The 144,179-nt window shown below is 40.4% G+C and overlaps 4 protein-coding genes, 1 long non-coding RNA gene and 2 pseudogenes across 5 annotated transcripts; 6 read left to right on the top strand and 1 right to left on the bottom strand.

The window, feature by feature from the left end:
* Positions 1–18,821: 18,821 nt before the first annotated feature.
* On the top strand, positions 18,822–25,876 carry MMP1 (matrix metallopeptidase 1). The gene is made up of 10 exons (XM_037151882.2): positions 18,822–18,966; positions 19,423–19,667; positions 19,761–19,909; positions 20,149–20,274; positions 20,859–21,014; positions 21,150–21,267; positions 23,302–23,435; positions 24,395–24,557; positions 25,065–25,168; positions 25,351–25,876. Exons 1-10 carry the CDS (start codon positions 18,859–18,861, stop codon positions 25,458–25,460), a joined length of 1,413 nt encoding a protein of 470 aa, XP_037007777.2. The 5' UTR covers positions 18,822–18,858; the 3' UTR covers positions 25,461–25,876.
* Positions 25,877–27,302: 1,426 nt separating this feature from the next.
* On the top strand, positions 27,303–36,803 carry LOC119054051 (stromelysin-2-like). The gene is given in 10 exon segments (XM_053670412.1): positions 27,303–27,374; positions 28,098–28,175; positions 28,177–28,343; positions 28,436–28,575; positions 28,647–28,800; positions 31,751–31,917; positions 32,102–32,240; positions 33,430–33,563; positions 35,832–36,012; positions 36,659–36,803. Coding segments are annotated over 10 exon segments (1,377 nt in total).
* A 6,733-nt stretch (positions 36,804–43,536) lies between these two features.
* Positions 43,537–46,126, top strand: LOC119054050 (protein FAM222B-like; annotated as a pseudogene).
* A 10,120-nt stretch (positions 46,127–56,246) lies between these two features.
* On the bottom strand, positions 56,247–84,270 carry LOC119054059 (uncharacterized). The gene is made up of 5 exons (XR_005083441.2): positions 80,821–84,270; positions 79,491–79,748; positions 77,291–77,353; positions 76,867–76,975; positions 56,247–61,206 (listed from the first exon to the last, which is right to left on the bottom strand). It is a non-coding gene; the product is annotated as an uncharacterized LOC119054059 (long non-coding RNA).
* MMP8 (matrix metallopeptidase 8) lies at positions 76,388–86,993 on the top strand. Its single transcript, XM_037151889.2, has 10 exons — positions 76,388–76,577; positions 78,469–78,713; positions 79,398–79,543; positions 79,631–79,756; positions 82,526–82,687; positions 84,215–84,332; positions 85,083–85,216; positions 85,786–85,939; positions 86,634–86,737; positions 86,890–86,993. Exons 1-10 carry the CDS (start codon positions 76,467–76,469, stop codon positions 86,991–86,993), a joined length of 1,404 nt encoding a protein of 467 aa, XP_037007784.2. The 5' UTR covers positions 76,388–76,466.
* Positions 86,994–93,267: 6,274 nt separating this feature from the next.
* MMP27 (matrix metallopeptidase 27) lies at positions 93,268–105,367 on the top strand. Its single transcript, XM_037151890.2, has 10 exons — positions 93,268–93,369; positions 94,207–94,445; positions 95,539–95,687; positions 95,780–95,908; positions 100,137–100,298; positions 100,479–100,599; positions 102,535–102,665; positions 103,372–103,531; positions 104,077–104,180; positions 105,126–105,367. The coding sequence occupies exons 1-10, from the start codon at positions 93,268–93,270 to the stop codon at positions 105,365–105,367; spliced, it is 1,539 nt and encodes a 512-aa protein (XP_037007785.2).
* Positions 105,368–134,774: 29,407 nt separating this feature from the next.
* Positions 134,775–135,492, top strand: LOC119054058 (small nuclear ribonucleoprotein-associated protein N-like; annotated as a pseudogene).
* Positions 135,493–144,179: the final 8,687 nt, after the last annotated feature.

The following is a 144,179-nucleotide window of genomic DNA, read 5'->3' as shown; positions in this document are numbered from 1 at the left end:
GAGTTCTGCTTGGCCAGACATACAGACCCACCCGAGGACAGCAGCTGGAGGAAAGGACAGCCTACTGTGAGTGGGATGCTGGACCCACACACTCTGAAGGATGCCCAGAGCCAGACAGCCACTGGAAGCCAGTTAAGCCACCTACGTTTCTTAAAGGACAAAGACTTTGGAAGATGAGGCTCCTGGCACAACCTTGAAAGGAGCTGTCAGATTGTGGCAGGGTGATTTTCTTAGGTTGTCTTAGAGGAAATGGGCTTTGAGACAGAAACCTGCCATTATTTCAAATTGCATAAACTTTAACTGAAAGACTCCATTTCCTTTCCACTGAACCCTGTTTTCAGACTTTTTGCTTATTGGTGATAAGCTGCAGGACCTCACTGGCTGCTCAGTTACATTACCATGTAATAAAACATTTCATGTGCAACTGTGTTTATAGGAATATGGTCTGTTATTAATTTAAAATGTACCCATTTCATAATTCAAGAATATCTGATGATTTGTCAGTTTGATTAATCCGTTAAGAAAACACGACAAAATCTGTTGCCACAGGAAAGGGCATGGGTAACTCATAAAATAACATTATGGAGGGCTTCCACACTCATAGAATGTATGACATGTGAGACTACAAATAGATTTTTAAAGGCACAGAAAAGTTATAGATGTTACAGGACATTAAATTAATATCTTTGACAAGATCTACATCTGAAAATAAAAATTTAGTCCTTAAAATTTTATTGCGTGTTAACTTCTTTTGAATTTGTTTTCTCACAAAGTTCGAACATGTTACAATTTGCCTCTGAGGCAAATTACAGTCTTTTGAATGTTCCTAGTCCACATCAGTCTTATGATTAATCAGATTCCAATTACATCCTCATGAGTGAATGATATATTTCTGAGGAAAATCACAACCATGAGATTACAGTTTCCCAAGAAATTTAGGTCCAAATTTTACACTACTGTGAAAAGACAGAAATGTGTCCTAACCTTTGGGGGCTCGCAATCTGGGGATGACAGCACTGTAAGGAAATAGATGTAAAGGCAGACAGGGTGAGAGATAACTATTTGTTTTTTCACTTATTCACTGTTTTGGCAATGTTTACGAAGCATTATATGCCAAGCACACTAAGAGTTTGGACAAGTCACTAAACAAAACAGACAAAGATTTTTGCCTTCTTAGAAATTATATTTACAAAGAAGGCAGACAAAAAACTAGAATTATGGACTTAAATGCACTTTATCATATGTTAGAAGGAAATGGGTGCTATGAAAAAAGATAAAAAGTAGAGTGAAGTAAGAGGATTAAAAGTGAAGAGGGTTGAGGTTGGTGATGGGTTGCAGTGTAAACCGTGTAGTCCAAGTGAGCCTCACTGAAAAGGCGATATCTGAACAAAGATGAAAGAGGAGAGAGAGCTTGCCAAGTGAATCTCAGGGAAGAACACTCTAGGCAGAGAGAACAGCTGGAATAAAAAATCCAGAAGTGGAGTGTGCTCAGCATATTCAAAGAACAGCAAGAGCCTGGCCAGGTGGCTTAGTTGGTTGCAGCATTGTCCCATACACCAAAAGGTTGTGGGTTTGGGGTCAGGGAACATACCTAGGTTATGGATACAGTCCCTGGTTGGGATGTGTACGGGAGGCAACTGATTGATGTTTCTCTCTCACACCAATGTTTCTTTCTCTCCCCCCCTCCTGTCTCTCTAAATCAATAAACAGATCCAAGGATGAAGGTTTCAAAAAAAACAGCAGGAGGACTATTTACAACAATGAAGTAAGTGGGAGAGAGATAGGATTATAGAAGATGAAGTCAGAGAGGTAAGGGTTAAGGTGGGGAGCAAATCATAGGGGATTATATGGGCCATTGTAAAACTTTGGTTTTTTACTTTGAGTGAAATAGGGAAGCCAGTAGAGGGTGTGGATCAAAAAAGCTTCTGAATAAAGGGAAGTGCCTTTGTTTAATTGGACTGCAGCGGGAGCAAAGGTAGAAGTGTGGAAACCTATTACAATGCTATCTAAGAATTCCAGGCAAGACAGGATGTGGCTCCAACAAGGTGAGATCAGCAGAAGTGGACTGAAATTATTTCAGATTTGAAGATAGAACCAACAGGATTTGATGATGGATGCTCCGTGAAATGTGAAAAAAATAAAAGGGTTTAGAACGATTTCAAGTCTTTTGGACTTAGCAACTGGAAAGATGAAACTGCCAAGTTGCCATCACCTAAGATATGTAGGTTGCGGGTGAAGCCTGCTTTGATGGTAAGATCAAAAGTTCAGTTTTTGACCTGTAGTACATTTAAGATGTCTATTTGACATTCAAGTAGAGATGTTGGATATGTGAGTCAGAAGTTTAAGAAAAAGATCTGGTTTGGAGTTATAATTTGGGAATCATTAGCATGTAGATAGTTTTTAAGTCTTGAAACTGGATGATTTTAACAGTTGAGTAAGAATCTACAGAAGAGACATGGCCCAAGGAAAGAGTCCTGGGTACCTCCAAAACTGAATTACAGAACACAGGCACAGGACTTATGTATCTGACCACTCTTCCATAATACCAAATTGAAGCATCGTAGTCATTGATGAAATAAATCAGCATAGCAGATATACCATAGTTTATAATTATAGACTGCTTCTTCTTTCCACTTGTGAGAGTCAGCAATGTGAATTATTATATTCATATAAATGTGTCTGAGGAGGATGTGATGTGCTGGTGGTATAGCCAGTTTGGGACAGGAATGCGTAAATCCTGACAGATGATCCAGTGATGAGCAGATGTTGACTTGGAGGAGTTTTTTAGCAGGTCAAGGAAGGAAGTCAGGAAGAAACAAGTGAAGAAGGGAAAGGATTAAGATGACAAATTATAGAATCACATGTGAAAAACGATCTCGATTGGTCATGTAGGAAGTGAATAGAAGACAAGGCAGAGAGAGGTGTCTATAGAAAATTTTTATTGAATCCCAGGGTTTAGGCCAGAGAATCTACAGAAGGGGTTTCATTTCTCATGAACTAGGGGTCAAAAGAGGGCAAGCTGATCTACCTAAGCAAAAACCAGACTTATCCCTCCAAGAAGAAAAGGGGTGTTTCTATGGCTAGACTTCATCTCATTCATTGATTTATTAATTCCTTAAACAAATATTTACTGAATGTCTAAGATTGTCAGGTACTGTATAGGGATAAAGATAAATTCAGACAAGGTTCCTGTTTATAGTCTAGTGAAAGAGACAGAAAAATGAACAGGCAATCAGAACACAGAGAGGGATATGTGCAATGGTCAGAGTAAACACACACTGCTAGGGGAACACAGGACTAGCCCAGTTTTGGAAGGTCAGGGAAGGGTTTCAAAAAAGGTCCATCCAAGCAGAAATCCAAAAAGGCAGATACTCAATGAATAAAGGAGAAGAAGAATGGTGTCCCCTCCAGGTACGTGTGTTCACTACGTGCAAGGGCCTGAAGAGGAGAGAACGTGGCTCTTTATCGCGTTCAATCCTTATAGTGGCATCAAGACCATTCATACTTCCATTCCTACGCCCTTCTTTATGTCACCTCTCCTTGTGTTCCACCCTAAACGCTGCCCTCGGCCATACTGAACCACGTAAGGTTCCCTATGCCTGCCTCCTCCAGCCCTGCGCTCACTGTCATCTGGCATAATGTACACGACATACTTGGCATGCCTGCCCATTTTTCCTTCTCTAGACATGCCCTCTCAAAATCCTAGTGGATGTGGTGGGCCTAACCAACTGCATTTGTACCAGCAATCTCGTTGTTGTGCCCACAGCTGAGTGGATTAGACAAGGGAACAGGAATAAAATAGAGACAATCATGTGCTCTCCCAGAATTAGAAACAACAGACCCAGAACACATGCTCAGACCATGTGTCTGACCATCTGTCCCCTTGTTGGGGACAGACCACCCAGGGGTGGAACCAGGGCATGTCAAAGTCCTTGCACAGGTTCTTGCTGTGGGGGAGCATCAGTCTTGAAGCAAAGCTGATCTACACGTAGGTTAAAAAACAGCAAACATTCTGGCTAAGGCGAAGAATATGAGAAAGAGAGACTGAGGGAGAGAAACCGAGACAGAGAGAGCCTTTAATCTTCCCATTTCTCAAGAAGGTGGTCTGGAGACTGGATTTTAAGAGATGTCCCAAGTTTCTTATTATAATTCCATTGTAATTAACCTCTTGACAAAATGATTTGGGGGAGGAAGGGACCAGCACATGCAATGGTGTGAGACCTGAAGGAATGCACACCATATTTGGGAAATCAGAGAGTTGGTTTGACTATATTGAAGAAAAGGATTTTTTTCCCTCGGAATTATATTGGAGAAGGAAGACTATCAAGTATTCAAATTGAAAGTTATATAATTAAGAACATTAAATTTCATTTCACAGAGACTTCCGCCAAGATGGAGGCATAGGTGAAAACACTTTACTTTCTCGCACAACCAAGTTTAAAAACAGCAAAGTTTTAGCAACAAAAACACAGCCAAACCACAGAAAATTGAACTATATGGAAGTCTGACAACAACAAACCCTTCAGCCAAACTCGTAAGAGAGGCAGAGCCAACAGCAGAGCGGGGTTGGGTAGGAAAGACCTACCAGACCAAAAGACCCATCGGACCAACCCGGGCATGGCGGCAGCTGTGGGCGAATCCCAGGTGTGGATTAGTGGTCGGACCCACTGATGGATGACCACAGTCACACATTCGCATGCAGATAAACCATAAACCGGTGAAGTAGCGAACAGTGAGATGGACCCCGCAGGCCCCAGAGGCAGGAAGCGGCAGAGGGAACCACCATTGTCCCTCTCCGACCCCGTCCCCACATACAGCGTCACAAACCAGCGACCTGGGTGGCCCCGCCCTGGTGAACACCTAAGGCTCCACTCATCATACAAAACAGGCACAAACACATCAAAACATGGCTCAAGAACAACTCAGAGCCCCAGAGCTGATAAATCTAAGCGGCAAAGAAATAGCCAAACTTTCAGATGCACAGTTCAAAACACTGGTGATCAGGATGCTCACAGAACTGGTTGATTTTAGTCACAAATTAGAGGAACATATGAGGGCTAAACTAATTGAAATGAAGGGAAATGCACAGGAAACCAATAGTAATGGAAAGGAAACTGGAACTCAAATCAAAGGACTTGATTTGAGAAGGAAGGAAGAAAAAAAATGACCAAACAGAAAAGGATGAAGAAAGAAGAATTCAAAAAAATGAGGAGAGGCTTAGGAACCTCCAGGACATCTTTAAACGCTCCAACATCTGAATTATAGGGGTGCCAGAAGGGGGAAAGGAACAGCCACCAGTGGAAAACTTATTTGAACAAATAATAAAGGAGAATTTCCCCAATCTGGCAAAGGAAATAGACTTTCAGAAAATCCAGGAAGCTCAGAGAGTCCCAAAGAAGTTGGACCCAAGAAGCAATACACCAAGGCACATCATCATTACATTAGCCAAAATTAAAATGAAGGAGAGAATCCTAGAAGCAGCAAGAGATAAGGGGACAGTCACCTATGAAGGAGTTCCCATCAGACTGTCAGCGGATTTCTCAAAAGAGACCTTACAGGCAAGAAGGGGCTGGAAAGAGGCATACCAAGTCATGAAATCCAAAGACCTACAACCAAGATTACTCTAACCAGCAAAGCTTTCATTTAGAATGGAAGGGCAGATAAAGTGCTTCTCAGATAAAGTCAAATTCAAGGAGTTCATCATCACCAAGCCCTTATTCTATGAAATGTTAAAGGGACTTATCTAAGAAAAAGAAGTTAAAAAGATGAACAGTGAAAGGACAGCAAACTCACAGTTATTAAGAACCACATGTAAAACAGAAGCAAACTAAAAGGACAGCTAGATCAGGAGTGGAAACATAGAAATGAAGATCTCATGGAGGGTTAGCAACAGGGGAGTGGGAGGAGGAGAAGGTACAGAAAATAAGTAGCATAGATGGTAGGTAGAAAATAGATAGGGGGAGGGCAAGAATAGTATGGGAAATATAGAATCTAAAGAACTTGAGACACGTGTTCATGAACTAAAGGGGGGAATGGTGGGGGTGGGTGTGCAGGGTGGAGGGGAATGAAGGGGGGAAATAGAACAACTGTAATGGCATAATCAATAAAAAAATATTTTTTCAAAATTTCATTTCATAAATGTAACAGAGAAAATACTCCCCAAAGAATATTAATTAATTAATTCAATCTGTGAGTAATTCCACAGCAAATCCATTTTAGGAGTAGTCAGGCTATAATCAATAAATTAAACTCTTAACTTACTCTGCTAACAATTTTACAAGTACCTCCTGCACATGAGTAAATTTCTTAAGCATCTCTGGAGTAGATTAAAAGTGCTTTGGAGAGGGGTAAAGAAAGTGTGGGATAAGCACCCTGGCCTTCCGAGGATTTAGAGAAGAGAGGAGCTTGATTAAATAACATCAGTTATTTAATCCCCACAGGTCAGCAAGACAAGGCTGGCAAGGGTAGAAGTCCTGAGCTGTGGTCCTGGTAAGTGACAGGACACAGAAAAACAGCTGATTCTTAATGTACCTATGTTTATCAATACAACCTCCTCAGCATGGTTAAGAGGAAAATGTGTTTTACTTTCCTAAAAAAAATTAAAGGTGAGTGAGTATATCACATGACTTCCTGCCCAAGATTTATACAACAAAAATAATTTCCACCTTGACATGTATTCTTAAAATCACATGTAACTCATGGCAATAAAAGTGATGACGATAGTGCAGCACCTTGTAATGTGGCTGTTCCTTGGGCAAGGTTCCAAAGTTAATAAAGGGCGTAAGTTACTGTGTTGGCTTATGATGTGCATTTAAATATATATATATATACACACACACACACATACACATATATAACATACATACATACATACATATACATATATAAAATTTGCCATTGTCTTGATTCAAATGCATAATAAACATTTCCTCAAGAATCATACTTGCTTTACATTGTAGGTTAATATTTAGTATACTGATACAGTCTCATCAAGACTTTTGAACCATAATTCCAGTAGTTTTGCTTTCAATGAAATAAAATAAATAAAAATGTAGGCTTGATTTCCTCATTTTCAGTGTGAGAGAGTTGAAGTAGGTGGTTTGTGTGTCTAGGAGGAGTCAGTTCTCACTGAGCGGCTATTGTGTCACAAGCATGATGTCTGCTGCATTTGGGGATTTAACCAAACTATCCTCCGCACTATTGTGGCAGGTCTTAATATCATTATTTCCATTCTGGACACAAGAAAGTGAAATGTCAGAGAGGTTAACATGCCTAAGATTACAGTCTAAAAAGCTGCAAAATCTAGATTTGAACCCAAATCTGCCTTGCACGAAAATTAGTTTCTTTCACAACAGAATGCCGTTTCTAGTTCTGTACTCTGTTTCTGTGCACATCGAATAATGCTGCATTTGCCACCAGACTGCCTGGAGTACCAGTCAGTGGGAGCGTGCCGAATTTGTAGTGCATGTATAGTATGTTGGTTAATATTCTAGGGAACTATTTATCTTTTTATTTCAAGAAAACAGTAACAATAGACTCGGAAAGTGGGTTTTGTGTCTGTGAACCCCTGATTACCTTGTATTACTATGTAGTAGTTGATCATGCAGACAGTCTTAAAAGTCAGAAAGTAAAGATGACTACATTACAGGGTGGGGCAAAAGTAGGTTTGCAGGTGTGAGAGTGACAAACACCATTTATTCTTGTATTATTATTTACTAATTATAATATTACCTATATGAACAACTGTAAACCTACTTTGGCCCATGCTGTATTCGGTCATTCAATTGTTGAACCACCTGTCAGTTCAATTCAATCATAAACAAATGGACTCAACATTAGTATTTCCTTTTCACAGGTGATAACATTCAAGATTGCTCAGCTGTGATTCAAACCCACGTCATTTGATTTAGAACTCTGTACTTTTTCTACCACACCCTTTGAAAGGTGCTTATCAGAGGATTGTACGACACACTTGCTCCCCATGAACAAAGCAACTCTGCTCATTACAATGAGAAAGCCACTGTTTGGGGTTTGGGGAGGTTTTTTTGTTTTTGTTTTTGGGTTTTTTTGCACACATCACTGGTACCAGAGTGTGCGTTGACTGGAAGCAGACAGACCCAGATTTATATTTCCACTCTGCCACCTAGTGGTGCCTTGGAGAAGGCAATGTCTGAGTTTCAATTTTGCCTCGCCTGAGCTGTGGAATATCCAGCTCTAAGGGCTCTAGCCTTCCTAGACCCATCTCACAACCACCCCCAGGAGCTTCCAAGGAGCTGAAAGTGGAGCATGAGTCTTTGTGCCTATTGAGAACCGCCCAAGTCTTCCCCTTTCCAGTTTAACAAAACCGCTCCTCTTTCTCAAGTTTCCTTCAAACCTTTTTCCTTTCCCCCCTTAATTGAAGACACTTAGCATAACCTCCTCCAACCATCTTGAGCTTTTTCAAAAGTTGGAAAGAGATACTACTTTCAATCGAGTAGCTTTTGATTGCAGTCCTGAGGACACTTCTGAGACTACAGAACATGAAGTTTTTGGCAAGATCGGGGAAATTATGCATCAAAAAACACAATTTCACATCTCAATATATTAGCCACAATATATTGTATATGGATTTGCTCTAATGACCTTGATAGCAGGACCTTGGGAGAGGTGACAAACAGGACTCGGGGGTATTAGAGAGGCTCCATGACTTGAGGTTGAGCTCCAAAGCCAGGGTCTAAAATGGCCCCAGGCTCTAATTGTATAGTTTTTAAGACAGAGCCTTTTGGGTGGTTCTGGCTATAATTCTGGAAAAAGATTTCTCTGAAACTTGTGTTTCATTCATTCTGTCTACACACATTCTCCCACTCTACCACAGGCACTATCCTCTTGAAAGATCTGCACCCTGGGAACCTGGCTTCATTTTGCAGAATCAAGGAAGGGCACCGGGCTGGTGCCTGAGGGCTGGGCGCTGTCTCTTGTGAGCTGTCCCAGGGCACCCATGGCAGCCCCAGGCAGCCACCGACTCTGGTTGGAAGGGACAGGCTACAGCTATCTTGGAACTTCACATTGAATTTAGTTTGCATAGGACAAATAATAATAATAATAAAGCTAATTCCTTGTTAGCACTTATTTTATTATTCTGTTCCACAAACTCTTCTAATTACATGTGATTTATTTGTAAAACTATATTATGCGACCTTGATTTCAAAGATCACTAATATGAAATAGGGAAGCATAAGTTGGTTTCCTTTTCAGTTGATCTCTAAGATTAAATTATTTTATGGGCAATTCAAAGTCTCAGTAACTTAGCCCTTTTTCTGTAACAGATCTCCAAAATTCTCTCCAATGTCATATGTGATTCTGAAATTGACTAGTTGCATGACTTTACTCCTACGCCAAATCCCAACTAACACTTACCATGTTGTGGTGGGGAGAATGGCTTGAGACCCCTTCATCTTCATCAGCTCCCCAGGACTCAACAGAAGACCCTGCAAGGACAGCTATGGAAACAGTCCAGAAACTACTTAACCATACATCTACTTTAAGTCCCTCCCCACTTACTCCTCTAAAAATGCCCAACTGATGTTACCTTTGCCAATATGACAAGATCATCAGTACCAGACAGAAGCATGCTTTTATGAGTAGCAAAAAGAGACTTTGATTAAATTTGTTTTATCCATTAATAGATTTTTGGATAAATTGGCTAGAAAGCACATATTTGTATTACGAATCTTATTTTTCCTGTATTCTTCCATGATAATTTTGGAGATATGTGCCTATGTAAATATTCACTGGCGTAATATACAATATGTTACACCTAAGATTTTAACGACTACTTGAGGAAATGATAACTTATACAATAAACAGACTGCATCCATTTCATGAGAAAATTAACTCCTGAGAAGAAAATTGGTGTCTGATTTTTTTGGCAATTCCTATTATGTACTTTGATGCCTTACACATCATACTTTCATACTTGTACAAAGCTGGTATACATCCTGGAGAATGAGAATGAATATGAACAAAAATAAAACACCAGCCCTCTTGCAACAAATTATCTTCCTTTAGGAGAGTTAAGTAAAAGATAAAGATAATATGAAAAGTGCTTTAAGAAAGTATAATGTTCTATGAAAATTCAAAACAGAACTATCTCAAATGGGAAGGAAAGAAAATACTTTATTAATGAACTAACACTTAAACTGGACCTTAATGAATGGGTAGAGTTATATTAAATAGAAATAAAGAAAAAAAGGTATGACAAAGTAGGGGAATAAAGTGCAAGGTATATCTGGGAAACAATGTAATTCTCTTCTAAGTTTGTTTGGGAGGGTGGGACTGGGGAGTCATTTTTAGACCTGAGTGTGGAGGGTCTTCAGTGCTACAGTTTATTTATATTTGCCCTGGTAGATAATGGAAATCACCAAGAATTTTACTAACAAAAATAATTATAAACATTTATGTGTATTCTCCATGCACCAGCTATTATACTAATATATTAAGCATATATTATCTTATTTCAGTCTCAGAAAACACATCTAGGGCATGTGCTATTATCATTCTACTTTTTAGATAAGAAAATCAATACATAGGTCATTTAGCTAATGATTGGCAGAGCTGGTATTTGATCCCAAGTCTGCAGTGTAACAAGTCCTGTGCTAGATAAGAAGTGGGAAAGTGACAAGTTAGAGTTCTGCTTTCAAAAGAAATGATATCAGATACATCCAGGTGGAGGTGTCCTGAGTCAGGTAAAACTGAGATTCAGGAGAAAACTGGGACCAGGCATTTCAACTTCTGGTCAAGATGGAGGTGCAGGTAGCTATGCTCTGCTTCCTTGAACAACCAAAAGAAGGACAACAGCTAATTCAAAAACAAAAAACAACCAGAACTGCCAGAAAATCTAACTGTATGGAAGTCTGACAACCAAGGAGTTAAAGAAGAAACATTCATCCAGACTGGTAGGAGGGGTGGAGATAGGCAGACAGGGTGGAGAGGATGCGTGCCAAGGCAGCAGCTGGAGGACCGGGTTTCCATATTCATGTGCGGATAAACTGGGAGCAACAACTGGGGAGCGAGACTGCACAACCCAGGGTTCCAGCATGGGGAAATACAGCCTCAAAACCTCTGGCTGTAAAAACCTGTGAAGGTTGTAGTGGCAGAAGAAACTCCAACTTACACAGGAGAGTCCATTGGAGGGACTCACAGGGTCCTAGAACATATACAAGGCCACCCATCTGGAGAATCAGCACCAGAAGAGCCCAATTCACTTGTGGGTAGCGGGGGAAGTAACTGAAAGTGGCGAGCAAGTGGCATTATTTCCTCTCTGATCCCTCTCCCACATATAGTGCCACAACACAATGAAGTGGGTTACACTGCCCTGGCAAACACCTAAGATTCTGCCCCTTACAACATGTACACCAAGACAAAGAAATGTGGCCCAAATGAAAGAACAGATCAAAACCCCAGAAAAAATACAGCTAAGGGATGAAGAGATAGCCAACCTATCAGATGCAGAGGCCAAACCATTGGTAATCAGGTTACTCATAGAAATGATTGAGTATGGACACAAAATAAAGGAAGAAGTCAAGGTTATACAAAGTGAAATAAAGAAAAATATACAGGGAACTAACAGTGATGGGATGGAAACCAGGACTCAAATCAGTGATTTGGAACAGGAGGAAGAAATAAACATTCAGCCAGAACAGAATGAAGAAAGAATAATTTAAAAAAAAACAAAGAGAGGCTTAGGAATCTCTGGGATATCTTTAAGCAACCCAACATCCCAATTATAGGGTTGCCAGAAGGAGAAAGGAAGAGCAAGAAATGGAAAATTTATTGGAAAAAAATAATGAAAGAGAACTTCTCAACCTGGCAAATTAAATAGACATGCAAGTCTAGAAAGCTCAGAGAATCCCAAAGAAGTTGGACCCAACAAGGAACAAATCAAGACACATCATAGTTAAATTACCCAAGACTGATGATAAGGAGAGAGTCTTAAAAACAACAAGAAAAAAGGACAGAGTTACCTACAAAGGAGTTCCCATAAGACTGTCAGCTGATTTCTCAAAAGAAATCTTGCAGGCAAGAAGGGGCAGGAAAGAAGTATTCCATGTCATAAAAGGCAAAGAGCTATATCTAAGACTACTCTATCCAGCAAAGCTATCATTTAGAATAGAAGGGCAGATAAAGTGTTTCCCAGATTAGGTCAAATTAAAAGAGTTCATCAACACACAGCCCTCATTATATGAAATGTTAAAGGGACTTATCTAAGAAAAAGAAGTTGATCAAAACTATGAACAGTAAAATGACAACGAACACAACTCTCAACAAATGAACATAAAAAACAAAAACAAAAATAAATTAAGCAAACAGCTAGAGGAGGGACAGAATCACAGAAATGGAGGGTTATCAGTGAGGAGGAGGAGGGATAGAATGGGGGAAATTTACAGGAAATAAGAAGCATAATTGGGCCCTGTCTGGTGTGGGGCCATGGATTGAGTGCTGGTCTGCAAGCCAAAGGGTCACCAGTTCAATTCTCAATCACAACACATGCTTGGGTTTGGGGCCAGGTCCCCAGCACACATCAATGTTTCTCTCCCTCTCTCCCTTCCCCTGTCTCTAAAAAAAACATAAATAAAATTGAAAAAATAAGAATTATAATCAGTAGGTACAAATAGGGGGAACTTAAGAATAGTATAGGAAATGGTAAAGCCAAAGAATTTGTATGTATGACCCACAGACATGAACTAAGGGTGGGGAATGTTAGAGGGAAGGGGGTGCAGGGCAGAGGAGGATTAAAGGGAGGGGAAATGGGACAACTGTAATAGCATAATCAGTGAAATATATTTTTAAAAACTGGAACAAGATTTTAGAAAAAATTATTTGTGAGAATATTGGCTGAAGTTATAGAAGTAGCTAGGACTGTCCTGGGCTGGTGGGGGTGGGGAAGGACAGAGATTAAAGACGAGGACTCAGAACAGGACCTTGGTGCACAGCTAGATTCAGGAGGAGAAAAGGGAAGACATGACAGCAAAGGGGAGGAAATAAATCAGAATAGTATAGGGAGAAAAAGTGCAGAAACTCCCAAGCCAAGAATGGACGAATTTCCAAGACTGAGCATCAAATGCCAAAAAGGATCAGTGAGAATGCCATCTGAGAAAAATCCATTTGACACAGTGGTGGGAGTTAGTAGTAAACATTGAGAGTGCGGCACCTGCTATGTACCATAGAGTTGTACACCACCTGAAACCTATATAATCTTGTTAACCAATGTCACCCCAATAAATTTAATTACTAAAATGAAATTAAAAAAACTATACCAATGAAGCCCTGGCTGGTGTAGCTCAGTGGATAGAGCGTGGGCCTGCGAATCAAAGGATTGCGGTTCAATTCCCAGTCGGGGCACATGCCTGGGTTGCAGACTGCTTCCCTGCAGGCCAGTTCCCAGCAGGGGACGCACGAAAGGCAACCATGCATTGATGTTTCTCTCCCTCTCTCCTTCCCCTCTATAAATGAATAAGTAAATAAAATCTTTAAAAAAAAGTGTACCAATGAAAGTGTTCAGATGAATGGTGTTTAGATATGAGACGCAAACGTCAAAGAAATATCAAAAGTATTTTATTCCACTAGATTGATTTTCATCAGAACTATGTGATTTTTATTTCCCTTTCTTGTACCTGTCAACTTACAATAAAACATGGAACTGCAAAAGAAAAAAAAGGAGAGAGAATAGGTGCTGGGCAAGGAGTTAAAGTCCATGTAAGTTGCAGTAACAAGATTGATGGTAAAGCCAAGAAGGATGCTTGAGGAGTAAGTAGCGGGTTGCAATAATAGTATCACTAGTCTAATCTATTTCATAGGCAGGTCTGTTCTCAGGATAAAGGAAAAGATCTATACCAGAGGAAACACGAATGCAGAAGACACAACAGTTGCAATCGCAGGGGGAGACACTGGCTTAAATAAAAAAGGGCTATGCTGTCTCTTTGGCTGTTTCAACAATAACGTTCTACCAGAACTAAAAAATGCATCCCAATACCATGTAAAAAAGATCTGCATGGGTTTTGTAGTAAGAGCTGAGTCACCTGATTTCATAACCAATGACATAATTTCAAGTTTCTTTCTCTACCACTTGCTAGTGGAACGACCTGAATGAATGACTTAATCATGACAAGTTGCCAGTTTCTTCATTTATGAAATAGAAAATATAGTATATGCCTTAACTACTCCAAAGATTTATTGTGAGGATAAAATAGTCATGTATGTTAAAGTTATCAAGGACCCAGTAAATGTTAAATGCTACTTCTTTTACCCAGCATTCATAAGGGTTAACTGACAGAAAATCAGCTAACTCTCATTGCAATGAATTATAGCTGGTGTATAAGTAGTTGAGAGATACTTTTTTTTTTAAACTGGGCAAAATGCTAGTGGATTACGGGACCTTCCAATTTGTCCAAAACAGAGAAAAATTCTGCAGCTGTAGAACATAATTTGAGGCCTTAAATTATAGACAAAAGTTCTGAAGGCAGCACAGGTACACACACCAGAGACTCCCCAAAAAGTGAGCCATAGTTCTGGGCATTGCTGCATCATCAGAGTCTCACAGGGATGACCTGAGTTTCCTCGAGCATCTCACATCCATGTGCACAGTCACATGGACTGAGAGAATGGTTCCAACATGTCTGAGCTGAGCCCTGGTACAAACAGCCCTCATCTCCACCAGCGCCCTTGGTTTGAACTTCTTAGAAGAGAGGTACAGCTGCAAAAATATCTAGGCTGGTCTTAAGCATGGGCTCCATATAAGCATTTTTCAGAGTGTCTAATAAATATTCAGATGGGGAAATATTATTGGCAAACAAATGAATAAAATGCTCAAAATAATTAAAAACTAAATGGTTACAGCATGGCAGGCAAATAGCCAAAAGTAAATGTTTAGTGCTTCATTTAAAATCTCCACTGAGTGGACATATACATTTTCTCTAATATATTTTAAATGATTTTAATCTTAGAGTAGATAAGAGAAATTGAAATCTAAGCATGTGGGCATAAGACATCTTACAGGCAATTGAGCCTAAAGAGAAATGGCCCTTTTACTTATATGATTTACGATTTATTTACTCATTGATTTATTCATTCATCAGTTCATTCAACAGTCATTTGTAAACACCTACCAAGTCGAGGTAATAACAATAAACTGAAATTTCACAAATTTCATTAAAGGAAATAAAGGCCATTGAATGATGACTTCAAGATTCTTTCAGGCCTGAGGGACAGGGTGGTGGCATGGAGAAGTCGTAGACGTGACAGAATTAATGTATCCAACCTAGTGTCTCGCACCATTTTCTACATTGTTGAAAGGGGATAAAATCTCTATGCCCAGAGCCCGTGTCTCATGTCTGGTGATTGGAGCACCATGAAGACTGACAGGGGGTGCACTAGAGTCACACGGATGCCCATCAGAGTGACTTGGGGTTGATGCATCAATCACTTCTCCCTGGGGGGTAGGCATGAGCACTGAGGTAACCGATAGAAGCAAGTGCCTGTGGAGCGTCTGGCACACAGTTGAGCGTCTGGCACATAGCTGAGCATACAGCTGCCACAATAGGTGGGGGGAAAATGTGTGGTGGGACACAGTGTTCCCTCATGTCACCCCCAAAGCAAAACAGCATTAAATGTTGAAACTTTCTAGCTAAATACCATTTCAAGACTTGTAGGATCAAAGAAATAGAAAATATATGACACTCAAATTGAATTCCAAAATTGAAAAATTTGAGTTTCCAAGCATAAAAATATGAAGCAAAATTGAAATTCCAAGACTGAATGTAATATGGGAGAATACAAACACGTTTGAGTTTTTTCACAGAGCAGTCAGTATGAAGCAACCAAGAAAACTATGGACAGGAAATAATTTGCCTGTTTGGAAACAGTCAGGAGTTAGTTGGCATAGCCACAATCATGGGAACCTCTTAAACCAGTCATTCTCCTGGGGGTAAAGGGCACAGGAATAGTTTCCTCCAAATTACATCCAAAAGGAAATTATGGGGAAAAGGAGAAGCTCTTAGAGAAAAACACCTGGATGTGAAGAGCAACAAAGTCTCACTCAACGTGTTTTTAGTTTCTTGGAAACTAAACCAATCCAGGCATTGCTAGGATTTGGATAGGATTGAATCCCTAGCTTCTTTCTTCTCGATTTTTATGTTTTCTCTTTCACTCTCAAGTAGATCATGAACTGGCACTAGCTCAGAAGTTACATGTGTTCTGCTCCAAATACCTAACTGGAAATTTCAAGATTCAGGGCAACATGAAACTTTGAAGCTTGCTGCTTGGCCAGAACTTAATTTAAAATTCTTTGTTACTTTAGGAAGAAATTTAACAAAAACCTGTTTTAAGTAACCAGTTTCCAGTCCACATCAGCATCGCTGAATTTGTGAGGAGACTCAGAGAGTTTTTAACTCAAGACTTGGGCCAGGAGAGACGGGTTCAAGTCCGAGTTCTACCTGCCACACACCCTCCATTGACTGCATCTTCCCTTCCATGTAGACGTGTGACCTCCAATCTGTAGGCAACTTCTCTATCCTTTTGTTTCTTCTTCTGGAAAATCAAGGTGCTGGACTAGATCCATCATTTTTATGCTTCACACCACTGAACCATAAACACTGGAGGCTTTGCTAGGGAAAGGGGGGCCTGGGACACAGTGGGGGTGAGTAGGTGGCACTCCCGGGCCCCATTCCTGCTTCCATCAGAGCACTTCTTCTTTTATCTGGTTTACAAACTGGTTTCCCAAAAGGGATTTTTAGAAAAGGATAGAGTAGTTTTAAAAAGTTTGGAAACTTCTAAACTATAGAAGAGATAGACTCTTGCCAGATTGAACCTAGTGTGAGACTCTTCCAGAACGACCTCTTATGTAAGTGATCGCCCAGCTCAGATGGTCACAGTGCTGATCTCCTGAGTTAATGCTTGTTTCCCAAGCCTCAGACCTGGGAGCAACCTCACCACCCTGACCAGAGTTCCTATAGCCAGGGCGTGTCTGCCACCCCTGACTTGGAAAACAGCCGGTGCTCAACCTCTAGCATAATGGGCTCCTTTCACTATTTTTCCTTGCTTGTGCTGGGTCACCTCAATTGCTACTTTTCTTTGATCATTGCCCCACTTTCTAGCTGATGTCCTTGGGGAGGGGAGGATTTCACATTTGTGAAGCTTCTCCCAATTCCTAGTACTCTTTTGAACTTTCATACCACTCTGCTTAGATGAGGAAGTTGTGGTTAAATGATTAAGCAAGAAATTAGTTCTTTCCTATCAGTCCAACACACATTGAAGCACCATATATGTATATGATGCTGTTCTTAGTGTGGGGAAGAAAACAGGTTGGTAAGATGAGAAAAGTCCCAAGAAGGCAAATCTGACCCAGTGGGGAAGGTGGAAGACACCGTGAGGAAGCAGTGGAAGAAGGTCAGCAAGTGTTTCTCAACCTTGTATCTCATTGAAACACTTTCCAGGAAGGAGGGTGAGACCTGAATACAGGAAGCTACAGACAGACTAACTTTTCTCTCCAGGACTGGCATGGATGCCATTGGCAGGGCTTGAAGCAACTAGATGTGGAAGATGAAAACATGAATGTGTATTTTTCATAACATAAACCTGTGCTTATTTCAACATGCATACAAAAATAATAGTTCATTTAGCTATGATTTTACAGACATAAAAGCTTACAAAGGGGCAAAACTTTTCAAGTAAAATTAGAAAAAATACAAACATAATAGTAGAGGTGGCACTAGTACTGGCAAAGATTAAAAATTATGACAGAAGTAAGTGGATTTATGGTTAGGAAACTTAGGGCAGGACCAGCCCCAGAGTGTCTTCCCAGGACTTTCTGTAAAACTACTCTGTGAAACTTTATGCAGACTTTCATTAAAATCATTTATGTGTCCCATGAGATGTCTCTTCATTAATTAGCTGCTTCCATAGTAATTGGTGCACAGAAGATGCTAAATAAGATCATCTGAATGAGTGAATACATAAACGAAGAGTAAATAAGCATGCCTAGCCCCATGGAGGAAAGATTGCTCACACTGAGGAAAACAAGGATGACTAAAAGAAAACCCCAGACTCACATTTGTGGCACCTGGTATACTGACAGGTTTCATAGAAGAAACCTATTTTTCCCAAGATGACGATGGGCAAGGTCTACACAGAGCAGAGAGTCACCTCATACCCCACCTGTGGACTAGGGTCTTCTCAACCAAGGCTCTCAAATCCTAGGCCTGAATAAAGATTAAGGGAAACCATGGTGCTATGCAAATAGCATACCAAGCAGCTTAACAGGGAACCCCACTGAACCCAGGAAAACCACTACAAAGTGAATGCCTGTGGAGCTAAATGAATTTTAGTCACTACAGGTGCTGAGCAGCCATAGAGCACGGGGTGTCAGCAGTCCTGCCCTCTGCCCTGGAAGCAAGGTGTGTACACAACCCGGATCACTTTCTAACAAGCAGAATCAAGTAGCAAAGCCTATTTTTAAAAACAATCGCGGAATACTCTGTGATCAGTGCCTTATACAAGAAGGCTATTTTCAAATAGAATAGAAACAAACTGGAGAAAACAACTGTTTACGTGGTGGAGTGCATCTCCTTCTCACACGTCCTGTCTGTTATTAATCATAAGATTGCCACACCAAGCAAACCCAAATAATCTACCCCGAGTCATCACTTCTGATGATTGCTCAGGCTATTCACTACTAATCAAGAGGATGTTATGAAATGTGAGTCAGACCACTTCCGGCTTTCTGAAAGTGCAAGGACTCTATATATGAAGAGGGAGCTTCCTAGTTGAGATACTGGAGCAGCAGGCATCAGATTTCTTTAGCTGAGAAGAAAGACAGAGGCCGGCATGCACAGCCTTCCTCTGCTGCTGCTGCTGCTGCTCTGGAGCACGGGGTCTCGTGGCTTCCCGACAGCGACTTCAAAAATACAAGAAGATGATGTGGAGATGGTCCAGGTAAGTGCTGAATTTCAATGCCAGGGATGGAAAAGACTTTATTTACATTTTTTCCCACAGTGCAGCAGAGTAGTAGTAGTTATTATTATAAAATTTATTTAAGGGTGGATTTTCTACAAAGACATTTTTGTTAGAATGGTCACTCTCCCCAAAAATGTAGCCATACATTAGACGCTCCATTTCTAGTTGGAGATGAAAGAAAAGTAAGGGAACAATATGCATATTTGGCTTTACAAATTATAATTCTGACTTCTTAGTAACTAATGGTAGGGACATGACTCTCTGGAGTTAGATTCTACCAACGATAAAGTAATTAGGACCATGAGATCTAAATACGAACTTTTAAAGTAGTTCTTCTTTAGTGAAAGAAGTTTCACTAAAACTTCATATGGCCAATCTTTAGAAAAATGAGCAAGAATCTCCTTCCAGTGTTAGAATAATATTATCTTTCACCAGAAATACCTGGAGAACTACTACAACCTGAAGAATAATGGGGAACAAATTGAAAGGCAGAGAAAGAGTAGCCTCGTGGTTGAAAAACTGAAGGAAATGCAGAAATTCTTTGGGCTGAAAGTCACCGGGAAGCCAGATGCTGAGACCCGGAAAGTGATGAAGCAGGCCAGATGCGGGGTGCCGGATGTGGCTCGGTTCGCCCTCACTGAGGGGAACCCTCGGTGGGAGAGCACACACCTGACCTACAGGTAACCCGACTGAGCACCAGACTGAGAATGCTACTTCCCATGAGAGCTGTAAGAAATGAGGTCTGATACGTTTCTATTGTACCTCATTTTTAGGATCGAAAATTACACACCAGATTTGCCGAGAGCAGATGTGAACGGCGCCATCGAGAAAGCTTTCCAACTCTGGAGCAGGGTCTCACCCCTGACTTTCACCAAGATCTCTGAGGGTGAAGCAGACATAATGATATCCTTTGTCAGGGGAGGTAAGCTCTTCTTGTAGCACGAAACTATCCTGACCTTAACTTCACCTGACCCCTTAACCTCCAGCTTCGCAGCTAGAATTCCTTGTTTAAGAGAAATGTTGATTTTATGGGCTCAAGGAGGGAAACCGTATCACAGCTGGCGGAAGTCTGTTGGTTGCTCAGCAAAGCAAGGCCTGGCTCCCCTGCATTACCATAAATAAGAACCAAGAAGGACGTGTGTTGAATTCTGTTTCTTGCAGATCATAGAGACAATTCTCCCTTTGATGGACCGGGAGGAAACCTCGCTCATGCTTTTCAACCAGGCCCACGTTTAGGAGGGGATGTTCATTTTGATGAAGATGAAACGTGGACCAGCGATTTCAGAAGTAAGCCAATTAATCTTGTCTTTCTCAATTCCCCCTCCCCTTTGTGATTCATTGTAATAATTAATAATTTAACTGAAAGAATGCATTTATAGAAGTGTATCTTTTCCACTACTATTTAGAAACTTCATGATACATTTAGAAAAGTGTAAGGAAAGGATGTTCCTGTTAGTAACAAAATCTTATTGGCTATAAATAGACCACACTAAAATCTGTATTAAGAAAATGTTGAAAATCCTGTCAGTTTTGTAAATAGAAAAAAATATGTTAATAGAAATCTCTTGCTTCTCTGAAATAATACATATTATCTAATCACTGGCAAGCCTGAGGAATCTGGGCTAGACCCTCAGGGGACTGAGTTCACCTTTTTATTCTATCAGTGCAATCACAGAGTTCAGGCTTTAACCTAGCTCTTCACTGTTAATGAATTCCTCTCGCCGTAGGAAAAGAGTTTCATATGTTTTTTAAAAAGCTGTGAAGAAAATATGAGCATTACTTCTTGTAGAGTTGTAGATTACTTCTTAATTAAATATCTTAAAACTGCAAACATTTCAAGTAATCGCAAATGGGTTTATCGGCCCTTTTAGATTACAACCTGTATCGTGTGGCCGCCCACGAACTGGGCCACTCCCTCGGACTCTCTCATTCTACTGATATTGGGGCTTTGATGTACCCCAACTACATCTTCAGCAGTGACGTTCAGCTGTCTCAGGATGACATCAATGGTATCCAGGCCATATATGGTGAGTATAAAGGAAAACATCACAGACAAGAGGCCCTTAAAACAGCCATTCACTGTACCTTCTAAGGAGCTGTCTTTCCTTGTTCATGTAATTTTCCCATGCCAGCCACGCTAACTTCAGATCTTTTTTCCTTAGGACCCTCCAAAAACCCCACCCAGCCCGTGGGCCCACAAACCCCACAGGTGTGTGATAGTAAGCTAACTTTTGATGCTGTAACTACGATTCGGGGAGAGGTGATGTTCTTCAAAGACAGGTAAGACATCAACTCTCATTTTGTGTTTGTAATAATAATAACACTCACTACTATGGATCCATATGAGTCATTACTGCTTCACACATTACTTACCTTATATTTGTTTACATAATTATATGGTAATGCTTTTTTGCATGGGAAAAATCTAATGAACTTATAACAACTTTGTTTTCCCATGTGTATTCTGCCATTTGATACTCCAGAAAAAAATGCAATTGAAGCAGAAAGCCAGTAAATATAATCCTATTTTACAAATTAGTAAAGCAAGGCAGAGAGAAGGCTAGAGATCCTTAGGGCACAGAATTCACCGGTGACAGAGGGAGCTGGTCTTCTGCCTCCCACGCCAGGGCTCATTTCACAGGTGGCACTCTGTGTGATGACGGAATGTCAGCACGTACTTTACTGAGAGAAATCCAGCCTTCTCACACCATCATGCTGATACCCTTTAAGTATCACTCCTCCTGTTCTGGAAAAGATGATTCTCCCAGGTTCCAGGGTGGTGACAGGTCTCTGTGGTCCCCAAAGGCCCAGAGCAGGGTAGGAGCCTCAGTGTGAGAATTCCCATGAGTTCTCGAGGCCCCTCTTTTGGGTGGGTGTGAGCACCCACAGTGTGCTTCCCTCTGCAGCGTGTGGCCTCAGAAAGGCTAGTCTCCTCCTGTGTGAGGAATAAACCTACACTATGCACTGTACTGATCCCTAAAGGATCAGGCAAAATAATAACAGTCTTCTGAACGATGCAGTCCACAGCACACAGAAAGTAAGGGTGCTCAGAAGGTCTCGATTCTCCTCAGCCACTGTTTGGAGTGTCGTTGCTGCTGTTTTAATACATTGTGGTCATATCTATCCCAGAATGCAGAATAGTGGCTGCTAATGCATTTCATCTTAGTCTTCTTGACTATTTTTGAGTGTAAAAGAGAAGGCTGGGTGTAAACCTTCCAAGGGGTGGCTCGATTCTGGGAGTGCTGAGGAAATAACTCTGGGAGTGCTGAAGCAAAGCTCTCAGTATAGCAGGGCACCTATCCAAACAAGTATTTGTAGGATTACTCTAAGGAATAGGACCAAGTCTAGAATTTGCAGGAACTAAAGGGACACTGAGATCATTGAAATGTCACCAAATCATGAAGACATGGAAGACTAAAAACAATGCTAATGACTGACTTGCCCAAGGCCTCACAGTCATTCAGATGCGGGGCTGAATCTGAAATTCAGATTTCTGATGGCCAAGGTCATAGTCTCCTGTGGCCTAGAATCTGGAGACGCTTCTGTCAGCCCACATGACAGTCTATGCTTCAGTATTTCCCCAGTGTCTATAGACTGCGCAGTCAACCTCGTAAACCACCAACCACAGCAAGACAAAGGGAGGGGCTGCCAAACCTGAGTTTAAAATTAACCTTTATGTCTTATCAGCTGTGTGGCCTTAGCTCCCTTCACCTCCCACATCTTAATTTCTTATCTGTAAAAAGAGAGTAATATTGTCGTGCAGAGTTTTGTGAGGGAAGGGCCTGGGTGTGGGAAGTTACACCAGTGTAGGACGTCAGTGCCGTGTTCCTGCCGGCCTTGGCCGCAGAGGGATCCCACAGGCTAAGCCGATTTCTACACTGAAGAATTTTGCAAGATGATTGGTTGTTAAATGCAACCATTATTAAAAGTTAAATTACATCAACTCATAATTATATTTAAACCAAAGGTAAAAAAATTAATTAAAACTCACCCCTTTGTGATTACTTTACTATATTTTACTCTTTATTTATATTCTTGACATTGTTTATACCTGATGTGTTTGTGTGGTAGGAATGCTACACAATGGGATGCTACCGCAAATCTCTTGAAATCAGCCACAGGGACAGTATTTCCACCCTGGAACTATGCAAATGCTACAGGCCAGGGCTCCTCCCAACCCTCGCCTTAGAGAGCCAGGTGTTAAACATTTACCAGCACACCACTAGTGCCCGTAGTAAGGAGCTGGATGTCAGCCAGAACTTGCTGTAGACTAGGTCAGAACTTTTTTCTCTTTTCTTCTGTTTTTCAAACCAGGTTCTACATGCGCATTAGTTCTTACTACCCAGAACCTGAGCTCAACTTCATTACTGTTTTCTGGCCAAATCTGCCAAGTGGACTTGAGGCTGCTTATGAGGTTGCTGATAGAGATGAAGTCCGGTTTTTCAAAGGTAATGCTTCCAATTATTTTATAAATTAACTTTTCATTGGCTGTGATATAAGATAGTACTGGTCCCTTTCTCTCCACGGAATTGAAAAATCTAAGTCTCCCCAAATCAATGGCAATCCATCACCTTAATTAAGAATTACATAGTGCATTTTCTCAGACATTTTAAATAAAAAACATGACTAGAGATATAAATTTTCTGGCCTGTTTTATGAACCTAGACTTGTGAAAGTATTTACTGTGAAAACTATTCATGTATTTTAAACCCTTTCTACACCTCACGGGTGGTGCTGAGAAATACAATTGAGAGACTTGGACCAACACTGTAAAAACGATGCAACAGAAACAGTTGTGTTGTGTGATGTCCTAGAGCTATTTTAATGCAAATGACTTTCCTGAGAGGGCTGGGGGGACCTCTCGCTGGACAGTGGGATAGGGATGCTGCAGCCTTGTGGTCAAAGGGTGATGCTCAAACCTACGATGCTGCCGTCACCTGGAGTTTGTAAGAAATACAGAATCTCCCTGAGCGTAATGCCCTCAAGGTCCATTCATGTGGTCAGGTCCCACTCCAGACCTTCTTAAATTTTAACAGATTCCCAGGTGATCTGTGTGTATATTAAAGTATAAGAAGTCCTGAATAACCTTGAAGTGGCTATGCCTGAGGTGGCATCCTAAACTCTTTAATCATTTAAATATTCTGCTTTGGGTAAAGTCCCCAACTCCATACACCAGTCATTCACAGAAAGGCTGTGTGTTAAAATAATCTAAAATACTCTTTAAAATATATTGATTTAATTTGTCTGTGGTAGGATACCAACATGATCATTTTTAACAATCTCCCTGGTCAATTGTACTGTGCAGCTAGGACACTGTTCTAGCGTGTAAGACTAATTTAGCTGGAAATCTGCTCACTGTCTTTTGGTGCCCTGGGTGAGTGTTTCATCACTGTCTCTTGATTGGCAGGTCATAATTACTGGGCTGTTCAGGGACAGGAAGTGCTGGCGGGATACCCCAAGAACATCTACAGATCCTTTGGCTTCCCCAAAAGTGTGAAGAATATTGATGCTGCTGTTTTTGAGGAAGCTACTCAGAAAACATACTTCTTTGTTGGTGACAAGTACTGGAGGTAAAGACCAAGTGCAATAGATGGAACCATTTATGAATGATCCCCCTGCCTTGGCTAGCTGCCTTTTCTATGAATGGCTGTGGCCAGTCCAGCATCCTAGTCTCTTGATTAATAATCATCATGCAATACCTGTGCCAGGAATCCAGGGAGCACTTGGGTCTGATTTTGAAAAAGAAGACACAAAAAAGGAGGGCATTCATCCTCATAGAGCTACTTTAGCCAACAGGAATTTATCTTTAGTTACATTGTACCTTGATAGGACACTGTGTGGCAGCAACTGGAAAATTAAAATTGGATGCTGGAGTCTAGAGGGACCTTATACATTCTATTCTCTAGTCTACCCAATGCCCTACCTCACCTCATCCTACCTGCCCACCTTCATTTTACTCATGACCTATGGAATTAAAAGTTCTTATTATATTCCTATTTGTGGATTTCCTGTATTAATCTTGAGAGGGCTCCATGTTTAACCAATGGTTCTGACACTTTTAATTAACTTTTGACCAGGTATGATGAATTCAAACGGTCCATGGATGCAGGTTATCCCAAAATGATAGCAGCTGACTTTCCTGGAATTGGCAAAAAAGTCGATGCTGTTTTCCAGAAAAATGGTAAGTAAATATATATATATTTCCTCTGTCTTGTCACCATAGAATAGCATCAGTATTATTATGTAGAACAACAAATACCAACAATTATTTGTTCTCACAAATGACTTGGGTTTTTCAAGAATTCAAGTTAAGCCTAGAAATTACTTGTATAATGTAGTAAGTCTCTTTCATTTTGTTTCCAGGATTTCTCTACTTCTTCCACGGAACAAGGCAATACAAGTTTGATCCTAAAACAAAGCGAATTTCGACTCTCCAGAAAGCTAATAGTTGGTTCAACTGCAGACAAAACTGACCAACTGTTTCCATGTGGAACAGAAAAAATTTATTTTGAGAACCCAAGGAAGGTGTTTTCATGAAGAGCCATATTTTTAAAAAATTCAGGGCTATTAAGTATAATTTTCTTTGTACCTCATTCCGCACGTGCTTTTTATAATTTAGAACGTCATGTTTTATGTACTGTTATAATTTAGTTCCACAAATGAGTGCTAAGGAAGGTCAAATTCATAGCTTATCATTACACACCAGCCAGTTTTGGAAAAAAGAGAAGCTCTTTTTCAAAGTATAACACTGACATCAAACCTGGGGAGCAACCCCAGAGATGAACGTGTCCTTTCAATAAAGAGAGAGATACGCGTCTTCACCAGAGAAAACGCAGTTCAAGAACATCTGTGCAGCCACTAGCTTATCATCCTGATGTGCACGGACAGCTTTTGTTACAGAAAATAAAGTGTTTTATATTTGGAATAAAAACCTCTTTGTCTCTACTGTTTTATAAATTTTCTATTAGGCTCAGGTTATAATACTGATTATAAGGCCATACTTACAGAGCTTAAGATTTAAATTTGAAATGGGAAGTAAACAACTATGCAAAACATTCATGTCAGCCATTAGGAAATGCAAAAAGTTCAAATATTTTTTGTTCTCATGGAATTTGCATCACATAGAAGGGAGAAAAGTCTATTTCCCATGTCTTCTATAAGTATTCCGAATTGGTTTTAGGTAAAGCAGTGATGACATGATAGAGTTTTCTAAAGGTGCAATCTTATCTCTTCTTCTGGGAACATGGGGGGATTATGTTTTCCCACAATTTAACTCCCTGCAATTGTTGGGGTTGGGGTGAGCAGTGGCATCTGACTCACGGTGGCCTGTGGACTGTGCCCAGAAGTGACCAATATCACTTCCAGATGGGAACGTTTGATTGCTGGTGCAGAGCTCTCCAGTGGTCTACCTCTGCTATGCTGATTTTAGGAGCAGGTCTCACCTTTCCACAGGATGAAAGAAGCTTGAATTGTCCACTACTTTAAACAGTTACCCCAGACTTCAATAAATATTGCTTAAGAAATCATCCTTTCCTTTTGCTAAGCTACAAAGATTTTAGATTTTGTTAAAGCTGAATAATCTAGTTTTTCTAGACAAGCACTGTCTAGTCTCTCATACCTGGTTGGGTAGGATGTTCATATATGTAGGAGTCTTGCAGGTAGCTTCCAGTTTCATGAATTTTGAGTCACTCAGAAGGTGCTCAGAGTTTTCACAGACTTTCCAAGTCCATAGAGAGTCTTGAGAATATTTTGAGGTGCTCATGATTCTGAGGAAGGAAGTTTTCAACTCAAGAATGTGGAGAGCAGGGTAACCTCTCCTTTGGGGGGAGGTGGGTTTTGCCAGGGGTGAGGAAGAGTGGTTGGGGGAAAATGCAGACAACTGTAAGTGAGCAACAATAAAAGAAAAGAAAAAATTGCACTGGTTTTTAAACATCTCAACATGTGGCATTTTACCAGGTTTGTCAGCTACCTCTCAGTAAACACACAAACATGAATTATCTAGTCAATTCTCTTTCCTCTTTACCAACACATAATATCATTTCTTGGAGATTAATCCTTCCTTGATCATTCAAGTTTAGAAGGTTGGTGGAAATGACTGATGTAGGCTGTATCATCTTTACTTTGAATTTTTCTGAATACTCCCAATGTCATTCAGAATAAGAAAACACATGAATGAACCATATTGTTCAGGCATAAGCATGGCCTCCATATGAAAGGGCAGCCAGTAGTTGGTAGACACAGAAACCAATAAGAGAAGGTGTTTTCCTAAGGTAACAACAGTGAAAATGAGCCATCTTACAACTTAGTGCTGTTATATGTCAGTCTGCTCTGCTTATCATTTGAACAGAGCAGTGAAGAAGGAGAACCCGAATGTGGATCTTGTCCAGGTACATACTTACTAGTTGTGGCCACTCCAGCCATGGGCCAGCCCAAGTGGCGAAAGAGATGTAATTTGATTGGAGGGTTACTGTGTTGCAGTAATTTATCACTAGACAATGTAAAAGTGCTGGAGGTAGAAAGTCCCCTTATTTTCACAGAGAAGGAAAGAAAGGCACAAAAAAGGGATAGAATTACTCAAGGCTTTACGATAAAATCATAGCAACTTTAGAGTTAAATGAAAATAATAAAAAATGCATGAAACCTCTCTTGCTACAGAATTTCTTTAGTTATTTAGTTACAACATTTAGTTTAAAATATTAGGGAGGAGAACCTTGCTCATTTTGATCTTCAGATAATTTCAGGTTCATATGTTACTTGTCAAAGGAGTTCATTCCACTTCAGTCTTAAACTAAGTCTGTATTAACAAAGTGGGTAAAGTATATATTCACCCAAACTCTTCACACAGTCATGTCAAGGAAGGCTTCTTTTTCTAGAGGTACGGAGGATGTGGATTTTCAACTTCAGATTGCTTACTTGGTGAACAAATTAAATTGCAATGAATTTAAAATTTAGTATGAACATATAAATGGAAGTCTAAATAAAAATCAGATTGTCTGACAACCACTTTTGTTTTAATAAACTAGACAATAACTAAAATAAATTGTGAAATTCAGATAAATGGATAAAAAGAATAATAAATGACCTTGAAACTGTATTTATTATTCAATTAGCAATATCTACAAAAGTACTACAACCTCGCAAGAGAAGTGAAACTATTCATGAGAGGAAAGGACAGTAGCCCTGTTGTTAAAAAAAATCCAAGAAATGCAGAAGTTCCTGGGGTTGGAGGTAACGGGGAAGCTGGACTCAGACACACTGGAGGTGATGCATAAGCCCAGGTGTGGAGTTCCTGATGTTGGAAGCTTCACTACCTTTCCTGGTATGCCAAAGTGGAGGAAAACTCACCTTACCTACAGGTAATGGGTCCCAAGGGCTTTTCACATTATACTGACAGTTCACACACTGATCTCAAGAGAAAATGTTACCTTCTTTAATTGCTCACATACAGGATTGTGAACTGGATTTGCCAAGATATGCTGTTGATCTGCCATTGCGAAAGCTCTGAGGTCTGGGAGGATGTGACCCCACTTATATTCTCCAGAATTTATGAAGGAGAGGCTGACATAATGATCAGTTTTGTAGTTAGAGGTAAGAAATAAACAAAAATCATGAAATGCATCCATTCGCCTGGTGGTGTTTCATTAGAAAAGTTTCCAAAGAGATTCTAATTACCCATCTTTCCAATGTTTTTTTTCTCTATTAGATTAATGGACTTGGCCAGGTTTTGGCTCATGCCTGCACACCCGGGCTGGGGTTTTACAGAGATGCTCACTTTGATGACGATGAGCAATGGACAAAGGATACAGCAGATTAGTTATCCATCTCAGAATGATTTTTATTTTTTTATATTTGGAAAAATCTTCAAAACTAAGAATATTCCAGAAATGGTATGTTATAGATTTTCCAATGGGTCAAGCATCTACAGAATATATTTTTCTTTTCATCATTATTGAAAACATTTTCAGATGCCAAAAATGTTTATTCTCTGTCTTGGCAAGCAAAATATAGGAAGGATCCTTAAGTATGTCTTTGATGACTACAGTTTTTGTGTAATCTTAGGACCTTTTTTAAAAATAATTTCTCATTATATTAAATTACAGATATCCATGGGATAATGTATTACATTAAATATATACTAACATGTGCCCTGAATATTGCTTGTATTCAATTGGGGAAAATATTCTCCAATTACTTCTTTACTTTCCCATACAAAAATTGTTTCTGGACTAAAGAGGTCCATTTGCCTGTGCACGTCAGAGCACAATAAGACATGAACAGGAGCTTGCAGCAAAAAAGGTAATAGTTTATTTTTAGGAAGTGGTCCATGCCCAGAGTGACAGGTAAATGAATGTTCAAAGGTTTGGCTCTCCAATGGCTTCAGGGAATGGGTTATACAGGGGAAAATCCAATAATCACCATGAATAAGGGAGTTGGGATCGTGGTCTGGGTGATGGCCTCTGCTGATGGGTTGGTGCCAGGGTAGGGGAGTGTTAATTAAGGCATCTGGTCCTGATGTCAGCCATGACATCTCCATGGTTTCACTGCTTTCCTGGGCCTAGAGCTGGAACACACTGAGGCCTAGATGTCATCTTCAGTTTGCTGACAACTCTTGTCTGTGGTCCATAGACCCAAGGCTTGTTCCTAAGATTATTTGCTACTGATCAGAACCTCATTGTCCTGAAGGTTTAATGGTTAAGGAGGCAGGTAAGTCAGGGTGCTGAATGAGGCCAGTTTGAATCCGAAGGAAAAAAAGGAGAAAAGGTCATATTAAAGAAGTTTCTGCAGAGTTTCAAAATGAGATTTAAAGTCCAGAAACTGAGGTTTCAGTTTAGGTTCTCCTGGTTAAATCGACATTTTACTCCATTTAGATGAAAGAATTTTTATGGATATTTTCTGAAGGACAGGATTAGTCCCAAATAAAACATCCAGACTTCTTAGGTAGAAGAATGTTTCACAGTTCATAGCTGTGTTGTTTTGAGAAATGGCTTCCAAAATTTTCCAATAACTAGCTAAATTATTATTTCAATTAAATAAAAGAAGTAATACTATCTCTGAAATTTAACTAGTAATTATAACCAAATCATAAACCTTATCTTTGTAGAGAGTATAAATGTAAGGTTACTGTTAGATAAAATTCTCGGTTTCATGAAATTAACTTCCTGAAAAGTTTCAAATGAGAACTTTGCTAGAATCACAAGTTACACAAATAACACTTGTAAAAGTAAAGTTGACGTACTTGTTATGTCAATCATAATTACCCAATGACTTCTGATCTTCATAATGCTTTTTTAATTTTTTCTCAATAATTTTTTAAAATATTTTCTTTATTTTTCAAGAGAGGGGAAGGGAAGGAGAAAGAAAGGGAGAGAAATTCTTTTTAGCTATTTTTCAAGTACAGTTTTTTGCCTGTTTCTCCCATCCCAGCTCCCCCCCCACCCCGTGCTCCCCACCTCCCTCCCATTCCCACCCCCCTTAGTTCTCATCCCATTGTCTTTCATATTTGCTTCTCCAAATCCCTCCCCTTTTTCCCCCTTAAATTCCCTTCCCTCTCCACTCTGGTCACTATCCTCTTGTTCTCTATTTCAGTGTCTTTGTTTTTATTCTGCTTGCTTGTTTGTTTTGTTGTTTAGATTCCTGTTAAGGGTGAAATCATATGGTATTTGTCTTTCAACACCTGGCCTATTTCACTCAGCATGCTTTCCAGTTCCATCCATGTTGTTGCAAAGGGTAGGAGCTCCTTCTTTCTCTCTGCTGCATAGAATTTCATTGTCTATATGTACATAATGCTTTTTTTAATATGAAGAAAAAATTAGAATACAGTTAGTGTTTGTGACAAATACTAGACATGACTGGGCATGTTATGATTTAAACCTACCTTACAAACCCTATAATATCTATTATTATTAATATTTTTGAACTCAATATATACTAAATAATCATCATGAAGCTGAAAATAATGCAAGCAACATTCCAATGGCAAATAACAGGAATAAGATTGTTTAAGGATTTCAGAATCGAGATGAATACCCTGTGATTCATCTAATTTAGTACCCAAAAATGTTATTTCTTTGAAATAGTGTTAAGGTTTTCACTGACAAATGAAGAGAAACATTTCTTGATCTGCTAAATGAGTGGGTTCCTTCCATTCTAGAGTATGAGAGAAGGGACCTTGTTCTCATGAAGTTCATAGGCTCCTGAGGCTGGAGAGGGCCATAGCTGGATATGGCTGGACACTTTGTCTCAAAGATTGATATTAAGAATGAGCCTTAAAAAACACCTGGCTTTCCAATAAGTGTGGAATCAGTCAATTGGCCCATTAACCAACAAACAGGACCAAAAAATCCCTGTGCCTCCAACCAGTAAACAAATATAATGCACAGCCGATCTGTGTAATGTACATGTGTTTAGGGAATAGGTAACTCTTATTTATGACCCCAGATAAGCCATGGTCAGATGTTCATCTCACAGAAAATAATAAATGTGTGTTGTTTTAATCCACTAAATTTGCGGTCATTTTAAGTCTGTAATACATGTCTTATACTGTGAATTATGTGGAGTCATAGATGTATAACATTTAACCAGATCATTCAAGTCAAAATTCAGCTGAAGAAGGTCTGAAGGCAGAAATGTCTCACCCATTTTTGGAACTCATAATCTGGCAATGATATTCTTGACGTAGAGAGACATATGACTCTGACTAAGTGAGGTCTGGAGCAAATTTTTTAAATATGGGAAGATGGCCATTGATGTCCTTGCTTGATAGAGGGACCAATTTATTCCTGGTTGCTGCTCATGAACTTGGTCATTCCCTGGGTCTCTCTCACTCGGCCAACATTGAAGCTTTGATGTACCCGGTCTACAACCCATTCACAGACCTGGCCAGGTTCCACCTTTCTCAAGATAATGTGAATGGCATTCAGTCCCCGTATGGTGAGTGATGCTGGGAAAATTAGGCATTGTAGCTTTGCAATGGTGGTCTTTAGGAAAGCTTGAAAATGCTTCACAAAGCGTTTGCAGTCAGCTTGAGCACTTTGAGAGTGTTTGGGAAGCACACCCATTGACAGAAGCATCACATTTTTCCTAATGTTTGCATCTTCACGTCTGTTCTCTTTAGGACCTCCCTCTGCTTCCCCTGATGAGCCTGTGGCGCCCACAGAGTCCGTTCCTCCTGAGACTCCAGCCATGTGTGATCCCACTTTGTCTTTTGATGCAGTCAGCACTCTGAGGGGAGAATTCCTGTTCTTTAAAGACAGGTCAGAGCAGAAACCTCTGTTTTCCCACCTATTCTTTTGATATACAATGCTTAGAAAGATTTGAAATAGTTTTTTAAAGGATTTTATTTATTTTTAGAGAGAGAGGAAGGGAGAAAGAAAGAGAGGGAGAGAAAAATTGATGTGCAAAATAAACATCAATTGGTGGCTTCTCACATGCTCCCAACCAGGGACCTGGCCTGCTGCAACCCAGGCATGTGCCCTGACTGGGAATCGAACCTGGGACATTTTGCTTTGCAGGACAATGTCCAACCAGCTGAGCTATATCAGTCAGGGAAGAAGGAAAAAATTGATGGAGATTATTAAATAAAACGTTTCCACTACGTTTTAAAATTACTCGGATCTGGTTTTTGTTGGATTTTATCATTTTCTTGAAATCATCCAGTTCATTTTTCCAGACTTACAAAGATGATTTTTGGTCATTAGAAAGTAAGGCCAATGAAGGTAGTGGGTTTTTATCTGTTTGCTTCTTTCTTTCTTTCTTTCTTTCTTTCTTTCTTTCTTTCTTTCTTTCTTTCTTTCTTTCTTTCTTTCTTTCTTTTTTGTTTTTCATTTTTATATCCCCTGAGCCTAGAATAGGGCTGGAACAAGCAATGAATGTGTTGAATAAATGAATTAGTAATTGCTGCATCTAAATATCATAAATCATGCAATTTCTTCAAAAAATGCTAGTGGACCTTCAGAAGCAGGACTGTATCTTTACCTTTGCTAATAAGTGCTTTTATTAAAGTCGAATTACTTAACTTTAGGTAAAATGATATATGCTTATGGAACAATATTAAAACATCACCAAAAGAAAACTCTTTCCCATCTCAGTCCTATACAATCCCTAGTTCTCCCTACACATGATTGTTACAAATTTCCTTTGTTTCTTTATAAGATATTCTATTCACATACAAGCATAACTAAGTATATTTTTTCTTCTACTTTTTCCAAAATGAGCACATAATATACACACTATTTTATAGACTTTTAGAATGGACACTACGCTAAATAAATAATTAGTACATTGTAATGCATTTCCCCACAGATTTTATCACCCAGGGGTCATAGGTGACAGACTAGTCTAATACAGACATCTGAATTAGCATAGAGTGAAGCAAAATGACTACGGTTCATATATATATATATATATGGAAAAGACTATTGTAATTAATTTTTATGTATTCAAATATATTGGGCACAAATCCCTCCGGAAGCTCGAACCTGAATTTCATTTGATATCTGTGCTTTGGTCCTCTCTTCCTTCAGGCTTGGATGCTACAAGTGATGTTCCTAGCAAGGGTACCATTTTTATTTCTAAAGGTAAGTACTATGTTATTTTTTAACTTGTTGAGATAAATTTTATTGCAATAATTTTATCGAACTGTGAATTTTCTTTATTATGTTAAATATTGAATGATTTATTACCATAAGATTAGTGATAGATAATGCGTAAATAAATGTGTACAATGAACATTAGAAGTTTAATTTAAAAATATTTAATGAGACCAAAGTGAATAGATGATGTCCTATCTACCTATATTCATTGGTAGATAAAATTCTACCTATATTTTATCTACTTGTATCTACCTATCTATCTCTTTTATCTACCTATATTCATCAGTAGATAAAATTCTGTCTTGTAAAATTGCCAATTTACCTATAAAGGAAAGGAAATTTCAATTCAAATGCCAAAATATTTTTCATGGAATTTGGCATATGATTTTCATAATTTATCTGGATGAACAAAGGCCACAAGCAGCCAAAAATTTCTGGAGAAGAATACGAGGGGTGCTAATGTCCTGTTTACAAAGCCTTCCTAGAGAAGGCAGTGCAGTGTCAGTGCCGGATAGATACATTAACTCAGGGAACTACCCAGGCTTGCTGGCTCCTTTGTCAGACTTTCACACTGCTGCCTCACTCTGCTCCATTGTTCTGTGCTGTTTGAGCTTCTATTTCTTGAGTTAGTTTTGTAAATATATTTTTCCAGGAATCTGTCTGTACATTCTATTTTCAAATTGACTGTTATAAAATTTTCAGAGTATCATTTGTTGTTATTTTAATTATTGCTGAAATTGTGTTTCCTTTTTCATTCCTGATATTGAATCTTTGTGCCTTTTCTTTCTTTATCAATTTCATAGAGTAATTAGGATATTTGACCACTTTATTGGTCTTTGCAAAGAGCTAACTTTTGGCTTTGTCAAACATCTCTATTTTATTTTGATTTTCTATTTAATTGTTCTCTGTCCATATGCTTATTATTTTCTCCATTTTTATTTCATTTGCATTTATTCTGTTACTATTTTTGCAACTTAAGTTTGATACTTACCTTATTATGTTGTAGTGTTTCTTTTTTTCTAATATAAGCACTTATGCTTATAAATACCCCTTGTTTCCAAGCTTTTGCCTCATCTTATAAGTTTTGACATGTACTATTTTCATTGTGTTCATTAAATTTTTTCTTGACTCATAAATTATCTGAGTATTTTAAATTTTTCATTCCAATATAGATTACGATATTTTATATACTTTAAATATATATTTCTAATCTCATTTTTATGAGGAGTAAATGAAATAATGTAAATTACATTGGAAATTATAAAGGGTTATATAACTCTAAAGTATTGCTACTACTCATTAATTTACCTAACATTTATTTATCACTTGCCATGTGCCAAGAACCGTGCTTATTCGAGGAGGTCAAAGCTAAAGGGGCTCAAGTTCTAGAGCTGACTACAGAGATAAAGCCGTCAGCCTTCTGTATGGTAAGTGCTGGAATGGAGGGAAGCCGGGTGCCATGGGAGCCCAGAGGAGGAGCACTTGACCCATACCCAGGGTTCAGCACAGATCTTTGAGAGGAAGTGATGTTTAGAATGAGTATTAAAGGGGAAGAGTTTTCCGGTGTGGAGAGTGGCTGGGTGTTTAGAGAGTAGAAAGGCAGAGAGAAGTATTTATACAAAAGTAAGAGTATATCTGGAACTTCTCAGGCAGGTACAAGGCACTCAGTTCAGGTGGGCAAAGGACATACAATAGATTGACATTTTGGGTTAGTTAACTGGGCAGTGATGTGAGGAAGGGACTCAGGGTTGGCATGAGGGTAGTGATGTAACAAAGTAGAAGCAGAGAGACTGACAGAATTGCATTGTCCTGATTCCCTCAGATTTGTGTGGATTCCTCAGGCACTCAGGCCACATGGACTGAGCAAGGTGACCAGGAGATGGCCAAGAGGAAGTGCCTCCTACTTTCCTGACTTACCGACATGAAGCCTCAGTAAGAATACTAGGTTAGAAATTTAGAGTAAGAAACCCCCAGAAACTATAAGAAATAACTAGGAATGGGCACTATTATATATAAATAATAAATATAATTCCAGAAATGACAGTGGACCAGAGTTATCTGTTCATTTATTTATTCACTTGTTTATTTAATCACTTATTCAGGGAATATTTATTAAGTATCAGCTAAGGACTGGGCATTGGGTTAGTGGTTGGAATTAAAACCAAGACTTCCTCTCTTATCAATAATGCACTAAAATCATTTATAAAACCATAAGACTTCACTCAAAATTTCTTGTTGCTTTTTTTAAAACAGGAAATAAGTTATGGGCCATCGGAGGAAATGAGGTACAAACAGGTTATCCAAGAGATATTCACACCCATAAGGAAACCAAAAGGGAAATTGATGCAGCTGTTTCTGATGAGGAAAAGAAAATATGCTTCTTTGTAGAGACAATACTGGAAGTAAGAAACAATAGAAATGACTCTATATGGAGCCTAATTAAGAAAATTATTTCTTTCTATAAAGATATTCCCCTTGCCCTCTATTTTCCCTAACTTTAGACTTTGTGATTAAGAGTGTGACAACTTATAGTAATTCAACTTCCCAGGTGTAACAAAGGGCTCTCAGAATACCTGGTTACTGGGTTATCTACCCAGATGCCAAAAGACAGCAGGAGAGACCAACCAATGTCCAGACAGTGGCCACCAGAGGAAGCCCATGTGTGGCAGACAGCAAAGAAAAAGTTTACAGGACAAGCATGATGGGAAACAAAAAGTTTATTTTTAGTCAAATGATTTAATTCATTTTGTATTTTATGTGTATACAGTCTTCATGCATTTCTGGCAAAAAAAGGCACTTGGCTTGTATTTGTTTAGGCTTAGAAAATTGACCTCAGACATATACATGGAACATCTGTAGAAGAGTGTTGTGTCCTTGTTTCTGGAGAAAATATTGTTTTATGTGCTGAGCTTAAAGTCCAGGAAAGTCACATATTTTTGTAGTCATAAAAATGTTTAATGCCTCCTTGCACTGTTCAAGAATGAGCCAAGATTCCCTCTGGAACATTAACATGGCATCACACCGCTGCACGGAATGCGGCCTCTGCACATGTTGCACTGTATTTATTTCATTTGGCACACATTTGATGAAAACAGCCAGGCTGCGGGGCAAGGCTTCTCCAGAGTGACAGCTGACGACTTTCCAGGAATTGAGCTGAAGGTTAATGCTGTATTACAGGCATTTGCTAAGAAGACACTCAATGCACTGCCAATGGGAACACTTTAGGGTACTTTATATCAAACTGATTTGGAAAATCAAAAAATTTTTGAAATCATGCAGTCTTGTAGCCTTTTGCTTCAAATTCTTGAAAATTTTGACTTTCTAAGTTATGCAAATTAGGTTTAAATTTTGTGGTTTTTTAAAAATTAATTTCCAAGTCCCTATTTCATACCTGCATGTAAAATCAAAGGATACACCTTAGCAGCAAAGCCATTATTGTTCAGGTAACTGTGTTGGCATAAAAATACAACCAAGTGTAAGCCAGGTTTACTAAAGGCTGGGCATCATTCTCCACTATCTCATTCTCTTCTCTTTTTTAAAATAATTAATATATTTATTTATTTTAGAGAGGGAGAGAGAGAGAAACATTGATTTGTTTTTCCACCTACTCACACACTCACTTGGTTGCCTCCTGTATGTGCCCTAATCACAACCTTGCTACATTGGGGTGATGCTCTAAGCAACTGAGCTGCCCAGCCAGGGCTCATTCTCTTCTATTCCATCCCAAGGTGCCTTGTCTGGCCTTCTGTTACAGTCTGCAACTGTCTGCATTAAATAATTCATTTTAAAATAAATAATAGCCCAGCTATATGCTCAAAATGGATAAGACTTGAGTCCTGGCAATGGGAAGATAAGGAAGTAAACTAGTTCTTTTCCTGAAGGAATGCTGGAGGGAGCTGCTGGCTTAACAACCATAATGCTCGTGAGGCCGATGATCATAGTAACAAGATCATCTTGTTACTACAATCATTAGCCTTAACATATGCTCAGCAGGAAGTGGACCCCCATGCATTTTACCATTAGTCTAATTCTCTTGGTCCAATCTCCTTCCAAGCTGTGATTTAGGGAAGAGGCAAATGGGAAGAAGCAGGAGAATAAATTAAGGTTTAAAAATATCAAAGAGTTTTATTGATTTGGAGGTAGTATAATTTAATTTTTAGAGTACTGGCTTAGGAGTCAGACAGATGAGACGCAGTGCTTCCTCCATCTTCCATGAGAGATATTACTTTGGGAAAACTGCAATATTTCCCTAATTTTCAGGGTTCCCCTCGTTGATAACACCTTACACTGTTTCTGTGAGTAGAGATGAAACAAAGCATGCAAAGCTCTTATTACATATAGTGCCCGGCTCAGAGTAACCATTTAAAACCCATTATTAGCTCACTCTGAGTTATGCGTGTTGCAAAACTGATTTATTTGAAGAATTCCTCATCATCTCCCTCATGTACATTTACAGAATTTTTCTATTTCTTCAGCGTATCGTCGAGGTGTGGGCAAAGTCAGGATGGTGACACGTGGACGGAAGAGTAACAGCTGCTTATGTTCGGTGAGATGTGAAGAAGACAGATCCGTCTTAAATGGATCTAATCATTGTTCACATAATTGATTGCAAGTCATAATTTTTCCTGCATGTGCAGTGGCCAAAAAGAGCCTCGGGTCATCTTCACATGTCATGGAGCAATTATCTGGACCACTTCACCTGCTATTGGGTTATATGAAGAAGATGTGGGAAATGCAATAGGCAGAGACCATATCTCTTTGGGCATTTTATTTACTGTTTAATACTTATTTTTATATTTGGACTGTTTTTTACTTTCTAGAATAATTTATTTTCAATGCAATGACCACACTGTGGACTGAGCGTAAACAAACACTCTGCTAGCAAGTGTAGTGGGAACACACACTCCCTGGGTGGACATGCTGCTGCCACGCACCCTCTCTCCTTCTCTCCACCAACGGGATCTTCATTTTTACCCCCCAGACATTGTAAGTGCTCCTTACACATTTAAGGAAGAAAGACCTTAATCAATGCTTGTTCTGTAGAATGGTTCTGGATAAAATCGGGAAATAGGATTTTAGAATATTGGAACTTAGCAATGTGGGAAATCGTGTGGTCCATGTCATCACTGACAGAGAAGGAAACAAAGTAAGCTTGGGATTCAGCCACCTTTTTTTTTAACTCAAATATTTCTTCAGCAGTGTTCCCTGACTGCTCTGAAGATGAATTTCTCCCATCCTCCTCACTGTCTTGTTAAAATGATCTGTTACCCTTCTGTGCTTGGCAGTTCCTGGGTGATAAGAGTTTGTGCAAATGTCAATTGGATAACAGGTTAATCATCACTAAGTTATATGCTTTACACCATGCCAGGTGCAACATAAAAACTTGTTCATTCTTTCATTGATTCATTTAAATGACAGCACTGTCTTAGGTGCAAAGTACAGGGCAGGGAAGAAAATACATGTAATGCAACCTCTAAGTTTTGTCTAGTGGAAGTAAAAAAACAAGGAGAACACAAATGAATATATGATTATTAATTATAAAGATGTTATTAAAGAAATGACAGAGTGATGAGGGACAATAATACCTGTGGGGGGAGGAAACCATCTGCTTGCTGGCCTAGTGTCAGAACAAAAATCCCCAAGAAACTAAAAAACAATACTAGTTACTCAATATGAAGTCAAGGGCTATTAACAGACTTGAACTTGCACATCAGGAAAAGCCAGCACTAATGGTGAATTGGGAAGGATTTCCAGAAAGAAGTGCAGTGTATGCTTTAATGATTCCTTCCTTTAGCCAGTTTTGGTTCAGGCAGTTGAAAGAAGTTGAATGCACCTACAGGAAGGTGATTCTAGCTTTGGGGAGACAGAGGGATGCTGAGGTGGTGAACAGGCTGGGACTTTTCAGTAAATAGCCACAAGATGTGGTAATGAGTCTGAAAAGAAAGTACAATCTGAAGGGGCTTGGAAGCAGATTTCTCCTCTCCAGATAATGCCTTGAGATCCTGTGCAGAGACCTCAGCTAAGCCATGGCCAGACACTCATCTCGTGGAAAATAATAAATGTGTTTTGTTTTAATCCACTAAGTTTGCGGTCATTTTAAGTCTGTAATACATGTCTTATACTGTGAATTATGTGGAATCATAGACATATAACATTTAATCGGATCATTCAAGTCAAAATCCAGCTGAAGAAATTCTGAAGGCAGAGATGTCTCACCCATTTTTGGAACTCATAATCTGGCAATGATATTCTTGACACAGAGAGACATATGACTCTGACTAAGTGAGGTCTGGGGCAAATTTTTGAAGTATGGAAAGTTGGTCATTGATGTCCTTGCTCAATATGGGATATCTTTCTCTTTCTGCATTTTACTCACCTCCTTATCCAGGCATCGAGTAACGCTCTTGCACAACATTTGCAGGCAATAATGAAATTCTGAATGATAACAAGTCAGATGTGTTTGAGTTATAAATGTACCTTTCTTGCTATTGACAAGTATTAGGGGCTGTGTGTTAAATACGCTTGTAAGAGACAGAAAAATGGTAGAACCAGAGCAATATACACACAGAGATAAAGAGAGGGGAGAGACAGAGAAAGAAGGAGAAATGGAGAAGGAAAAAGGTAACATGGTGGCAAGAAGAACAGGTTTGGGCAAGGGTGTGTGAACCACATTCGAAATGCAGGAAGATAACCCAGACATGCACAGACATAAGAGGGAGAAGTCTGTGAAGTGGTGGAGAGGCAGATTGAATAAGGAAAGGGTTAAGATGATAGAAGGTAGGACTGCATTAGGGAGTGACACAAAGCCAAACCATCCATCGAGCAGCCTGGAGTCAAGGAAGGGAGAGTAGCCTGAAGAGCCATTTCAGTCTAAATCCTGGGATGGACAAAAAACCTGATGGAAGGGTGTTTATGCCTCAAAGACCAGGATCCGAGAGAGTATAAGCTGGTCCACCTAAGAGGCAAGCCCTGACTGTTCAAGTGGAGGGAGAGGTGCTTGCATGAAGTAGGTTCCTAGAGGTCAAATGACAGCTGTACCTCCTCAGCTCCTTCATTCTTTCATTAATTCACTCATTTAACAGATAGTCAGTGAGGTCTGCAGTGTGCTAGGCACTATATTAGGAACACAGGACACAAACATTTACAGACATGGCCTCACTCTCCCAGAGCTTGTATTCTCCAGAGGAAGACAGTCCCTGTGATACAATACCAAGTGCTATGGGCATAATGGAAGAAGCATGCAGAGCTGTGAGCTGATGTAGAAAGGGCTCCATCCCAATGTCCAATACTGACAAGTCATGAGAAGCTACCAAGGGGAGGAAAAATCTGAGTGGAAAATAAAAAGCAACAATTTAAGGAGCAAGGAGAAGGGAGGTGGTCCAGGCAGAGAGAAAAGAGAGTATGGAAGGTGTTTATTACACTTTGTGTTCTAAACCAGTGCTTTTCAAGCCCTCCATAGTTGAGAAGCAGTTTCTTAAACTTTCAATGAATTGTGGGTCAATACTTTGTAAAGTATAATAAAAATTGCTAGGAAAATAAAATGACAAAGATTTTAAGGGTGCCCAATTTTTAATTATGAAATTGAATAGGACATAAATCACTCTCTCAAATTGCTAGACAAGCTTCTAAGTACTTAGTTTCCATTTTTTTGTACTTATCTCATTATGGGATGATAACAAACTGTTTCTGGGCCAACAAAGGCAACACTTTGAGTGGCAGCTATGCATTACGGAGAGGGGAGAAAATCAGGGAACTCCACCGCCAGAAGCAATTTTTGGGTATAGCAGACATTCATACTACTGAATGATCGAAAAATTAATTATGGGACTGAGTGAATTGTAACAGATAAATCCTCCAAACCACTAATTGTTAACACCAGGGCTAATATTCCGGTAGAGACAATGGGATCCCAGCATCTGAAACAGGAAAAATAGAAAAAAGTTCAGGGAGAAGATGAGAAAAACTTTTTTATCTCTTATTCGAAGTAATTTTATTATTTGTTGCCATGCAAATCTTCTTACAGTAAACTCTCTTTAGTACAATTTGATTGACTTGATTAGAAGCATAAATAGAAAATAAAACAAATCACAGGAGCTGTGCCCAACAATTTCTCTCTCTTGCTTCCAGCTACCTCCTTGTACTTCAGGACTCAGCTTAGGAGTCACTTGTCTGAGACACTCCCTCTCTCCTCCCAGATGTGTTGCATCTCATGCTGATGTGTTCCCAAAACACTTCAAATTTATCTCTTATCAGTCTGCAACTTCACTGAATTACTTATTGCTCTAACTTACCCAAGGGTATAATAATTGGTATGAGGTGGGTGGTCAACAAATGCTTGTAGAATGAGTGAATAAATGGGTGCCTGAGCTTACGAAGGAGGTAATGCTTGACCTTAAAGAATGAGGGGGAGCTGGCCCTGGCTAGTATAGCTCAGTGGATTGAGTGCGGGCCTGCAAATTTAGGGATCATGGTTCCCAGTCAGGACACATGCCTGGGTTGCAGGCCAGTTCCCAGCAGGGGACCCATGAGACGCAACCATACGTTGATGTTTCTCTTCCTCTCTCCTTCCCTTCCCCTCTAAAGATAAATGAATAAAAATCTTTTAAAAAAAAGAATGAGTGGGAGCTGTAAGACCACAGGTTTGGAAAGGAGTGGGGTTCCAAGTGCAGCGAAACCATGGACAGTGGCATAGAGGTGTGAGATGGCGTGCCGTATTTAGGGAACTCCAAGGTGTTTGGTAAGAGCCAAGAAAAGTAGGCATTTTGTTATATATTTTGGATATAAAATTATGAAGCATTCACCTTTTTAATTTATAGGTAAGAGCATGAAATTTTCTTCAATATATGAAACAGAGTAAAATGTCTTCATGAAGTTAATTTCTAATCTTACTTTATGTATTCAATGATTCATTTATCACACTCATTCATTTTTTTCATTCAACAGCCATTCAATTACAATATTACATTAACTTTGAAGTAGGAAGGATGTAAATGAAAAAACAATGTATTCAGCTAAGAAACACTGAACTACCCTTTGCTGCACACATACTACATTTCTTCAAAAACTGAGTAGACAAACATTATTTCCTAAGTGTGCAGAAGCAATGAGCTGGTTTCCCAAAGACTGAATCAAGGGAGATTTGTAGTTATTTATTGCTACATAATAACACCACCAACAAGAACCACATCAAAACCTGGTGGCTTAAAATGACAATCCCTCATGGTTCTGTGGGTTGAATTTTTATAGCTGTGGAGTTTTTGTTCGGGCTCATATGTGGTTGTAGTCAGAAGGTTACTGGGGCTTGAGTCATTCATTGTAGGCTCTTCACTCAGATGTCTGGAGCCCGGCTGGAATGGCGAAAAGGTCCTGAAGCCCTTCATGGAGCTTTCCATCTGACTTGGCCTTCCATACAGCATGTGACCTCAGCAAAGATAGATTTTGTACAAGGCAGCTCAGGGCTCCAAAAGCAAATGTAAGACAGAAAGTAAAGGCTGCCAGTCTCTTAAGGCACTCTGTCATTTTTGTTGTAATCTAATGATCAAAGCTGTCACAGAATGCACCCAGATTCAACAGGCTGGGACATAAATGTAACCTCTCAAAGGCCAGGAGTGTAGGCAGTGAGAGTGAGGCAAATGGCAAAAGCTTGAGGCCATTTTTTTAAACCTGCTACATACAAACTTGATCCCTGCAAAGCCAGCGAGAAACCCAGCCCTCTGGGAAGAGTCTTCCTTGGAACATGGATGTGGCAGTGAGAGATAAGTTGATACCCAGAAGCTGATTTGTAAGTAATTGTGTCAGTGAAGCTTTCCCCAAACATAATGGGGTTTTGCTGCATTGTCATTAGCTAAACCAAAAGTTCGGTTATGCAAGATGCATGACTTTAGGGCCCGATTTGTCTTTCTGAGAAACATGCCCTTTTAGCGATTATTCTGAGAATCCCGTCTAACTCACAGTCATGATGACAGTGCAGGACCACCTGATCATGCGGCCGTCTCCTGGGCAGGCTCCCAAACTCATAAAGAAGTAGTTTACAAGGTGGAAGTATTTCTTTTATTTTTGTTTTCTCTCATTGCACAGAAATAATTTCTTTAAGAGTCACATTTCCTTTAAGAAGTTAAAATCTACCTCCAATGATCTCACCCTATCCCTTAAATCAATTCCCAATTGTTTTCTTGCTAACAAAGAAAATAACTTAGCATTTCTGGATCTCAGTCTTTTCATCTTTCATGTAAGAGGGTTTAATTAGATGATTTTTTAAAAGATCTCTCTCAGTTCTAAGAAGAACCAGCACTCATTAGCCAATGTATTTCACTGTGATAAGCACTTGCAATACATATACATTATACACATTATTCCACTTAACTCTCTGTGAAATTATTTTTGGAAAATGTTGTTACCACCCCTATACTCCCATCAAGGGGTCCAATTTCCATAAGGATATTAACCAACTAAGTTCTACATGCTTAACAGAAGAGTCAGGATCCATTTTTCTTTTCAGTCTGGCTTTCACCAAAACCTTAATCCTTTCACTTCACACTGCTGCCTTCCATTGAATGTCCCATGAACCCATGATTATGAAATTAATCAGCACTTGCAGTGAGGCTACTTAGGGTGTCAGCTGATTGGGGTTGTAGCATCTAGTACTTGTTATAGGACTTTTTAGTATTTTTGTTTTTATATTCTCTCTTCTAATGCCAGGAAGATTTTCTAGGAGCAACACTGCCTCCCTTTATCATAGAGAAAACCATTAGGGAAATAATGATAGTATTTATTAATACAACTCACAAGGGATTTATCAATATAATTGTGGATGGAAGAGCAGCTCTGGTGAGCCAACAGACCACGAGGGGCCCAGTGTGGAAGAGCAGTGGCAGGAGCAGAAAGCTATGGAGCAGCCATGAGGGCCTGGTCCAGTCACCGACGTGTGACTGCCCCATGCTGTGTTGATGCAGGTCTGTTCTTCTAGCCTGACTACCTGAGCCAGGTGACCTGTCCTTTCAGCTTCTTTCCCACACACAGATGAACACTGGGCTTCAGAAATTGTGAAGGTTCCCCAGCAGAAACACCTTCACCCTACTGTGAACTGCCTCAACACATCAGCCTACAGTCCCTACCCGACTCAGGCTGCCACCGAGGCAGGCCTGCTTGCATGGTCCAAGTGCCAGCCAAAAGCAAATTCAAGGACTTCGAGGACACCCCAGCCTGCTTGCTCTCTGAAGCCATCATGAAACTGCAGTGGCACCTCTGCTACTGCAGGACCCAGCACTTGAACCCACCCCCAGTCCCAGGTTCTGGCCACCAGCAGGCCCTGCAGCATGCACGGACCCTGGCCCACACCCATCCCCAGACACTGCAGCGCCCTCAGGGTATCTCCCCACCCCAGGTACTGTTCCACCCTCAGAGCCTCCAGGAGCCTCAGGGCTTGGGCCACCCTCAGCCAATGGCCCAAACCCAGGGCTTGGTCCACCTTCAAGGTCTGTCTCAACAAGGTCTCCATCACTACCCCTCCCAAATACCTTGTTGCATGGAGGCTGGAAGATGCCAGACTCAGATGCCCCCAAATGTGACCATGTCTACCTCATCTATCCCCTTTCAGTGGTGGGCCCTGCAGTACAGCCAGTTCCTGGGCCTGAGCAGCATTGTGCACCAGATCAACCAGTCTTTGCCAGATGACGTCAGTGTGTGAAGGCCAGATCATCAACCTTAGCCCCATTAGTCACAGTCTGCTCATCAATAAAGCACCCAGGTGTCAACCCACAGTGTCTCCAGACCAGTGGCTTCATGTGTGGTCAATCCTACGGAGCACATCCATGTGGCCACAACTACATCACCTGCAGCAGGCCCTGTCAACCTGCCCATGGGCACCTCTTGAGCCCCCAACTGCTACCCCAGTGACTGCAAGCCAGGCACTGGGACCAGCATCAGCTGGCCCATCTACAACAGATGTGCAGTGAGGTCGCTGGGATGTTGGTCCCTGGCCTGACAGGCATGTGATAGGACGTGAGTTGGCAGGGCCTGGTTTTGTGGGCAAGGACCCTGACTCATCACAGGAATTCTGCCTGGTTCAGTCCTTCCATTGGAAGCCACTCCTGGAGAAGCCACCCCGTCCCCACCAGTCAGTCAATGGCCTGGAAGCCCCACTGACCTACCCCAATGGTCACCACTTCTAACCCCTGTGGAGAAACATTCTGTGCACTCCCAGTGCTCTTCCATGCTCTTCCCAGTCACCATGCTCTTCCACAAGGGGCAACCAGGGTTGTACCTCTCAGCTGTTCAGCAGCTGCTAGGACTCACTACTGAGCAGGGACAGGGGGTGGTCCAGTGGCAAGCTGGAACAGCTTGATGCAAACAGTGGATTTCCTAAGTGGGATTTCCAGCAGGCCTGCTTCAGAGAATGGAGCTTGGCCATGCTGAGCAAGGTTCACTGAGCCCCTGGCAACTGAGCCCCTGATCCCACAGACAATCAAAGTCTTCATATTCTGCACCCTCAGTATAGATATGTAGCCCTGGTGCCCACCATAACCTACACATTAAACAGCTTCTCCTAGGTTCAGTCTTATGTTTGAGTAAGTAAATTAATAGTTTCAAAGTTTTACTGTTCCAATGTGATCATTCTTAGGTGTCTAAGAAAGGGAATTCAATGGGATCTAATTGAGAACTAAAGGAGATGCTCTGTGCCCCCATCCTCTCTTCTCCATCAGCCCCTGCAGCTTTTGGGTTTATGTTAGGACCTGATTCCAATCCCAGGCTTTTCTCTTTGCTGCCTGCCTGTCAGTCAGTCCTATGCCATGTCTGTCCTCCTCTCCCACCTTGCATTTCCCACCAGCCACCTCCTGTCTTTTCCTGTTCTGCCTATTTCCCTTAGGGCTGAGGTGAGGTACAGAAATGGCCCTGGGTGAGGCAGCTGTAGGTGCCCAGCCCTCTAAGCTAGGCCTCTCCCTGTTTGTCTGTCTCTCTTTTTCTCTCTCTGGGACTAAGAAGCAAGACTTCCCAAGTGCTCTGGGAGCGAATTACTTATTCACCCCAAAGAACTCAAATCAAAACTGACCAGTCTTCATTTCCTCTCATCCTCTCACCCTTCCTCAAGACTTTATTTTACATCTACATTGATCCCAGCGCCAACAAACTTGTCCTTGCCGCACTCCTCACGGGCATCCTGCAGGCACTTGGCCATAACCTTGAGCTATGGGGGAAATGTGTCCGCGCACTGGTATCTCAGTTCCTGACTCCCCTTTTCAGCTCTTGAGAAATGCAGTGACCATCCAGTGTACCCAAGACCCCTTTCTCACTGTTGCCTCTCCTAATCCACCTGCTGCTCTCACCCCTCAAAAAATAAGGAAAACAAAAAGAAAAGTGATCTTACTTGAGGAATTAGGTAGGGAAGAGATGATCACATTGGAGTTTGGAACAAAAAACACACACAAAGGAAGAAAGCATTTTGGTTCTTTCTACCTTGGTTAAGAGATAGTGCTCTGCCCTATAAGTTTTAAGTGTTTAATTTCCATATGAATGTGGGTTTGAGGAGCATTGTGTGTGAGTGGCCCTAAGTACTCACCTTCTAGACACCTCCTTTCATAGCCTCTCCATTTTGTGAAGACAAAAGAAAGAAAAACAAAAATAACCTAGTGGGTAAAGGATTAAATATACCTAAGTATTTTTTTTTACACTTGAACAACATACGGGTTAAGGAAGTTCTCCATGTTTGCAAAGTTTATAAGGGTGGAGCTGGAACTCGAACCCAACACTTTGACTCTAATCCTGTGCTTTTCCAAATGCACTGTTTGGAAGGTATAAAAGGACTGCCACCTTCCTCAAAATGCACAACTCTCCCCAGACCCAAAGTCATAACTTCAGAGAACAAAGCACAAATACCAGAAAGAAGACTGATTTTGAAATCAGTTCACCCTGGGCTTAAGTCTCAGTGGTGTTTCCCCACCCAACCCTACAGAGGTTAATCTGAGCCCCAATATTTTCTCAGCTGTCAAGAGCTCAACCAGCACCTTCTTGCAGGTGAGGACTGGCCTCCCTTATCAAACCATGGATGCCCTGCGGGATTTTGACTCCTCACATGTGTTGCCACTGAACTAGGAATTCTCAGGCTGGTGGGATGCTCATGGTTGTCAGTTTTATCTATATTTATATATGTAATTTTTGTCTATTCTCTGTGTGTGTGTGCATGTGTGCATGTATTTCTACAGTGTGAATATACCAGAATTTATTTATTTGGCTGAAGGATATTAAGGTAGTTTCCAACTGGAGTCTGTTATATACAGTGCTTCTGTAGACAATAAGATGCATAGCTTTAGAACGCTTTCATGCATTTCTGCAGACAAATACTGAATCTTAAAGTATACATATGTTCAGCTTCAGTGGATATTACAAGTTTTCCAAAGTGATTGTACAAACTGTGCTATTTTAAAGCAATCATTTCTTTATTATAACAGCCACATTTTCAAAGATTATATCTCTAGTTTAAAAAGAAAAAGAGAAATTTACATAGTAATTATGTGGGGAGATACAAAATTGTATGAGAAGTTCAGATACTCTTCCTTCTCATAGAATATTGTATATGTCACATGGAGTGAGGGGAAACCCTGGCAACTGACCTTAGCTTACTTTGTTTTCAAACTAAACCTTAGATCCTACAGGGACGAAGTCATCAGATCTGGTAGTTTTATGAGCTTCTCTCAAGGTTTCTATAGATGATTTAGGCTCATAAGTCCATGGAACCTTTTGGAGTGTTCCTGAGCATCTGGTCTGCATGGTTTTCTTTGGGATACTGAGGTGCTGAGTGAGCCATAATTTTCAACTCATAAGCTTGGAAAGGAGGGGGAGCGCCTTGGCCAATCTTCCTGGGACAGGCACATTGGGCAGCACTGCTCCCCCCCTCCGGAGACTCTCTAAGGCTCATTTCACACAGGCCAAGAAGCAGCAGCGGAGAGACATCCATCCTGGTCCTTCTCAAGGGAAAAAGTCTGCAAAATTCCCTCCAGCAAAATCTGACTTTATTTGGATCCTCACTCCCTCTGAGTGTGCTCTGCTCTCTCCAGTTCCTTCCTCTCACCTACTAAGTGAGCTCAGGACCTCCACATTGTTGCATGAATGAGCTTAAACTTATTCACAATTAGGTTTAAATAAGAGGCTGCTAAGTCTTTCCAGTTTACACCCTGTGTTGGCAAATTGGGCGGCGGGGTGAGGGTGGGGTATGGTACAGATTCAGATGGCAACAAAAAGGACAATGAAGGGAGATTTCTTTTACAAGCATTTGGAGTAAGGAAACTTTCTGGAATCCTCCCAAATGTACCAACGAGCAACCTTCTTTTCTACTGAATCACATAGTTCACTCTAGGGCATGCATGGGAACTTGCTGAATCTGACTAATCCACCTGTTTTCCTGCTGGGAAACCTACCTGCTTTATTCTGGGAACCTCTGCTCCCTGTAATGCAGCCACACCACTCTACGGCAGTCTGCCCGTCATGGTCCTCTGGCACTTGGTCACTGCTAGTTGTTTGGGGTTAGATGACAATGTCAAGCCAAACAGAACCATTCCCTGAGATTTTTTTAGTCTGAAAACCTGGAAAAATAAACAAGGATTGAAGTAAGAGCTCTGAATTAGAGTAAGTTTCAAAAGCTTCCAATACAATCTTTCTTTGGATTTCATATGAGAAGTACCACATGGTACCTAATGATTGTTTTGTACCCTTTGTGATATGAACGATACCAAACAATAACAATGACCTGTTATAAGAATGCTTACAAGACCTGAGGTTCTGGCAGGAACATGGCACACTTTACATGACTGATTGAGGGGGGTTTCCAAAAAAGACAGCCTGTAAAACGTGGGCATTGTGAAAGGAAACCAACCAATCAGGATGAAGCCCCAGGTAAGAAGCGTGGGAAAACCAACACTCATACGTCCTGACCCAGCAAGGAGAGAACTGAACCAAACAGAGTGTTAGCAGGGCCTAGAGCTGGGTTAGAGAGGAGGTCGATAGAAACTGTGGCCTTTGGTAGAGAAATGCAGCCACTGCCAACTCACATCTGAAAGGACAGAAGTGAGGGAGTGAATTCCCTAATATCTCTCTCTCTCTCTCTCTGCTAGTCTGTCATTCATGTGGTGACTCCAACTGGCCAAAAACAACTGGAAGTCAAAGATGATAGAGCCCAGTTGGGAGAGCCCAGGGAGGTCAGCCTGCCAGCACTCAGAATGGTAGAGCTGGTTATCGTAAAGTCATCAAAAATACAAAATGGAGGTTGTCATTTTGGAGTTTGCAAACTGGGAACGCAGCTAGGCAAAACCCCAGAAATTCTCCAAAGAATTATCTCCTCCCTCGTCCCATCTGGTTACTGTCAGATTGTCCTTAATTTCAATGTCTCTGGTTGTATTTTGCTTGCTTGTTTGTAGATATTTTGAATTGAAGAAGACAAGCAAGGTTTTACACTCATCCACTTTCCATTCAGACCTTCTCAAAGTGAAAGACTCCTCCACTTTTCACAAACTCTTTCACCACACATTTATTTTGCACAAAAACCAGCCCTGGTGGAGCAATAAATACTCTTCTTCTTGTCATTGTTACTAGTGTGCTTAAGTTCTTTACTGAGCATGGACAATATCAATTATGATTTAATCCAGGAGCTCAGTGGGTCCCCAGTCAGAAAAACACATCATTTCCATAGTGGGTAGGCTATTATGACGACAACAAGAGGAAAGAGAACAAATGCAGCTTTTGGGATGGGTGGGGAGTGTTTGAAAGAAAGGAAACCAAGAGTGGTTTCTTGAGGGAGGTCACAAACTGTTTTCAAGTGTTGCTTTTGTCACTTGCTATTCCTAGTTCTCAGGACATCAGTTCATCTCTGAGATGGTCCACTGAGATAATGCACAGATGCATATAGTTCTGTCGGAACCCAGGTAAGCCTGGGCTCTCACTGTGTGGTCGTGGGGTAACACCAGGGCCATGGCTCAGGTGGTGGATGTGTCAAGGTTATTCAAAGAGTAATGCCACAGCACAAACAGTAGAAATCTACTTTACCTGCCCAGAGAACTTCCTCTTCTAGAGACTTAGGACTCAGGAAAGTACTGATCCCACAGTCACTTGGCCAGAGAGAACAGGCACACTCTAATGAGACATAGAAATCGCTGAGTCCATTACAGGTGTTAGCAAGAAGACAAAGACATCTTGCTAAGGGTAATAAGGACTTTGAATGCTTTAAAGCAGACCAGGTGGGGTGGGTGGGAGTAAAGGTGAACGCATGACAGTGGACCTAGGAAAGACAGCGTAGAGCCTTTTTAGTGGAAGCTCATCTCCATTTCCTTAGGGAGAACTGCAGACCACTGCCATCACCTCTTCTGTCTCTTCATAGTTTGTGGTGTAAATGTTTGTTCAGTACATTGCTGCCACTTACCAGCTATTCCCAACCCATGTTCAGCTATTTTCAAAGAGTTCTGAGTCTATGCCTGATTTTAGAGTAATGAGTCTCATACCCCAGGCATCCCTCATCATAGAACATTCTGGGTGGATTTCAGGTTCTGTTATGCAAACATAGGTTCATGCTACTGCCCTCCACAAACATTTTAAGATGTGTTTTCTACTCAAAGCCACATTCAAATTCAGACTTCTTTCTGCCAGCTCTGTTAATAGGGGCCCCAGGATTCCTAGCTGAGGAAGATTTTGCTAAAATCTCAATGATCTTGCCAGTCTCTGAGATTCTTGCTTATTGTCAGGGTCTATGAGAGATAATAACGCAATTCGGAGTTTGGCGTCTGTCCCTGGTTGCTTAAGCCCACGTAATCCCAACACATTATACATTGGGATGAACCTGAGATTTTTATGTTTATTAGTCAAGCTCTGTTTGCATATGTGTGACTACATGGTGCTTAACTCTTTTGCAGCTTTTTTCTCTGATGGAGGTGTGATATCACAGTATTGTGATATCACAGTATTGTTATATCATCAACGGAGTTCAAGAAGTGGTTCTTATGATTATCAAATCCTAGTCCCACTTCACTATATTATAATATGCTGGCAAATTCAAATACCCTTGGTTTTCATTCCAGGAGAATAAAAATTTCTGCCAGGCTATACTGTGAGACTGTGATTTAAAAAGAGAAGGGTTTAGCCAAAACCATAATATACCAGTACCACTGGACTCCGCACTTGCTGTACCGTTTTTCCTCTATCAGGTACTGCTGAAGCAGTTGGAGCAACCGCCTTGTTTAATCTTCGGTCCCCTGTTAGGAACCTCCATGAGCTATCTGCCTGAAATGCGGGCTACGCTAGATCATTGGAAGGAGACTTAGTGGAAAGCAACAGTCATGTCTCATCTATTTCTTTTATTACCAACGGTGATCTTCAGTTGCTCTCCTGGACAGAACGAGAGAGAGGACGTGCAGTGCCTGGGGCCAAGCGGAAATGCAGACAGAGCCCTGTTCAAAAGGGGGAAAAGTTCAGTTCCTTCTCTTGCAGTCAAGTCACTGCCTCTCACCTGGTCATGACGTTTTGCTTTGTTTATGCCCTTTTTTACTACTAACTACTCCATTGTGTATTAACTAAAACAAGGAGATTCTCTTACCTATCCACAGAGTAATGAACAAATGAGGAAATCAACAGTGACAAAATATTATTTATTCTAAAGAACTAATTTATTCCAATAATACATTTTATGTTATTCAAACCTAAAAAAAACAAAAGCAGTTCACCTATTTTTCACACCCTTAACTTCCCATCTCTAGCAATTACCAATCTGTTCTTTGTATCTATGAGGTTGGTTTAGGGGCTTGGGGTTTTTTTTAGATTTCACAGAGAAGAGACATACAGTTTGTCTTTCTCTGTCTGATTTATTCCACTTAGCATAACACCTTCAAGGTTTCTAAATTTACCGTTTAATGTCATACTTCTTTGAGCACTGGGATAATTGTGAGGCAAGTGCAGACTCTCCTTGAGGTGCCTTCTTGGCAATTTGGGGGTGCATGTGCATGCTAGGTCTGGGGAGCTGCTGGCCCCCCTTCTCACGAGCCACAGGAGTGCTGGCAGAGGACAGGAAGCTGGAGCCAGGCACTTTCCCGTGGGTGGTCGCCGCACAGCAGGCAGGCCACGCCCAAGTGCATGGCAGTCCCCACACCTGATGCGCATGTCGCTGGGAGCGGGCAGGACTCCTGCACCCAGCACAGTTCATGTTGCACAAACAGTGATGAAATGCCCCCATGTCGGCGAAGAAAATGATTTAGCTTCTTGGTTTATTATGAAGAAAATGTTGGGTTTTTCTTTGTTTTATCTCATTGCACAACAGTAATTTCCTCGACTCGTTTCCTTTCCTAAGGTTAAATCCTCTTGAAATGATCTAACTCTGTTCCTTGAATCATAGTCACAACAGTTTTAGTTTCTAAGAAATAAAACTGATGGTTTGAAGGTCTCTTTCCTCACTTCCAGTATAAGAGGGTTTAATTAGTATTTTTTGAGGTATTTTTAGCTCTAAGAAGAATCAGCACTCATAAAACACTATATAACAAACATTAAAATACATGTAGATATTACACATTATTTTGTTTAAGTCCCCTAAAAACCATTTAACTGTAATATTATTGTTATTATTCCAATTTTCTAGTCAAAGGAATTTAGTTTACACACCTAGTTGGAGTAGGCTCAGATTTCAAATCCCTATCTGCCTCATAGCAAAATCTCGACTAAAGTATTGCTTCTGATTCAACATCCCATGAGCCCATGACTATAAAATTATTCAGTATTTGCAATGAAGCAACTTGGAGTGTCAATTAATTGGGGATTGTATTATACTGTCTTAAATTTTTAGTAGCTTGGTTTATATTCCTTCTCTTAGAGCAAGAATATGTTAACTGTGAACCAAGAAAATGGGTTACATTTCCCTGAGTAGCTCTATTTACCCTCTATTACCATATAACAGCTGATCCCAGGGAAAGTTTGTAACTACAAGGAAATAATAATTACTGTCATATTAGTACAATACACAAGACACATGTCTGTAATAGCATATTTATTAAAATGTGATAGTTTATTTTAAAGTATATTTTATTGATTATGCTATTATAGTTATCTCAATTCCCCCCCCCCTTATCCGCCCTCCACTCTGAACCCCCACCCTTAGTTCATGTCTATGAGTTGTACATATAAGTTCTTTGGCTTCTCTTGTTTCCTATACTATTCTTAACCTCACCCTGTCTATTTTCTACCTACCAACTATGCTTCTTATTCCCTGTACTGTTCCCAGCTTTCCCCCTCCCACTCCCCACTGATAACCCTCCATTTGATCTCCATTTCTCTGATTCTGTTCCTGTTCTAGTTGTTTGCTTAGTTTTTGTTTTTGGTTTTTAGGTTCACTTGTTGATAGCTATGAGTTTGCTGTCATTTTACTATTCATTGTTTTTGATCTTCTATTTCTTAGATAAGTCCCTTTAACATTTCAATAAGGGCTCAATGATGATGAACTCCTTTAACTTGACCTTATCTGAGAAGCACTTTATCTGCCTTTCTATTGTAAATTATAGCTTTGCTGGATAGAGAAATCTTGGATGTATGTCCTTGCCTTTCATGACTTGGAATACTTCTTTCCAGCCCCTTCTTTCCTGCAAGGTTTCTTTTGACAAATCAGCTGACAGTCTGATGGGAACTCCGTTTGGGCAACTCTCTCCTTTTCTCTTGCTGCTTTTAAATTTCTCTCCTTATCTTTAATCTTGGGTAACTTAATTACAATGTGCCTTAGTGTGTGGTTCCTTGGGTCCAACTTCTGTGGGACTCTCTGGGCTTCCTTGACTTCCCGGAAGTCTATTTCCTCTGCCAGATTGGGGAAGTTCTTCTTCACTTATCTTTGCAAATAAGTTTTCAATTGCTTCTTCTTTTCTTCTCCTTCTGGTACCCCTATGATTCAGATGCTGTCTCCAGGTAGATAGTGTCAGAATTGAGTTCAATTGTAGGACACCCAGCTGGTGTTAGAGAATTGTTTGCTGTGGGGGAAAAAAACCCACACATCTGATATCAGAGTATTGTAAGCGTGGTAGTAAAGTGAGAGTAAAAAATGAACACAGGGGGAATGCAGGTTTTTCTAAATAGATGGTATGAAAGAACAACCTCCCGCCTCATACACATACAACTCTCTCCAGACCCAAGGTCATTACTGGATACCTCAAATGATATTGTTTCAAGCAACTAAGCTTGTGACAATTTGTTATGCAGCAATAGATCATTAATACACATGGGAAAATTCCCTGGAAAGCAGGGACTTGTACATTAAATAATTCTTTTTCTGTTATGTCTCATAAAATTTTTTTGGTGACGTGTGCCCACCAAAATATTATTTATTCTATAAAAATTGTGGTGATTTGTGGCTTCCTAGAAACTGTTTGCCCTATAACACATAAAAAGCATACTCAAACTTCCTACAGGACTTTGAGGACCATAGCAACATGCCTTTGATTGCAGTCATTTCATGAGATACTAAATTTCACGTGACTATAATCAGTCCGATTATTTTTGGAACCACAGCACATAGCATAAGGTTTCCCATGGAATAGAATCTTCATAAATATGCTTTATTAAATCAGTGAGGAATGTCTATATTTAGTTTGTTTATAGAAACAAAAATTCAGAGGCTCTATTAATCAACACGATCATGACTACACACTTTATAGCACCTAAGTAATTATAATTTTACTAACAGAGCACCCTGATTTGTTTGGTTTAAATATTTCTGCAATTATATTGACTTGGTGTTTTGTGGCTTATTTCAAACAATTGTAGCTGCAACCATCACCAGTGATGTTCTTAGAGTAAAGCCTTCAACAGTGTAAAAATATTGTTGCCAAGCATTGTGCTGAAGAGCCCCTAGATTTCCTTGTTGTATGAGTCTCTGTTAAATCCCAGTTGTGGTTTCCTGAGTTCACCGGAGGCCTCCTATGCCATGACTGTGGTTGCCGAGTGAGCTCGGTGATCCTTGGCTGGAAGCCCCGGGAATACTGAGGGCTTCCCAGAGGGTGCCTTTCCTCGTGAGCAGGGAGTTTCTGCCTTGCCTGTATCCCACCTGTCTGAGAAAATGCCGCCTTTCCTGGTGTCCCTTGTCTCTGCGGGCATCAAGGTCCTGTGTGAAAGAGTGTATCTGTTTTCACATGAGACATTTATTCACTTCCCCTTTTCTGGTTGCAGCCATGGGATACTGCATTGAGATGGGGAAGTTGTGGTTAAACACTGAATTGACAGAATAGGGGCAAATAAACTCTTATTCATCATACGTTGGAAGTCCACCTGATCATTTCTACTATGCACAAGGTAATATTAGGGTCACTGGTCAGAATTCTGTGGCATCAAACAGACTTGGAAGGAATGGGGAGAGACAAGAGAGACACCTGCTAAAGAGGAGGAAGACGAAGAATCCAGCCTGAGTGTTTTCTCTACTTTGTCTGTGAAGTTCATGCTCTCAGAGAAGGACGTTAGTTTGCTGAGAAGGGAAGAGAAGCCATCAGGCTAGAGCAGTTTTTCTAGAAGGTGTTGGAGGCACAAAAGATGTTGAGGCACAAAAGATGCTTTCATGTAGTACAGGGATAATATTAAATATAAAATAAAAATACTGATGATGTTCTCATGGGTAACATTGCTTAGAATGAGGTTACATTTTTTAAAAGATTGCTTTTATAAAAAAAAGAAAAAGCAAAGAAGAACAAAGAGAGATATGATATCTGACAAAAATCCAGGAGGAGGAATGAAGATTATTGAAGGTCAGGAAATGCAGGGCCAGACTAACTCTACCATCTCCCCTTGCAGAGTCTTCCAGGGGAATTAACGCCTGTCCCCTGTGTAATTGTAGCATTTTGTACATGTTTCTTATAGCACTAACTCAAGGTACCATGAAAAATGCATGGGCCCATTTCTCCTCTCTCCCTGTGACGTGCCTGAATCACTGAAGATATTAAGTAAGTATCTGCTGCATGCACAAATGTGTAGGTAAATGGACAAATAAATGCAGTCTGAGTCTGTGGAGCAAATGTGTTGAAGCACCACTGGGAACAGTGTTGCTTAAATTAGTAACACAGGAAATTCTGGCTGCAAAGGAGAAAAAGCTCTGAAACTTTATGGGAGAAGGGGGAGGAGAGGGAGAGGGAGAGCGGGGCAAGAGAGTCCCCAGCCTTTCAGTCTGCGTTCCTCTTGGACGTCCCAGGCCAGCCTTAATCAAATGACAGCCACAGGAGAGACTGCAAACAAGACCAGCTGAACCATCCAGCTGAGAACCCATCGCCATGGAATCGTGACCGGTAACTCAGTAATTGTGTTGTTTTGAGACACTATGTTTTGCTGGTTTGCTCTGCAGCAATAGATCCCTAAAACACTTGCCCTCAAGAAGCTAAATGTATAGAGGAGGATCAGCCAAGCAAACAAAAAATATCCCACAAGGAAAAAGGCTAAATAAAATCTGCACCACTCCTGGACTCTATGCAGACCTTTTTCTCATTTCCAGGAAAATGGAACTTGTACTTATGTGAAAGAACAGCAGAGAGCATCCTCTAGCACCCACAAAATACCTTAACAACCACCACCACCACCTCCAATAAAGTCCTGAAGGCAACAAACACTCATTTCCCTGAAGGTGGGTTAGGATCAGTCACGATTTGCAGAGTCAATAGGAAAGGAAAAAAGACAGTCAGAGACTTAGAGTCATTACAAAAGAAAATCTTCCGTGAGGTTGAGAACGAAGTTACAGACTTACCTTCCCAACTTCTGCTTTTAGATATCCACTACTAAATTAGGAGATGTGTGTGTGTGGCCTTCCCACATAGACTCTGCCGTGGTGGTGGCAGAGGTCATGTCCTTGAGGGGGTGGGGAGTTGCCTTCATCTCTCACAGCTCCCTGTGCAGCGCTGCCCCTAGCAGGCTCTCAGTAATCCATAATGCATGGACCATCACCATTAGCTGACCCACCTTTTAATCACATGAATCATGAGGTCAACCCTATGCAACAGAAATATGACAGGTCTTGTGCAGAATTTTAAATCTTCGAGTAGCTACATTTTAAAAAGTAAAAAGAAATGGGTAATTAATTTTAACATGTTTAGTTTAACCTAACATATTCAAAATGTTATGTTAGCATGCAATTAATATAAATAATTATGACCAAGATATATTTCATTCTTTTTTTCATACTAAGTCTTCGAAGTTTGGTGTATATTTTATACCCGTGACACACCTCAGTACCTCTTATTCACATTTCCAGGGCTCAGTACCCACATTGCTCAGTGACTACTGTATCCAACAGCACAGAACAGATTCATAATAGACTGGCTGCTGTCAAATTCCTCTCAAAAATATTACTAGCCATCAGAGAGATGCAAATTAAAACCACAATGAGATGCCACTTCACACCGGCCAGTATGGCCATCATAAAAAAAATCAACAAACAACAAGTGTTGGAGAGGTTGTGGAGAAAAGGGGACCCTAGTGCACTGTTGGTGGGAATACAGACTGGTGCAGTAACTATAGAAAACAGCATGGAATTTTCTAAGAAAACTAAAACTGGATCTGCCTTTTGACCTGGCAATTCCACTGCTGAGAATACACTCTAAGAATCCTGAAACATAAATTCAAAAGAAGCTATGCACCCCATCCTTCATAGCAGCACAATTTACAATAGCCAAGTGCTGGAAGCAACCTAAGTGCCCACCAGTAAATTAGTAGATAAAAAAACGGTGGTACATTTACACAATAGAATACTACAAAGCAGAGAGAAAGAAGGAGCTCCTACCCTCCATCACAGCATGGATGGATCTGGAGAGCATTTTACTAAGTGTAATAAACCAGGCAGCAAAAAACAAATACCATATGATCTCACTTATAAGCTGAACCTGATCAACAAAACAAACAAGCAAGCAAAATATAACCATAAACATTGAAATGAAGAACAAACTGACAATAACCAGAAGGGAATGGGGAAAGGGATAATGGGGAAAATAGGCAAAAGATCATGAAGGAACATGTATAAAGAATCCATGGACAAAGCCAAAGGGGGCAGGATCAGGGCTGGGAGGTGGGGATGGGTGGGTCGAGGGGAGTAGAGGAGGGAAAATGGAGACAACTCTACTTGAAAAGCAAAAAAGAAATAAAATTAAAAACAATGTATTGTTCTCATGTTGAAGCTTCACAATCATTATCTTTACTGAAAAGTGACTTGGCAAATTATTTTGTCTCCTTTCATTTAGCTTTATAATGCATCTCAGCAAAAGCCAAAGGGTTTTTTTTTCCCACAAGAAAAAAAAGTGTGCTTGAAGATTTCAAATACAACCATCATATATATTCATAGCTATTTTGATTTCTGCAAAACTCTTATTAAGAAGGCACTAAAAATATTCCTTGAAAGTTAAATTCAAATTTTCAGAAGACTCGGAAAATAAGAGTTCGACTGAATTTTATGCATGCTTAGCTCTCACTCTATCACCCTGATTCTTCATAATAGAAGCAAAGCCACTAAATAGTTCTTTTTGAAATAGCTTTTAGATATGCTTTTGGTAGTGAAAAAACATAAATGTGCTCAGTGAATTTAAATTACTCCCATGGCCTGAACAATAAAGTACAGGTTATGTGGGAGGAACTCCAGCCTGCAGAATTCTCCCATCTACCTCAGATGGTAAATAAGTCGTCCCGGACACAGTCTTGCTGTTCTGGCAGGAAAGAGGGTGGCGATTCCCTCTAGTGGAGAACGTCCTGAGCCCTTCTCCCAAATGGCTTTTGTTGGGAATGCTATGTGCAGGTGTATACATCATATATGCATAGCTCATCAATCAATGTCTAAAGGCTACAGTCATACAAAAACAGGTATTATCTACAGATAACAATTGAAGGAACACACATTTGTCATAGGTCGGGGTCTGTTAGTCATGCTGACTCCAGAGGGTCTTTAAGACGTATTTCATGAGATAAGGAGTTTACTCCTATGCTTTGAACTTAAACATCCAGTTTGTATCACCAGAGCCATACAAAACAAAGCAGAGCAAGCTTCAAAGGATACAATATGATTATCAGGCCTGATTCCCAAAGGAACCCTTGGTGTTAGAGTCAAGTCATGCTTGCCACCTGCATTTTCACCTGGTTTTCCAGGGAGATTTACTAGCCCCTTTCAGGGCTGCCCGTGCAGGGCTGCAGTCTCAGAAACCACACAGAGTGGTCCCCAGCAAGGTTATATAGCAAACAGAGGAGGTAGTGGAAGAAAATCAAGATTGTGATCATATTTTGGGCTGAAGCTGCTAGTTAAATCATTTAAGTGTCTCTATCTCTGTTGTATATCTTGTCAAAATGAAGGCACTTCAAAGTTGAATCATTGAGTGATTTTTCAATCTGTGCTTATTTCCTAAACAAAACAAATAAAAAGCAATTATACTGAGGCTTGCTTACACAGTTCTGCCTAGGCCTCTACCCAACCTCTCAAAGGAGTGCCTCTGAGGGGTAGCATGACACCTTGGGCAGGACCTGAACTCAGCGAAGAATGATCTCACATTTGCCACGTGGACCAGGTGGCTTCACACAATGTTCTCTAACTGAGGCTCTTCTGTGACCAAGGAAGGCCATGGCAGCTACAAGAGCGGAGTATGTCCAGAGGCCTGAGAACCCAGTGAGAGTCCCTAGGCACCTGTAAAAAGCAAGCACTGGCTGAAGAGCCGGTTCTCTGTCCTGTAGGGAAGAAGAGCTGGAGGAGTCCATACACAGCCAGCCAGTGCTTTCTCGCTTGGGAAGAAAGTGAACACAAAGCCCAGGAGCACTCCAAGGAATAAAGGAATATCCCTTGGAATCAAGCCCTGGCCAGTGCAGCTCAGTGGATTGAGCGTGGGCTTGTGAACCAGATGGTCAAGGTTCAATTCCCAGTCAGGGCACATGCCTGGGTTGCGGGCCAGTTCCCAGCGGGAGACACACGAGAGGCAACCATACCTTGATATTTCTCTCCCTCTCTCCTTCCCTCCCCCTCTAAAGATAAATGAATAAAATCTTTTAAAAAAAGGAATATCTCTTGGAATCAAGAAATACAGTCCAGTGTTTTAAAAGTCCACAGGGAACTCTTTATGCCATACATTACAGGTATTCTAAGACAGCGCAGAATTACTAAGAGAATACAACTGTGTGGGATGGGGTGTCATCTTTGCCGATATCCTGTTTGATCATAATAATAACATTGCAAAGGCAAAAGATCAAGCCACTTCATGTACAATTTCTGATGAATGTTGAGTTGGCACTTTGCAAATGAAGAGAATATGAATCAGACAGCCTTTGCTTTTGAGGGCGCAAGGATCCTCATTAAAGGGAGACTGCAGGTTGAAACCCTGGAGCAGTAGGAGCCGTCTATTTCCTTCAGCTGGGAAGGAAGACAGAGGCCAGCACCCCCGGTCTGCCTGTGTTCCTGCTGCTGCTCTGGGGAGTGGGGTCTCAAGGCTTTCCAGTGACTTCAGACACACAAAATCAAGAGATGGAGACGGTCTAGGTAAATGCTGAATTTCACATGCCCGAAACGTAAGAGCATGGGCTTTACCTCCATCTTGGAAAAGAACATCAACTTTTCTGTCAATTTCAGGGAAGTCATGTTATCTCCTTGGGATAACTTCCATCCTTGGACTGCATATTTTTATCATACCTGGCAAGAAAATTAGAAACATCAGAATGTGTGATTAATATAATAGCAATAAATAACAACACTCACAAAGGACTTTCCATGTGCCAATCTAAGTGCTTTGTGTATACTGATTCATTTAGTCTTCAGATAAATCTGAGAGGTAGGTGCTGCCTTTACCTTCATTTTGCATAAACCCAATGGCTGCTTAAAACAGTTGTGGGCAGGTGCATCACTGGCATGAAAATTATAAAGGGTCCTGGTTCTATTGGTTATGGTATTGGTGCAGACTGGACCACCTCGAAAGTGACATCACTCTAAAAGTCTGATTCATATTTATCTCGGGCCCCACAATCTGCCCTGTGAAGGAGAGGTGCTACAGGAAGAGGCTGCTTCTAGATGCCTCTGCTTTTTGTCTCCCTTTGAAACTCAGTCATACCAGTCCCTTGTCTTCTCAGGGCAGACAGGGTCTGAAGATAACAGGTAGGGGACTAATGACATTCAGCCTCACTGTATCCATTTACAGAAGCAGAAAAGCAGTCCAGCGTTATTTAAGAATATTTTTTAAAAGGTGTCTCTCCTCCCACCCGAGTGATCTGATGCCCTAAGATTCCCAAGGGTCAGTCTTTACCTACAATACTCATTAGCAACAAAAAAGTACTTTGTTCCAGTTTTCTCTTCATGAGTAGTATCATCAGTTTTCTTCACTCTTTCATGACGCCAAAGGACCTATACACATCCCTGGGGTATCTGTGCAGCAAACAATTTCTGCCAACAGCAACAAAAAATCAGCCCTGTAAAGGTTTGCCTAGGACTGTAGGTTTGCTCTGGACACTCACTTCACAAAAAGTGGATGGCAGGTTTCATTCCCAAGCGAGGAGGGCACCTGAGTCAGGTATTACCCCTTAGTGTAACCGGCTCCTGGCTCCAGCTGCCCAGGAAGCGTGCCTGGGCATGAGTGGTCCTGCCATTGTCCTGCGTGGCTCTACAATCTTTCTCCATAGCCCTGATGACTTTCTAGCATATCATATCATTTTGTCACTTACTTTGTCTACTGTTCATTGCCAATCATCCCCCAATACAATGGAATCTTCGTAATGGCAGGGGCCGTTGTTAATTTTGTCTTGTTTGTTTTTGTTTGTCTGTTTTACTGATACAATTTAGGATCCAAGTAGGTGCTCCATTAAAAAAAAGTTTTAATAAATTATTGCAAAATTGATGCTAGATGCTGGCAAAGCTGGAAAGTTAATAACAAGGGCTGTGGTCAGCTTGACCAATGCCTGAAAGACTCCTCCTCTGCACCCTCCCCAGCCTGGATATCGGAAAGTTACAGACACAGCAGCAGCCCTCAGAAATGCTCGGAGTCTGCAACAGAATTTCAGAGTGGTCCTTCAGGGGACCATCCATTGATGAGAATGAGGAGTGAGAGTAGCAGGACGCCGACTTTATCACCAAGGGCCATGCCCCGCTTCAGCTGCTTTCGTTCAATCTCAGTCCCTAAAGTAACTAAGGAAACAAGCCAGGACCCAGGCCACGGCCCATCTGAAGAGGCCAGGGAAACCGATAGTCCCATGGAAATACAAGATCACAGGGGAAATACACTTGTAACATATACATCTGAGAAAGAATTTTTATCCAGAATATATGATATTTAAAGGTCCTAGAGATGACCTTCTAAAATGACAAATATCCAATTCAAAGTGCATATAAGTATTAAACAAATCAGACTTTTCACCAAAAAAGACATATAAATGGCCAATAAACACATGAAAAAGTATTTAACATCACTAATTATAAAAAATAAATTTCTTATAAGATACTAACTATAAAACCACTGAAATAATGACTATTAGTAAGACTGACAATATCAAGTCTTGATGAGGAGCTAGAATATCTAGAACTCTTGTACAATATAGAAATTGTTCTTAAAATTAAATACCTATCTACCCTATGACCTCTTCTACATATTTTCCCAAGTAAATAAAAACATAAATATGCAAGAAATTTATTCAAGAATGTTTGTAGCAGCTTTATTTCACGGTAGCTCAAATCTAGAAACATATTCATAGGCCATTACACAAAAATGAAAGTGAATAATCTACCAGTATACAAAACAACATAGATTAATGTAGAAAACATTATTCCAGGCCAAAAACAAAAACAGGCGCCACAGAGTATACATTTTGATTCCATTTATATCAGCATTATGATTCGGAAAAGAAATATATATGGAAAAAATTAGAACAGTAGTTGACCGCTGGGAGAGGTTGGGATTGGCCGAGAAGGGTAGTGAACTTCCTAGGGCGCCGGAAGGTTTTGCTTCTTGGTGAGGTGTGGGTTACATTAGCGGACACATTTGTGAAATTCCCTGAAGTCAGTGCACTTAGGATTTGGGCACTTCACTGTGTGTCGATATCTCAAAAATATATTTAAAAGAAACTAACAGAAAGCAAAGTCTTAATATCTTTTACTAAAACAATTAAAAACCAAGGTTTATAAATCTTCTCACAGAAAAAAACACTTGACCAGATAGTTTTGCTCATTCATTTTGCCAAAAGGTCCACTTCAAGGGGTAGATGATGCCAAGCTTCTGCAAAGTCTTTCAGAGAAAGAAGTGCCTACTATCACCATATGGCACATGTGGAGGAACTTTCGGCATTTTTTATTATACTGGGAATAAGAGAAGAGTGCCTACTACCACCGATACTTGCTCAACATAGTCCTGGAGGACTGGCCAAAAGTTAAGATGAAAAATAACAACAGGTATAAGGATTAAAAGAAAATAGCCCAAATTATCATTATTTGCTGCTAATCTAACCATTTACATACAATAAAACCCAAATAATCAAAATTCTTCAGAAAAGAGAGATAATTCAAGGTTCCCATGAATAACACCATCAAAATAATTTATGTCCTATATACACAAAATTAACAAGTAGGTAAAAAAATAAACAATAAAATACTACCAGGTACCTTAAAAATCTATGATCTATCCAGGAAATAATCAAGCAAGAACAGAACAACAACTTAATAAAACTTAAGACCCTATGAGAGATATACAAGAAAAACTGAATATCATATTCATGTATAGAATGACTTAACACTCTAAAAATGACAATTTCCCTGAATTAATTTATAAATGCAATGAAACTTTAACTAAATGCCAAAAGGATCATTTGGGAAACTGATTTCCAAGTTTTTATGGAGGAAAAAATACACAGAAGCAGTTAAGAATTCTGACAAAATGCAAAGGATAAGGGATCCCACCAGCCATTGGACAAAGCCACTGCGGTACCAGGAGTGTAGAACTGGTCATAGATGGGAGCTAATGGAACTCAGTGCATGTCCAGAAACATGTCCTTGGTATGATAAAGACGGCATCATAAATTGGCGAGAAAATAATGAATTATTAAATAAGGATTTGGAGAAAACCGATACGCTCTATGGAAAGAAATAAAGATGGATTGTGTTTCTCACCAGGAGTTCATGATCAATACTCTCTACCATTCATTTCCAGTTCTTCCTCTACTGGACACATGGAGGGGTTACAATTTCTAGCCTACTTGCAGTAGATTGGGGGCCACATGACTAGTTCTGGCAATCCATTGTGAGTGATGACATGTGGCTCTTCTGTGCTGGAACATTTAATTGCTTGTGCAAAACACTTCAAACATCTTTTTCCATTCAACATAGCAACCAATGGAGTTCAAGATCATGGCTCCTCTGGAAGCCTGGCCATCAGAGTCACATCTATGAGCACAGCCCCTCCGTCCACTGGTAATGGACATGAAGCAGGAGCAAGAAGTAAACTTTTGTTGCTTTAAGAGACACTTGAAGGACTTGGGGATTATAATCACAGGATAATTTAGCCCATCCTGTTTTATGACATAAGTCACGTACAAAATTAAGCTTTAAATAAAGTTAAGATCTCAATATGAAAGGTAAAACTATAAAAACAATAGAATATTTTGCAACCTTAAGGTGAGGAAGAATATCACAAACAATATCAAAAGGCATAAATATGAGGGGTAAAGTGGACAGATTTGACTATATTAAAACTAAAGAATAATATTAAATGAGGGAAATCAAAAACAGAGGCAAAGAAAAACTGAAAAACAGAGAAGGTACTTGCAACATAGAAAACTCGGGAAAGATTAATATGTGGGCTATACAAGGAATTCCTGCAATTCAACAAGAAAACAATAAGGAACACGGTTTAAGAAAATAAGTTGATAATTAACAGCAGGGGAGACCTAGGTAGGCAAGAGAATATGAAGAAATATTTACTCTTTTTTTAAAAAATATTTTATTTCTTTATTTTTAGAGAGAGGGGAAGGGAAGGAGAAAGAAAGGGAGAGAAACATCAATGTGTGGTTGCCTCTCACATGGTCCCCACTGGGGACTGGGCCTGCAACCCAGGCATGTGCCCTGACTGGGAATTGAACTTTGACCCTTTGGTTCACAGCCCGCACTCCATCCACTGAGCTACACCAGCCAGGGCAGAAATATTTACTCTTGATTTCAATTGGGAAAATAGCAATGTAAACAAGATACAAATTTATACCTGTAAAAATGACAGAAATTAGAAGTTTCAGTAATATTAAAGTGCTGGTAAAAGCATAGGAAAAATGATCGCAGCTGGTAGGAGTGTTAATTGCCACAACCACTGTGAAGCAAAATCTGGCTGCACTGTAAGAGTGCCTATGCCCTCACCCCCGTAATTCCACTCCTGGGCATTAACTCTGAGCAGAGTCCATGGGAGACCTGTAGTAGGATACCCGCCAATGAACTATGTGTGAGAGCAGGGACAGCAGCAGTCTGGGTGGCCTTCATTTAGAACCTGGTAAACAGGATGGAGATGTGCGTCTCTGAATTAAGGCCTCGCAGCCATGAGAAGTGGTGTACTGGAAAGCCTGCCTGTACAGCAGCCTGGACAAAAAATAAAGTGTTGGTCAAACAAACAAGATACAGAATGAAATGTGAAGTGCAAGGCCATGCATTAAAACAAATAAAGTCCACACACAAAACAACACTATATATTTTTCATGATTCATGTAGATTTATACATGTAGATTCATGTACATTTGGAAGAATAATACTAAATACATTAGGCCAGGGAGGGTATTTGAGCTGCAGTTTGGGTTAAAGAGGAAAACAGTGCTAAAAATTATAAGCAGAGTCACGTGCAGACTGATGAGGACAGTGTGTCCTGAACTGAGGGCTACAATTAACAAAGTTAAAGCCCGAGTTCCAAAAAACAAGAAAAGTAAGCAAAATGGAAAAGGGAGGGGAAGAGAAGGGAGGAAAGGGGAGAAAAATCAAATAAAAGAAAACTTCAAAAATACTAAACATTCCCAAATTAAATCTTACCACCCGATGCTAAGCACTGTTAATATTTTGGCTTATAAACTTCTAATATTTTAATGCTTACATTTATCTTTATAAATATGAAAACATATTGTATATACTTTATTATAACCTAGATTTTTTACACAGCAAACATCATGACATTAAGTAGTCCCTATAGATGTATTAATTGAAAAAAGTACTTTCTGATCACCTACTACATAGCACTATGTGGATGCTATTTCAGGCATTTTGGATATATTAGTCAACAAAATAATGTTGTTGCACTCCCTTCATGGGGCTTACATTTCTGCTCAGAGAAGACAGATAATAAGCAGCAAGTGTAATTTTAAAACAAAATGTATAAGAAGAGGACAGAGATTGTATGGTTGGGGAGAAGTACACAGGATGAGGGGAATGAGGAGTGCTGGGGAGGAAGAGTCAACCAGTTGCTGTGTTCATTATGATAGTCTGATTAGAATTCATTGACATGTCGTCCCTTAAGGGAAGACTTGAAGGAGGAGCAGGAATGGACCACTTTAACACCTGAGAAAGTGTTCCAAAGAGGTACAATCAAGACAAAGGCCCTGAGACAGGGCACGCTGATGGGTTCAAGGGAAAGCTAGGTGGCCAGTGTGTCTCCAGCAGAGCAAGGGGAAGACAAGAGTAGGGATTGAGGCAGGAGTTGCACCAGATCAGAAAGGTTCTTTGTGAGGACTTACATTTTCACTCTGGGTGAGATCAAAATTGAGAGCTCTGGCGGCGTAGTGAGCAAAGTAACATATGCTCACTACTGAGAAGTAAAAATAAAAACAAGGTCTATTGTCTTGGCAAGAGAGGATTGTGGTTTTTACCAAGGTAGGACTGGAGGAGATACCTGAAAGAAGACATCTCTATGTTTCCTGGTGTTCTCTGCACAAATACCAATTTTCTTGAAGGTTCTTCTGGGCCTTCTTCTTATTGACGGTAGGTAGTCAAGTCTTGGGCACTCTATGGAATTTCTCATTCTGTATTTTTACCTACGGAAAACTATACATTTTAATAAGCCCTAGTACAGGTTTCCAATGCCTAATTCTCCAACTAACCTGCCTTGTTAAAATCCTGGCCTCATCCTTATTAAATAACAGCCATCTGTGTTTACAGTTCTGTTTCAGACTATTGACCTGACCAAACAGTTCATAGCCCAAGTGGACTGTGGGCGCCCTCTACTGGTTTTATGTGGGCATGGCCACCACTGGCGAGACTGAGCAACAGGTTTTAGTCTTTGGGCCTTGCTTGGAGCATATGACATTTTACAATGTGGACACACTATAGTTCTAGTTATTTCACAACAAATAGCAATATTTAATTTTTGACTTTAAGGTATAGAAAAGTAACTCGATGGAGACATATCAAGATGTTAACAGTGGTCACTCTTAGAGAAGAGGTTTGAGGTGAGGTGGGGGCCCTAAATAGCTTCACATTTATTTTTCACACTTCTGAGTATTTGAAAATGTTTAACAAATTAACATCTACTACTGTATTATTATAATATTTTCAAACAAATACTTTAAACAACACTTCAGAGTTTATAAACTGCTTTTCATCTATTAGCTCCTTAGATCCCACAGCTATCCTCTGAGATATTTTCATATTCACTTGTCAGAAAAATGTAATTCTCATCTGTTATTTTGCACTGTGTTCTAGGCTGTGTGTGCTAAATACTTTTCATGCATATGTATATTTAATCTATACAACAGTTCTACAATGTAGGTACTATTGTTACGATCATTTTACACAGGAGGAAGCTGAGATAAGGATACGAAGTGAGTTGTTTAGGGTTCCACAGCAGTACATGGCCAATCATGGGTGTGAAGGTGAAGCACAGAGATGAAGGAACTTGTTGAAGGTCAAGTACAATAGACAGTAGAGAGGGGTCAAACCCAGATCTCCAGACTTCTATTCCACATGCAAAAGATAAACTGGCTGCTTGTGCTTCGGGCTTACTACTGCAGGCTTCCCGGAAGTTCTATGTTAATGTACGAGGCAATCACAGCTGTGGAATTTGGAGGACGGAAGGCTTAGAATGTACCTATGGTGACTTTACCATTTGAACTAAAGAAGCTACTAAGGGGAAGGGTCAATTCCAGACTATGTGGAGCTTTAATGGAAACAGCTTTGGGGTCAGAGTTATGAAACCAAACCTGGATCCCAAGATCCCAAGCTCCACCTCACATTACACACCTGCTAGCTGTGTGATCTTAGGTAATTCACTTAATCTCTATGATTCCCATTTCAGTATTGCTTTAAAAGCCACACTTAAGAGATTTACATGAAAGTGACTTTGCAAAGGTGCTTACAGGCATACCTCAGACACATTGCAGATTTGGGCCCAGACCACTGTAGCAAAGAGAATATGCAATAAAGTGAGTCACAAATTTGTTTGTTCCTCAGTGCATAACCATTATTGACACACTATACTGAAGTCTATTAGTATGCAAGAGCATTATGTCTAAAAAACTCATTCAAATACCCTATTGCTAAAAATGTTAACCATTATCTGAGCCTGTGGAAAAATGACTCCAATAGATTTGCTCTATACAGGGTTGCCAGAAACCTTCAATTTGTTTTTCTCAAAAAAGGCAGTATCAGCGAAGCACAACAAAGTGCGGTGCAAGGAGGTGTGCCTGCACTATAGCAACTGAATTATAATGGGTGTTTACTAATCACTCACATGATATATTCTTGGCCTTGAGAGTTAAAATGAGGCCCAGGGTGGGAGCAGATCATCCTCGGATTGTAGGGCATAATGTCCTAAAGGGCTTTTCAAAGCCCACACAGACCCTCAGGTGCTCTTCTCCACCCCATCACTCCACACCTTAACTGACCAACCCATCTCTTCCAATTGAAAAGCATTGCCTGTGGCAGGCAAAATAGGATGTCCACACCCTAATCTCTGGAATCTGTATGTTAGTCTATGTTCCAAAAGAGATTTTACAGGTGCAATGAAGGTGAAGGACCTTGAGATGGGGAGAGTAGTCTGGATTTCCCAGGTGGGCCCAACTAATCACACGAGTCCTGGACACCTTGATTTTAGTTCAGCAAGTCCCATACTGGACTTTGGATTGCAGAACTATGAAATAATACATTTCTCTTGTTTCAGGCCACTAAGCTTGTGGTCATTTGTTACAGCAGCCATGGAAAACTAATACATTGCCCTTGATAAGCTGTTGGGAACTGCCTTGCCTGGTTTCAGAAGCTGTAACCCACCCCCCATGGCTAAAGCTGAGTGAGAAACCTTGGGACCCTAAGCCACTAAGGAGACAAAGCTTATCTCCCTGGGAAGGGCGCTGCCTCTGCCCCCTTTACTTCACCCTGCTTGGCCCCCAAGCCTGATGAGTTAGCCAATGACGGGTAAGATTCCTCAAGGGAGAGATGACCTAAGGCAGGCATGGTCATGAGGGGGCCCTCAGGGAAGGACTTGGGGGGCTATAGAGAAAGGGGGTGATGGACCTTCACCCCTCAGCTTTCACATAGCCTGAGTCCTCATTTTTTTTTGTCTCAGAGAATTCTCCTAATCTCTTGTCTGCCTTACCTCTCCTGCCTAACTTAAGCCTGAAAAAATGCCACAGGGTGCTACAGCCCCGGGCAGGAAAGGGCAGTTTCCCAGGGCCATCAGGCCTGAAGAAGAATGCATAAAATCCTGTGAAACTCACTTTGCTAAGAATGCCCTCAATTTTCTGATAAGGGTCCAAGCATGAAATGACTTTGTTTCCCAAAATTTTATAGCCCTTTAGCTAACTGACCCTGTTGAGAACAAGCCCTCGTAGTCCTTTGTATGTTATCTATTGTTTGATCCTTACTGCCTGACAATGATGAATGAGCTTTTACCTGTATTCCTGTACAAACTGAACTCAGTAAAAGCCCACTGAGGAAAAGGCTCCTGGCCCTTCTCCTTTGAGAGATTGGCCATCTTTCCTGCCCAAGCAGATCATGTCTTGGTAGACTTATTCTCGTCCGTGGCAGACAGGGAGCTCTGCAGGCAGAGCACCCCTACAATAAGCCAGTTGCCAAAGGGTGTAAATGTCTTTCTGATATATTAGGTTAAAAAAGAAAACTATGATGGGTACCATTTACCAAGAGGACTGAGCATAGTACCTAGTGGGGACTGTATAGATGTGAATCAGAGTTTATTCCAAAGAGTTCTCCTAGATTCCCATGGTGTATCTCAGAGTGGAGGCTGGGCTAGGAGACGACAAGGATGGGGTGTGCAGTGTGAGGACATGGAGCACTAGACCAGGCCTCCAAGGTGGCTGAGTGTGAGGGAAAGAGAGCAAAGACAGCCACCCAAGAGGTTAGCAGGGTGCAGAGAAGGCTTTTGTTTTGTTTTGTTTTGTTTTGTTTTGTTTTAACAGAGAAAGTCTGGTGGCATTTGTAGACAGAGGGGAAGGTGCCAAAAACGGAAGAAAAAAAAAAGAGTGGAGAGAATGTATAAAAAGAATAAGTTCTGGTGTAGAAATACAAAGAGAGACCCACAAACAGACTAAACGGTAGTTATCAGGAGTCTGGGAGGAGGTAAATCAGACTTTTGGTGATGAAAATGAGGCAATTCAGCCATGATAGGAAGTAATGTCATTTCTTGATACAGCTGGACATGAGGTTAGAAAATCAAGAATGGAGAAGACTTAGAAAACACATGGAAAATGAAAAATGAGACACTCCAGCCAAAGAGTTGGACTGATTGAAGAAGGAAGAGATTGGGGCAAATTCGGTCAGCAGCTTCCTGTCTCCAGTCACACAGAGCTGCTTGGAATGGAAATGCTTACCCTGTCGTCACCTGCTCTCATGAGTCTCCATTAAACTGGTTTATGGACAGTTACTACCAATGGGTCATTCTCACCATTGTATCTTAGCCACATCATTCTCCATTTGGGAGAGGGAAGCAATGGAAATGTTTGAAGCTAATAATTAAGGTAGGGATTGGATCCTCGCCGTGAACTGTAGCCACCCTCTCACTTGCCTGAGCCAACACGGCTGCTCGGCCAGTCTTTACTGGTCTCATCTGCCTGTTGAGTTTACTACCGAAGCTTTTGTAAGTGACCCCCAATTCCTCCAAGCCCCAGCCCTGACCTGGCTCCCACCTGCCATCTCAGAAACAACAGCTTCTACTTTATTCAGACAATTGATATTCTCCAATGTGGTGGGTTCCCCAGCATGCGTTTGTGAATGGCTGTCCTGGAGATGTGCAGTGTGATGGCCCGGGTTCCCTCCTGCCCTTCCCAATCTCCATCCCTGCACAAAGACAGAGGTGTCTCCAGATGTGTTCCTGAAGTGGACACCTCCAGGGTCAGGTCCTCAGAAACTCTCATTGAAGTGCTTATTCCACCCTTCAGTTGTTCTCCTTACATGCAGCTTTGCTCACCTCAATCTGTCCTAGACACTGTAGGCCGGTCAGCTTTATAACTCAGCTCAGAAAGCAGCAGTGACTACATGTTATCGATGTTTCGATATTCATTCCCTGCTCCCCACCACCACTTGGCTCCAGTCTACCATCCCACACTGCTTCTCTTTATAAATTCTATGCTTAATCACCCAGAACTTTCTTAATCCCCTCATACATACAGGGGTGAGCAAAAGTAGATTTACAGTTATGATACAAATAAGTAATAAATAATAGTACAGGAATAAACTCTTTTGTGTGCTCACAACTGTGAACCTACTTTTGCCTGCCCCTCTATAACCCTGGGTGTCTCATCTCTCTGCCTTTGCCCTTTGTTTTTTCAAATCGCACTCTCATTCACACCAGTCTCAATGCCAAAATCCAGCCATCATTCAAAATTCACCTCAAGGGCCACTCCCTCTGTGAAGGCTCTGTTGACCTCCCCAATAGGATATGGTTGTTCCTTCTTTTAAATCTTAAATGTGTAGATGTTCTCCTCTCTTGATGTATGTTCTCTATCCTCTTGTACAACAGAGGTTCTCAACCCACTCTCAGAGGCGCCTGGGGTGCTCTCTAAAACTGTATCTGCCTGGGTCCCACCCCCGGAGATTCTGACTCAGTGGCAGGAGTAGAGCCCACATCTGTATTTTTATTACAGATTCGGATGTAGACCTGAGACGGAGAACCATTGCCTTACTTTGAATTCCCTACCAAGAGAACAACGGGAATTACTGGGAAGAATAAATGGAAAGGTAAGTTTGAATCACATCTCTGAACCTCAATGTCCCTATCTTTTAAGATTTTATTTATTTATTTTTAGACAGAGAGGAAAAGAGAGAGAAAGAGGGAGGGAAACATCAGTGCATGGTTGCCTCTCACGTGCCCCCTACCGGAAACCCTGCCTGCAACCCAAGCATATGCCCCGACTGGGAAGCAAACTGGAGACCCTTTCGTTTGCAGGCTGGCGCTCAATTCACTGAGCCACACCAGCCAGAGCTCAATGTCCTTATCTTTAAATGGAGATAATAACTCCTACTTTCTTGGGTTGTTGTGAAGCTTAAGGGAGATAACAGATAGTGAACATCTAAGACCGAGTCCTACAGAGTGCAGGCACTTAGTCCACGTGGTTTCCTCGTTGGTAGTAAAGACTGCCAGCTTAGCACAGTGTTTGGTTCATACTGGCTAGTGTGATTTTAACTTAACCACTTATACTCTGGGCAAAGGATGTATAAGTTGCATTCATATGTTCCCTGGCTGCACTGAGCACTGGCTGCTGAAGGAAACTATAGAATTACTTCATCACTCTGTGGCTTAACTTTGAAGCACTTCTCTTTCTGAAAGAGAAGACCTTTTCAGCATTGCTAACTCAGTTCACAGAATGGACACATGAACTGGCATGGCCGTAACTTCATCACATTCATAATATACAGAGGATACCACACTGGCAGGTCTGCACAGAGCTTTTTACATGCACTACCTCATCTAACCCTCTTGAGGCTGTACAAGTGAGATGATAATGTACCAATTTAATAGACATGAAAATGGAGGCTCAGAAGAATTGAAATAATCTGTAAAAAGTTGCATAAGTAGGAAGTGACAGAACTACAGTTTGAACCCAGTCATAAAATTTCAAGTCCAATGTTCTTTAGACTGTACCATAACTGACCCCAACAATTATCCTATTAATTTGATCAAAGTATATAGATATCCATCTTATCAAAGCTCAAAAATGCTTAACGTAAAGAACAGTTAGCCTTGGCTTACATGAATCAAATAGGCCATAAGCTTCACTAGGTATACCTCTGAGCTTAGTGCATGCTATTTCTTCTATGGATCCCATTCCCAGTTGGCAAACTCCTGCTCATCCTCCAAGATTCAGGCACACATGAACACTTCCAGGCAATTTTCCCATCTACCTCAGCCCACCTGTTTTGCTCATTTTTAGGCTGAAAGATACCTAGAGTTTACTTTATGTTGAATTAAAATCAGTATTTCTCTATTAAAAAGAAAACAGACTATGTCTATGTACTTAGTTTATCTATTTAGACCTAAAAACCCAAACTGGTCCCTAAAAACACAACTTTCTGCAATGGACCAGCACATCACGGGTGGCATTAGGGAGATAGGATGATCCTTCATTGTTTTTGCATTGTATTGTTTCTGTCCAAAACTGAATTTTATTCATTTTCTTACTTGCTCTGACACCTATCTTATAGGAAATAATGCCTTCGTTTTTCTTTTAAAAATCTGTTTGCTTAGCTCTTTTTTTTCTAGTAAGGAATTGACTTAAAAGGAAATAACCCCTATGTGTACACTGAGGTGTGAATGGCTGAGAACCGAGCCTTTTCCAGATGCAGGATTTCCTGGACGGGGCCTGAAGGAACTCTGAACTCCGGACTGAGAAGGGGTGAGGTACAGACACAATGCAGGCAAGTGGGGTCAGGCGTGAAGAAAGGATTCGGAAAGCAGGAGCTGGAGGCCCTGGAAACAGCTGTGGCCTTCTCCGCTGGGGCTGGACCTGTTATCGGAGACCCGGACCCAGCAATTCTGATTTTAACAACATGCACACATATGCCAGAGAACTGAATTCACCAAAGTGCTGGGCTCTTATCTAAATAACTTACCATTATGTTCAGAACAAAAAATGTTTATAAATCTTGTAAGCAAGTCAGTGAATCAAAATAACTCAACATAAGGTAGACCAATGTAAAGGCATTCTTATTTATAAAGAAAAGGTTTTCTTCACTGAAGACCTAATGTTGGGGAAGCCACATCATGACTAAGTTGTGCACCCAGGGGGGGGATAACAAGATCATGAACTTACAACACGCTGAACAACTTGGTGAGTGAGGAGCTTCCGCATGTGCACAGGGAATGGATCGCCACATCTCTACATGTCTATCGTCTACTTCTTCAAGGTCGAGTTCAAGTTCTGCCTCGGTAGTGGAGCCTCCCCTGATTCTACTTCCTCCCCCCTCCAACATGGTTCTTCCCTCCAGACTCCTGCAGTATTTCATCTGAATGCCATTAACTTATCTCTAACAACCTGTTACCCATTGCAGCACCATGTGGTAGGTGGCAAGAATTGTTTATTGAGTGATGCAGAAACTCACATCACAAACATTAATCTGCTATCCAGATATGTTCTAGCCCAAGGCACATTTCTTTACATTGTTTACAGAGATTATAAGAAACATAGGGAGGGAACTGAACTATTTATCATAAGATCTCAAAGATATTATTTACATATTAACGTATTATATATCATACATGTTGATATGTATTTACACATAGAAATACATAAAGAATGCCCTTTGGAATATATATTAATATAGCTAAATGAATACATACAAAAACTGTATGGTAAGGTAACATAATCTACATGCACGTAGAATTAGAGTAAGTGGGACGAGGTGACTTAACTTGAAAATCATGCCCAAGGGCCCCTCACCAGTACAGCCCCCTGTGTAGCCACACTGTCTGCAAATCCTTACTCAGTGTCATTTTCCCTGGGGAATATATGGCATCTCATCTTCCCTCTCTCTTGTCTCCTTCTTCCAGATATAAACCAAGGTACCCCAGTTGCTGCTGGCCTCGAACCACTGTTCCGTTACGGGCCATCTGGCCACTGCCAGCTGAGTCTTTGTAAACATCCCACCTGGGACTGAGTCCTGGCTGCTGCACAATTTTAGCATGTGACTTGTACAAGTCATCTCATCTCTCTGGAAGTTATTTCCTCTGCAAAATACAGATATTAGCATCTACCTCTGAAGGCCGTGTGAGAATGACCTGAGGTGATGTAGGTACAGCATGTATGTCCGGGACATAATAAATATCCAGCAAATGTTCATTGCTATCATCATCAGTATTGCTTTCTTTGTTTTTCTTGTGAAATATCCAGCTTGCAGATCGGGGGTTTTCTAATGCATTGATGCCATAACCATATCCTCTAGAAGCTGCTCCAAGACGCCCACACAAATCCTGCCTTGTGACAACACTCCCAAGCACACTCTCTTCACACACAGCGAGGGCGGGTAAGAGCAGAGATGCTCCAGTTTGCACTGGGCTCTGTAGTCCCGAGATACCTACCGCTAACCTAACAGTCTCCCCTGTGTAAGTTAATACAGCTTCAGCATCGTATATTCCCAGAAAATGTAGACCATAGACAACTGCTGTTCATAACCTCAGGATTAGTCTCCTACTCCTTTCCCTTGATCAGACAATTCTGCAAAAGTAAATATATAACTAAAAACCCCAAAAGCAAAGAGTAGCAAATTGCACTGTTCTTCTGTTGAAAGACTCCTCTATGTGGGGGGTGGATACTAAATCACATCCTAACATTGCAAAATTGTCCGAGTGTAATTAACCTGCATTTCTTCACATTCCTGCTGTGGCAATTGTTTGAGACACAGCTTTATAAGGGACCAAAAGAGCAGCGAAGGACGCATGATGCTGTGAACGTCTGGGCGCCCAGCAGGGGAAAGACGCTAACCAGAGGGGTGGAGCCTGGAGAAAGGCCATGTCCGGTCTGCGGATGCTGCTACTGCTGCTCCTACTCCCCGTGCAGCTTTCCAAGGCCCTTCCACTGCCTTCTCAACACAATGAAGAGAAAACTATAAAAATTGTTCAGGTAAATTAACAATCAGATGGGGTGGTTTATTTGCTGGTAATTAGGAGATAGTATGGGTTGATTTTGCTTTTTAGTTAAAACAGTCTGAAAGAAATTATGTGGATGACTTGTTTTGAGCTTAAATATCTCATTTGAGTGATTTGGAGGGTTCTGATCTGGATCCTTTAAAAGCCAGGCATGAAAGCAAGCCGGGCCCTTCAAATCCTGGAAAACACTACTGCTGAGCTGCCGCCAGCTGGGGAAGCATGGTTTTAATTACAGAATTGAATGTTTTTCTTTTCTTACATACCTAAGAATTTCCCTTCTGGTCCATCTGCAACCCAGTTGTCTGGTGATTTCCATGTGACTTGTCTTGCAGCAAAAATCCCAGGTATACCAGAGAGCATAAGGATGGGAAACTACAAGGAAATAAAGTCAGTTTATAGTTTAATCAGATTTCTTTACACCAGGTTATAGGGCTATTTATAAACTCTTGGAAGCACTGTAAAAGCAGAACCAATGCTTTCTTCTGTTCTTTCACAATACGAATGTCAGGCCAAATTTCTAAGACACACAAGGAAGGCTGTCACGCATTTGTGATGCGCAGTGTCCTCAGCATTACAGTTTTAGAAAAGTATTGTTCTTGTTTTCTTTTTTCTCTCATATTTAAAAAAATATCTCTTACAATGGTAAAAGTAACCCCTGGGGTAATAGCTAGTTTATTCAGTACTTACTCTGGACAAGGCATTCTGGTACATATTTCACAAATATTATCTCATTTCATCCTCACGACAACCCTGTAAAAGGGATATTATTATTCCTACTTTAGAGACCAAAGTGACTCTTGTGTCAGTTAAGTGACATGTCCCAGAACTCACAGTTAATTTGTGGCAGATGTGAAGCTTCAAACCCAAGCCAATCTGACTTCATAGCCCGTGAGAGCACAGAACACCCTGTCCCCTGTCACTTGCAAAGAGCCAGGTAGTCACAGGCTGCTTGAGGGGAAAGAAATAAATCTTAGGCCTGGCTCAACACCCCTCAGAACCTTTACTTCCGAATGAGTGCCAGCCCCTTTAAAAAAGTTACTGTGGCGGATAACATGCTCATGTCAGTGAGGCTGCTGTTGCCCCAGAACTTATTTGGATTTTTTCAAATTGTCAATTCTCACTTGAGAAGCAACATGATGACGTGGGGGCCTGAGTTGTCATCTTGGCAAGTTCCTTCCTCCTCTGCACCCCCATCGCTTCCCAAGGAGGTGCAGACCCTCGCTGCGGTCATGGAAAGAGGATTAAAAGAGAGAAACCTCATTGATGCAACTAATACCTCGAGAAGTCAATAAATGCCAGTGCTATTTTTTTAAATAAAAATAAGGCAGCTTCCTGACTGTAGTGCAGCATTTTGCCCGAGGACTTGGACCTCATCCTTTACAAAATGCCTATTTTTTTAATCTTCATCCAAGCACATTGTTTTCACTGCTTTTAGAGAGAGAGGAAGGAGGGGGAGAGAGAGAAACATCGATGGGAGGGAAACATCCATTGGTTTACTCCCATATGCACCGCAACCGGGGATCAAACCCACAACCTGGGCACGTGCCCTGATTGGGAATAGAACGTGCAACCTTTCAGTTTCCAGGACGATGCTCTGACCCCCTGAGCCACACCATCCCGGGCACCTTTTCTTTTTCTTTTTTATTTTTTTGTATAGACATTAATTGGAGCCCTGACTGAGGGGCTATTCTTTCTAGCAGGCACTGTTGTCTCAAAGCCCACCCAAAAATTCGTGTTCTTTGTTCCTGTCACTGTCAGGTTATTAGACTGTTCCAAGTCTGCAATAACTTAAAAGGGATGTGCAATACACAGAGAATTGAAGGTAATTTCAGAGCGAGTTCCCTCACAGGTTTGTCTTTGTCTAGAATTACCTAGAAAAGTTCTACCAATTACCAAAGATCAGATCTCAGTCTGCAAGGATGCACAGCAACAGTGTGATTGTTGAAAAGCTGAAAGAAATGCAGCAATTCTTCGGACTGAATGTGACCGGGAAGCCAAATGAGGAAACCCTGGAGATGATGCAAAAGCCTCGATGTGGAGTGCCGGATGGCGGCGATTTCATGTTAACTCCGGGAAACCCCAAGTGGACACACAATAACCTGACCTACAGGTGATACTCCAGGGTTTCAGAACGTATTCATTCAGCCAGTGCTGACTGAGCACTGGTAAAGTGACAGGCACTGTTCTAGACATTGGGATACACCAGAGTCAAGTAAATAAACCCTCCTGCCCTTGTAGAGTTTAGATACTAATGGAAGAGTATGAGAGTGAAGAGGTAGGACTCCCTTGAGTCCAAAAACTGCCATTTCGAACTTCATTCTCTGATCATTGAGAGAGGACTATGCCGGTATTAAACTGTCTCTCTAAGGATTCACTGTAGGACCCCAAAAAGACTTAGTTGTTGCTGGAAAGAAACTAGTCCTATCTTCCATGCATCTTATGATAATGACAATAAATAATAACACCCAATATTTGTTAAATGCTATTATACAATAATATGTCAAGTAGTAAAATGTTTTACATGTATTTAATCCCCTACAACAACCTTATGAGAGGGGTACTATTTTATTATCCTCATTTTATAAATAAGAAAACTAAATTTAGAGACGTGTAATAAATTGTTCAGAACCCACATCTGTCCTCAGCCCTGAGTCCTACACTCCCCACTTATACCCAGTCCAGTGGGAGCTCTTCCTGTATACGACTCACTCCAAAATGGAGAAGCCTGATCTACTTACTGTTAGAGTGCTGTTCGAAACAATAATGAGCCCTCACACGTCTTCTCATTTTGAAGGATTATTAACTATACCCCACACCTGTCCCAGGCTGATGTGGAAGCAGCTATTAAGAAAGCCCTTAAAATCTGGAGTGATGCATCGCCCCTGACCTTTGCTATCTCACGGGGAAAAGCAGACATCGATATTGCTTTCGTCCAAAGAGGTGAGCTCGAAGCACTCATGCTCAATTTTGCTTTCTCCTGCTGACATGAGACTTGGAAAAGACCTAATACAAATTGTTTTACTTCAGTGCATGGTGACAATTCTCCATTTGATGGACCTGATGGAATCCTTGCTCATGCCTTTCAGCCAGGCCAAGGTATTGGAGGAGATGTTCATTTTGATGCAGAAGAAACCTGGACCAAAACCTATGAAAGTAAGTTAACCAAGGTTATAACGGTCATATGGTTTCTGAGTAAACAGTTGCCCACATTAGAATTTACCCCTACCAACACACACACACACACACACGTTATTGTAACAATTCAAATCCACAGGAACTGGCCATTGAAATTTTTTTGCTCCCTCAAGATATTATGTCAATTTTATCTGCCTCTTGGTAGTGTTACTTTCATCTGTGGTGGACGGGGAGACTTGCAGGTGAAGTCGCCCCCACAAATTTAGGTTTAAAAAAAATCCTGAAGCTTATCACTGATCTTGTTTCCTAGGGCAAAAATCAGAAAGCTACACATCATAGCTAAATTCTGCCTGGCCCTGTTTGCATAAATAAAGTTTTAACAGAACTCAGCCACACTTACTTGTTTATCTGTCATCTGTGCATTCACACTACAATGGCAGGCTGAGGATTTGCAACAAAGATGAATGGCTCCCAGAGCCTCAAATATTCACCACCCAGACCTTTACAGAAAATGTTTGCCGAACACTGCTTTAGGGTATAGCTTTCTCTTCTCATTCTGAAATTTAATGATGTTTTTAAAAGATCCTATTTTTGGAAATTCAGAAATAATTGGGTTCATTTAGAAAATTCTCTCCTAGAAAAGAGCAGCTGTCTTCTTCACCGAGCTATTTTTGTCTTCCTGGAGCTCTTTTTCAATGGTACATTCCCACATAGCAAGCCTCCCTTTTCAGAAGAAGACTGAGACTAAGAAGATTTGAACCACCTGAGGGAAAGAATTGAGGAGATGAGGACAGGTACATCCAGTCCACATGGTACTTCACAAGGCCATGGGACAATACTATGTCACAGAACACTTTTTAGAATCTTTTATCTTTGCTTGGGCCTCGTTTCTCCCATCATTTTCTCACCATATATGCTGTGAGTGTTCTTCTACCTGAGTCTGTATCCTAGGAGCCATGTGTACCCAAAGGTACGTCACACTCTCAACTGCTATGTATTCCTATTGCCCAACCTGCTAGTTCCGATGGCTATCACCTCTCACCTGAATTAAATGATCCAGACTCCCAACCTGAACTACTCACCTCCAATCTCTGCTTCTGGTGATTTTTTCAACACTGCAGCAAGGTTTGTCTTTGAAAAGCCCATCTGGGAATTCCCTTCGTCTCCAGCTTAGAACTTCCAGTGTTTACATTATATTGACCAAATAATGTCCAAACACTTTCACTTGACATTGAAGGCTCTTGGCAATTTTCCAGCCTCATCTCTCGTGGCTTCTCTTCAAAGTTCACATATAGTAGCCACATTCTGCATTCAACCATTCCTAGATCACACCACGTGATTTTCAACATCCCTCTGTTTGCTCGTGTTGCTTCTTCTTCCTAAAATGCCATTCCTCACACCCTAAACCCTACCTTTCAAAATCTCTCTCTTCCCATTCTATAAATGCATCCCCCAACCCAGCCTCTTCCTGTCTTTTAGCCAGAATGAGGGTTTCTCCTGATAATATTTATAGCCTTTCTTTCTCCTTCCCTAACCATTCTAGTTATTCTATGCATTCATCATTTTTGCATACATTTCCCCTTGCAGATAGTATTGATAAATCAGTACTGATAAGTACATCCTGATAAGTCCCCCAGAGTCCCAGTCACTCAAAGGTGTTTTTTTGTAATGCATTCGTGAATGCAAAAAAGAAAGAAAGAATATAATAATTAAGAAAGCAAGTCTTGGAACATGGGTAGAATTTTATAAGGCTACTTACCAATAGGAAGTTGAACACTGTGGCAAGGGCACAAGTCTTGTCATCTTGTCATCACACCTGGGTTTGACCCCAACTCTACCACTAATTAGTTGCAAGACTAACAACAAGACTTTCAAGCTCTGTGGGCTTCAGTTCCTTACTGTAAGAATAGTTTTAGCAGTACTTCATAAACAAGTTGTGAGGACCAAATAATACTATACTTCCTAGCATATAGAAAGTACTCTACAACTGTGAGTTCAAATGTAGGCATGTAAGAAAATGTACTGTGTATTTGTGAGATGGTTCATAGACTGGCTGGAGTGAAGGGTTCACCTCAGAAGTCAAGCCTTCAAATGTCTGCTGGAGTCAAGTGGAGAGATCTTGGACTTCGCAAAGGAGTTTGGGTTTTATTTGATTTTTTTTTGACAGTGTGAGCTTTGGAAGTTTTTAAATTTCCAATTGTAAAAGGCATTAGGATTGTGAAGTTAAAAGATGAGGGAAGGAAGCAATTAGAGGCAGGGTTTGTCTCTTTCTGGTGGAGAATTCCTGAAGCTGCATGGAGAGCTCAGAATCAGGGAAGAGCTGACTAGGCTTCGGGCGGTCAGTGAGTCAGCTCTGGATGTGAGACTACTCTGCTGCTTGGCAGGCTTCTTATCTACCTGCTCACTGAGACCCTACCAATAGGGTGGAGGACCTAAGGGACTGGAGAGGGGGCGAGAGGGTTTCTGAGGGTCACAAGACCTATGATGGCTCTGCCATCATCCCTCTAAGCCTCAGGTTCTTGTTCATTAAATAGGGGAATCAAAATAAAGGCAGTTTTTTGTTAATTCTAAAATTTGATGCCAAGTTTATAGTCACCTTATCTAAGCCTCTAACTCCTATCTTGAGTCTGTCTAATCTTCATTTCTTTGTGTCCCTGAAGGGAAAAAGAAAATGACAGGCGTGGGAGAGGCTATTTCTCCAGGCAGTTTGGCTGCACACCTCGAGATCCCATCTCTACCGCCCTTGGATACCCTTAAAGACATTCACCTCACATGCTTGCATTTCAGATTACAACTTGTTTCTTGTTGCTGCCCATGAACTTGGCCATTCCTTGGGGCTCTCTCACTCCTCCGACCCTGGTGCCCTGATGTATCCCAACTACGCTTACAGCGAACCCAGCACCTACTCACTCCCTCAAGATGACATCAATGGCATTCAGGCCATCTATGGTAAGGTCATCTGAAGCACATTGCAGTACACAGTGAGACCTGGGCATGTCAAGGATGTTCATTACAGTCCCTGTTTGTGCTGGGAGAAGTTGGAGGGCACCTGGGCATCCATCGGGAGGAGGCTGCTCAGGTAGAATGTGCTGGGTCCACGCCACAGAGCACACGCAGTAGAGCGAGGCACTGAATTAGATGTACGTACAGCAACAACACAGATGGGTCTTTAAAACCTTGGCTTCATGGAAAAGAAACAAAATTATATATAATATGAAGTATAACTTAAATTACACAAAATATGAATCTACATAAATTTAAAAATGCACATAGACAAAGGCATTTTGACATGCTAACAGAAAGATATGTATTGAACACATTAAGATTGTCGTTTGTGGGGGAAGGAGAGGAATATGAATGGATATAGAGAAATATTTTTTAAAGTCAGAACTGAAACTCAGGGAGGGATATGGAAGCCTTTGGCTGCACTGATAGAAGTACTACTGTCTGGGTAAAACCACTGCATCTCTCCTCCTTCTTGCTCTCCTGCCGCCTAATGGTTGTCACTAAAAACAAGTGACCAAAGGGTAGAGGGGAGGTAATTTCAGGGGAAAAGGGTGAAGGGTTTGCAGGAGCAATTGTAGAGGACATATGGACTATAACAGGAGGGGGTGGAGGCGGGAAGGGCTGGGGGGTGGGCTGGGGTGGGGTGAAAAGGCAGAAAACTGTACTTGAACAATTAAAAAATGTGAAAATATATAAATATATATGTATATATATAATATATAAGAAATGCAAAAAAGGAAATTAGAGAAGAGCTCTGTGGCTCTAAAAATATGTTGAAGGAAGAGGAATGGAATAGAGTGGAGTGGAATGGAACTAGGGGAAGAATTCTGCTCTCTCTGGTGGGACAGCATTACAGAGGCCAGAGTACCAGAGAATTTTTTCATCACAGTAGAACTTTTAGGAATGACTAGACCCACTTTAAGGGCCTGTATTCCCCAACTCCCCCAAATAATCTCCTTCCTTTACTCGCCAATGTGTTTTAAATTCTCTTAACTATTTCTATTGAATAGCCCTTCATTCTACAGTGATAAAACACATTGAAATGCAAATAGTTACAGAAAAAATGTTGCTGATATTTGATTTAAACTAGTGCTGTGGGGTAAAAGTCTGACAGCCATTCCTTTCCTGAAGGTGGATTTTGGAGGGGAAGTCGAAATTGGATACAAAGTGACCCAAAAATGCAGGAAGGGGAAGCAAAAAATGAGAGAAGGATACTATTAGGATTCGGAGGGGGCAAAGAATTCAAATTTCTTTACTTGACAATTTAACCCAAACTGTCTCTTAATATCACCATTACTCTTATTTTTAAAACAATTTTAAGAGCGCCGAATGTATAGTATTGTGATGCCTTGTGTGGTGGCCTGGTCACAGTTCTCTTCATGTGAAAACCCCACATCATCCTGAGAAGCGGTGAAATACAATAAATAGTCACACTGGACTTAGGCTTATAGAAAGCCTTGTGTTTTTCAGGACCTTCAAACAGCCCTGTCCAACCAACAGGATCGAGCACGCCCACAGGCTGTGACCCCCGTCTGACGTTTGATGCTATCACTACGTTGCGAGGGGAAATACTTTTCTTCAAAGACAAGTATATGATTGAACTATTCTTTCCTTTGCCTTGTTTTACTGGCACAACTTACCACTGGGCTTTAGTTAAGTCACATATGACCCATTACTCAGCTTTTCCTTTGAATTCTACACATATGCATCTCATTGGAATTTCTGGTGTTTTCTGGGTAACTCAAACCAACCAGGAAAAGAAATCTAAAACATTTATGAACATGCAGATGTTTGTGATGATATAAATATGAGTCTATGCGCTGCAGCTGCTTTGGAACTGCATAGCTAAGTTTACCTAACACCAAAGCATTATTCAGTTCACCCAAATTCAATCAAGTAAATGGAAACTATCACTTCAGCTACAGAGCAACTAATTTAAGTGATTGAATTCTTTGTTTTCCATTGAATATTTTGTGGTTGTGTGATCACAGGCTGAGTATTACTTTTGCTGGAAAATTTTAAGCATTCTCATCATTTTGTAGGAACAATAATGAAAGACACTAAAATAAGATTTGCCAATGTGTGAGGAGGGGACAGAGCAAAGGGTAATCAAACAAGGTCACTCCTATGACCTCTCTGAAAACTGTAAAGCACTCACCAGGTGGACAATACCACAATAAAATCCTGGCTAAATGTTGATTACTGTGCTAGAAACTTTGTTTTTATTATACTTTCATATCCTCCCAGCAATTTCATAAAGGCTAATTCAAGCCCAAGACTCACAGAGGCTGTCTACTTAGACTATAGGTCTGTGGTTTTCTCCCTTGTGTTCCATCAGATACTTCTGGAGAAGGCATCCTCAGCTACAAAGAGTCGACCTCAATTTTATTTCTCTGTTCTGGCCATCCCTGCCCAGTGGTATACAGGCTGCTTATGAGGATTCTGACAGGGACCTAGTTTTCCTATTTAAAGGTAACGGCCTAAGATTTCATTTAATTTTAGCTCTGCCTGAAGAGAGGGGAAAAGGACTTTCTGTGGTGCCTTCCAGGTTCAGAGGAGGTGAGCCAGTGACAGAGCGTCATGCTGGCCGGGCTTTTGTCTAGAGATCTGGGTTGGACCCCATCTCTGCCGCTAACTGCTGTGTAAACTTGAGGCAAGGTCATATCCTCTTCCGGCCTCAGTTTTCTCATCTACAAAATGCTAACACTGTCAGTGTTTCTCCACTGTCATCCCAGATTTAATTTTTCTAAGATTCCCCGAGGCTGTAGTGTAATCTGTTCATAGAAGTCCCATAAGATAGGACATCCAGTTGTCAGCCATAAATGTCAGACTGAGAAGTTGGATTATTTTTAATAGGAGCTGGGAAACCACTGGGGCTATCATAGCCCAGTGAACTTCACTTTATCATAACCTTTATCTTTTAAAGGCTATTTGCCCCATTTTCATTTCTATGATAAATTTATGCAATGAATAACAAGTGGCACACATTATTTATGAGAAAGTAAGAACTTTATCAAACATATAACTGGAATCATTTGTAGGCAACCAATACTGGGCTCTGAGTGGCTATGACATCCAGCAAGGTTACCCCAAGGATATATCAAACTACGGCTTCCCAAGCAATGTTCGAGCGATCGATGCAGCTGTTTCCTACAGGACAAAAACATACTTCTTTGTAAACGACCAGTTCTGGAGGTAAGGCGAACTATTGTTTCAGCCAGAGATTGAAAGCTATGTTTATCTACCCTGTCTACAAACCACTAACAATCAGGCACCTGAAAGTTTAAAAAATCTAGGTGGTCTTTGATAGTCATTCTTTTTCATAAGATGAATGATATGGCTTTTGAAATTTTTATTTTTATAAATTGAAGTGCCTACACAATGGTATTGATGACTTTATATCATGAAACAGAGAAAACCTTAATAAAGTACTAGGGTATGATGCAAATAAAGAGTTAGGCTAATTCTCATTTATGAGTTAGTCTAACATTCTCAAGCAAATGTTACATAGAAAGCCTACAAAATTTGGTGCCCAAATTAGGCTTAATATTTACATTTATTCAGAGAGAGGGGGGGTGGGGGGAGGGAAAAAACACTGTATATCAGTTAACTAAAAACCTTAGAAAATACAGCTCTTCTTTTTTCAAAATAACACTGTACCAGTAATCAAAAGCTTATATTAGTAATAATAATACCCATGTGTTTTATAAATAGATATAAATAAAAAAAGAAAGCTAATCATTCTTAGTTCCAGTAAATGGGATATTGTGAAGACTGAATGAGAAAGTATGTGTGAAAACACTTTGTAAAGTATATGCAATTAAAATAAAACCATTATAATTATATGCCGTATTGGTCTTAAAGCACAGGGCATTTCTCTTTTCATCAGATATGATAACCAAAGACAATCCATGGAACCAGGTTATCCCAAAAGCATAGCAAGTACCTTTCAAGGAATAGAAAATAGAGTTGATGCAGTTTTCCAGCAAAATAGTAAGTAGAAGAAAACCTAATTAATTTGTTTAAAATTTTTAATAGCACTTTTGTATTTGCATGTTATTGTGGGATAAGTGGAGTCGTTTTAATTGTAAACATCAGAGCTCTTACTACTATACGCTAATTCAGAACATTGTCTTTTTTTGTAGACTTCTTCCTTTTCTTCAGTGGACCCAGATATTATGCATTTGATCTTAATGGTCATAGAGTCACCAGGGTTGACAGAAGTATTCGATGGCTTAATTGCAGATAAAGTTGAAGCACAGTCAAATGTGTTTGTATCCATTTTCTGAATATGAAAGGAAAGTCTAATTTGTATATCCATGACATATATCCTACTTATATTTTTATCAACAGTAAATAATGTTGTTTGCTATGACTGTATTCATTGAACCTGTCCCAGGTGAAAAATATATTTGGTGTATTCCACTGTTTTGCAGAGTCTGATTTAGTTCTTTTATATTCCATCTCATAAGAAGGAGATTAAGTCCCTCTGTCACCCCAATATTTACTACTTCATTGCTTGCTTAACTGATTTTTAAATGCTTATATGTTCCTAAGTCTTTTTAAACATAAGTATACTGCTACATGCAATTTAACAATGAATTTTGGTTAAAAAGATTATGTACAGCTTAGACAGTTACCCCTTGCTTCTGTAAAAAATGTAGTGCTGTTTTCTGCTCCTAGGAAGAAATATTGTTGACACATGTGAGTTGAATTTTGTTCACCTTCAAAAAGACACATTTAAGTCTAAACATCAGGTATCTATGAATATACCATATTTGGAACTAAAGTTTTGCAGATATAATAAGTTCATATGAGTTTATACTGGATTATGTATCTTTATAAGAAGAGAAGAGACATAAACACACAGTGGAGAAGGCCATGTGAAAACAGAGGTGAGATTAGAGTAACGCTTCTGTATACCAAGCCTGCCGGAAACCAGAAGAAACTAGAAAGAAGGAAGTATCTTCCCTAGAGCCTTCAGAGAGAACTTGACCTGCCCTTCATCTTGATTTTGGATCCCTAGCCTCCAGAACTATGATAGAATAAATTTATGTTGTTTTAAGCTAATGAGTTGTGGTCCTTTATTATGGCAATCCCCATATCATTGTCCATGTATATGGGTAATGCGTGTATGTTCTTGGGCTACTCTATTCCCTATGCTGTATTTTACATCCCCAAGACTATTCTGTAACTACCAGTTTGTTCTTAATCCCTTCATGTTTTTTACCCATTCCCCCAACCCCTTTCCCATCTGGCAACAATCAAAATGTTCTCTGCATCTATGGTTCTGTTTCTGTTCTGCTTCTTTATTTTGTCTCTTAGAGTCAATTGTCGATAGATATGTATTTATTGCCATTTTATTGTTCATATTTTTTATCTTCTTAAAGAAGACTCTTTAACATTTCATCGAATACTGGTTTGGTGGTGGTAAACTCCTTTAGGTTTTTCTTGTTTGGGAAGATCTTTACCTGTCCTTCAATTCTAAATGATAGCTTTGTTGGGTAGGGTGATCTTGATGACAGGTCCTTCCTTTTCATCACTTTGAATATTTCTTGCAAATCCATTCTAACCTGCAAAGTTTCTTTTGAGAAATCAGCTAACCATCTTATGGGAACTCCCTGGTAGGTAATTAAGTGTTTCTGTTGCTTCTTTTAAGATTCTCTCTTTGTATTTAAGCTTTGGCATTTAAATTGTAATGTGTCTTAGTGTGGGCCTCTTTGGGTTCATCTTGTTTAGGACTCTGTGTACTTCCTGGACTTGTATGCCTATTTCTTCACCAAGTTAGAGAAGTTTTCTTTCATTATTTTTTCAAACAAGTTTCCAACTTTTTTTATCTCTCTCTCTCCTCCTCCCAGCACCCCCATAATGTGAATGTTGTTTTGCTTGAAATTGCCCCAGAAGCACCTTACACTATTCTCATCTTTTTAATTCTTTTTTTCTTGCTGTTCTAATTGGTTGCTTTTTACTTCCTTATATTCCACACCACTGATTTAATTCTTGGCTTCATCCACTCTATTGTTGATTCCCTGTAGATTGTTCTTTATTTCAAATAGTGTATCATTCATTTCTGACTGTATTTTTTATGCTATTGAGGTTCTCACTAAGTTCCTTGAGCATCCTTATAACCAATGTTTTGAACTCTGCATCTAGTAGATTGCTTGTCTCCATTTTGTTTAGTTTTTTTTTCCTGAAGTTTTTTTTTCCATTCTTTCATCTGAACCATGTTTTTTGTTTCCTCATTTTGGCAGCCTCCTTGTGTTTATTTCTATGTTTTAGGTAGAATGGTTATACCTCCCAGGCCTGGTAGAGTGGCCTAATGCAGTAACTGTCCTACAGGGCCCAGTGGCACAGCCTTCTCTCTCACCCAAGCTGGGTACTCAAGGTGCACCCACTGTGTGTGCTGTGTACACCTTCTTGTTGCAGTTGAACGATGATTGCTGTTGGCACAGTCAAAGTCAGTCACCAGTTGTGTTCTGTCTGGGGGCACGGAGCATAAGCTACAAAACAATATAAAGATGGCTGCTACTTGTGCTGGGCTTGGCGGTGCCCAGGCAAGTGCTGGGCCTGGGGCAACTTATCAAGTGGTATGGGACTCACTGAAGCCAGATGCTGCTTCTTTGAGAGAATTTAGGAAGATCTGAAACATGGGTCAAGATCAGCCATTTATATGGAAAAGCCCCCAGAAAGAGCTTGAGTGGGTCCAAAAGTTGGGTTGGGCTGGACATTGGGGTGGAATCACCAGTATAGGGCTAACAGTGTGAACCAGGTTGATGAGGTCTCAGATATGCCACCTACATGCCACCTCTGTGGCCCTGTGGAGGAAGGGCTCAGAAAACAAACAATGGCCTCTGCCAGCACCTCAGTCTGGGAGAAAGCTGCCCCCTCTAGCTCTTTCCCTGATGCCACACCTATAGTTCTTCCCTATATATCTCTGATGCTTTTTGATCTGCTACCCCATGCTAGAGCACAGAGGGAGTGAGTCTGAGTAAATATGTGCATAGGTCCTTTAAAAGGAGCTTCCTGAGACTCCAGTAGTTTCTGTCTTCCACAGCCTGAATTCTCACTGGTTTCTATACCCAGAAATTATGAGAACTTCTTTTCCTGGCATTGCATCCCTGGGCTATGGGGTCTGGCATGAGGCTGGGACTTCTCACTTCTGTGGTGTCCACCCCCAATTTTTAGTTGCCATATAAGAATGTGGAACCAGCTGGTTCTATGTCTCTGCCTCTCCTATTAGTCTTGATGTGGTTTCTTTTTTAATTCTGTAGTTAGATTCTTCTTTAATTCCATAGTCGTAGGACTTCCATTAAGCTCCATTCTGAATGATGGTTGTTCTACAGCTTAGTTATAATTTTGATGTGGTTGTGTGAGGAGGCAAGCCATATTGGCCTATGCTGCCATCTTGACCAAAAGTTCCAAGCCTTCTTATATACATTTTTAGATAAGAATGAGTGCATATTATTTCATATTTTTAATCATATTTTATAGTCACAGGAAGTGAATGCAAATATAAGATATATAAGGAATTTTTAAATATTCTTTTTTGCATAAAATATGCATAAAATACATAAAAATATGATTTTTAATCATATTTTATAGTCACAGGAAGTGAATGCAAATACAAGATATATAAGAAATTTTTTAAATATTCTTTTTTAGGTTTTTTTCTTGACAACATATAGTATTTTCTGGCTATTACATTGAAGTTTTATGCAGGTACAAGTGAGGTAAGAACCTAAGCTTAGAATTTATACACTAAGATTAATGTTTACTTTAGAGTTTTTTTTCCAAAGCAAAGCCCAACACTTCAGTGCAGTTATTTTATGTGGTCCAAAGATGCACAGTGAGGTAGCAAAGTTACTAAAACAGAGAAGGAACAAATGCCAATACAAGTGTGTGTTATCAGGTTTTTGTTACAGCAACTGGGGCTCAATTTCATCTGCACTGCCTGAGACGCCTGTAGCACACCAATCAAATGTTCGGATCTCCAGTGGAGAGAAGGCTGGAATGTTCATCTTTCAGTTCCTTTCCCCACTGCATGGCTCTTAAGCACTGACCTTTCAGGTCTATGCCATCTCAATGCCCGAGCAAGAAGCAGAAGAATATTCAGTATGAGCTTAAGGTTGGACTTTGTCAGAGCAAGATGAGCTACCCAAAGCTGTACTCTGTCACCACAACTAAAATCAGAGATGTGCCTAGGGGATGTGACATAGGGCAGCAGAGACATCATCTACATCTTTGTTGTTGGGAGATTAAAACAATGGGAATTTGAAGGAGTCTACCCTGGTGAAACTTACGAACCAAAGAAAAAAGGATTTACAGATATGCTGTAGAAATCTCAATGTGGCAGAGGCTGCTAGTTGCTTGCATTAATACAATTCTCCCCTTTCTTTGCTTCAGTAAGACCCCAATTTCACCTGCGGTAGCAATGCATCCAGTTTAAATAATATAGTTTATAGCCCCGCTAGATGTATCCGTGTGTTTAATTTCTTGCCAAAATGTGAAAGCAGAATATTGTATGGGCTCTGAAAGGAACCTGGGAATTTATTTTCTCTGCCTTCCCCTTCCTGCTGCCTGTAAGGAAGATACACTCACCAGAGCTTGAGAAGCCACATGGACCACAGCACTGCACTGAGAGTGATGGTTGTAGCAAGACAGATGTTGACTACATCCCTGAGGATGTGCGGTTGTCGTACAAGCCCTGGACAACCACCTCTGAACTTCTCCTATGTGAGAGAGAAATAAATTGTAATTGTTTTAATCATCTGTTATTTTGGGTTTTTCTATTGTATTCAACCAAATTCCATTCAAACTAATACATCACATGAAATGTCTGGAACCCAAGCCACTTCCAGGCAGTAAAGAATATCGATTGACAAGCTCTGCCCACATACACAAACTTCCCATCAGCTTCTTATCTCTCATTCTTAGACATATTTCACAACACAGCATCTCCAAGCATTTGAAAAAAAAGAAAAGCTTCTAATGTGGAAAATAGATGCTGAAAAGAAACTTTGAAGCAATAGAGACAATCAGGGAACAAAAATGCAATGTCAAAATTAAACTAAAAATATGTACTTAACATTCCCCCCAAATGAGGCCCATTTGCCTATTTTATATACAAAAACACTAATGAAGTGCAAAAAATAAAATAAATAAATGAAATGATGCTCAGAAACTAGAAGGAGTTCTTGGAATTTAAGAATATAGCTAAAATAAGAAACTCAGCAGGTGAGCTGGAAAGTAAAGTTGTTGTACATTAGTAAAAGATATATTAGAAACACAGAGCTTAAATCCAGAGGTCCAAGAGATATATTCCTGAAAGAGAGAGAGGAAAATGGGTGGGAAGTATCAAAGAAATAATATAAAGAAATTCCCTTGAATTGAAGTTTTCATAATGAAAGGGCCTACTTACTTTCCAGCAATGCTAGCACAAAAAGACCCATATTAAGACACATCATTATGAAATTTCAGAATATCTAGATAAAGAGATTTCTAAAGTTGTTCAGAAGAAAAGAAAAATATCAAGAATCAGAATAAAAGACTTCTCGATAACAATACTAGATTGTAGAAAAGAATGGAACAGTACCTTCAAAGTTCTTAGGGAAATTTATTTCCACCTGTAGTTCTATAGCCAGATATACTCACAATCAAATGTAGAGATGAAATAATAAAGATTCTAAACGTTCACTTTTTACACCCTTTCTTAGACCCTTCATCCCATCTACTATGGCTATCAGCACATATATTTGGTCCAATCAGGCCAAATTTCCTACAACTCATTTTTGCTGTGGTGCCTATTTCCTATGGCCTCCCTCCATTCTATGTCTTCTCCCTTCCTCTGTGAATCCAAATCCTACCTGATTTTCATGACCCACTGCAGGTCCCACCAGCTTAAACACTCAACTCAAGGTCACATCCATCAGCAGTGATCTGCCTGCCTTTTGGTTCTTATCAAGTCTTTAGAATCTTCACTGGGCATTTGCCACTTGCCTCCATTTCGTCTGGCGTTAGTCTCTGTATATGTCTGATTTCTCCACCAAGATTGTAATGGTATCATTCACACTTGCATTTACAGTGACAGGCAAATAGTAGGTGCTCAATAAACATTTGATGTTTACCCTAGTTAATCAGGGTAATCCAATTCCTGATTCAACTATCTTTTCAGGATACCATGCTACCCAAGATTTTTGGAGTTTCATTCAAAAACTTATTTTATAAACTCTCCAGAATTTATGGATAGGAAAACCGTCAGCTTTTCAAGGACAAAAGTGACTTGGAGACTGATTTCATATTATATTTAATTCAGGAACGAACGAAGGCTCTGTTTACTAAACAATTGCAGATCTTGATTGCAAAATCAATTCAACCTAAGAAGAAAATCATTTCATGACATTTTTCATGGCAAATGTCCTTTTCCTGTTATTAATTAAATGATGATACGAGCCAATTCATGCCACGTTTCACTATTATTTTCCAAATTCTTTGCAAGCAGAACCAGGATTCGACTGAAGAGAGGAATGAAGAACTTTCTGCTTCCTTTTATGCTCTTCATAATGATTTCTTCTACATTTCCTACAGACCAAAAAATGGAAGATGAAGAAAACATGCAACTGGCTCAGGTATTTGCTCAATAAATGTTATTAATGACTATCTATAAAAAATTCATTTTATCAATTGTCTTGGGACCTAAAATGACAGCAGATTCCTACAAGAGTCCTGAACTCTCTTGTGAGAAGGAGCTGCTTTTCATTCCCCTTGCTCTAAGGACATCAAAGAACTGTGTGAGAAGTGGAGAGTGAGCTTGTTGTGGGCAGAAAGGCAGGATTTACTATAACTTTAAGCAATGGTAATGAGTGAAAAGCTAGTGAGAGGAGGAAGGAGACAGGCCTGCAAAGAAATGGAGATCTACATAAAAGTATTTTAAGACCAGCCAGGAGGACTCTACTACAATTTGGATCCCCTCCTCCCTGTATGTATGAAAAATACATTTATCGCTTTGGAGATTCCCTCTAAAAATCAGTCTAGTTAGTTTGCCACACGTGGATAAATAATTACATTTGCCAGATGGTTAATCACCTATCTTTCTAGAATTTGTTTCAAGGAAACACCAAAAGTTAGTGTAATAGTAAAAATATGCAAACTATGTGACCATTTAACACATATAAGAAGCTCGATTTTTTTCGTGGAGGTTTGGAGTTTTAAGAGCTGCAGGGTTTAGCCAATTCTGGTGACACGTAGTTTAACTATTTCTTGGAAATTGAAAAACAAGGGTGATTCTTTCCTTTCGTCTTTTATTCCTCCTTTTCTTCCTTTCTCCCTTGCTCCTTCCTTATCCTCATTATTTATTTTCTTCCTCCTTCCCCACTGCCAAAAGGAATTTCACATGATTTTATTTTATGCTGAGATGGAAATTTGCTCCTCTGTAGTCTGTGCCTTTTTTTTGTCTTTTTGGTCAGGCATACCTCAATCAGTTCTACTCTCTTGAAATAGAAGGGAGTCATCTTGTTCAAGACATGAACAGGAGTCTCATAGATGGCAAAATTCAGGAAATGCAAGCATTTTTTGGATTGACAGTGACTGGAAAGCTGGATTCAAACACTCTTGAGATCATGAAGACACCCAGGTGTGGGGTTCCTGACGTGGGTCAGTATGGCTACACTCTCCCTGGGTGGTGGAAATACAACCTCACATACAGGTAATACTTCTGTCAACTTATTCCCCTTTAATCCCAAGGAACATGAACATAATCCTAAAAACCAAATATAATAATAGTTTATTTTACCACATCCTTCTATGTGCATGGGCACTTCATATATTTCATTTATTCATCCTCCCAACAAACTGTGGTTCAACCCCCACCATTATTACCATCTCGAACACAGAGAAACTGAAACCAAAGGTTATTCTCCATATACAGGATTACATAGTTCTTACCAGCGGACTGGCTCTGGTGGGTGTGCTCTAAATCTTCTAGCCTCTGCCACCTCAATAAAAGCTCAGGACCAGAAGCACTGCCAGCTGATTGCAGATGCTTGAAACTACAGACAAAGTGTGCTCAAGGGAAAAAGGGAAGACCTTAAAGATGTGTGTGAAGTTGTCAAATTTCAGATGGACCCCAGAGCGAAGTATGGAGTTTGTCTCCAGACATCTCAAAGAAAGGGGTTGGCTTATTGACGGGAAGAGGATGAAGTGTTTCTGTGAGCTGAGATAGAGTCAGTGACCTAGACCTTCACTCTAGACCCCTCCTGGCCGGCCCTAAAGTCCTTCTGAAAGCTCTTTCTTCATCTTATCGAGTCTTAGGAATTAAAATAAAAATAGGACTAGCAAGATAGGTAATGTAAACAAAAGGAAAATCTTTTCCTGAGTAACTAATTCTTTACGACTCCCAATTGAGACTCTTACCATATGACACATGCATAAGGTTGATTTCCACAAGCCATTTGAGAAAATATCGATTTTTAGAACACTTATAACACAGTCATACACACAGCAAATACATACATGAGATGAATGCTTTCCCATTTAGGATATGATCCTAGGGAAGTCATTTAATGTCTTCGAGCCTCATATATTAAAGTGTTATATACTATCTGATTAATAGGACAGATGAGAGAATTTTAAAAGTACTTTATTTAAATAGTAAAGTATTATACAAATGTAAGTATAGCACCATACTAAAAGTTAATGCATCATATGATTCATTAGATAGAAATTATTTTGATTTTGCAGAATGTGTATATGCATGCATGTATAACCAGCAACTGACATATCTTTTGTTAATTATTAAGAATTGTGAACTACACTCCAGATATGGCACGAGCTGATGTGGATGAGGCTATCCAAAAAGGATTAGAAGTGTGGAGTAAAGTTACTCCACTCACATTCACCAAGATTTCCAAGGGGATTGCTGATATTATGATTGCATTTAGGACCCGAGGTAAGGTTTAAAATAGAGAAAAAAATAATGCTATTTTCACCTCAAGGGCTTTGAAGAAGTTGACCTTTTCCCCCGTATGACTTGTGTCTCAGTTCATGGCTGGTGTCCTCGTTATTTTGATGGCCCATTGGGAGTCCTTGGCCATGCTTTTCCTCCTGGTCTTGGTCTGGGTGGAGACACTCACTTCGATGAGGATGAAAATTGGACCAAGGATGGAGCAGGTGAGCCCAATATTCTTTATGAACAAAATCATAATAGTCTAAAGAGTTCTTGAAAAAGATATCTCTGAAATTAGTTGCCTTTTACTGCCCAACTTTCCACAATTTTTCATAATCTAAGATGACTAATGAAAGTGTTCAATATCTGTTCAGACAATTGCTTGTCAAATTCAGAGTCTTATCCACACAACACTCTTATAAAGTTGCTAATCTTGTTATGATCAGAACATTCTTCACTTACTCATATTTGTTCATACACCCACAATGCCTGAAGGTTCACTAAGCGTCTGGAATTATGAAGATGTAGTAGGAAACATAGGGTTGTACTAGAGAAGTTCCAGTCCTTCAGAGGTTCATGATCTTGTGTGGTATATAAGGCCTAGATGCATATACCACCATACAAGGCAGAACATGGTGTGTGCTGTACCAATGGTAGAAGTCATCTGTGGGTGAGAATTATAAGAGGCTTTTAATGAGGTGGTATTTTTGAGTTAGTGACTGAAGAATGGTGTGTGAGTTCATGGCCCATAGAAGGTCTATTTACAAGCGTGAACTTCCTCTTCTAACTCTTGCCCATATGCTAAGGAATTGGATCCTATTCTTTACATTTGATCCATTTTTTCAGACCAACTTGTTGATTTTATTTCTCTTAAAGGGCCTGCCTGGCACTAAAATAAGAGATATTTTATTACTGTACTTTTTCAATAAAAACAGAACTTTACTACATGAAAAGTATGTGCATCAAACAAAGGAGCTCAGTAGACACTCAGATTCTTCTTGCTCTTTTTTTTTTTCTAACACTGACAACAGTCATCTTGGGTTTGGTATCTGGTGTCCAGAGTCCTAGGAAAGCAGAGGCTGTGGCTTTGCTGATGGCTGGTATACAGGCTCACTTCAGCCCCGAGCAACTAACTGCAGATAGTTTGTATGCCCATTTCACAGTTTCTGCAAAACTGAAAGCCAGTGACTCAATATGGTTCATGGCCTCTCACTGTTAAGTCTGAACATGTGATACAGTTGTTTTTCCAAGTGTTAGTGAACAAGGTGGGTAAATAAGTCAGTACTTGGCCAGACTTCAGGAATCAGGGGAAGTCTTGAGTTGGTTGCTGTCATTGCCACGTAGGTTAGCATCACAGACAAGAGGAAGAAGGAAGTAGGGTGTCACCATCACCCAAATAACAGAGGAGTTGAGTAGATCATGTTCGTTATATATCTTCTGCTGAGACATGTCCCAATATTTCTTTGGACTTGGCCCAAAGGCAGTGTGGATATGTTCAATCAGGAAGTTATAGGAAATATTCTAGTACGTGCTAAAATCAGGATGCCTCTCTGTGCTTGGTCAGGATTTACTTTTTTATATCTATAAGTAGAGATTAGTCAAAGATTTCACTTTGACTGATTCTTTTCATCTCTATTAAATTCAATATTAAGTAGTAATTGCATTACCGACACTGCTATAAGCCCTCTGCCAAGAGGGATGTATGGGGTGGATTATTAAAAAGTCCAAAGAGTTCTGAGCACCAAGTTGGCAAAATTTGCTTGAGCAAGGCAGGGGATGAATAGAGCCCTCCACCAAGTTCTGGTGTATAACCAAGAAGCAGTATTCAAATGGGTTATCTTCTTACTGCTTTATTACTTTCCTCAAGGTATAAATTGTAGGCTCCAACAACACCCAGTTGTATGACTCTTAGCTCACTGACATAAAAGGGAAGTTGTCTTCCCATTCTCTAATAAATCAAACAGGCAAAAAAACCCTCAAGAAATGTGATCTCCAATCACATTGGGTGTTTTTAATAGAAAATTTGGCTATCGTGTATGATACACGATTACCTCCTTTATCGGAATATGCAGGCTCTCTCTGTGGAAGGGGCACAAAAGTCTTAGTGTAACTGGCTTAAAAGCAATAGATGATGATCATCTGCCAATCCCACTGCTTCCTAAGGGAGGTACAAGTCATTGCATGGTGGTAGCAGAAGGGTTTGAGTTCATATAGAGATTTTCCCAAGATTCTCCCAAAGCAAGGCCCATATGTGAACATGTATGTGCTATACATACACACACATGCACTGAACAACTGAAGCAGTCCTTTGAGATGATACCAATGCACAGTGTTTGTGATGTGGAAAGAGCAACAGTATGTGGTTTGACAGACCTTGGTTTCTTTCAAGGCTTCCAATTTACTATCTGAGGGACCCTGGGCAAATCAGCCAATTTTCTTACACTCTGTTTCTTTATCTGTAAAATAAAGCTAATAATGCCATTCCTGCTGAAAGATGACACAAGTACCTGTAATAAACCCTGCAAAGCACTTGCCCATAGTGGACATTCAAAAGGTGTTTGACATTGATGATTATGTTGGTGACTGTTAGTATTGATGATAATGATGATTAGAGTGATTTCAAGGCACAGAAAAAATATTCACAAAGGCACCAATGTATAAAGCAACATTTATCTAGTCACGCTTCCAAGAAGACAGAGATATTATCTTTTCCCTACAGTATCTTATGTCCTGTAACATTTTCAGCACATGATAGATGCTCTGCAAATATTTGGTAAGTGAAGTTATTTAACATTCCTTTACTCAATATCCTCTCTGACCCGGGCCCTGTGATAGAAATGAAGTACACAATAGTGTATAAGACATAGAGCTTGACCCCCAGGGGTTAACTATCTAGGGGGAACACACTATCAAATGGCAATTCAAATCAGATGATCAATACTGGGATAAAGGAAACTGTGGAAATGTAATAGAAGCACATCAAATAAATCCCACCCAAATACAGGTAAAGAGGTCAGAGGAGGAAGGGATGCCCAATCTGAGACCTGAAGGCCAAGCAAGAACTCAGAAGGCACAGGGGAGTAAAGCGTGTTCTGGACAGTAGAATTCAAGCAACTGAAGAATTAGAATTGCAGTGGAAGGGAAGGCTAAACAGTGAATAGGATTCAGATTATGGAGGATATTGAAGGAAAGGATAAAGGTTTGGGCTTCACTTAGATGACCTGAATTTTAATTATTTTTTCACAGTTGTTTGTCTCATCCCTTTTCCAAAAGCACACCCAGTGATATTACCAGCCAGACACGGGAAAGTCAAGAGCAGAAAAGTGTAAAAGACCATGCAGTAATCCTTTGCCATTCCATGTTTATTTCATGCAAACATACTGGACAAGTCTCCATCATGAAAGGCTTGGCCTTCTCCTTAGGATCCATAGGCTTAGGTGCGAGTCCAAGAATGATCTCTAATATTTAGAACGTTAAGGACTAATGAGAGACAGAGAAATAAAAAGACAATTCCACCATGCGTAGTAAGACTTCTGGTGTGGGGAAGTACAGGGTACTATGGTCTTATATAAGGGGTACATCTAACCATTCTGTCATCCAAATAAATACCTGGATATCTAGCAACTATTAGTAAGTGCCCACCGTTGATAAGAAGATTAGCAGTCACTAGGAATAAAAGATGGTTAAGACATACTCACTCTACTGAAAGGTGCACATCTTGGTAAAAGAAATAGACAAATGCAGTCCCTTAATGTGCTATGATACAATTAGGCACTGAGTCTATGGAAGCCCAGAGAGGTGCACTTTACTCAAACTGGAGAGGATCTAGTCAAATAAGGGAAGTCTCATGAAGGAGATGACTGCAGAGGAAATTCCTGAGGAATAAGTAGGATAACTAGGTAGAAAGGGGGCAGAAGAGGTGACATTCTAAGCAGAAGGGATGGAGATATTAAGACATTAAGTTTATAACAAACATGGCATAAATGAGAAATGCAACTGATTGAGTACAGGTGGCTCATTGAATATAAAAATAAAATACAGGCCTAGAAAAAATGCAGGAACTAGGTCATGAAAGGCTACCTTAAGGTATTTGGACTTTATCCCACAGCCAATGGAGAGCCTCTGAAGAATATAAATAGAAGAACCATCACATACTGCATAGCCTAGCAATAACCAAAGCTGGCAATTTCAACTTTTTTTAGTACTATCCATTTCTGAGACAATCGTTTTCTACCATTTTCTTACTCTGGGTTATAGTTCTCCATGATATGACTAATGCCACTGATTAGTGTTGAAATATTTCCCATATAAATGATGATGCGTATGTTACAACAATTCTCTGCTGCATGGCAAGCCTTTTTTTCTTTTCCTTTAGTTAATTCATAACCTTAATTCATAACCATTCTCCTGTTGAGTGACTCATGTACACCTGTTCTGCCTGTTTTTGTTAAGGATTCAACTTATTCCTTGTGGCTGCTCATGAATTTGGTCATGCTCTGGGGCTCTCTCACTCCAATGATCAAACAGCTCTGATGTTCCCAAATTATGTCTCCCTGGATCCTAGAAAATTCTCACTTTCTCAGGATGATATCAATGGAATCCAGTCCATCTATGGTGAGCAACATCATAAATCTGAACACAGGTGAACTAAATAGGAAAGTTTCTAGATGGAAGTTGAGAAAATCACTTCTTGAACTATCATCATGAAGAAAATACTCACTTGGGTAAGATCCTACTGCAGGTATTTCCACAAGTCTTCTTTAATTCACTGCAGTATTTCTTTTCTCATCAAAGGAGGTCTACCAAAGACACCTGCTAAGCCAAAGGAACCCACTGTACCTCATGCCTGTGACCCTGATTTGACTTTTGATGCTATCACCACTTTCCGCAGAGAAGTTATGTTCTTTAAAGGCAGGTAAACCTAGTCACTTAAATACCTTAACTTCCTACGAAGGATTTTCCTTTCAAGAGATTTAGTGATAAAGAGGGAGTCATGAGGATGGTGAGAATGTGTGCCTTTTATTTTTCATTTTATAACTGCCCATACTGTTTGAATATTTTGCTATGTGCATATATCTATTACTTATTTGATAAATTGATTTTTAAATGTTTTCAAGCAAATTTTTAAACCTCCACTGGAAGTCAACTTCCAGTGACTTTTTGGCCAAAATAATACACCAAACCAGTGGTGCATTAGAGCTGACTTATACCATTTCAGAATCCAATTGTTAAGTTTTCAGAATTTTGTAAACCAGTTCACATCAATTTGGTAGCTTGAAAGTGGCCATAGTTAGAGTACACCCTGCAAATCATAAAATTATAAAAATTAGGTCTTTCTCCTACCAAAGAGAGCCTGACATTAAACACACATCAGCAGACCATTCCTTAATGTCACATCAGTAAAGTGTTAGCGGTAGCAGGAAATCTCTTCTTTACCATGTATAATTTATTGGACTTAAATTGCAGCATACTATGTCAGTTATATATACCATGACCATGTTTTTTATGACAAAGTATCAAGATGTACTCCATCTAACAAGACATAGGGACAAAAGGGAAGAATATTTTAAATCAGACTCCTTCCACCCATGAATATACAGCACTGTAATGGCATGGTCCTAAGAGCAGAGGTGAGGGCCACTTGTCAGGGGAGGTTTGCCAGCATGGGAAGGGAATAAAATACAAGGATTTTTCAAGTTTCATTCATAGATTCAGAACTTTGCAGAAGGGTAAATATGTGGAAATAGTTTGCCATGCTCATAATAATAGTTCTTCATTCTAGCAAATATCAGCCCCAATATCCCAGTTCTGAGAATGCTTGGTGTTGGCATAGAATGTTGGGTATTTCTCCTTTGGCAAAAAACAGGCCATTGAGCACTCCAAGTTAGGTAGTAGGTGAATTAAGACCCCCAAAACATTGAGTACTATGAAATTTCCATGGATAGTTTGATACTGGAAGTTCCTGAGAGAATGGGAATAAAGCATGTCCTGACCTTGGTAGTCCAAAGGGTGGAACTGAAGAACTGAATTCACAGCCACTCAAATTTACTGAGGGAAATTGTATTAATGATCTAAACTATTTCAGGAAAATAACCCACTAGATAAATACAAGCCTTAGTTTACAATGTTTTCGTTGACATTTATATATATATTAACTGTCCGGAAAAAGCCCAACCATTGTTAATATGACGAGAATGGACTGCACAACATCAATGTAACCTGACAGCCAAGGAGAGTGGACTGCAATGCACATGCGTGTTCAGTGACTACTTCATGGTACTAGTCAGTGGAGGCAGTAGATACCATTGAGTGAGCGTGTGTACTGTGTGCCTGTCACATTCAACCTGATCGAGTGAGTAGAGCAACAAATCTGCACCAGATTTTTAGTTAAGCTTGAACATTCTTCCCCGGAAACTATTGGATGATTCAGAAGGCTGCAGCTGTGGGAACTGGTCACTGTCAGCTTCATCCTGACAATGCACCCACTCATACATCACGTCTTTTGCAGAGTTTTTGGCAAAACATCAAATCACCCAGGTGACTCAGTCCCCCTACAGCCCATATTTGGTGCCATGTGACTGCTGGCTTTGCTCAAAACTAAAATCACCTTTGAAAGGGAAGAAATTTCAGACTGTTGATGAGATTCAGGAAAATATGACAAGGCAGCTGATGGTGATTGGAAGAACTGTGTGAGACCCCAACATATCCACTTTGGAGGGGACTGAGGCATCACTGTTCTATGTACAGTGTTTCTTGTGTCTTGTGTCTCTTCCATAGTTCATGGCTGGATACTTTCTGGGCAAACCTCATATATATTCTGTGTTTATTAAGTGTTTTTTATTTGACACAGGCACCTGTGGAGGATCTATTGTGATATCAGTGATGTTGAATTTGAATTAATCTCATCATTCTGGCCATCTCTACCAGCTGATATTCAAGCTGCATATGAGAACCCTAAAGATAAGATTCTGGTTTTTAAAGGTAACTTTTCCCATAGTGACTCCCCCACCCCCTATGAATGCCTGAACTTAGGTTTCTGTCACGAAGAATAACTATCTAGGGATTCCCTGTTGCTGCGGAGATAAATACATTGTAATTGCACAGGAGCTTTAAAAAATCTGCATAAATCAGTATGACAGAAATTAAAATACAGTCTTTTTTCTGCCAAGTAAAGGTAATCCATGTCTTTTCTATATTCAATTTTTACTAAGGTTGTCAAATTTGGCAAATAAAAGCACAGGATACTTTGAATTTCAAATAAGTAACAAATAATTTTAGTATAAGTGTGTACTGCAATATTTTTGGATATACTTATATCCTGAAGTTCATTATTGTTTATTTGAAATTCAAATTTAACTCGCACCTTAAATCTAATCTAGCAACCTTATTTTTTACAAGGATTTCATCAGATTACTTATCGTTGAGAACACTTTGGTGCTGAAATTTAGGAGATCATGTCCAAACACCCTGACTGTTTTGTCAGAGTTAGAAAGGCAACCAATACAGTGAACCCAACTGACATGGGTATGCATTCTATTAACTATAGGTATATTATTTGTGCAATATTAATGATACAAGCAGCTAAAGAAAGTGGCTAAAATAAATGGAAATATAAGATTACTAAATCTTAAGCATTATACCTGAAAGGAAGTAAGCATCGTAAGATAATCACCCTCTCTCCTCCTAGATGACAATTTCTGGATGATCAGAGGATATGCTGTTTTACCAGATCACCCCAAATCCATCTATACGCTTGGCTTTCCAAGATATGTGAAGAAAATTGATGCAGCTGTCTGTGACCACAACACAAGAAAAACCTATTTCTTTGTGGGCATTTGGTGCTGGAGGTAAGGTTACAGACAATTGACCCCTTCATTTTATTCTGGAGAAAAATATTCACATAGCATCACTTTAGCATAGACAAAAATAAAACTAACCTATTGTTTTCTTAAAGTGAATTATGTTGAAGGCAATTTCAGGTGGATGGCATTCATCAAACAAAAGAATGTGAGTCCAAAGATCTTTCTCCCACTTAAAAAATAAAAATGATATAAAATCATAAAGCTGGTGATGTCAACCAACTTTCCGGCAACACAAAGATATTGAATCAAAATCTATGGAAGCTCCAAGCTGAGACCTTATTTGAACATTTCCTCAAAATACCATCACTCTGACAAATGACGTAGCATTTCATTCCATTAATTCTTGTTTCAAGACTCTGTAAGTGATTCAACCAAACATAATCTTTGCCACATTTTTTATTATTAATGCAATTAGTTTTTTCCACTAGGCCTCTTTTTTCCACAGAGCTGCCTGACTTCAAGTTGGGCAGTAGGTGCATTAAGCCCCCGAAACAAAGAATCTCCACAAATGTTCATATCCATGTGTCCAGGTATGATGAAGTGACCCAAACCATGGACAAAGGGTACCCTCGGAGGCTGGTAAAATGCTTCCCAGGAATTGGTCTCCGAGTCGATGCTGCTTTCCAGCATAAAGGTAAGCATCAAGGCCTTAAACTCTTAGGATACTCAGAAAACTTTACTGGCAGTTAAAGGCAGCACAAAATCTTAAAGGTTGCCATTTTAACATAATTTTACTACTCTTGGGTACATATAATAATAAACTTTAACCCTGTAGGCATCATCACACAATGAATTAGTAATTTCTGAATTATGTTTTCTGTTATACCATTTCAAGCTTCTGTGAAAAGAACCAAAATTCATTTTACTTATCGTTGATCTGAGACACCCCTCCAAAAGTTTTAAGCATGAAAATTGACTGAGTTTATAAACTGAACAGTGATTCTCAAACTATAAGGTATATAGTTTAATATGTGCAGCTTAGGGTTTGTGTGTGAAACTAAAAATTCTTCCGTCTTTCTGAGGCAGTGGTACTGTGGCTAATATCCAGGTATCTACAGTCTTAAAAGAACCTCAGGCAATTTAATGTACTAGTCCAGCTACTATTATCTTCAAAGATCAAGACCTAGACCATGGAGTAAACAGAAGTCTAAAAATGTTTTTGAGTGACACCATTTTTTATTCCAATAATGTCTAACATAGAACCACAGCCCCTAACATAGATGAAGTAAAACAGATCTAAGGAAATGAGGATAAAAACCCCAAGTCCATACCCACAAAGGCCTTCTTCTTCCCTGAGACATTCTATTAACACAAAGTTTGAAAACCTCTGGCATAACCACAGTCTGGCTAGAAAGGTAGGCAGTAAGCCCTTTGAAATTCATGTTTCATACCTTAGCTTCTTCATCAGGGAAATAAAAGTAATTATATTTTTATGTGATAGTGATAAAGTGAAATGTATACAATTATACATTCTTCTCTGTATAATATTCAATTATTTTATTCTGCATTCATAAAATTAAAAAGTAAGGAACCATGGTATATTTGTGCGAGATAACTAATCATGATTCTCTCTCTCTAGGATTCTTCTACTTCTTCCGTAGATCAAAGCAATTTGAATATGATCCTAAGGCAAAGAATATTACCCGAGTGATGAAAATCAATACTTGGCTTCGATGTAAACAACCATTGAATTCATCATTTGATATTAATACCAGTGAGGAAAAAATATATTCAAGAGGAGTGGAAATGTTTTATTATAAGAACTTAAAGTTGCTTATTTTCAGTATTGCTCATATGCTGAAAGAAATCTATAGTTATTAATAAATTCATAGACCTAAAAAAAAAGAACCTCAAGAGGTTCTTTTAATCTAAACTCTGTTTCAAAGTAGGTTAAAGCAATTCTTTAACGTCAGGTTGCCAGTCCTGGTAGTAAATATCCATTGGATGAAGATTTAATAGCCATTTTGAGGTGCCTGATTCTTTTTACAGGAAGTTACTGTATATATAAACAAAATTTTCACTGTACTTTAAGCCTATTTTATACTTGTGGACTTGGAGAAATATGCCATTTGTCTTACAATAGCTAAACACTGAAGACATTTATTAAACCAATCTTTAGCATATGCCCAGTTTCTACTCCCTAGTTCACCAATCAAATAAATCAATCCACTTCCCAGAGCCAGAAGTGAAAGCCTACAGAGAGGCAAGGAGTGTTACATTAAAGGTCATCCTCCAACAATTAAGGAACTAGTAAGAGTAAGAAGGTAGTGTTCCCTCTAACCACCCAAGCATAGACCAAAGCATTTAACTATTCCTTAGAGAGTTTGAAATCAAATTTTTGCCCACTTTTCTAATATACAATATAATAAATGTAGAGATTTCCTCCCTGTGTTTGAGATATATGGGTCACCTAAACCTGAACATACAGGAAAATTTCTTGCCCTCTTTTGTTATACCATGTGTATGTTGAGTTTCTAAATTCTTATGGTTAGGTTTTACCTTTACACCCTCAAAGCTACATGCTTAGCAAAGCTCTTCACAAATGTTTTGACCCAGAAGATTGGAGGTTGCCTGTTGAACCTGACTCTACACATAAAATTAGTGAATATCATTTTATGTTAATTCTACTTCAATATTGTTGATTTTAAAAGGTAGTGTGGCTTAGCCCTGGCTGGTGTAGCTCAGTGGATTGAGCACAGGCCTGCGAACCAAAACATCACAGTTCGATTCCCCATCAGGGCACATGCCTGGGTTGCAGGCCAGTTCCCAGCAGGGGATGCACCAGAAGCAACCATACATTGATATTTCTCTCCTTCTCTTCCCTTCTAAAGATAAATAAATAAAAATTTTTTAAAAGGTAGTGTGGCTTAGTACTTAACATGCAGTAGGTTCTCAAGTGTTGGTCAAACTTGTTTTGTTTCTTCCTCCTGTTCTCAGTTCTTTGGCATGAATACCTGTGATGGTATAATTTGGAGAGCATCTGAAATTGCATTCAGATTTGCTTATAGGTGATTACTTTCCTCTTCATTTTCAAGAAAAAAGAAAAGATCCATAGGAGAAGGCAAGATACAACTATAAAATTAATCTCATTTTAAACCCAGTGGAAAATCTACAAATAGTATTCTGTGGCATATGTGTTGAATATTAGAGCTATATTAAAGATTGATAGGTATAACCCAGGGGTCAGGTGATATCACTCACCTTTTGAATTTAATAAACTACTTCCAAAATCTTATGGAGATCCTAAGGCCCTCCACCAAGCAACCGAGGAGAAAACATTTTCATTCTTAATATCCTTTTACCAACCCACCTCCCAAGTCATCTCCCCAGTCACTCCTTAGACTCCAGCCTCCTGCTCCTTCATCTGACCCCTCTCCCTCCTTTGCCCTCTATGAGGAACTCAATTTTTTATTTATTTTGTTATTTGACATTACTTATTATGGCTGTTACGCAGTAACTTCACTTTGTTGTCTCTTAAATATGTCATCAGGACCTCCCCTTACTTGGAAAAACAGCTTAAGAAGGTTTTTTTTTCCTCCCGGGCAAGATCACCAAAATATACTTTCACCTTGCTTTATAAAGGAGACATTTTAATTTCCTTTTCTAGCTTGGAGGCTGGGTAAGAATATGGATTCTGGAGCCAGATGGCTTAGGCTCATGGCCAAGTTCCTCCACTGATTAGTCGTGAAAACTTGAGCAAGTTGCTGATCGCTTTGTGCCTGAGATTCTCCATATGTGAAATGAGGACAGTGCAGTACAAGATCAAGGCTGGAAGAGTTCTTCAGAATCTGAACAACTGGCCATGTACAGCACGTAGGATTAGTACTTAAAACATAGTCAGTCCTCTCCATAAGTGTAAGCCATCATTTTTGTAACTAGGTAAGTTAAGCAATTTATCCGAAAGTAAAATAACTGGAATAACAGAAGCTGATGTCACAATTTCTAAAAATTATAATAAAATATGAAGCAATTCTTCCCCTGGTATACCATACAATTACTGGGAACAAATTAACTAAAACAATGAACTTTGTTCCAGTTTGCTGCGTCCTTCCTGGTGTTCCAAAGGTCCTGTGATTAAGTCTTGAAAGAAAGAAACAGCTTCAAAAACAAGAATGAACATGACTGTGTTGACAAGTTATTCATTTTAGAGACATGAGCAGCTGAGATGAAACAGAAATGAATTCACAGACAGAATGTATTTGAATGTCTTCTTGCTTAAGGACAAAGAGAAACTCATCATAACCTTTGTATTGTTCATCATGGGTAGACTTTCCTAAGACTCTCACCTGAATGAATCCTTTGTCCCACAGGAAATGGTATGATTTTGGGGGGAGAGAGGTGGGTCTCGAAGTTATTTTAAACACATGATTTATCTTTGCCTCAAATTCAGTTCTGTGTTTCTCTTCAAGGATTGAGAATCTTAAAAAGAAAGCTCAGGAGCTAAAAATATCTTTAATGTGCTTAAATTTGGTCATGGAATCATAAATGTTCAAGCATGTATTTACTCACTACACAGAAACCACTACTTATCCAGAGTTTCCACCAGAAAATAAAATTTCAGCTCTTCCTGATAGAAATCATTTAGAATTTGATTTCTAGGAGAAATCAAGAAAATACGAACAAGATAATCAACACTGATTTTAAAACTTTCTTTAAGTGGAAAGTTTCCAGAACAGAGAAATGTTTCTGTCTGACCACTATCTATAGTTTAATTCAGTGTTTATTGCTCAATTGACCAATAGAACCAGATTTGGTTTTAATCATAAAATTTAATAAATGATTTTTGTCAATTTTTTCCTGAAGTATAGTGTTCAATTATTAAGTAATACATAGTACAGGCATTTATTTTCCAGGTTTGTTTGTTTAACAAACTGAGTTCAGAGTTTTAGGTTTCCTGAACTAATGGTGTGAGCATTGACTGATGGAGTGACAGGAGGGGCTAGGTGGAGGGGCAAAGAGAATAAAATTGAGATGACTGTGATAGCATAGACAATAAAATATTTTAAAGACAAAAAAAGAAAAAGATTTAAAAATTTTTTTAAACCTTAGAAGCAAAAAGAACCAAATAGGGAGTATTTTAACTAGACAAATTCATGATGATGAAACAGAAATTAAATGAGCTGAAACCCCTCAGGCCCTGGCCAGTGTGGCTCATTGGTTGGAGTGTCATGCTGTAACCAAAATGTTGCACGTTTGATTCCTAATCAAGGCATGTACTTAGGTTGCAAATTCGATCCTTCATCTGTTTACGTATCGGAAGCAACCAATCTCTGCTTCTCTCTCATATTGATGTATCTCTTTCTCCTTTCCTTTGTCTCTAAAAGCAATGAAAAAAATATCCCTGAATGAGGTTTTAAAAAAGTCCCTCGGGAAATATGATACCAGAGATTTTAAGGAAAGAATCACACTTGAAAATATATCACAACTTATACAACTTAAGACTTCCAGTCAAGATGGCTTGCCTTTTTGTACAAGCACATCAAAATTACAACTAAACTATAGAACTACCAGCGTTTAGTACCATTGGAAATCAAACTGAATGAAAGTCTTACAACTAGAGAATTAAAGAAGAAACCATAGCAAGGTAGCAGGGGTGGAGATGTGGAAAAAGTTGGTCCCACATCCAGGTGTGGCAGATAAAAATAGATAGAGATATCTCAGGAGCAAAGGATCCCAGCCCCATACAAGGCCCACCAACCCAGGGTTATAGTACCAGGAAGATAAGTCTCCATAACTTCTGGCTGTAAAAACCAGTGGGAATTGATTCTGTAGAAGACAGAAGCTGTTACAGTCCCAGGCAGTTCCTCTTAAAGGGCTCAAACACAGACTTACTTGGACTCACTCCCTCTGAGCTCCAGCACAGGGGCAGCAGATTGAAAGGCATCAGAAACATATGGGAAGGAAGTGAATTTCTAACAGGACAAGAGCTAACATATCAGAAATTGAACCTAAAAAAAAACAAAATAAACAAAGAAGCAGAACAGAAACAGAATTATAGATACAGGGAACATTTCATGGTTGCCAGATAGGAGGCGGGTGGAGGGGATGGGCAAGAAATGGGAATGACTTAAGAAGTACAAATAGGTAGTTTCAGAATAGTCATGGGGATTTAAAGTACAACACAGGAAATAGAGTAGCCAAAGTACATATATGAATGACCCATGAACATGAACAGTAGTGTGCAGATTGCCTGAGGGAATGCGGTGGGCTTGGTAGAGGGGGCAAAGGGAGAAAATTAGGACAACTTTAATAGCATAATCAATAAAATATAGTTTAAAAAGTATAAAATTCTTCAAATAAATGTAATTTATTTCAGTAGTCTTGTGTTTAAAAAAATCTGTTGAGATGGATTTCAACTAAGATGCCACCTTGTTGTTTTCCACATCACCCTTACCTTGGTATTGTAATTAATAATCAGTCTTATTTATTCAATATATATTTGTTCCGTGCCTGCTGTGAGTCAGATGCACTGACAGTTGAGGCATATTCTTTCATTCAAGAATTATATATTGAGTACCTGCATGTGTCAGGCCCTGTTTTAGGAGCCAGGGATATAGTAGTGAACCAAACAGCACAGCCCCTGCCTTTGTGCACCCAATATTTCAGTCAAGGTAGAGAACCCACAAATATACCAAAAAAATATACTATGTCAAGGATGATAAAAGCTCTGAGGAAAAACAGAGCCACTTGTGTCTGCTGCCCATCTGGCATCTGCTGAAAACAAGGTGGTTGGTGCTGCCCCCTGCAGGCTAAGCGCCCACCTCAGTGTTAGCCCACGACTGTGAGTTCATCCAGTGAGAAACACTGAGGGAGACAGTGCAGAAGGGAGAAACCAGGATGTCTCTCTCTCTCCCTCCTGTGACAGCATCTGCAATGGGGACTGTATCTGCACTGCTCCAGCTTCTGCCACAACCGCTGTGGTTCCTGCTTTGGCCAGATGATGCGGGTGCTCTTCTCCTGCCTTCCTGGGAGGAGGGAGGCTAGTGGTTTCCTACTGTTTCTAACTTCTGGGTTGCTTCACTGTCCCCTCTGGCTTCTCAGCTTCTTCCGTCACTCAGAACTAATTTCCTGCATGAAATCTCTCCTGTTTCAAATACTCAGAATGATTTCTGTTTTCCTGTTGATACTTGACTAATGCTTTTGGTAAGAAGGTAGAAAGTAACAGATGTGGGGTGTTTTGGGAAGGAATTACACAGAGCTCTTAGCAAAGATCTGAGACCTAAATCTGAAGGAAGGAAGCAAGCAAACCATATGGAGGAAGAAAGTTCCAGGAGAATGGTTCAGCGCAAAGGCCCTGAGGCTTAAGAACAGTTGAAGAACAGTAAAGAGGCTCCTGTGACCAAGGAGAAACTGGGGCAGGGGGAAGAAGACTAAGTTGGAGAAGTGGCAGGGAGACAGGTTTTGTAGGGTCTTATATATAGGTCATTACACAGAGTTTAGATTCCAGAGATATTTAAGAACAGAAACGACATCATTATTCAACTTATGTTTTAAGAGAATCGCTCTGGCCATTTCGAGGACAATAAACTCTAAGAGAAAAAGAGAGAAACAGTGGAAAGCACTGCGACTGCACATGGTGGTGGTAATGGTGAGAAATATTCTGAGGATGTATTTGGAAGGTAGGATGACAGAATTTGTGGATTGACTGAATGCGTGCTGTGATATAAAGAAAGGAGTCAGGTACAACCCAACTTTTTTTTTCCTGAATGACTGGAAGAATGGAGTGTCCACTCACTGAGGTGACCAAACCTGGGGAGAAAGCAACTTCGAGTAGCAACTCAACTTGTCTGGTCAGCAGCTGGATACATGGGTCTGAAGTTCAGAGGGGAGCTTGTGCATGTGGGTATAAACCAGGGAATCGTCACTGTGCAGAGGCACAGGACTGGGTTAGGTCACCTAGGCAGCGACCCAGATAGAGGCAGGAAGAACCTGAGACTGGATCCCTCCGTAGTCATGAACAGATTAAAGATAAACTTTGTTGTACATTTTATTCGCTCTCCATAGCAATTCTCTTCATGCATGCGGACAATTCTCCACCGTGTATGCCACTGAACTTGCTAATTTACACTGCATGACTCACCTCAGCTCTTAAGCTCTTCTAGGAGATTCTCCAAGCCAGAGTGTAGGCACATCTCACAGAGTGGGAATGGAGGGGCAGGAGCGCACTCGCCCCTGACTTCCCAGATTTAAGCAAAGACGAACTCTCAAAGTACATGAAATAAATCTACATCAACAATGTACATCATGGTTTTATATAATAAATATATTAAAAGATAATACATTTTCATTATTGTGGGGGAATAACAAATTTCTTATTTATAAAATGGGAAAACTTCCATCATGCCCTCTTGAGGAGAGACCTATTGTCTACAACGTAGGAGAACTCTGCCTCGCCTCCTTGCTAAATAAATGGTCTGCAAGCTGAGTTGCTGGTGTTGTGGGCTATTGAGACTTTATGTTAACAAGCATTCCAAACTTATTGACATTTTTTCTTTTTCTATAAAAGTGAACCTTATTTTAAGAAACAAACAAAAAAAAGGATACATTTTGAAGTGTTAGATTAGAGGCTACAGCCCTGGCTGCTGTGGCTCAGTGGATTGAGCACCAGACTGTGAAGCAAAGGGTTGCTGGTTCGATTCCCAGCACATGTCTGGGTTGCAGGCCAGGTCTTCAGTAGGGGGTGCAGGAGAGGCAACCACACATTAATGTTTCCCTCCCTCTCCTTCTCCTTCCTTTCTCCTCTCTCTAAAAATAATAAATAAATAAAAATCTTTAAAATATTTTTTAGAAATTAAAGGCAACATTTTTTTAAAAAAGATATCAGTTGATCATTTTCTACCATAGGCATTGAATTCAAGTTAGATAAACACCCTGCTAACTCCCTGTGGCAAGATGAGCACATTATCAAAATGGAGTGCCTACCCTATAGGATCATGTAAGGAGAAAATAAGTTCCTATATTTTTAAGCCCTTATATTCACTATTAAAGATAGCTAGTTATATAAGGACTCTAAATAATCACCATAATAGTGACCATTTACTAAACAATATTTGAGTTTATGCTATCTCCTTTATTCTCATAACAATTTTATATGGGTGGGTACTGTTGCATTTTATAAGTAAAGAAATGAGATTTAGAGAGATTGTTTTCCTTGCCCAAGGTCCAAGATAAATGTTAAGAGCCAAATCCTGTCTCATATATTCACATTTTCTATCTTTTCATGAAACATGGGTGTTGTAACACTCTATCATGCCCTGTACCAAACCAGCACTCACAACATACACACAAAAAACAACACTTCCTTGTACACATTTATCACTTTGCCTATAAGAGGCTGATTTCCCTGCTCACCCCCACACTTGCAGCAGTACCCGGCAAGTTCCAATGCAATGTGTTTCCTGCTTCTTCTGCAATATGTTTCACCCAAGTTCTGATTTCATGGTGGCTGTGGTATAGTTTCTTAACGTGTGTAAAGGGAAAAGAAGGAACGCAGTACATTCCCCATTAAGCAATCACACAACACACCAAGTGACAAAAGATGGTAACCTGGGTTATGCCAGACCCGATGGTGCCTGTTTCCTTCCACGAAGATATTCTTGCTGAATGCAACTGTCAAGAGGCTCTGGGGGCCGGGCAGGGGGCTGTGTCTCAGCTCTCCATCCCTTCACCCTGGGGCTGTTTTATGTCACATTAATAAACGTCATGGAAAATAATGGCTTGCAAATTATTTGCATAGAACTACCTAAGCAAAATATGACAAAGTGACAATTAGAAGTTTGTATTTCACTAATTGTTTTCACATCTATGATGTTATTTGGTTCTCAAGATAACTCTGGGAGGTAAGAAAAAAATGCCGATGGTGATAAATCTGATAAATCCATTTTCCACCTAAGAAAATGAAGACACACAATGAGCTGTTAACAAAGATGGAATTTGTATTTGGATGCCCTGGCTAGTGGTTCTGTGTTCTTTTTACTACAGCTCTTTCCTATATAACATTCTTTGCCTTTCCAACTTTCTTTTTATTGCTATCGCTGATGATAGCAATTAATTTAAGTCTTAACTGACTGCCTCCCTAAATATAGGAACTATGCCTTAGGTATGTTTATACTCAGTATAGCATCTAAGTCCTAGGAGGCCTCAGGAACATGCATTAGATTGAAATAAGTGACCTCACGATCACACTGCCACAATCTTGTTTAGGCCTTCATGTTCCCTGCATTTATTCCATCAGACTCAAGCCGGGGGTACCAGTGCTGGTTTGGGAGTATTAAAATCCAACTCACTGCCTTGCATCATCCAAAGAATAGGCACGTTCAGTAAAGTTAATATTTAACACCCAAAGATATAACTGCCAGTCACCTCAAGGATTATAAACATTGAAGGCAAGCCTGAAGTGGGAGCAAATGATCCCAGAAATCACAGAGCTTCAGCATCCTTGAATATCACCTGTCTACACAGTCTGTTAACCTGAACGACCAAGATGCTGATAATTCCTGACCATCACCAGTTGGTGGGGACAGTCCTGAAGCTCTCCCAACACTGCCTTTCCCTCTACCCTGAGCGGGGCCTTTCTACCAGCTAACCTCAGCCCCCACCATCGGGCAGAGCCCAGGCTGAGTCCCAAAACCTCTCCTGCTGAGAACTGCCCACTTTCTCCGTGGTTGCTGAACCTGGGCTCAGTTGGAGTTGAATATCCACTGCTAGTTCCTCGTTTTTCTAACCCCCTTTCCGGTTTCTCTTTGCCTCGACCTCACATTGGTAGTAGCTTGATCTTAGCTCTTTGTTTCATTCCCTCCAGGGAAACTGAAAGTAATGTTAGCTGATGTTGTGTCACTTATAACATGTGGCCTGATTCTCCCAGGCCATCTTCTACTGCTGAAACTCCGAAACTTACCTCGCCTTTGAGAGAGGTGTGATAACTGAGCTCTTCTAACTGGGCTCCAGTAAATCTACAAAGGAAAATCATTATATTCTTTAATATCTTTGAAGAGGGGACGGCCTCTTCTCCTTTGAGAAATAATTCTGAATCTTAGATGCTGCCTTTGTCAGTCCAGCTGTTATCACAGAATACCATGGATTGGGTAGCTTAGCAACAAACATTTATTTCTCACAGTTCTGGAGGCTGGGAGATCAGGGTGACAGCATGGTCAAGGTCTTGGTGAGGGTTCTCCTCCTGGTTATGTTCTCACATGGCTTTTTCTTGGTGTATGCACTCAGGAGAGAGAGAGATCTCCTTTCATAAGGGAATAAATCTCATCATCGGAGTCCTACTCTCGTATATAAACTTAGTCCAAACTGGACCTAATATAAACTTAATTATTTTCCAAAGACCCAACCTCCAAATACCATCACATTGAGGTTAGAATTTCAATTTATGAATTTAGGGGGACGCAAATATTCATTCCCCAGCAATCTATAATTAGAATGTATACATTAGAATGTATAATTGAGGAGCTTTTTGAACTACCAATACTGAGTTCCCCTACTCCAGACAACTAAATCAGAACCTCAAGAGGCTGGGGCCTGACATCCTCAGTTCTATCCAGCTCCGAGATGACCGTGGCCCACAGACTCTCTTCGTGTGGCAATGACTTCCTAAAAGCAGTGGTTCCCAAATGCCAGTGTGCATCAAAATTACCTAGAGGCTTGTTAAAGCATGACTGTTGGGCACCATCCCTAGACTTTCTGATGCAGCCAGTCTTGGGTGCAGCCTGACAATTTGCATTTCTAACAAGATTCCAGGAGACCTTGATGCCGCTGGGCTGGAGACCACACTCTGAAAACCACTGTACTGTGTACCGTCACCCCTCCCGGGCCCTGCCTGTAATTATTAGAATAGCTGAAATGAAAAATAGTGACAATACTAAATGCTGGAAACATGGAGAAATTGACCTCCCATACATTGTTTGTAGGAATGTAAAATGCCTTGCTTGAGAAATTAGTTTGGTGGTACTTAAAAAAACTAAACATATACTTGTACAACCCTGAAGTTGCTCTCCTGGATATTTATACTATAGGAATGGAGAGTTATATTCACGCAAAACAAGTAAATTATTGTCATAACAACTTTATTTGTAATAGCCAAAAACTGGAAGCAACCAAAAAGTCTCTCAACAACCAATGGCTGAACCAGCTGTAGCACACCCATACTGTGGAACTACTCAACAATTACAAAGATGAATTATTAATACGGACAACTTGAATAAATCTCAAAAAGTCAGCATGCTAAATGGAAAAAATTAAGCCAATCTCAAAAGTCACACACTATAAGATTCCATTTATATAACAGTCTCTAAGTGACAAAATCATAGACATGGAAAAAAGATTACTTGTTATCAGGATTTAGAGATGGAGTGACGCAGAGAGGAAGAAAGCAGGTGTAACTAACTACCAAAGGGTCCCAGTGGTGGTTACATAAGTCCCCAATGTGATAAAATGACACAGAACAATATACAAACAATGTACCAGTGTCAATTTATACTATAACTGTGTAAGATATAAACACTGGGGGAAACAGTTAAAAACACAGATAAAAACCAAGAGAGATATCTGGGATCCTGGTGTCCCCCATGAAGACTGAGGAATCTCAGTCCCATGCCAGGCCTCCCAGCTCAGGGTTCCAGTGCCAGGAAGAGAAGTCCACATAACTCCTGCTGTGCAAACCAGTGGGGATTGTAGCCAAGTGAGATGGAGGGCCTCAGCAGTTCCGGGTATTCCTCTTAGAAGGTGCGTGCACAAACTTAGACTCTCGGACACACTCAGACTCACTCACCATCATGAGCTCCAGCACTGAGGCAGCAATTTGAAAGGTTAACAAGGACATAGACGAAGGGACTGAATTGTCTGGCTGCTTTCTCCCTGACAGAAGGGCTAGCAGAGGCCATTGTTTCTTTGCTTAGTTTTCCCTCAACATATATCTGTCTCCATCAACCTGGCTACCACTGTCCACCCCACCCTGGTGATTCCCTGAGACCCTGCCCCAGCCAACTTGCCAGCTCACCCAAGCCATTTCTGGTGGCTTTTTCCATCCAGAGGCCTGTCTTGGCTCAAGCTTGAGACTTTACTAAAATTTCTCAAACAAGCAGCACCTGGCCTCAAACATGCCCCATATCTCTTGCTAAGTGACCCCAGGCCTGGCACTAGCAGCAGCCAGCTTTGTTACACAGCTTGGCTTCTCTGGGCACCTCCAAGCCCAACACTGGTAGCAGCCATCTGCAGATTGCTTTGTAGCTCATTCCAGATCACCCCAGGCAGGGCACAGACACTTCCCCAGATGCTACAGAGCCAGCACACCCAGTGGAAAATGTCATACCACATTGAAGTATCACCAACTACTTCCATTAATGACACACTCAACAGGCAGACTCAGTGGGCACCAGAGTCCCACTGAAGTGAGTTCTGCTCTGCGGAGTTGGCCACAGCACAGCAGATCCTCCACGGTGGTTGTCATCAGTCCTTAAAGCCAATTGACCTGTGGGGTAATCCCTCACACTGATGTTCCAGGTGACTGGAGAGGCTGTGCCATTGATCCCTACAGGACACCTACTATACAAGGCCACTCTACCCAGACCGGGAAACATAGCAGCTCTACCTAATAGATAAAAACAAACACAGGGAGCCAGCCAAAGTAGTAGACAAAGAAACAGGTCCTAAATGAAAAGACAGAACAAGATTCCAGGGAAAAAACTAAAAAAAAATGGAGACAAGCAACCTATCAGATTTTGTCTGCTTGTCTGGTACAAGCAGAATTCAAAACATTGGATATAAGGATTCTCCATGATCTCAGGGGAAAAAGAGAGGAGCTTAGTGAGAATTTCAACAAAGAAATCAAAAACAAAAATGAAGATAGAAAACATTTTAAAAATCATAAAAGATTTTAAAATACAATAACCGAAATGAAGAATATATTAGAAAGAATCAATAGTAGAGTAGGTGAAGGAGAAGATTACATCAGTAATGGAAGATAAAGAAGCATGAAGCATTTAATCAGAACAGCAAAAAGAACAAAGAATCAAAAAAAATGAGGATAGTATAAGGAGCCTCTAGGACAAATTTGCAAGGGTACCAACATTCACATCAAGGGGGTGCTGGAAGGAGAAGAGAACATGGAATTGAAAGCCTATTTGAAAGAAAAAATGACAGAAAACTTTCCTAACCTTGTAAAGGAGATAGACAGACAAGGCAAGGAAGTACAGAGAGTCCCAAACAAGATGAACCCAAAGAGGACCACACCAAGACACACTGTAATTAAAAGCCAAAAGTTAGAGACAATGAAAGAATCTTAAAAGAAGCAATAGAAAATCAGTTAGTTACCTTCAGGGAAGCTCTCATAAGACTGTCAGCTGACTTCTCAACAGAAACATTTCAGGCCAGAAAGGATTGGCATAAAATATTCAAAGTGATAAAAAGCAATGTAGGTAACCTACAACCAAGATTACCCAGCAAAGCTATTATTTAGAATGGAAGGACAGCTAAAGATCTTTCCAGGAAAGAAAAACTTAACGATTATCATCACCAAACCAGTATGATATGAAATGTTAAAGGGCCTTCTTTAAGAAGAAGAAAAAATACAGAAATATGAATAATAAAATGGCAATAAATACATATCTAGCAACAATTACTTTAAATGTAAATGGTTTAAATTCTCCAATCTAAAGGCATACAGTGGCTGAATGGATAACAAAACAAGATCCTTACACATGCTGCATACAAGAGATACACTGTAGAATGAAAGACACACAGAGACTGAAAGTAAAGGGATGAAAAAAATATTTCATGATCATGGAAAATTTTTTAAAAGTTGGAGTAGCAATACTTTACCAGACAAAATAGACTTTTAAAAATAGGCTATAAAAAGAGACAAAGAAAGACCCAGCAATTCCACTTATATGTATTTATCCAAACAAACCCAAAATACTAGATTGTAAAGACATATTCACCTATATGTTCATTGTAACATTATTTGCAATATCCAAAATGTGAAAGCAATCTTATTGTCCATCAATAGATGAATGGGTAAAGCAGTGGTGTATATATACAATGGAATATAATTTAGCCATAAAAAAGTGAAAACTTGCTATCTGCAACAAATGGATGGACCTGGAGGGTATTGGACTGAGTGAAACATCATACAGAGAAAGACAAATGGGATAAGATTTATGCTTTCACCTATATGTGGAATCTAAAATATAATCTAAACAAACAAGCAGAGAAAAAACAGACTCAAAGATACAGAGAACATATTGACAGTTGCCAGAATGGGGGTGGGGCATAGTTTTGAGAGGGTGGATGAAAAGAGTGAAGGATTAAGAAGTACTCATTTGTAGTTACAGAACAGTCACAGGAATGTAAAGTACAACACAATAAAACAGTCAAAAATGTAATTGCACTGTATGATAGCAGAGGGGAATTGGTTTATCCGGGTGATCACTTTCTAAGTTATACAAGTGTATGATCAATGGGTTGTCAACCTGAAACTAACATAATATTGTATATCACCTGTAATTAAAAAATAAAAATTATTTTTTTGAAAAAGAACTAGTTCCTTTCCTAAGTGCTCAGAGCTACCTACAGGCAACGTAATTCAAGTCTGTCCTCAGACAAATGAGGGCTAAATGCAAACTCTGTCATTTAAGCCAATTAAAAAGTAATTAATACAATTTAAAATAATTCAACATTTAGATATCTTTATACTCAAAATAAGAATAATAAACCTGCAGAGTCGCTATGAAGATTAAACATAAAAATGTGTAAAGTGTCAGTAGATGTCAAAATAGTGACATCGTACATGAGAAAATAATTGTAATAGAAGTCATTTTGGAGTAATTGCTCAACTTTGAATTTTGTGATAGTTACAGAACTCTCACAAAATCAGCAAATTTTCAGAGTAATCTCATAGCCCAGGATGGAAGGTTGAGCTTTCCCCCTTCCCAGGATGCCAGGTGTGTTTCTCCATTTTGCCACCAGATGGCACTGGCCTCCCGGAGTATTTTTGTAGAAAGCAAGTAAAATCCCCAACCCGTCTGCATGGCTAGTTTTAATGTTACAAATCAGGCCTATACCTACACCAAGTAACGGGGCAGCCCATCCTAGAGAATTTGTTCATTTGGCAACTAAGAGATTCAGGGCTCCTTTCTGAAATTCAAGGATGGGGGTGGTGGCAATGGTCCCAGGAACAATTTATGACTTCTTCCACAAAGGCACTTACCCAACTAACCTGAGTTTGCTCACACTACAGAGCCTTTGCACTTGCTGCCCCATCTTCCTGGGTCCTCTTCCCCCAAGCACTGTATAATCCACGCCTCTATGTGTTTACTTACTATCTCCCTCCCTCCACAAAGTAAGTCTCAGTGTAACAGGGAGGAGCTTTATTCTCCAGCATTGCAACCTCATGTACTGTGTCTACTACATAATAATAAACACACAATAAATATCTGTCAAGTGAAAGTCAAATGAATAACCAAGTTCTCAAAAGTTGCTCATCCACTAGCTGAAACAACACCTTTTCTCTTTTCTTCAAGAAAGAAAATCCATGTTCAAGTGAATGAGAGAGAGTCTATGTCCAACCAACCCAGGCTGATGCTGCAATGATTCCCTGCCTTTCACCTGTGGATATCACATTCCATCCCTTACATTCCTTGAATCTCCATCCACATTCACAACGCTAATAAGCTGTGAGTCTTGAGAAAGTATTACCTTAACCTCTCTCTGCCTGACTCCTGAGATAATGAGGAAAAGTCAGGAATGACCCCTTTCTTTCCTTATCAGTAACATGACTTTTAATAGACATTCCAGAGAAAAAGCTGTTGCCAAAACCCAACATCTCCTTCACGTAGTCTTTTATCTACACCTCTGTGTCTTATAGGTGCTTCAAACTCAAATAAATTCATTATGGTCTTTCATAAACTGTCCTTGCTAACAGCATCTGTTACAGGACTTCAGGTCATTGCTCTCCTTAGACCCCCATATGTAATCATCACCCCCAATAATCCCACCGCAAGCACAGCTCTAGTACCTCCTCCATTCTTACTACCACGCCCGCAGGGTCAGGCTCTCATTTCCCGGGTCCCGGGGCTGCTGCAACAGCCTGTTTGATGAAATGCACAGCTCTGCCCATGACCTTCTGTTCTAAACCACCTATGTGGTACCAAACTCAAGAAGTTCGCTGCTTGGGGTGCTCTAGTCAAAATAAATTGGCTGTCAAAAGGTAGCTTGATTTACTTGTGGCAAGTGAAGGAGACAGGGAATGTATATCCAAAGTTCTGTTTCCAGGAAAGTAGGCTTAGCTATTGTTTATACACACTATTTGGTCAATTACATGTTGATTTCTTCTTTGCAGTTGGCTACATTTATTATTAGGTTGAGTCCTTCTCAAGCTCATTTTGTTTACAGTTGCTCTCCAAAATACTAGCTGCATTTTAACATTTAGCTAGAATAGCATTTAGTTAAGAACGGCCCAGACCTTGACATTCTTGTCCTATCTCACATGCGGACCTTATAAGGATCAGTTCATTCCATCTCCTTTATGAAGCCTCTCTCCTTGTCTCTCTGAGTAGCACTTGTAATGGGGGACCCTGCCTGCCCTGGAAATGGGAGAAGGGTTTGGGGGCACCAGAGACAGCGCATGAGTGGCAGCCACACTGCGGTTCCCAAACCAGTATACGCCACCCTGGCAAACAGGGCACACACTCTGGCTACACAGGAGATTCTAGGGGAGTCTTTAAAAGGAGAGCCCACGGGAAATGCCACCTCAGGGGCTGGAGTTTCTGGATCCAGCCTCAGGGACTCGGTGGTCTGGGAACGTTCCCAGGGCCCCTCCCTGAGCACTCCAGGGCCTGCCTAGAGCATAGCAGCTTTTGGTAAGAGGGGAGGGGAGGAGGTTCAGGCTGGAGGGGCTGGGGAACGTGGCTGGATGGCTGGACCAAGCCCTGCGCCTCTTCTCCACAGGCAAAGCTGTGGGAGCTGCTTGCCGTCGCCCGTGTGCTGCTCCAGGGTGCGCCCCACAATGAAAGGTCCTGCCATCACTGGGGCTTGCCCGCTCCAGCCCAGGCAGGGCGGAGGACCCACTAAACTGCGGGATGGGATTCAGCAGACCTCTTGAAGAAGGAAGCACCAAGGAAGGAAGCACCGGAGGAAGAGGACAGAGGACCACGAGCAGGACGCCTGGACGCCCAGACTCGGAAGGATGAGCAGGGCGGTAACTCTGGGTGGGAGGAGAGGTTCCTGGTGCAACCCTGAATTGAGCTGGCAGAGGGTGACGAGGTGATTTTCTTTGAGGCCTTTTAGAGGAAATGGGCTCTGAGAGAGAAACCTGCCATTATTTCAATTTACATATCTTTTCAATAAAGGATTCCTTTTCCTTGGACTTTGTCTCCAGAGGGTTTTTTTTTCCTGTGGGAGGAAAGCCGTAGGACCGCATTGGCTGTTCGGGAACAGCTCAAGGCTGTGGGTAACAAACTGACCCTCTCCACCTGTGTCTCCAGTGTGTGTCATGTAGACTTCTCTCATATCACCAATTCCTCCTTATTGCTGTGAACTTTTACCCAGCTGCTTCTCACTAGATAGAATGCCTTTGTGCTTGTTCAACATCTTATGTATTTAGGGGTTGTTTTATGCTCAACACCCAAAAAAATGGATCTGGAGCATTTTAATCCCCATAGTTGGTCCCTATTACCTACCAAATGAAGTCCAAGCCTCTTGTCCCATCATTCAAAGTCATCAAGCATGTCCCTTAAGTATTTCTGTACATATCCCTCCCAGCCAGGCGGAATACCCCCATTGTCCCCATTAACACACATCAGAGAGTACGTAGTGTTTCTGGAAAAAGGCCCCCGAATGATAAAGTTTAAGTACATGATGATAAATTGTGCTTAAAATGTTTGAATATTAGTTAACAGGAATGTTCCAAAGCCAAATGGCTAGGGTTCAAATCTCACTTTCAGTTACTGGCTGTGTGACATGAGAAAAGATTACCTAACCTCTCTGTGCCTCAGTTTTCTGGTTGGCAAAATGGCATTCATCATAATACCTTTCCCATAAGGGTATTTTGTTTTTTGTTTCTTGTTTTTTTTTTTTTAGGATTAGATTAACATATAAATCTCTGGAACAATCTTGAAACAAAGTAAGCATTCAATTGATTCTAATTTTTGAGTGTTTGCTATAGGTCAGGTGTGATGCTCGAAACTTAACATACATTGCATCTATTCCTTACAATGGAAGGAGGCAGTATGTTGGGAACTGCCCAGCCTGGTTTCAGAAGCTGTAATCCACCATGGCTAAGGCTTGGGACCACTTAGGAGACAAAACTTATCTTCCTTGTAGGGGCACCACCTCTGCCTTCTTTCTTTTCACCTTGCTTAGCCCCAGGTGGATAAATGGTTAGCCAATGATGGGTAAGATTCCTCAAAAGGGGGATGACCTAAGACATGCACGGTCAAAAAGGGGCCCTCAGGGAAGGACTTGGGAGGCTATAGAAAAAGGGGGTGATGACCCTCGCCCCTCAGCTTTGGCATAGTCTGAATCCTCATTCTGTCTGCAAGAAGTCTCCTAATCTCTTGGCTGCCTTACTTCCCTTAACTGACCTAAATCTGAAACAATGCTGGAGGTGGGTGCGGCCCTGTGCTGGAAAGGGCAGGTTTCCTAGAGCAATCAGGCCTAAGAAAAGAGGCATAAAATCCTATGAAACCTACTTTGCTAATACCCTCAGTTTAAATGATAAGGGTCCAAGCAAGAAGTGAATTTGTTCCCCAAAGTTTTATGGCTCTTTAACTATCTAACCCTGACTCAGAATAAGCCTTCAGAGTTCTTTGAATGTTATCTATTGTTTAATCGTTTCTGCCTGACAATGACCGATGAGCTTTATGTATAAGCCCTGTATTCCTGTGCACAGTGAACCCAATAAAACTTGTCAAGGCAAGGGTTGAGGCACTTTCCCCTTGAGAGAGTGGCAGCACCATCCCTTTTCCTCCACAGGACTCGGTAGTCCAAGTAAATTTGTCTTGTCTCATCCGTAACGCCTCGGACCCCAGAAGCCGGGATCCGAGTCAGCAGTATGTCCCCACTTGAACTGGTAAGAGGTCTAAGGCCCATAAATGTTAAGTATCTTTCTCAAAATGACGTGGGCAGGAAGTGCTGGAGAAAGGAAACCCAAAGCTGACTCCTCCCCCTTGCTAACTCTTTCCAGACTTTAGTCAACTGTATACTATTTATGTGACTTTTGCTACATATGTACTGTCATTTACTAAATATTCTTTAACTTGGCTTTTTCCTTTAAATAAATATAGTATAACTGTAAACTTCATTTCACTTTTGTAAGTGAGATGATGTGTTGGTCAATTATTTTAATTTACATGAAAATAAATCTATAATTCTTCAACATCTGTCCATCTCTCACCTTGGTCAACACAGCACTGTGGGTGTCATGCTGCTCAGCTTGTCCTGAGAGGAGCTTTAAAAGAGTGAAGTGGTTGATCTATGTACAACGATGTGTATATTGTTAACAATACTGCACTGCCCACCTAGAAGTTTTTAAGAAGGTACATTTCACGTTGAGTTTTGTACCATAATTCAAAAAAAGAGAGTGAAAAGAAAAAGTGACAAAACAAAAAGAGCAAAAGAAAAATTAAAAGAGATAGTGAGTCAAAACCGTGAACTGTGTAGATCAGAGAAGGACTCAGTTCACAGGACCTCACTTCTACATGTTGGTCTACTTCTTCAACAGCTTTGGTACATTTGGCAATCCTTTCAACAGTTACTTTTTCTTATATGTTACATCTAAAAAATGCCACATGTCATAACTCTTCTCTGGGCTATAGGAAGAATAAAATTATTAACTGGTGGAATAATGTTGTGAGAAATGTAAAATATGAATCAATATTTTAATTACTTGAACAAATTATATTCCTATCAGAATCAAATGATAATAACACAGGGCCATACTGATAAGCTCTTGTCAGTAGTCCTCTAGGAACTCTTAGTAGATTCTAACCCAATCAACCCTCTCAAGAGAAACTGCTTCCTCATAAAAACAAAATTTCCCAGACTGAGTTTCTCTCCCAAGGCATAGTTTTATTTTTATAATGGGTATATACTACAGTGAAGGTGTCCGGAAAATTTTATTCTGGGAACAAAAGACCGAAAACATACTTACATTCAGCCTAGACAAAGTGAGAATGCAGCCACCGCTTGCCTATTACAGAACCTCATGTGCTGAGAATGGCGAGTGTATTCCCGATACTCATTCTGGTCCCTCAGAAGGGACAATGCCCTGAGACACAAATTAACCAGGCCTTTACACAGGATCAGTGTAATTTCTATACACAAATACAAACAATTCAATACTGCAGGTGATAGTTATTCTTCCCATAAATTCAAGTACTTACAGTACACCCTTGAAAAAATGTGGAGGTTAGGGGAGCCTGCCACCAGGCTGGGAAAAATCCTCTATAACTTGGAGTCTATAGTCAGTCCTTCACATCCGCAATTCAACCAACTGCAGATGGAAAACAGTACTTTCCATTTTTTTTTGAGGATACTGCATATGGTTTTCCACAGTGGCTACACCAGCCTGCAATCCCACCAACAATGCACTAGGGCTCCCCTTTTCCCACTTCCTTGTCAACACTTGCTGTTTGTTGATTGGTTGATTGTGGCCATTCTGACAGGTGTAATGTGGTACCGAGTTGTGGTTTTAATTTGCATCTGTCTCATGATTAGTGATGTTGAGTATTTTTTCATGTATCTGTGCACTATCTGTATGTCTTCTTTGGAGAAGTATATATTCATGCCCTTAGCCTGTTTTCTAATTGGATTATCTTCCTGGTGTGGATTTGTATTAGCTCTTTGTATATTTTAGAGAGTTAAACCCTTATTAGATGTATCATTGGCAAAAATGTTCTCCCATTCGGTAGGTATATTTTTTTATTTTGTTGATGGTTTCTTTAGCTGTGCAGAAGCCTTTTAATTTGATGTAGTCCTGTTTGTTTATTTTCTCCTTTGTCCTCACTTCCCTAGGAGATATATTGGCAAAAATATTGCTACATGAAATATCTGTAATTTTACTGCCTATGTTTTCTTCTAGGATTTTTATGGTTTTACCACTTGCATTTAAGCCTTTTATCCATTTTCAGTTTAACTGGAACTCCCTTTTTACCCAGCAATTCCACTTCTGGGAATAAGAAACATTGATGCAAAAAAATATATACACCTTTATGTTCATAGCAGTGCTGTTTATAATAACCAAGATCTGGAAACAGCCTCAGTGTCTATCAATTGGTGAGTGGATAAAAATAGCTGTGGTACAAATACACAAACTGGAATATTATACAGCAGTAAAAAAAAAAAAAGAAGGAAGACTTGCTTTTTGCAACACCATAGATGGACCTGGAGAATATTACGCTAAGTGAAATAAGCCAGTCTGTGAAAGACAAATACCACATGATCTCACTCAAATATGGAATCTAATAAACACAATAAACTTACAGGCAAAATAGAAACAGGAGCACAGATACATGGAACAGACTCGCAGCTGCTGGAGGAGAGAGGGGAGACTGGATGAAGGGATTAACCAGAGAACATTTATGTGTGAGCTCTGGATACAGAACTCACACTGATATGGGCACTGACTGAGGAAGGAGAGAGAATGGGGCTGGGTGGAGGTGGGAAATGGGAGAAAAAGTGGGAACAACTGTAGTACCATAAACAATAAACAAAAAAAATTTAAAAGAAAAGAGTACTTTCCATATGTGGTTGAGAATTTGCATTTGAGAATGCAAAAAAATCCTTGTTTTGAATCCTTGCTGATGTGTTGAATCCTTGAATATGAAACCCGAGGTAATTATGTTACCAAACAAGGGGTCCGGGAGAGGGGCAATACAATATTTGGCCCACCTAGGGATGCCAGAAACTGCTACACAACAGGGCCCCCTCCCAAGGACAGAATACTGATATCTACTGGGCTCTTCTGTCCGCCGCCAATTGGAAAGACATCTCTCAATGCCAGAGATTTGTGAAAAGGAAATGAAATGTTTATTTAATGCTATTCAGGCCTAACACCTCTACTAAAATATCAAAGTCCTTTAGGGTATACACCTACACCCACACAGCGCTCCCTTCTCCCAACTGTCCCAACTCCGGGTACCGTAAATCAGGAAAAGAGCACACGTCTGTGTTGCAGGCCACTGGCACCGTCAGCCGTGTCACCGTGCAGGCAGGATCTCTCTCTAGTTAATCCAAAGTACTGTGGTACCCTCTCATGGTCCACTGGCAAGAGTCCTTTGTACCCAGCTCCAGTCAAAGTCTCTCCTGCTTTCCAGGCCACACAGCCAAAGGAAACATCCCAAAGCCATGTGGGCCTCTTCCGCCAAAGCTGCAGGGGTTCTCACTCCACCAAAAGCATGTGACTTTCTTCTTCACCTGGCTGCAGGGATCTCCAATCTGGCAAAGCTGTGTGGTTTTCCCTTTCACCTGGGAAAGAGGGGGTCCTCACTCTGCTGAAACCACCTAACTCTCTCCTACATGACTGCAGGGGTCCTCACTCTGCTCCAAACCATGTGGCTCTTCCCTCACCTGGGCAGTTACCCCTCATGTCCTGGAGCCCATCTTTTCCAAGCTCTCTCACAGGCACCCTCACTCAGGGGCACAGCCCCTAGTTACATCCTGGGTTCCAGCTACTCCCTTCTCCCAGGCTCAAAACTTGACCACTGCTATTTAACATATCTATGAAACCAGGTAAAGGTTATAGATATGTTAAGTAATCATTCCAGAGGTTAGCTGCAAAACTATTGCTATGCAAAACAGCTCTCAATGGCCCTGGCTCTATTTGTCTCTTCCCCCTGGCGGGAGGGGGTGGGGGGTGGTGAAGACATCTTATATGTTTCTCCAATATTCCTGTACACTTTGAATTCTGGACACCATTCCAAATCTTTTTTTGGGCCCCCCCTTGCTTGGCTGCACCCTGTACCAATTACAGCCAACAGTATTTATTGAAAAAAATCCACAAATAGCCCTGGCTGGTGTGACTCAGTGGATTGAATGCCAGCCTGCAAACCAAAGGGTTGCCAGTTGATTCCCAGTCAGGGCACATGCCTGGGTTGAGGGCCAGGTCCCCAGCAGGGGGCATGTGAGAGGGAACCACACATTGATGTTTTCTTCTCTTTCTCCTCCCCCTCCTCTCTCTAAAATAAATAAAATATATATTTTTTAATCCACCAATAAGTGGCCTCATGCTGTTCAATCCTGTGTCATTGAAGGTTAAGCTGTAGCCATTGCCTGTGGAGTCTTTTTTCTAAAGAAAAGTAAGGGTTTTTTTCTATTTTACTGCATTTTGCTTTTCACTTTGCTTCACAAAGATAGCCTGGAAATATTCCAAATACAGTTGAAACATAACTGCTAGCTGATTTCACAATTTCTGTCAACATAGGTGAAAGTCAAGCACATTAAAATTTTATTTTTTTAAAGAAAAGAAAATTACCTATTTTATATTTTAAAAGGTCCTTAAAGACTATTCCAGAAACAAGTAGGCTTCAATTTACATGTGAATTCTGAGGAATTGGCAATGGCTGCCTGGAATGCTATGTTTGACGCATAAAGAAAAAACACCATTATGCTCTCTGCCAAGGGCTCAGGAAGCTGGGATGAGGGCACTGGTCCCATTTGCCATTCTTCATCTAGTTATTCAACTTTGCAAATGTGATTCCCAAGTAACTCTTCTTTCTCCCACCACCATCCCCTTACTGGATAACCAATAGAGCCAGACTTTCCCGAGACACACAAGTAAATAATAGAGAAAGGAAATTATGGCAATTCTGCTGCTATGGGGTGATGGTACCTGAGACAATACAGAGGACCCAGAGCCACCAAGGAGACAATGAAAAGGGATGGGAGACATGTGCCAGGTGGGGCATTCAGCTGAGGTGGGGGAAGAACATTCAGGAGCTGCACCAGCCAGACACAATAGGAGCCTGACAAGTAAACACTGTTTAATGTGATGACTGTATATTAAACCTGAAATCAGCATTTAGCCCTGTCAGTAAGCCAGTAGGGTATCTCTAAGTGCTTACTGGGTCTCCTGCATGTGTATATTTTCCTGCTCCAACACATACTTAGGGCAGACACTGGATTGTGGTGAGGGATCTCTTTTATGGCTATTTACCTGGGCCAACCTGTGATGCTCATGTGGACAAGCCTCTACTTATTTGGTCCCATCTGAGGGATTTTTTTTTAATCCTCCTACTGATTCTCCCTCTGTAATTGTCCCTGTTCTTTCTGGTTTAGAAAGGAAGGGAAGTTTGTAGAGTGGTTACGCTCATTCCAAAAACTACAAAAGAAGACCTAGAGGTCCAACCTTTTATGGCAAGACTAGAACTTTTTCTCACAAAATGTCTAAAGGACCACTGTGCAGAAAAGAATTAACAAAGCAGGCCTAAATTGCTATCTTTAGAAAGCTCTGCTTGCAAGGTTGGCCTCTGGCTGGCTTCTAGAAATTTAGAGTTTGGAAGAGTTCCCACCATTAATGGATAAGAGTAACTCACTGTGGCTAAGCTGTTTGTGCAAACAATATGGCTTATGCTAAACATTTGCTTTCCTTCTGGGAGTCGGGAATTTGGCTACCTGCCTGGCAGAGGCAGCAGAGGGAGCATGTCACCAGCACCCAATAAAACTCATGGGCACTGAGTCTCTAATGAGCTTCTCTGGTTGACAACCTGTCACACATATTGTCATAATTTGTTTGTAGGAGACTCAAGCATGTTATGTGACTACTGGGAAAGGACCTTTGGAAATTTGCACCTGGCTTCCCCCCGACTTAGCCCCTTCCACCTTTTCCATTTGCTGATTTTTCTCTGTATCCTTTCACCATAGTAAGTCATAGTCATGAATATGACTGTAAATGGAGTCCCATCACTCTCCTAGCAAATTATGGAACCTCGGAGTTGATGTGGAGAGTCCACGGACATGACCACTTTTGCTTTGCTATGCTCTAGGGTTATAAGAAGATGGATCTGGACAGAAAGCCAAATAAATGTGAGCTAAGAATCTGAAACTTAAGTATAAGATGCAAATTCCATAAAAATCAACTAGAGAGCTGATCTATGCCTTAAACCTGTGGGGAAACACAATGAACTCCTTGTAGCAAGTGCAGAAGGGGTATTTTGCCTTTAAATAGCATCATTTAGTTTATGACCTGATCTTGCATGAAAGAAAAGAAGGTTGCTGCATAAGTAAATGCAAGCTGATGTAAATGATCTTCCTTTGACATAGAATCACCTCAAAACCAGAAATTGAAGTTTCCTCCTTGCCTTTTTTAGACCCTGCCTGCCTTTTCAAAGGCATTTAGAAAACTGTGGACTGAAAAGAGACTCAGAGGTCACCATTCCTTCTATTAGTTTGGAAATCCTCTTTGGAACATTCCTCTCAGATCACGCTTGAGCACTTCTCTTACACTCAGGGCTTCCCAAATTTTTCCTCTAAGGTACCCTAAGGAAATAGTTCTTATTGTATTACAGGTGTAATACAAATCAGATTTGCAAATGTAAATATCTTTAAACATACCCAGTTTAGGTTTAAAATTAATCTGAAGTTTCTTTGTATGTTTTTGTATATCTGTATTTGCTTAACATAAAAATGTTATAGAATCAGGCATAAGCTGGCACATGTATATTTCTTAGAGATACTCATCACCACTTTAAAAAGCATAGTCTAAAATAACATACATTTCTGTAATGCTTTTATTAATCACAAAATATGTAGAAGAAAAAAGGACAAAACTTAAACATAACCCTTCTGATTTTAATATTTAAGTGCATATCTTATGATGAATTTCTAAGAAAAAAGCTAATAGTTATAATATATTGTGATAGAGTCCACTTGCACAAAAAATGAGGAAAAAATGAAGAATTGGGTATTACAGTTTTAATAGAAGGAAGTGCTTGGAAATCTAACTTTGACTGGAAGATCTACAGATGAGACAGACAGAAAATTAGATATAATGACCATGTTTCCATTTTAAAATATACCTTTCCAGTAAGGATCCAAATGCTTTAGATATAATATGGCAAAGACCGAGTCCGAAAGTTGAAAGAAGAGCTGTCTGCACATTTATTTACCTTGATTCTTTGTTAATATGAGGTTAGGCATCTATAAACCCTTTAGTTATATTCACTAAGCTGACGTCAGCAGTCATTGCCCAGGTTTGGGGCAGTGTGGGGAATTTATTTTCCAGATGTATAAAAAGATCTTCCTAAGAGGTAGAAAACTGGGGTTGTAAGAAAAATAATCGTGCTGCAAGACTAACGAACTCTTTGGTTGGCCCAATAGAAGACCTAGTAAGGTTTCAAGGGTCTAAAAAAAGTGGATATCACACATACAGAGGAAAAAAGGAGATAGAGGTAGAGGAGGGGCAAACTCCCACTGAATAGCCACATTCCACCAGGGAGCTGGCTATAGGACTAGAATTTACTCCAATGATTGGAAACCTAGAGTCAGCTACAGTGTTTTAAAAACCAAAATCAAACAAACAAAAAAACCCTGAGAACTTGCCCTGCAAGAGGTCCACATTCTACTCCTGCTTTTGTTATTTTTGCAACTGGTCAGTTTTTAAAAACCATGTCACTTCTTTGGGCTTGCATTCCCATCAATAAAATGGATATATCAGTACCCACCTAGAAGGACTACAAGTTCATATACATCATAGTGCTTGGCATGTAATAATACTTAATACATGATAGCTCAGATGGCTGTTATACTGATAAAATGAAGCCCTATATGTGAAAGTACTTAGTAATCTATATAGTTATCTGAATGAGAGGAAGCCAAACCTTACTGGAATGCTAACACCTAGAACTAAGGATTATGTTTAATGAGGGCCTCATTGACTAGGGATGACTAGGGATCTCAGGGCTGAGACCAATGATTCATCTGAACCAACACTCCAGCTCCTATAGGATGGTTGTCCAATCCAAGAACATATACAAGGCAGGAATTTCTTATTCCATAAAAATGATCATGCTAATTCTAGATAGTGCTTATTTGGAAGGAAGTTATCAATCAAAGAAACCAAGAAACTCCTGCTCTTCAGAGTGCCTCACCCAAGAGCTTTCTACAGCCCTAAATTCCATTGGTTAGGACTAAATTTGTATAATTTTAATTGCAAATATGATGGGAGTATCGGGCATTCTATCCCATTTGTTCATTTTACCTTATTTGTATTTTCTAAATTCATCTAATTTTTTCCCTCATCAGTTTAGACAGCAGCATCTCCCTATTGGATTATTGCTATATCCAGCTACTGGAGTCCCACTGCCTCCACTTTTTCACACCAAGTAAGAGGCCATAGTAAGCATTCTAAAATATAATTAATAGCCCTGGCTGGTGTATCTCAGTGGATTGAGCTCAGGCATGTGAACCAGAGGATTGTGGTTCGATTCCCAGTCAAGGCACATGCCTGGGTTGCAGGCCAGTTCCCAGCAGGGGATGCATGAGAGGCAACCGTACATTGATATTTCTCTCCCTCTCTCCTTCCCTTCCCCTCTAAAGATAAATAAATAAAATCTTTAAAAAAAACACTGTAAGTTTAGAAAAATAATAAAAATCAAAATATAATTAATACTGTTATTTTTTTAAGACCTTTGAGTGGTTCTCCACCATTCTTAATCATCTTAACATGACTTACAAGACCCAATGTGACAAAAGTCCATACCCTGCTTCATCTTCCTCCTCTACTGCCCCCCACCCCAGGTTTGTGTCTAATATGTAAGACATGCTGAACTTTCACAAGTTTGTCTAAACATGGCCATATTCTCTTTCAACTTTGGGCTTTTACTATTCTATTTTCCTGGAACTCTCTCCATCTACCATCCAGTCCTCTTCACCTGCCCTTCTTTTTCTCAGGCTTTAGGACATCAGAGAGTTTCCCTCCTCTGGGAAGCCTTCCTGACTCCTCGCATCTTAAGGTTGCCCTCCCATGCTGCTCTCTTAGCAAACTGCATGGTATTCCTAGCATCATATTTATCAAAAGTCTTTCTCGAGACAACAGGCCAGGAAGTCCATGACCAAATGAATACACTAGTTTAACCCTTAGAATCTTTTGGGTTTGAAGAGCAGAGAAAAAGGACCAGGCCTACTCTATAAGGCTGAGGATAGAATAAAATGAGTATGGTGGAAAACCTAGAAATCTGATGGAAAACAGATGAAGACTAAAATAATGATGACAAAACATAGTTTGCACTGAAAATGGTGGTATTCGGCAAATCCCAGGAACTGAATCACCCACTTTCACCCACCCATGAATGCTGTCCTCTGGAGTGGTCCGGCCTCTTTTAGAACCCTGTCATTAGTTCTGAGTCTAAACCTAGATGACAGTGTTGACCTGAGCAGAGGATCAAAAAGAGAGGAAACAAGGTTAAATTACATTTTTTTAAAGAGGAAGCAGCAGTATGGTGAAAAACAATAAAGGAATAGAGTCATTTATGTAAAAGAAGAGTACATAAGATGAAGAAAATCTCAGTCACTGAAATAAATCCCTGGTGGGGAAAGCACTGTTTTTGTCCTGAAATGAACATCTTAATGAACCACCACTGGTGAAAGGTGAGAATCACCGGCATCCTGTAGGCACATGCTCAAGGGGCAAGAATTGATTGCTAAGCTGTTCTGTGCAGAGAAGTCATTAATTTAAAGTTCTGTTTGAAAAAAGAAAAAAGAGATCAGAGACAGAAAACTCCTGGATGTGGCAAGAAAGAGACAATAAAATATTATTTATTCAAAAAAATGTTTGGACCTCTATGGGTCCCTTTCCGGATATTTTAAAAGAAAACTGTAGGTAAGCAAATGTTTGCAGAAGTTTAAACCCCTGTCTCCTTAGAGTCAGAGACTTAAAGACCTTTTGAGACCATCTCAGTCCTGTGATTCTATGACATTTCATGGACTCAAGAGCATGATTAAACCCGAAGAACTATAATAAAAACAAACTTTAGGTGTAATTATAATACCCAAAAGTGCCTGCTTCGTCTCTTTTGTTGCTGCTTCTTGTGTTTTTCCCCTGAACAGCCTCAAACTGCAAATTAGCACTTTAAAAAAGATCCCGAGTTCTCAAAGGAAAAAGAAAAATTAATACTTCTGAATTTAAAACATAACTCTGGTTCCATGTCAACATTTTTGCTGCTGCTATAATCTATTTGATATGATGAGTGTTTGCTAAACTGCTTTCAGCGGTTTGTATTAGGTCTCGTGAGGATATGCCCTCTGAGAGGAGTGGAATATGACGTCTGCTTTAAAAAACTCACAGTCTAGTCTGAGGGACAGAACTACAATAAACAACACAAATAAAAAGAGATAAGTACAAAAGTGAGCTACATAAATACTATCTAATAAGGCATTGTCATTTAAGACATAGAAAAATGCATCCCCTGCAAACCTTAAGTCTTGTCCTTTATGGTATTGTTAGATCCTGTTAACCTTCTTATTAAAGCATGTCAATTTGGGGGGTGGGCTGGGGTGGGAATAAAAGACAGAAAACTGTACTCGAACAACAATTAAATAAATTAATTTTTAAAAAAAACATGTCAACCCTATCAACTTAGCTTTGTGGAGACAAACAACAGACCTATGACAATAGATGACAATGCCAAATGAGAGAAAGAATAAGGTACTGAACCAGAAGCTGGAATAGAACTCCATAAGGGCTATAACTCCATCCTGGTGATCAGAGTATTCTGCCGTAAGCCAAAGCGTGGCTTCACCTTTCGAGTGCTCAAATACAGTTAGAAGAGACAAAATCACCCAAAATGAGTCAATCCTGAGAAGAGATATAGCTCACTGCAACTATTTCACTCAGATGAACATCAAGGAGAGAAAAAGAAACCATGAAAAGGCAATTTGCCTCTTTCCCAGGCTGGTGTGTGGGAGTATGGAATAATTTTGGCGTGATGATGGACTTGGGGAGCAACAAATGCTATTACTTCACATCATGTTAGCCCTGCCAGCTAAGTCATGGTATCATGCCCAACACTGTCAGCTTGACCATCAGCTGTACCTGAGGCTATCTCAGTGGCAGAAAGGACTGGAGTGTCTCGGTACACCCCAGGTAGCTGCTGCCAATTAAAAAACCAGACTGTTTGAAGCTTCTGCCCAGCTTGCATTGTTTGTAGCAGAACCTGTGTCATCCCTTTATTTTTAGCCTTCCCTTGGGTCTTGAGTATCCCAGAACTTTACTGTGGACATTGGATTTACCATTATGGCTGTGGGAAAAAGCAGCAAAATGCTGTGGCACATTGACTATAGTCTGAGGTGTATTCTGCACGACAGTCAGATCTTCACTGATGCCTTAAGGCTTTTTGTCAAATATATGAACTCGATCCTCTCTGATTGTGATGAGTTCAGGAAGATCAAGCCAAAGAATGAGAAGCAGCCAGACCATGAAGAAAAGTGGATTTGGAGTCTGGCATTGCTTCATGCGGGGAGAACGTGGTGTCCATGACTGTGCGGGGACCTTCCCCCCAAAATTCTGGCATTGTTTGTGTACCACTTAGGGGAGCTGTAGAAGGCACTGGGGTTGGGAGGGCCACTGGCAGAGGAGTACCAACTAGTGCTGCAGTTCGCCAGGCTCCCTCTGCTAGTCCTGTCTGAGAGATTGGGGGACCATCCCAGCAGGTAATGACTCCACGGGAAAGAGGCATCATAGCAGCTGCTGTAGATGTGGCCACTGCCAGCATTACTGGAGCCCCAACCCAGTACCCACCAGGTTGGGGGACTCCTCCCACACTAGTGGGCCGAGCAACCCCACCACCAGGAATTATGGTTCCTCCACCTGGTATGAGACTATCCAAGGGAACACCAACTGGGGTTCCCCCTGTTCCAGAGGCACCAGTAGGCATACCCCCTCCAGGAATGAGACTCCCTCCATCCAGAGTTAGAGGTCCACCTTCCCAGGAATGTCTCCACCAAGACTCTAAATATTATTGATCCTTAGTCACTTTTTTCCTGCAATGCATCTTGTGAAACCATATAGAGTATTTGTGAGCTCTTGTTCCCTTTTTGCTGCATTAATATTCAGTAATAAATGCATAAAGCAATTAAACTCTAAAAAAAGAATCTACATCCCTTCATTCAAAATTAATTGTTAATATCTGAAGGACTTTCTGAAGAAAAAAATAGTAATACTCATCTGAAAAGACAGCTGAGTTTGCTTCCTAATTAAAAGTGCACATTATAATTCGTGTTTGATAACAGTGCACAGAAATCACTCCTGGAACCCTTTCTCATTTCATTTTTCACTTACTCTTCTTTACTGAAAACCAGGGGCAGGGGAGAGAGGACTGTGAATTTTAAATGACACATGCTAGACATTTAAAATATTTATTGCCCCAAGGAATCAGAAACACCCATTTTAAGAAATAAAAGAATCAAAACTATGAGATAAAAAGTGACAAAGGCTGTAACATACAAATACATGACACCAGAACAACCAGTTCTGAGGGACACGGAGCCAATGGCCATGATGACATGAAAACTGAAAGCATTAACTGAAAGTTCTCTTGAATTCAACCTCCAAGAAGAAAGGAAGAGCTAATTGAATAAGTGTGTATAACTTCAGCTAAAACCCAAGTCATTGTTTCTGAAGTGACTGCTAGAGAAGACCTGCCTTACAGTAAGTACATTTGTCTTTGAGTGATTGCTTTTCTCACTATAGTAATAGTATAATCATACTGAGGGTCAGAATTTTTTTTAAACAGCAAAATGGAAATGAGACCTGAGAATAAACTCTAGAAACTTCTTACTTGACGAGAGCAAAAATAAGGTAACAGGTGGTTTTTTTTAAAGTGAAGAAAGGCCCTGAGGACCCAGAAGAAACCAGCAGCTGCCTGGGAGAAGCCAGCAGTGCCCTGGGAACTCGGCGCTGGAGGCGGAAGGTGATGCGAACATGCCCGCCGCTTCTTGTGGCTCCTGTGGGCTCCAGTTTCTCAGGAATTCACGTTTTTTAGCAGAACCAAGATTCTATTCTTGATACTATAGTCAACAGAAGAAGGTAAATTTAAAAAGGGAAAGTTAAAGTTGAAAGTGCAGACAGGGTCAAAACCCTTCAGTGCTCACCTCCGGATTCGACAAGATAAAGCCCAGGCACTGCATGGGATTCAGAAGACTCGCCTGCCTTCTTCTGCCTCACGTCTTGCCACTCTGCTTGCCATGTAGCTTTAGGAACCCTGGGTTGTCATGTTCTTGCACAAACCAGGCCATTTCGAATGTATTGTCCCACCTCCTACAGCACTACTACTGTTTTTTCTTTGCCTGCTTCACTGTTGCCTATCCCATCAGGCACAGGAAGCCATCCCGACCTCTGCAATAACCCCGTAACAACGACATGCTATACCTGCCCTTGACCCCTGTTTCTAATTGTTCTTTTGTGTGATTGTCCTGCAGGTCAGAGCTGAGTCCTGTTTACTACAACATCACTGGTGCCAGGCACGTGGCCATTTGGTAAGTGAATGAGTAACTGGGATATTGGTAAACTTTAATCAGCTATTCTTTCAATTTTACTGGAAAAACTTCCTAAGCAATGTTTAGAGACTGTGGGGTTAACCAGGGGAAGAAAAAAAAAAAGAACGGAAATTCACAGTGAGCACTGTGTTCTCAAAGAGAATGCTTTTTAATTGTGGAGTGGTTGTGTGGGGGTAGGGAGATAAATTTAGGATATGTTTAAAAGATTGAGAAGGAAAAAAGTATGAAAGAAGAAAAACAGAGAGTACTCTTGTAACCACTCATTAAGCTGTACATGTTTACTTAGTAGTTCTAAGCATGTTCGAAGGGATTCAAGTCAAAAGGGGGTGATGTTGAGACACTTTGCAGATAAATTGTAGCTTATGATTATAAAATTACTATGTATGACATTGAATTATAGGCCCATGTTATATACATGTACATAATATAGAATGCTGTGTAATAAATATAATATATAATTCTATGTGATAATAACAAACATTATCCAGCAATATCTCCCTTCCAGGAAGATGGGCCTAGAAGAAGTTTCATTCAAAGTACACATTTGGAAGGACAGCTTCCCAGGGGACCAGCAGGGCTCTTCTAAGCACACAGTTCAGTAGATGCCCACTACATACAGCCTGCAGGAACACAGTCCAGTAGAGATTCCAGGAGACCATTGGCTATATCTTAAGAGAAAAATCTTGGTTAAAAATAAAAATTTAGGTTTCATCAGCATATATGTGGATCTTGAACAACAGTAAGTGATGATGTTACCCAAAGAGAATACATAGAAGATGAGAGCATAGAGGAGAACACCCAAATAAGATGATTAAAGATGAACCCTGAAGAGAATTAACACTGAAAGGCCTGTTGGGGTGAGGCTGCATTAACTGAGCATGATAATGGCACATCTCTGTATAAAACGTAGTCATAGTTTTCTTGTTTTTATTATCTAACTTAATAAAATTTTTGAGATACGTGTAACCTCAGAGAACAAATAAATTCATTATTTAAATTCACCAATTTGAAAAGACTATGGCCAAGATGGTGGCAAAGGCGGACATGGCTCCCCTCTTCAGAGGCCATTGTCCTTATTCTGAGCCCTCCCCACAGAGCCACAAAGCCTGCAAGCTGGTGCCACATCTGAGGCTCCATCTCCTGGCCAACACTGTTTGTCCAGCCTTGGAGATCCACAAAGACTCCGTCCCACCCAAGCTGCTTTTCTACCTGGGTCACTGGTCTCGATTCATGCTTCACAACTTTCTAAATCCTATCAAACACTCAACAGCTGACATCAGTGAGCCCTAGGCCCAGCACTAGCAGCAACCAGCCTAGATTCACAGCTTGGCTACACCTGGCAATCTCTATGCCCAGCACAAGTAGAAGCTATCTCAGATTGCTTTATATATAAGGCAGAGCAACCTCAGGCAAAACACAGGGTGGGGCTGACCTTGCCCTGCACCACCCAGAAAACCCCAAGGCCAGCACACCAAGTGGACAGCTACAGACCACATTGGAGCACCACCACCCTGCCCCTAGACAGCCGATCCTCCACAGAGGTCAGAGGTTGGTGGTCAGTACTCACAGCCAGTCCTTGCAGCTGACTAGCCTGGGTAAATTCCTCTCATTGATCTGCCAACAGCAACAAAGGCTCAACTACAAAAGGAAGGTTCACTCAGCTCACATGAAAGGTACACCTCAGATACCCAACTTGGGTGATAGGGGAGGCTGTGCCCCTGTACCTTACAAGGCACCTACTACATAAGGCCACACAACCAAGACACAGGGTCAAAGAAGCTCTACAAAATACATAGAAACAAACACAGGGTGGCTGCCAAAACAAGGAAACAACAAAACATGGCCCAAATGAAAAAATATTTCCAAACTCCAGAAAGAAAGCTAAACAAAATGAAGATGAGCAATCTATCAGATGCAGAGTTCAAAATACTGGTTATAAGGATGCCCAAGGAACTTAGTAAGGACCTCAGCAGCATAAAAAAAAAATTCAGTCAGAAACAAAGGATATACTGATTGAAATGAACAATAATCTACAGGGAATCAACAGCAGAGTGGATAAGACCAAGAATCAAATGAATGATTTGGAACATAAGCAAAAAAACAGCCAAAATTAAGAAAAAAGAATTTAAAAAAATGAAGATAGTATAAGCAGGCTCTGGGACAACTTCAAGATTCTGACATTCACATCACAGGGATGGTGCCAGAAGGAGAAGAGAAAGAGCAAGACATTGGAAATCTATTTGAAAAAAGAATGAAAGAAAATTTCCCTCATTTGCTGAAGGAAATAGACATAAAAGTCCAGCAAGCACAGAGAATTCCAAACAGGATGGATGCAAAGAGACCACTCGAAGATACACCACAATTAAAATGCCAAAGGTTAAAAATAAAAAGAGAATTTTAAAAGCATCAAGAGAAAAGTAGTTAGTTACCTACAAGGGATTCCATAAGACTGTCAACTGATTTTTCAAAAAAAATTTTGCAGGCTAGAAGGTATTGGTGGCTAAAAATGCATGGTCTAGCAGAAGTAATATCTGCTTGAGTGTGGTTGGTAGGGTAATAATATGAGTGTAATAATTTATAGTATTAATTTGAACATTTCCCCTAAAATGTCATATAGTGTGCTTGAGTATGATATTGTTATATTACAGAACTACATGCTTATGATTTTGTAATAAAAAAAGGCATTTTTTTTTGTGCTGGACCTGGTATTCAAAGTCATGAAACACAGGGACCTACAGCCAAGATTGCTCTACCCAGCAAAGCTGTCATTTAGAATCAAAGGGCAGATAAAGAGCCTCTGAGACAAGAAAAAACTGAAGGAGTTCATCATAACCTACCCACTATATTACGAAAGTTTAAAGGGACCTATTTAAGAAAAAGAAGATGGTCAAAACTATGAACAATAAAATGGCAACAAACACATATCTATCAACCGTTGAATCTAAAAAACAAACTAAGCAAACAAGAAGATCAGAGACAGAATAATGGATACAGAGAACATTTTGATGGTTGCCAGATAGGAGAGTGGTGTGGGGGAAATGGGTGAAGAGGTGAGAGGGTTAAGAAGTACGAATAGGTAGTTACAGAATAGCCATGGGGTAACGTACAGTACAGTACAGGAAATGGAGATGGAGTGCCCAAAGACCTATCCACATGGTCCGTGGATGTGAACAATGGTGGGGGGATTGCCAGAGGGAGTTGGGGGTGTTAGGTGGAGGGGGGCAAAAGGGGAAAAATCAGGACATCTGTAATAGCATAATCAATAAAATTTAATTAAAAAACAAATAATTTGCCAATTTGAAATTACTTTTTCCAGATTCATTTAAAATTAGACCACAGTTCTGACCATTGTCATTTTTATTGGGAATTTTAGAGGTTATATGTATAACTCTCCTTCCTCAGTCCACGCTGGACTAAGACTAAACTAACATTTAGCCTGAAAATCTGGCACCCTTTTAAATCTATAATCTTTGAATAGTCCTTCAGTACTTATTTAAAGGAGATAAAAAACATGTTTTCTATGAATAAAGATCATATATTTTATGTGTAAAAGATTCATTGTAACACTTAATGAATCACAAAGTTTTAACTTATTTGGAACTCATCTTTTATTTCAGTTTTTTCCCCTACATAAATGAAGCAAAGCTCAAGTTAATTTGCATGGATATGGTTTCACAGATTGTTTATAATATTTTCAATTTTTTTCTGTCTTGAATGTTGTCAAAGTAGTTCCTATTTTTCCACAGTGTTTATTCTTCTCCTTAGTTGATACAACAGTTTAATTTACAACTAACTTTCACGTTCTTTCATTAGCTCCTCAGAGCAACACTGGGAAGTAGGTCCTATTGCGTGGGTCTTAGTCCTATTTTCCAGCATAGTAAGGGGATCCCGAATTATTTAGGTGACCATTTTTAAATGCTTCTGTTTTTAAATATTTAATTTTGAAGCAGTTTTAAACTTACAGAGAAGTTGCAAGAATACTAAAACAGAACTCTCACCCAGATACCTCACTAGGTTTTGCCAATTGTGCCAGGAAAGCCCTTCAAAGGCCCCGTGCAGCACCTGCTTGCCACGGCCCTCTAGTTTCCTTCGACCTGGGACAGCTAGTCACTGTTTGCTTTGCTCTCATGACCTTAATATTTCTAAAAAGTATAGGGGTCATTTTACAGAATGTCTCTCAATTTGGGTTTCTGGGATGTAGTCTCGTAAGTAGACTGAGGTTATGAATTTTAGGGTCAGAATATTACAGAAACTTTGTTCTTTTCTTTACAACCTATTTGGATGGCACACAATGCTTATTTATTCCATTATTTGTGGTGGTAACTTTTTTCCTTGGTAATAATACGTGTTTTGTGGGATAATACTTTGTAACTACGTAAAAATCCCTTTCTCCACCCCACTTTCACCCAGCAGATTTAGCACCCATTGTTGTTTCTTACCTGGATCAATTACCACAAAAGTGTTTCCAAATAGTTTCCAAAGCCCTCATTCTTTTTGCACTTACTTATTAGCTGGCTTTCTACTAGAAGAAAGAGCTTTCTCTTCTCTCTATTGTTTGTTTACTTGTGTGTTTATATCAGTATAGACTCGTGGTTTCCTGCTTTATTCAGTGGACTACAACCCAATACTATCAGGATATAGTTTGAAGCTCAGCATGTCCCAGATTAAGCCCAAGGAGGCTCAGTTGGCTTGTGTCCTTTGACATGCCTCCATCATTATTTAAGCAATTCTATACTACTTGGCACCACTAGACATTCCAAGTAGGACTTCTGGCCAAGATGGAGGTGTAGGTAGACACACCGTGCCTCCTCGAACAACCAAACTAAGGACAACAACAATTAAGAACAAAATAACAACCAAAACTGAGAGAAAATGGAACTGTATAGAAGTCTGACAATCAAGGAGTTAAAATAACCACATTCATCCAGACTGGTAGGCGAGGCAGAGTCATGTGGCTGAGTGGAGAGGGGTCATGGCACAGGAACCGGTGACACCCGGCATGCAAGATGGCAGCGGGCAGACCAGGGCATGGGGTGGCAAGGGGCAGACCCAGCAAGGCGGCGATTGAGAAGTGGAGCACCGTACGCAAGGTGGCCGGCTGACCGGGCAGCAGTCCTACATTCACACGCAGATAACTGGGGAGTGAAACAGATCGCACAGCCCGGGATCCTACCACAGGAAATAAAGCCTCAAAACACCAATTGAAAATACCTGTGGGGGTTGAGGCGCAGAAAGAGACTCCCAGCCTCACGGGAGAGTTTGTTGGAGAGACCCACAGGGTCCTAGAATGTACACAAGCCCATCCACCCAGGAATCAGCACCAGAAAAGCCCAGTTTGCTTAGGGGAAGTGGCGGAAGAGACTGAGGTGCAACAGAGAGCAGAGCAAGCACCATTGTTCCCTCTCAGACCCTGCCCCCACGTACAGCATTATAACCCAGCTACTTGTGTTGCCCCACCCTGGTGAACACCTAAGGCTCCTCCTCTCATTCATAACAGGGGAAAACAGACCAAAACCTTATGGCTCAAGAAGAACAGCTAGAAGGCCCAGAGCCAATACTTCTAAGTGACAAAGAGATAGCTAGCCTATCGGATACACAGTTCAAAACACTGGTACTCACAGAATGCTCATGATGCTCACAGAACTGGTTGATTTTAGTCACAAATTAGATGAACAAATAAAGGCTACACCAAGTGAAATGAAGGGAAATGCACAGGGAACCAATAGTAATGGAAACAAAACTGAGACTCAAATCAATGGAGTGGACCAGAAGGAAGAAAGAAACATTCAACCAGAACAGAATGAAGAAACAAGAAATCAAAAAAACGAGGAGAGGCTTAGGAACCTCCAGGACACCTTTAAATGTTCCAACATCCGAATTATAGGGGTACCAGAAGGAGAAGAGGAACAGCCACTAGTGGAAAACTTATTTGAACAAATAATAAAGGAGAATTTCCCCAATCTGGCAAAGGAAATAGACTTCCAGGAAATCCAGGAAGCTCAGAGAGTCCCAAAGAAGTTGGACCCAAGAAGGAACACACCAAGGCACATCATCATTACATTAGCCAAGATTAAAATGAAGAAGAGAATCCTAGAAGCAGCAAGACATAAGGGGACGACTAGTCACCTACAAAGGAGTTGCCATCAAACTGTCAGCGGATTTCTCAAAAGAGACCTTACAGGCAATAAGGGGCTAGAAAAAAAGCATTCCAGGTCATGAAATCCAAAGACCTACATCCAAGATTGCTCTACCCAGCAAAGCTTTCATTTAGAATGGAAGGACAGATAAAGTGCTTCTCAGATAAAATCAAGTTCAAGGAGTTCATCATCACCAAGCCCTTATTATAAAGGGACTTATCTAAGAAAAAGAAGATAAAAAACCATGTATAGTAAAATGACGGCAAACTCACAATTATTAACAACCACACTTAAAATAAAAACAAACTAAGGAAACAACTAGAACAGGAACAGAACCACAGAAATGGAAATCACATGAAGGGGCAGCAACAGGGGAGTGGGAGAGGAGAGGGGGGGAAAGGTACAGAAAATAAGTAGCATAGATGGTAGGTACAAAATAGACAGGGGGAAGGCAAGAACTTAAGACACATGGACATGAAATAAAGGGGGTGAATGTGGGTGGGAGAGGGTGTGCGGGGTGGAGGGGAATGAAGGGGGGAAATGGGGCAACTGTAATGGCATAATCAATCAAATATATTTTTAAAAAGATATTCCAAGTATATCTTTTAATTTCAACTCCCCCAGCTCTACAAACTGCCATTTCTGAGGAGCCCAGTTCCTTTTAATCATGGTGGTTCTGCAAACCAGAATCAGGTGCAAGGTGTGTGTACTGGGTGCCTGGTGGCCAGGCCCTTCCCCCATTTCAGGGGACACTGGTAGGAAATATATATGTATACAAATACACACACATGCACATATGGCTCCATATTTGTAATATTTCTGTGTGTATCAGTTTACGCCAATATCTTCATTCCCATTCTCTCAAGTTTCATCGCAGCTCTGGTCCTGTCCAAATCAGGACCTCTCTTCTCCGATGGTGAGAGACCTGGCTCCCATAAACTTTATCCTCCCTGCGGAGCCCATCTCTTGATCCTGCCATGCTGCTGCCTCTCACTGCCCCTCATACC

The sequence above is a fragment of the Artibeus jamaicensis genome, unplaced genomic scaffold (genome assembly GCF_021234435.1).
Source record: "Artibeus jamaicensis isolate MK-2021 breed Jamaican fruit bat unplaced genomic scaffold, CSHL_Jam_final contig_585, whole genome shotgun sequence".
Lineage (NCBI taxonomy): Eukaryota > Metazoa > Chordata > Mammalia > Chiroptera > Phyllostomidae > Artibeus > Artibeus jamaicensis.
This window is presented reverse-complemented; position numbering and strand designations above follow the sequence as displayed.

Excerpts from the sequence above, each read along its gene's own strand:
- MMP1 (XM_037151882.2), top strand. The coding sequence starts at position 18,859 with ATGCACAGCCTTCCTCTGCTGCTGCTGCTGCTGCTCTGGAGCACGGGG. Across the intron at positions 21,015-21,149 it reads TGGTATCCAGGCCATATATG|GACCCTCCAAAAACCCCACC; the intron begins GTGAGTATAAAG and ends TTTTTTCCTTAG. Across the intron at positions 25,169-25,350 it reads TGCTGTTTTCCAGAAAAATG|GATTTCTCTACTTCTTCCAC; the intron begins GTAAGTAAATAT and ends TTTTGTTTCCAG.
- MMP27 (XM_037151890.2), top strand. The coding sequence starts at position 93,268 with ATGAAGAACTTTCTGCTTCCTTTTATGCTCTTCATAATGATTTCTTCT. Across the intron at positions 93,370-94,206 it reads AAAACATGCAACTGGCTCAG|GCATACCTCAATCAGTTCTA; the intron begins GTATTTGCTCAA and ends CTTTTTGGTCAG. Across the intron at positions 94,446-95,538 it reads AAATACAACCTCACATACAG|AATTGTGAACTACACTCCAG; the intron begins GTAATACTTCTG and ends TTAATTATTAAG.
- MMP8 (XM_037151889.2), top strand. The coding sequence starts at position 76,467 with ATGTCCGGTCTGCGGATGCTGCTACTGCTGCTCCTACTCCCCGTGCAG. Across the intron at positions 76,578-78,468 it reads AAACTATAAAAATTGTTCAG|AATTACCTAGAAAAGTTCTA; the intron begins GTAAATTAACAA and ends GTCTTTGTCTAG. Across the intron at positions 85,217-85,785 it reads CCTAGTTTTCCTATTTAAAG|GCAACCAATACTGGGCTCTG; the intron begins GTAACGGCCTAA and ends AATCATTTGTAG.